The sequence below is a fragment of the Topomyia yanbarensis genome, chromosome 3 (assembly GCF_030247195.1).
Source record: "Topomyia yanbarensis strain Yona2022 chromosome 3, ASM3024719v1, whole genome shotgun sequence".
Taxonomy (NCBI): Eukaryota; Metazoa; Arthropoda; class Insecta; order Diptera; family Culicidae; genus Topomyia; species Topomyia yanbarensis.
Genome location: NC_080672.1, coordinates 302,525,660 through 302,669,838, shown reverse-complemented (window position 1 = coordinate 302,669,838; position 144,179 = coordinate 302,525,660). Strand labels below are relative to the sequence as shown.

Genomic DNA, 144,179 nt, shown 5'->3' with positions numbered 1-144,179 from the left:
TTCACCACCAATCGAGCTTGTTCCTTCAGTAATAATTGGGTAACATTTTTTAATAAAAATAATTGATAAGGTATTTTTTAAGCAATAAATAATAAATAAATTTAAATTATTATAAACTTCCTTCAAAGCTACTATAGGACCCTTGAAAAGAATTTTTCCGCTGGGTACTCGCCGTAGCTACTTCTTGTCAAATTTTGTGTTTTGTCGGTCTCGCATTGTTTTTTTTGTTCCCAGCGTTTCCGCGATTCGTAACTTTGTTTAGTTGTGCTGACCATTTTTGTACGCTGAAAACGGATGTGTCCACTACTGGGGCTCCATTTGTGGTAAGAGGCGCCCCGATCAGAAACACATAACAAAAAGATTTCAAAACTATATCTCGCGTTGTTACTTGTTATAATTTTCTGTTATTTTATTTATTATTATTATTATTATTTATTATTATTTACTAGCTGTAACCCGGTGCGCTTCGCTACACCCATCAGGACTAAACGAAATATTTTAAAAATACTAAAAATAACAAATATTTTTGTTACAAAGAAGAAACTTATTGTAATTCTCGCGGATAGACAATGTTCTTAGTTTGACCACCTGGAGCACAATTAAATTAATTGCTCTGTTTTCCTACACACAATCGTTTGAAATCACTTGGTATCATTCGAATTCGAGGTAACAGCACATCTGCTTCTTTATATTTTCTAGTTACAATGGTCGCTTAAATGAAATTTTTCAACCAAAGCACAGTTGTGATGGGTCGATGTTGCGCAGTAACTAATGTAATAGGCACACAAAGTTTCAATTGCAACACATGCGGTGCGCAGTGTTGCAAAACGACGTTTTCACGATCAAAATTTAATAACTACTGAACCATTGGTTTTGGAGAATGGATTTTTTCAAAGAAGTTTATGGATATAAATAGATGCATCTTTTGATATAATGAATTGAGTGATTAATCCCCTAAAAGTGAGATAGAAAATTTATTTCCCCGAATAATTTAGCTAGAAACTCGCTGTCTTCAGTAAAGTTCTAGAAAATATTATTGTGAAAATCTTTACTGAAGTTACTAAAGCTCTATATAATAACAGTAGCGAGATATGTAGGTTTGCTTGGGATAGACCCATTCAAAACAGTTTTTCGAATATAACTTTTTACGATTACTTTTTATTATAAAAAGTGTCTTCTACAAAATTGTTAAAAGCGATAAAATACACATTTTTTAAACAACGAAGAATCTGTAGCTCTCGAAACAACAAAGTTATTGTCAATTTTCGAATATTTTTTTATCAATTTACACCTTAAGCAACTTCCTTAATAGCAAAATGTCGTACCATGCTATAAAAAATTCATAGAAAGAACTTTATTCTTTCGTTTAAATATAAAAACCTTCGTCTGACGGAGACTGCTGGGTAGGTTACGTATAAAACCAATACTTCTGAAAGCATGGTGGATCGACTGAATTAAATAATTCAACACGTAAATCCTTAGATTTATATGCGTAACAGAATTACCATCGATTTTATTTTGGATGGAGTAGTGTATGAAATTGAAGTCAATATACGCAATCGATTGATTCCTCAACAGAGTGTATTATTTACAAAATCATGTGGAAATGTGGTGCAATTTATTGTTGCATCGATTAACATTTTCCCAATCCATATATCTCACTTTTTTTGGCGAATTGACCTACGAAGGTGACTATAAGAATCATTCAATAAAAGTATGCACATATAGTGAAAAGTTCTGTTTTCGAAACATATTTACAATGATACGAAGACATAACGGAGTGTTGATGGACGTGGGTAAAGTTAATTCATAAAAAATGGCACATTTAAAAAAATATTTTGCCGATACAGAGAATGTTAGTATATTCATTCACTTTCCATATAATCACTGACAATTGAACAATATTTCTTCGAATATCATAGCAGAATACTGAAGCCAGTGACAGAAAATCTCTGGAGGTATCTCGTTGAAAACTTGCTTTGTGGTGTACATCATAAATCAAAATATATTGGACCAATCGTTTTCAACGTTTGCACAGTTCTTCTACATATCCCCAGGTATTGATCGAAGCTTTTATTTTTTTCTTGATATATGAATTTTTCGTAGCATTTTGCAGCAAAAAATGCAATTTCCGTTTAAAAAATCATGAAACTTATTTTTGTGAACAAAGTTATGATCTTTAATGATGTTATGATATGAAGGAGAACTGTGCAAAATCAAACAATTTGGTTCAGTAGATTTTGAGTTATGCTGTACATCGGATTTATTCGAGGTGTCTCCTAAAGATTCACTGTAACTCACAATATTTTACGGTGAACATTTAGGAAAATATTGCTTAAATGTTGCATTATTGACAGAATAGACTAACACTCTCGGTATCGCCATTGTTTTTTTGAGTACGATATTTTTTCAACAATAATCCTACCCCCTTAAGCAAGAACTGATTTCATCAGTAGGTGTCGACTAACGGGTAAAATTTGACGAAGATCGCCGACCACGCCACCAACTATTCGATTGGTTCCTTTTATAGGTGATCGTGAATTCGTCCTATATAACAATGTTGCATTCTTCCAGAATTTTGCTTATACCCGAATTTTGATTGATATTGTAAGTAACGTTTTCCGCAAGCGCAAGATTTAGTAGTTATTTTAGGGCAGAGCTGTTCGTCCATCATCCAGCAATATTGATTTAACTTCACATGCAGCGATCGCAAGTGCAATTTTCAATTTAATTTTCAATTTAATTTTCGACAAATTCATGCAATTCATCAGTATTATATTGTCATTCGCGTAATAGATATCTATCAAATAAATTTTTGCCATTCCATTTATGTTCTGGTAAACATACATGCAACAAAATTTTAAATTTTTGAAGTAATTTATAGATATTGCATCAAAAACCCTCCCTCTCCTTCAGATTCCGAAACCAACAATCATGTCCACTGTCTTGGTGGAAGAAATACTTATGCCAAATCATATATAATATATATAGCTAAAAAGGGTTCTTCAGTACACCCCCCCCCCTCTTCCTTTCCTTGGCTTAGGTACTTCTCACCCTCCCCATCGAGCACAAAAACCACCCCATGACCATCTCCTTAGTGGAAGGAATACTTATGTCAAAATTGAATTTGTCGCTAATAATTGAACATTGAATGAATAGATAAGGATTACTACATTCTTCGCCCCCCCCCATTTCATGGTCCACTCCCATCAACCATTGTTTGAGTGGGAGAAATACATATATCAAATACTAATAAATATGGAGATATACATAATTCTTTGCCTAAAAACAACCCCCCCCCCTCAAGCTCAGTGTACCCCCCCTCCCCTCAAAAAAAAAAACCATACCATGAACATCCTCTTGGGGGAAAGAATACGTATGACAAATTTCATCAAGATCGGACTTGTAGTTTAGAAGTAGTTAGCGGACATACATACAAACATACATTGATTTTTATATATATAGATTCTTATTTTTCATCTGACCTATGTTAATCTACATGAAATGTAGTTGAATGGGAAAAGCCCATTTCAGGATATACTTCAGAAGCAATCCTCAAATGGGCGTAAAAACCCATTATCGTTTCATATATTCACACCTGATTACAATGGATTCACACTACAATAAAATATAATAACATAGTACACAGCATTACATAAATAAAAACCTGTTTTAATCCACCTAGCGGTGCAATTGTGCCTTTCTCATTTCTCTAAACTATGGCACGAAGGCTTTTTATGTTCAACATAATTGTGGAAATGTCCATTACATTCTTAGTACACTTTGCACTTATACACAATGGCATGCCAGCCACGAACTTGATGAGCTACGTGTCGACGGTGAAACACTTGAAACAAAAAATATCATACTCCATTAGCCTAATCAGCATTAGATCAATGTTATCTGCTTGCTAACTCATTTTGTCATGCGGGGGTGGGTATGTGAGGAGGGCGAAAGTCCCATGAACGAACGACTCCCCAGCTTAAATTGGTATGCTTTGTGATATAGTGGTGGTTTAAAGATGATGGGGTTGAAAGGGAGGGGTATGAGGACTGGATGGGGTGGTGGTCTGAGGGGTGATTTAAGGAGATTTTTAAAGGAGGGGAGTGAACAGTAGAGGGGGGGGGGGTGTAACCCCTCTCCGTAAACCATCAACTGCGCCCCTGTTAAAATCCAGAAACCTTATGCGAGTCGATAAAAAAATTTGGCCCTCCGGGATTAGGTTGACGTTTTTCAGAGTGATTGCATAACCTTTCTATATGAGAAAGGCAAAATACAAATATTACAAAAAAATGAATCTTATAATCTAAGTCAACCTTCTTAGTCTATTTTTGAAAACATCACAAGATACAGAAAAGTCAAAATGGCCATAAACACTATTAAAAACATTACACATCGCCCTAATGGGTTCGTTTTGACCGTACTCGATGCGTTGAAACTCGAATCTTAAAAAGTTATGCGATCTGAGACTTCTCGAGGGCACATTGACATTTATTTGTGAGAGAATATCTGGAGCATCTATTTGGCCAGTTAATATCTTCCCAACAAATACTGCTCTAAATGTATTCCGCCTTTTGGCTAGGGTTTCCATATCGAGCAGACGACAGCGATCGATGTACGGTGGTATCTCTGTTGGGTTACGCCACGGCAGAGTTCTAAGAGCAAAACGGAGGAATCTTGCCTGCACTGCTTCTATTCGGTTGATCCAAATGCTTGTGTAAGGACACCAAATGGGTGCTGAAGCTTCCAAAACATATCGCACAAGTGAAAAGTAGAGTGCCCGCAAACAATATGGATCAGTGAACTCTTTGGCGATTCTTATAATGAAACCGAGATTTCTATTTGCCTGTGCTGTAACATGAGAGTAATGATTTCTGAATGTCAGTTGTGAGTCCAGAAGTACACCGAGGTCTCTGACAACTGTCATTCTCTCTAGCGATTCCCCGGAAATGGTGTAGTTCCACAGTATTGGATTTTTTCTACGTGTAAAAGATATTATGGAGCATTTGGACACGCTGAGAGCCAGCAAATTGCGATTACACCAACTACAGAAAGCATCTAAGTGTTTCTGTAGGTCCTTGCAATCTTCTATTGACCGCTCAATAAGAAATAGTTTGAGATCATCGGCATATATAAGTCTACAGCCAGGAGGTATAACAAAACAAACGTCAGCGAAGAACAACGAGAAAAGCAACGGTCCTAGATTGCTCTCTTGAGGCACTCTTGACAGGTTGATGAAACAGTATGACTCGTTATTTCCTAATTTAACACACAGAGAACGATTTACGAGATATGATTTAAGCCACCCTATAAAATAATCCGAAGCGCCCAGCCGCTTCATCTTTGCCAGTAGAAGAGAGTGATCTACACGATCGAATGCAGCCTTGAGATCCGTGTATACAGTATCGACCAGAGATCCAAGTTCAATATTTTTAATACAGAGCGAAGTGAATTGGGCTAGATTAGTAGTTGTCGATCTACCAGGAAAAAAGCCATGTTGGTCCTTCGATATATATGCTCTGGTCTCACGAAACAGAACATTTCCTACTAATATTTCAAATAACTATGAGCCAGCGCAGAGTGAAGTTATGCCACGATAGTTCGCAACATTTTGCTTATCACCTTTTTTAAAAACCGGAAACATAACTGATTTTTTCCAACAGACGGGGAACGTTGATTGCGACAGCGATTGGTTAAAAATTAGTCTTAAAGGCGTACATAATGCGCTTGCGCATCTTTTGATTATAATGGAAGGAATACCATCTGGTCCTGCCGATGTTGAAGACTTTAGCTGTCTCATAGCAGTTAGAATATCTTCGTCAGTAAATTGAATAATGTCTAAATTAATTACATCATGAGGGACATCCTGAAGACTATGTTCCATCTGAGTGGAGTTGGCCGAGACTTTTTTAAACACACTTGAGAAATGCTGCGCAAATAGGTCACAGATGCCGCTTGGGGTACTTGATGTTTCATTTGCAAGGAACATACTGGAAGGAAGCCCATTTTCTTTACGTTTCCCGTTAACGAAAGACCAAAACTGCTTCGGATTTTGTTTCAGGTTAGATTGGGTTTGTGCGACGTGTCTTGAATAGAGAAAGCGATTATATGCCTTGTAACTGTTGCTGGCTTCAATAAACTCTCGTTTTGTGAGGGGGTTTCGTCAGCTAGTGTAACGCCGAAGTGCAGCTGCTCGCAGTCTTTTCAGTTTACGTAATGGACGATTGGACCATGCTGGTTTTGGTCGGGGACGTGATGCGGGAACATGTAGTTTGAAAAGTTGTTTTTAGACCAGTGAAAATTTTTCTACGGCAACATCTACATCGATCGCGGAATTTAGCAAAGTCTCCCAATCCATTGCCTGCAATGAGTTCTGGATCCTATTGAAATCAGTTTTTGAAAAATTGAACTCCCTGACATCTAGCATTTCGTCATAAACAACTAACTGGGGACAGATCTGCGTTACTAGAAGAGGAGGATGGTGTGCGTCACAAGCAACTAACGGCTCAAGGGCTTCTGAAACGGTGCAGTTAATAGAAGCTTCTTCATTTACGAAAAGGAGGTCCAGGGTTCGATTTCGTCTGTTATTTACTGTACATATTTGCAGCATGTTCAATACAGACATTCCATCCAGTAAGGCAATACTCGCTCTAGAGAAGGTTGATTCCGAAGGGTCTGGGAAGGCATAGCCGGAGGAGGTACTTTTCCATAGAAGTCCAGATTGATTATAATCACCAAACAGTAGATGAGCCGTGTTGGGTTGAATGGAAGTTGCGATGTCAAGTGCTGAGTCTATGTGGTACTGAATAATATCTATATCACATGCGGAGTCGGGGGAATATACACTACGCCAACACAAATGTTAGTATCGCGACCGCGAATATCTACCCATAGTTGTTCGAGATCGGTTCTAGCAGTTTTATGTTTAGACGAGAGCCGGCTGGACACTGCGATAAGCACACCGCCACCGCGTTTTTTCCCTGTACTGTCTGGATCGCGATCGTTACGGTAAGCCATGTACTTTGAGCCGAATAACTGGAGTGAATTGATTTGATCATTCAGCCACGTTTCGGTTAGAACAATAACATCATATTCGGCGTCAGATACAGCGTTGAACAACTCATCAATTTTGGTGCGTAGTCCTCTCACGTTCTGATAGTAGATACTAAGATGTTCCTGCAAGTAATGTCCTGACGGTTGAGCGGTAGAAAGATGAGCGGCGATGGCGTCCACCTGTAATGGGGGTGGGTTTTCAGCGGGAGCAGCATCTGTATGCCCTACTTCGGAAGAACATATACATTCATGGCATTTACCTGACAGGGAAAGTTGGCTACCATAACATAAAAGTTCCGTGGAGAGCAGAACGTTGTTGATGGAATCTGGCTGATTGCACCCATCGGAATGCTGCAATTGTGGATCTAGTTTAAGGTGCGCAGTATCTTGAGTAGCTTCGGGAGGACATATACCCTCCTTAGCTTTACCTGACCGGCAAAGGTCGCTGTCATAACATTCAAGTTCCGTAGAAACCAAAAGAACGTCGTTGATGGAATCGGGCTGATTCTTTACTCGGAATATCGTGACAATATGAATTGGATAATAAAATCTTGACTGATTCACGTTGTTTTGTGAACTACATCACGAACATGCTTTGCGGTTCTATAATATATTTTTGGTGCTCGAGGTCCTAATAGTTTTCGTATATCTGCTGCCTACACCTATTACTGCTCGCTAAAAAACCGAACATAACTATATGATAATTCATGCAAAAACCACATTTTGTGAAAACGCTCACGTGAAAAATTTAAGATGATGTGCAGAGTTACATAAAATTGAAAATGATTACGATTGTCTTCTAAATATCAAAAGCACTCAAGATAGATCGTGAATCATGTACTACAAATCATGAACCAGTTCACGAACACATTAACGATATGTTATGAAGTCACGTATACATGAATAATATTATTCAACTTTGTGAACTATTTCACGATCATGAAAGGTTATGACTAATTCGCTATAAATCATGCAACAGTTCACGTATAGATGAATAACATTTTATGACTGTGAACTATTTCGCGAGCACGGATGTGGGATCCCGAGTAATATGTTGAGAATCATGAACTAGTTCACGATGATCGAAATAATTATTGAATAATATTTCGGATTTCGTGAAATAGTTCACGAGAAAATGTTTTGATTTTGTTGACTAATTCACAACCATAAAAACCAGATAATGTTCAAGATGTAACAAATCATAAATCAGTCATCAAACTCAGAATAATATTCCAATAGCTATGAATGAAATCACACCTTTGGTTCATAAAGTTGTGAACTACTTCACGCACAGAAAATCGATTTGGGAATGGTATGGTGGAAACCGTGACTCAAGATCACAAAACAAAAACAAACATTCACACTAATAAACGCGTTATGTTGGCGTTAGTGAAAGGAAATATAACATAATTTTTTTTCATGGTTCTGTTTTAGTTAGTAACGTAAAAACGTGATTGTTCCAGAAATCATGGCACTTTTTTCACGATTTTGTGAACAATTTTTCTTCGTGTACCTCGGTAGGCAATATGGGTAATTGGGAAGTCAATTAACACCAACATTAATTCGTGAATTAAGTTAGGTGCATGTATGAGATGGGGCCGGTGGTCCATTCAACCACCGGCCCCATCTCATACATGCACAGTTACGCCAATTACTTCTCATCGCAATGGGTCTCGGTTTAACCTTAGCCGAGGTCATTGGGATTTTCTGGGGTGAAAATTTGCTGTGGCCACGTCTTCCTTCGGAACGGAAGCAAAGGCGTCCCAGTTCATGTGCTGATCACCCGATATCAGGGGTCCAGGCGTCAGCGGTAGACACTCAGTGCGGACAGAGGCCGACGGAGCGTTTTTTCAAAACGTCATATCTGCAATGAGTTACTCTCTTTGTTTACTTTCTCTTCTGTTAATAATTCGGTCACTTTAACATTTATCCCTCAACTCTTTGCATAATATGCTAGTTAAAACCACCGTCTTTCGATCTGTACTGTAAAATAAGTGAATAGTGTTATAGTGACGCCGTAAAAATCGAAAGAGAAAGTAAACAAAGAGAGTAACTCATTGCAGATATGACGTTTTGAAAAAACGCTCAAGAAATATGAATTCCACAAAAAAATGCATGGTAAATACATGGAGATATCTTTGTCTGTGAAGCGCTGGCAGTCAGAGATAGGATGGATATTACGCGTTCAAACATTATTTATTCTACTGTTTTATTTTGGGAGCTAAGATATCATCTAGTAATGTTTTGCAAAAAGGATGAAGTCGTACAGCAAAAAAACGCTATATCACATGCTTACAATTGCTGGTCAAAGTAGATGAAATATCACCTATTTCTGCCATGACTAGGAAAATTGCAAGCTCTGATAACATATCTACCGAATAAAATCAGGCTGTTGTAAATTGTATCTGATGAATACGGAGTACGGACCAACCTTAAAACACCGTTTCAAACCTGGTGGCGGCGAAGATGATAGAAACAGGTACCTATTGCTGTCACATTGCATTACACTCTTCAATGCACTTGTAAGTTAATAATCATCTATCATCTAGCACAGTGTAATATTCAATTAACATGGCAGTCGATAATTGAATAATCATTCGATTACAATCTATTGGTGCTTACTTTTTAATAGTTTCCTGAGTTCATCTATTATACCAACGATGCCGAGCGGTTGGTGGTCCAACATCATACCGTTCAGTGTCATCGTAACGTAGCTTCAACCTTTACCGTTGAATTGTTGACCAGAGCTTCAAGATGAGCCAATATTTTATTTACAATATGAAAAATGACATAACCGGTCAACTAAACGCTTTTGCAGTTGCAATCGGCGTTGTAACATATTTGCTAATTGTTTCACGATGACCTAAATCCAACCCGGCCTCACTCTGCAGAGCCGGAATTTGTTCGACCTGCCCTTTCGGATGGATTTCTTGGCATGCGGTATTTTTCATCATCATCAAGAATAGAAGTTTCAAGTTGATTGTTCCATCCAGCGCCCCAGTGACTTTTCCTACCATCATTGCATTATCATCGTAAAACAAATAGAAGTTCTCCGAAAGCCGTGACATTTCCGCGTCGTTAGCAGCCACCATACCGTAGCTTGTCAAACGCAAATGTGCAATTTTTCAACACGAAAACGAAATACCATAATTAATTTCGCACCCTTTTAGCCCACACCGTCATTGAGGCTGCATGAACCTGAAGCCGCCGACCAAAAACCTGTTTCGGACTCTTGATGCGCCCACCAACCGGCCGGGGGCCATTCGCGGCGACCCCATCGAACAGCAAAAGAGCAACTATTAGGGAAGGTCAAATCGCGGCAGTCGTTTGCGCGCGCGTTTACCTACTAGTTGATGATCTATGTCAAATACACTCTGTGCCGATGGCGAATAGGTGGTTATGTCTTGTGCGTCCAACAACCGGCGTTGCTTCTTCACTAACCTCAATTTTTCACACCATTTGTTTGCGTATTTAGTTCGCCGGTTCTCTCGGCGCAGCGTCTCCTGCTTGACAGCAACAATCGTACAGCAACAATCGTTCCTTATTGAGACCGGCGAAGGGTTTTAAATATTTATGAATTCTCCAACTGGATTTCGTGCGTCACTTGTTTAGAAAACGTATGTTGACACATAGGTTATTTCAATTTTTGGAATAGATATATATATTTTGCTTCGTTTTACTTGTTACTTGTAACATGTACTTTTCAATTATTTACTTTCATTTTTACTGTTTACAATTTTGCCTTTCCCATATCTTCATTTTCTCTGTTCACTTTCACTTTTCATTTATACCTTTGACCTATCCCTGTTTAAGTTTTTTTCTTTTTTCACATTTCATTTTTCACTTTTCTTTCTTTCTACTTTTCACTTTTCTCTTCTCTCTTCACACTTTTCAATTTCTAATTCTCAATTTTCACTTTTTACATCCGCTTTTCATTTTTCTCTGCTCGTTTTGCACCCATTTTTGATATCTCAATTTTGACCTCTCATGTTTCAATTTTTCTTATTCACCTTAAACTTCTAACATCTAACTTAACACTTTTCTCTTTTCATCTTCGAATTTTGCTTTTGAATTTTAACATTTCATTTTTTACTGTTCATTGTGAATTTTTTTAGTTTTCACTTCTTATTTATTATTATTATTACATTTTTACTTCTCTTCTTTGAATTTTTAGTTTTCACGTTTAATCTTTGCAATTCACATTCTTTTTTACTTTTAACTTTACACTTATAAATTTTTACTCTTCACTTTTCAGTTTGCTTTTGAAACTGCGCACTTGTCATTTTTCTCTTTTCACTGTTCCATTGTTTAGAAAAGCTTTTCGGATTTTTATTTTAACCTATCCTTTTTGCGTTTTTTCGTTCATCACTTTTTACTGTTCATTTTCATCCTCAAATTAAGAGTTTTTACCTCCTTTCACTCTTTACTATTCACCTGTCAAATTTTCCTTTTGACTTTTCAGTTTGCACTTATAACAATCCACTTTTCACTTTTTACTTTTATATTTCACTTTTCATTTTTGTATTTTTCGCAATTTTGTTTTTCTTGTTTTACTGTTTACTATACCTTTTAACTTAGGCCTTTCAACATATCCCATTTCATATCACTTTTCACTTTTCACTTCTTCCGTTTCACTTTTCATTTAAGAATTTGTCACAACACTTTTCACTAATTTGCTTTTATATTTATTTGTGCATAGGGGAATTGTGGGAAAAACCGACACTGTGGGTAAAACCGACACCCCACAACTTTTCCTAGAAATCAAATTTTTATTCATTTCATAATCATACAATATTATTAGTACGTTTATTTAGAGCATTTGAAGAAAAATTGGATTTACGTTAGTGCGCCGAATGTCATAAAAATTAACAAAACATTCGACAGCAGCGTTCATACTCGTCTGGATGTAAAATTTCGTTGGTAGATTTTAAGGTTTTAACCGAACGAAAGCTTTTCAAATCACCCCATTTTTCAGTACCTATTATTATCGGCCTGTCCTATGATCAACTAGGTGCATTGAAGACGAGTTTGAAAAATTCAATATTTTTAATTGCTTTTATAAAAAAATGTGCGCTGTTAGGGTAAAACCGACACCCTATGGTTAGGGTAAAACCGACACCCTGTTAAGATGGTTGTGTATAGTTGCGGTTCATTTCAAAATACTGGGGATCTTTGTGACACTTCAATTAGCCTATTAGAACACTATAGTATTAGCAGAAATACACAGAAATACTTTTATTGTGTTTATTTCTTGTAAGTCTCTTTAAAAATGAAAAATTGGAATTTTTGCTTATCTGATTCTAACGAAGCTTTTGCTATTTCTGCAAAAAGGCAGAAATACACAGAAATACTTTTATTGTGTTTATTTCTTGTAAGTCTCTTTAAAAATGAAAAATTGGAATTTTTGCTTATCTGATTCTAACGAAGCTTTTGCTATTTCTGCAAAAAGGTCATCAAACCGAATGTCCGTAGAACGCTTGAAAATCTCTTATAAAATAAAATGACACTGAAGGATGCAATAATGTGCGCAAGGATTATTTGGAAATACTCATATCAATAAATAATCCTATAGCATAAAATACTCTTATTTATAGTACTACGCTTTCGAACTTTCATCTCCTCACTACATGATGAAGCAATAAAAAGCACATATTTGCATCATACATACTCACACATTATTAATCACGCATATATCTCATTTTTAATAAAGATAAAGATTTAATAAAGTGGAGAGAAAATAAATTAAAGGGGGTGTCGATCTTACCCCTATGGGGTGTCGGTTTTACCCGCAGTGCTTACAAAAAGTCACTTTGTTTTCCAAGTTTTACAACCAATATTTTTTAATGCAATTAATTTTTTGAAGCGCTGAAAAAATTAAGTCTTGTTAAGAATTTTCTGAAGAAAAATTTTGCATAAAAATTATAATTTTATTGGTTTTGTGGCAACTTAGAAAAAGTGTTAAGCTTAAGGTGTCGGTTTTAACCATAATTCCCCTACCTATTAATTTTGACTTCACAATTTTCGCTTCTCATTTTTAGTTTTGCATTTGCACCTCAAACTTTCAATTTCTAACTTTTAAGTTATAATTTTACAATTTCCTCTTTGCTTTGAACATACACTTCCTCACTTTTTATTTTTTGTTTCCAATTTTTCGTTTTTTACTTTATTACCTTTTACCTTTTACTTTTTACCTTTTATCTTTTACCTTTTACCTTTTACCTTTTACCTTTTACCTTTTACCTTTTACCTTTTACCTTTTACCTTTTACCTTTTACCTTTTACCTTTTACCTTTTACCTTTTACCTTTTACCTTTTACCTTTTACCTTTTACCTTTTACCTTTTACCTTTTACCTTTTACCTTTTACCTTTTACCTTTTACCTTTTACCTTTTACCTTTTACCTTTTACCTTTTACCTTTTACCTTTTACCTTTTACCTTTTACCTTTTACCTTTTACCTTTTACCTTTTACCTTTTACCTTTTACCTTTTACCTTTTACCTTTTACCTTTTACCTTTTACCTTTTACCTTTTACCTTTTACCTTTTACCTTTTACCTTTTACCTTTTACCTTTTACCTTTTACCTTTTACCTTTTACCTTTTACCTTTTACCTTTTACCTTTTACCTTTTACCTTTTACCTTTTACCTTTTACCTTTTACCTTTTACCTTTTACCTTTTACCTTTTACCTTTTACCTTTTACCTTTTACCTTTTACCTTTTACCTTTTACCTTTTACCTTTTACCTTTTACCTTTTACCTTTTACCTTTTACCTTTTACCTTTTACCTTTTACCTTTTACCTTTTACCTTTTACCTTTTACCTTTTACCTTTTACCTTTTACCTTTTACCTTTTACCTTTTACCTTTTACCTTTTACCTTTTACCTTTTACCTTTTACCTTTTACCTTTTACCTTTTACCTTTTACCTTTTACCTTTTACCTTTTACCTTTTACCTTTTACCTTTTACCTTTTACCTTTTACCTTTTACCTTTTACCTTTTACCTTTTACCTTTTACCTTTTACCTTTTACCTTTTACCTTTTACCTTTTACCTTTTACCTTTTACCTTTTACCTTTTACCTTTTACCTTTTACCTTTTACCTTTTACCTTTTACCTTTTACCTTTTACCTTTTACCTTTTACCTTTTACCTTTTACCTTTTACCTTTTACCTTTTACCTTTTACCTTTTACCTTTTACCTTTTACCTTTTACCTTTTACCTTTTACCTTTTACCTTTTACCTTTTACCTTTTACCTTTTACCTTTTACCTTTTACCTTTTACCTTTTACCTTTTACCTTTTACCTTTTACCTTTTACCTTTTACCTTTTACCTTTTACCTTTTACCTTTTACCTTTTACCTTTTACCTTTTACCTTTTACCTTTTACCTTTTACCTTTTACCTTTTACCTTTTACCTTTTACCTTTTACCTTTTACCTTTTACCTTTTACCTTTTACCTTTTACCTTTTACCTTTTACCTTTTACCTTTTACCTTTTACCTTTTACCTTTTACCTTTTACCTTTTACCTTTTACCTTTTACCTTTTACCTTTTACCTTTTACCTTTTACCTTTTACCTTTTACCTTTTACCTTTTACCTTTTACCTTTTACCTTTTACCTTTTACCTTTTACCTTTTACCTTTTACCTTTTACCTTTTACCTTTTACCTTTTACCTTTTACCTTTTACCTTTTACCTTTTACCTTTTACCTTTTACCTTTTACCTTTTACCTTTTACCTTTTACCTTTTACCTTTTACCTTTTACCTTTTACCTTTTACCTTTTACCTTTTACCTTTTACCTTTTACCTTTTACCTTTTACCTTTTACCTTTTACCTTTTACCTTTTACCTTTTACCTTTTACCTTTTACCTTTTACCTTTTACCTTTTACCTTTTACCTTTTACCTTTTACCTTTTACCTTTTACCTTTTACCTTTTACCTTTTACCTTTTACCTTTTACCTTTTACCTTTTACCTTTTACCTTTTACCTTTTACCTTTTACCTTTTACCTTTTACCTTTTACCTTTTACCTTTTACCTTTTACCTTTTACCTTTTACCTTTTACCTTTTACCTTTTACCTTTTACCTTTTACCTTTTACCTTTTACCTTTTACCTTTTACCTTTTACCTTTTACCTTTTACCTTTTACCTTTTACCTTTTACCTTTTACCTTTTACCTTTTACCTTTTACCTTTTACCTTTTACCTTTTACCTTTTACCTTTTACCTTTTACCTTTTACCTTTTACCTTTTACCTTTTACCTTTTACCTTTTACCTTTTACCTTTTACCTTTTACCTTTTACCTTTTACCTTTTACCTTTTACCTTTTACCTTTTACCTTTTACCTTTTACCTTTTACCTTTTACCTTTTACCTTTTACCTTTTACCTTTTACCTTTTACCTTTTACCTTTTACCTTTTACCTTTTACCTTTTACCTTTTACCTTTTACCTTTTACCTTTTACCTTTTACCTTTTACCTTTTACCTTTTACCTTTTACCTTTTACCTTTTACCTTTTACCTTTTACCTTTTACCTTTTACCTTTTACCTTTTACCTTTTACCTTTTACCTTTTACCTTTTACCTTTTACCTTTTACCTTTTACCTTTTACCTTTTACCTTTTACCTTTTACCTTTTACCTTTTACCTTTTACCTTTTACCTTTTACCTTTTACCTTTTACCTTTTACCTTTTACCTTTTACCTTTTACCTTTTACCTTTTACCTTTTACCTTTTACCTTTTACCTTTTACCTTTTACCTTTTACCTTTTACCTTTTACCTTTTACCTTTTACCTTTTACCTTTTACCTTTTACCTTTTACCTTTTACCTTTTACCTTTTACCTTTTACCTTTTACCTTTTACCTTTTACCTTTTACCTTTTACCTTTTACCTTTTACCTTTTACCTTTTACCTTTTACCTTTTACCTTTTACCTTTTACCTTTTACCTTTTACCTTTTACCTTTTACCTTTTACCTTTTACCTTTTACCTTTTACCTTTTACCTTTTACCTTTTACCTTTTACCTTTTACCTTTTACCTTTTACCTTTTACCTTTTACCTTTTACCTTTTACCTTTTACCTTTTACCTTTTACCTTTTACCTTTTACCTTTTACCTTTTACCTTTTACCTTTTACCTTTTACCTTTTACCTTTTACCTTTTACCTTTTACCTTTTACCTTTTACCTTTTACCTTTTACCTTTTACCTTTTACCTTTTACCTTTTACCTTTTACCTTTTACCTTTTACCTTTTACCTTTTACCTTTTACCTTTTACCTTTTACCTTTTACCTTTTACCTTTTACCTTTTACCTTTTACCTTTTACCTTTTACCTTTTACCTTTTACCTTTTACCTTTTACCTTTTACCTTTTACCTTTTACCTTTTACCTTTTACCTTTTACCTTTTACCTTTTACCTTTTACCTTTTACCTTTTACCTTTTACCTTTTACCTTTTACCTTTTACCTTTTACCTTTTACCTTTTACCTTTTACCTTTTACCTTTTACCTTTTACCTTTTACCTTTTACCTTTTACCTTTTACCTTTTACCTTTTACCTTTTACCTTTTACCTTTTACCTTTTACCTTTTACCTTTTACCTTTTACCTTTTACCTTTTACCTTTTACCTTTTACCTTTTACCTTTTACCTTTTACCTTTTACCTTTTACCTTTTACCTTTTACCTTTTACCTTTTACCTTTTACCTTTTACCTTTTACCTTTTACCTTTTACCTTTTACCTTTTACCTTTTACCTTTTACCTTTTACCTTTTACCTTTTACCTTTTACCTTTTACCTTTTACCTTTTACCTTTTACCTTTTACCTTTTACCTTTTACCTTTTACCTTTTACCTTTTACCTTTTACCTTTTACCTTTTACCTTTTACCTTTTACCTTTTACCTTTTACCTTTTACCTTTTACCTTTTACCTTTTACCTTTTACCTTTTACCTTTTACCTTTTACCTTTTACCTTTTACCTTTTACCTTTTACCTTTTACCTTTTACCTTTTACCTTTTACCTTTTACCTTTTACCTTTTACCTTTTACCTTTTACCTTTTACCTTTTACCTTTTACCTTTTACCTTTTACCTTTTACCTTTTACCTTTTACCTTTTACCTTTTACCTTTTACCTTTTACCTTTTACCTTTTACCTTTTACCTTTTACCTTTTACCTTTTACCTTTTACCTTTTACCTTTTACCTTTTACCTTTTACCTTTTACCTTTTACCTTTTACCTTTTACCTTTTACCTTTTACCTTTTACCTTTTACCTTTTACCTTTTACCTTTTACCTTTTACCTTTTACCTTTTACCTTTTACCTTTTACCTTTTACCTTTTACCTTTTACCTTTTACCTTTTACCTTTTACCTTTTACCTTTTACCTTTTACCTTTTACCTTTTACCTTTTACCTTTTACCTTTTACCTTTTACCTTTTACCTTTTACCTTTTACCTTTTACCTTTTACCTTTTACCTTTTACCTTTTACCTTTTACCTTTTACCTTTTACCTTTTACCTTTTACCTTTTACCTTTTACCTTTTACCTTTTACCTTTTACCTTTTACCTTTTACCTTTTACCTTTTACCTTTTACCTTTTACCTTTTACCTTTTACCTTTTACCTTTTACCTTTTACCTTTTACCTTTTACCTTTTACCTTTTACCTTTTACCTTTTACCTTTTACCTTTTACCTTTTACCTTTTACCTTTTACCTTTTACCTTTTACCTTTTACCTTTTACCTTTTACCTTTTACCTTTTACCTTTTACCTTTTACCTTTTACCTTTTACCTTTTACCTTTTACCTTTTACCTTTTACCTTTTACCTTTTACCTTTTACCTTTTACCTTTTACCTTTTACCTTTTACCTTTTACCTTTTACCTTTTACCTTTTACCTTTTACCTTTTACCTTTTACCTTTTACCTTTTACCTTTTACCTTTTACCTTTTACCTTTTACCTTTTACCTTTTACCTTTTACCTTTTACCTTTTACCTTTTACCTTTTACCTTTTACCTTTTACCTTTTACCTTTTACCTTTTACCTTTTACCTTTTACCTTTTACCTTTTACCTTTTACCTTTTACCTTTTACCTTTTACCTTTTACCTTTTACCTTTTACCTTTTACCTTTTACCTTTTACCTTTTACCTTTTACCTTTTACCTTTTACCTTTTACCTTTTACCTTTTACCTTTTACCTTTTACCTTTTACCTTTTACCTTTTACCTTTTACCTTTTACCTTTTACCTTTTACCTTTTACCTTTTACCTTTTACCTTTTACCTTTTACCTTTTACCTTTTACCTTTTACCTTTTACCTTTTACCTTTTACCTTTTACCTTTTACCTTTTACCTTTTACCTTTTACCTTTTACCTTTTACCTTTTACCTTTTACCTTTTACCTTTTACCTTTTACCTTTTACCTTTTACCTTTTACCTTTTACCTTTTACCTTTTACCTTTTACCTTTTACCTTTTACCTTTTACCTTTTACCTTTTACCTTTTACCTTTTACCTTTTACCTTTTACCTTTTACCTTTTACCTTTTACCTTTTACCTTTTACCTTTTACCTTTTACCTTTTACCTTTTTTTTTGACTTTTGAATTTTGACTTTTGACTTTTGACGTTTGACTTTTGACTTTTGACTTTTGACCTTTGACTTTTGACTTTTGACTTTTGACTTTTGACTTTTGACTTTTGACTTTTGACTTTTGACTTTTGACTTTTGACTTTTGACTTTTGACTTTTGACTTTTGACTTTTGACTTTTGACTTTTGACTTTTGACTTTTGACTTTTGACTTTTGACTTTTGACTTTTGACTTTTGACTTTTGACTTTTGACTTTTGACTTTTGACTTTTGACTTAACTTTTGACTTTTGACTTTTGACTTTTGACTTTTGACTTTTAACTTTTGACTTTTGACTTTTGACTTTTGACTTTTGACTTTTGACTGTTGACTTTTGACTTTTGGCTTTTGCCTTTTGATTTTTAACTTTTGACTTTTGACTTTTGACTTTTGACTTTTGACTTTTGACTTTTGACTTTTGACTTTTGACTTTTGACTTTTGACTTTTGACTTTTGACTTTTGACTTTTGACTTTTGACTTTTGACTTTTGACTTTTGACTTTTGACTTTTGACTTTTGACTTTTGACTTTTGACTTTTGACTTTTGACTTTTGACTTTTGACTTTTGACTTTTGACTTTTGACTTTTGACTGTTGACTTTTGACTTTTGACTTTTGGCTTTTGCCTTTTGACTTTTGACTATTGACTTACTTCTTACTTCTTACTTCTTACTTCTTACTTCTTACTTCTTACTTCTTACTTCTTACTTCTTACTTCTTACTTCTTACTTCTTACTTCTTACTTCTTACTTCTTACTTCTTACTTCTTACTTCTTACTTCTTACTTCTTACTTCTTACTTCTTACTTCTTACTTCTTACTTCTTACTTCTTACTTCTTACTTCTTACTTCTTACTTCTTACTTCTTACTTCTTACTTCTTACTTCTTACTTCTTACTTCTTACTTCTTACTTCTTACTTCTTACTTCTTACTTCTTACTTCTTACTTCTTACTTCTTACTTCTTACTTCTTACTTCTTACTTCTTACTTCTTACTTCTTACTTCTTACTTCTTACTTCTTACTTCTTACTTCTTACTTCTTACTTCTTACTTCTTACTTCTTACTTCTTACTTCTTACTTCTTACTTCTTACTTCTTACTTCTTACTTCTTACTTCTTACTTCTTACTTCTTACTTCTTACTTCTTACTTCTTACTTCTTACTTCTTACTTCTTACTTCTTACTTCTTACTTCTTACTTCTTACTTCTTACTTCTTACTTCTTACTTCTTACTTCTTACTTCTTACTTCTTACTTCTTACTTCTTACTTCTTACTTCTTACTTCTTACTTCTTACTTCTTACTTCTTACTTCTTACTTCTTACTTCTTACTTCTTACTTCTTACTTCTTACTTCTTACTTCTTACTTCTTACTTCTTACTTCTTACTTCTTACTTCTTACTTCTTACTTCTTACTTCTTACTTCTTACTTCTTACTTCTTACTTCTTACTTCTTACTTCTTACTTCTTACTTCTTACTTCTTACTTCTTACTTCTTACTTCTTACTTCTTACTTCTTACTTCTTACTTCTTACTTCTTACTTCTTACTTCTTACTTCTTACTTCTTACTTCTTACTTCTTACTTCTTACTTCTTACTTCTTACTTCTTACTTCTTACTTCTTACTTCTTACTTCTTACTTCTTACTTCTTACTTCTTACTTCTTACTTCTTACTTCTTACTTCTTACTTCTTACTTCTTACTTCTTACTTCTTACTTCTTACTTCTTACTTCTTACTTCTTACTTCTTACTTCTTACTTCTTACTTCTTACTTCTTACTTCTTACTTCTTACTTCTTACTTCTTACTTCTTACTTCTTACTTCTTACTTCTTACTTCTTACTTCTTACTTCTTACTTCTTACTTCTTACTTCTTACTTCTTACTTCTTACTTCTTACTTCTTACTTCTTACTTCTTACTTCTTACTTCTTACTTCTTACTTCTTACTTCTTACTTCTTACTTCTTACTTCTTACTTCTTACTTCTTACTTCTTACTTCTTACTTCTTACTTCTTACTTCTTACTTCTTACTTCTTACTTCTTACTTCTTACTTCTTACTTCTTACTTCTTACTTCTTACTTCTTACTTCTTACTTCTTACTTCTTACTTCTTACTTCTTACTTCTTACTTCTTACTTCTTACTTCTTACTTCTTACTTCTTACTTCTTACTTCTTACTTCTTACTTCTTACTTCTTACTTCTTACTTCTTACTTCTTACTTCTTACTTCTTACTTCTTACTTCTTACTTCTTACTTCTTACTTCTTACTTCTTACTTCTTACTTCTTACTTCTTACTTCTTACTTCTTACTTCTTACTTCTTACTTCTTACTTCTTACTTCTTACTTCTTACTTCTTACTTCTTACTTCTTACTTCTTACTTCTTACTTCTTACTTCTTACTTCTTACTTCTTACTTCTTACTTCTTACTTCTTACTTCTTACTTCTTACTTCTTACTTCTTACTTCTTACTTCTTACTTCTTACTTCTTACTTCTTACTTCTTACTTCTTACTTCTTACTTCTTACTTCTTACTTCTTACTTCTTACTTCTTACTTCTTACTTCTTACTTCTTACTTCTTACTTCTTACTTCTTACTTCTTACTTCTTACTTCTTACTTCTTACTTCTTACTTCTTACTTCTTACTTCTTACTTCTTACTTCTTACTTCTTACTTCTTACTTCTTACTTCTTACTTCTTACTTCTTACTTCTTACTTCTTACTTCTTACTTCTTACTTCTTACTTCTTACTTCTTACTTCTTACTTCTTACTTCTTACTTCTTACTTCTTACTTCTTACTTCTTACTTCTTACTTCTTACTTCTTACTTCTTACTTCTTACTTCTTACTTCTTACTTCTTACTTCTTACTTCTTACTTCTTACTTCTTACTTCTTACTTCTTACTTCTTACTTCTTACTTCTTACTTCTTACTTCTTACTTCTTACTTCTTACTTCTTACTTCTTACTTCTTACTTCTTACTTCTTACTTCTTACTTCTTACTTCTTACTTCTTACTTCTTACTTCTTACTTCTTACTTCTTACTTCTTACTTCTTACTTCTTACTTCTTACTTCTTACTTCTTACTTCTTACTTCTTACTTCTTACTTCTTACTTCTTACTTCTTACTTCTTACTTCTTACTTCTTACTTCTTACTTCTTACTTCTTACTTCTTACTTCTTACTTCTTACTTCTTACTTCTTACTTCTTACTTCTTACTTCTTACTTCTTACTTCTTACTTCTTACTTCTTACTTCTTACTTCTTACTTCTTACTTCTTACTTCTTACTTCTTACTTCTTACTTCTTACTTCTTACTTCTTACTTCTTACTTCTTACTTCTTACTTCTTACTTCTTACTTCTTACTTCTTACTTCTTATTTCTTACATTTTACACATTCTCGACTGCCTGGTGGTATTCGAAAAGCTTTGGCACAGTTTCGGCACTAAATTATCCAACCTGTCGTTCGTTTGTAGCATAGCAATTTGCATAGGATATGGCACTGAACTATGCTACAGCGTTTATGGCTTAGTTTATCTGTTTCCAATGGTTACTTCACCATTCAAGAACTGAACGGCTGTTAACTATTCAAACAAACAATGTTGCAAAACATAACCTCAGCTAGCATGAATCGATGCACCGTGGGACGCAAGCAGCCGTGAAGAAGGTGCGTAAGTAGAGTCGTAATTTCCTATGCTGATCCTATCTCTAATAGATCCACTAAGTATCAATAGGCGGTAAAATGGGCCATAAAAAGGGTCTAGGTGCTTCCAGCGCGTTTCAGCGTTCGCATTTGATGCCTCTATATGGTCAGGTTGCTGGCTGATTGAACTCAAGGCTTCCGGCTGACACGATGTTTTGATGATTTATGATTATTTGCCTTTCGATGTCCTAATGGTCTGGTTTGAATAGTGCAATATTGTAGTCGATTCGGTTGACCAGAAAATACTACTACGTTACTATTGTTCTGTGACTGGTACAGCTTGAAGTTAGCATAACATAAGGAACTCATATAGAATAATCTGTCGTCGATATGAGTAGAAAAATATACATTGGTTATTATCATTGAAAAAACTTAAAGTAATTAATTTTAATCCTCCATGTAGGGGCCCCACTTTTAAGCCCAGCTCACGTCTAGAAGCAATTGAACTATTGCTTCTTCTTTATTGACCATGCAAATCATTTAGCATGGATCATCACTTCAATTGAACCTTTTCTACATCCCGAACCGTTCATCCATCATCAACAAAACAATGATTAGATAATCAATCTTCTTAGAATGCCACCGAACAACTCACAATATTCACCACAAAGCTTATGAACTTCATCACTCATTCGTCACGACGCCTTCCCGCTAATTTGCGCACATTTTGTATAGATCAATGTCATATACAAGCGGGTTCCCGAGCACCACCACCGTCCCCAGCTCAGGAGTCGTTGGCCATCGCTCCGTCCGGTAGTATCTACCGGTTGATTGAGCTTACACACATAGAAGGATGCTGCGCGCCATCTTGTGGGCGGGGGTCATAAAATGGAAATCTGAACGAATAGACATGCACCGGTTGTGTAAAACGTGGCAGTCTGTACGTAATGCCGGCAGTGGTTTGAAGTGTCAAATGCTTGAGGTTTTCATTTCTAAGCACAAACCCGAGCAGGGAAGATTCACTTTCAAGTTGCATGCGTTCATTGAACAGCGGATGCTCGTGTTATAATATAAACTCTTATGGGTTTGAATCATTCGCGCCGCCAAGATGATAATACCGCATGGAAATGATGAACATTATTCGACATTGGTTCAGGATGCGATCATATTTTTAAAGGAATATTGAAAGGGAATGAAAAATAAAACAAATCATATCTGCTGTCGTGATACAAATAATTCTCCCGAGAAACCGTACCTTCAGCAAATGTTTTTTTCGCGAATTTATTGGTCTAGCAAAAATAACAACCTACATTTGTAGCAAGCAAATGGGTCGATTGAATCACCTTTGCTCGACCCAAAAATCAAATCGACAACGACAAAGTGTGGGAAACACTTTACATTTCTCTTAAGATCGATAGTTGCCTCCAGCATTATCAACTGGCGCAACTGTTATGAATACTGCGGCTTCAAGTATGGTGTCATGAGTCACCGACACCTTGCAAAGGTTACCTATAGAGAAATAGTTACAAAATTCTAGTTTTCGCTAGAATAAACAGCAACAAAAATTTAACAAGAAAAGGAAACCCAATGAATGCCCAATTCGATAGCTGATTCAAACATTGAATTATTGCTCATGCAAACATCAGTGAAGTGCAATGAACTGAAATGCCAACATGGAAAGAACACGCGAAAACCGATGTAGCGTTCAGAGTTAATTTGTTGCTCAACACCGGGCCAAGTCAAGAGGTTGGTCATATCCCGTTGCAACGTCATCGCCAATTCAATCAAGTTCATCAAAAGTCAAATCTTAAACGATGCTAACACACTCACTCCTCATCGAGCTTTTTCGTTCCGTTGCAACGTTGTCGTTGGTTCGTCACTTGCGGCAGTTGACTTGCAGAGGGGATTGAAGTTTTTTTTTCCTTCTTATCTGTGGCAACATGCAAGCACCTTCTGCCGTCGTTCGCTGACGGAAATGTTTGGCCGGAGAACTGAGGCTGATGACGCTTAGGGGGACTGTCAATCCTTGTTCTGCCGGCGATGATACAATATTGATCTTAGCTTCTGGGGAACTGGCGTGCGTTGTAGGTTGATCGAGCGTGATTGACAAATGGTAAACTCAGGTTGATGAAGGTTTCCGCTTTTTTTCGGTGTGTGTGTGTGTTGTGTGATGATCCGACTTTTCTCAATCAGCCGCATGATTAATCTAGAAGAATAAAATCATTGAAAAGCAATTAGTCTTGCGTCAATCGTAACCCACACCGGATCTTGGTTACCGCCGCTGACAGATCGAGCGCGATACGGAAAGGACGCATCTATTGATTGATTTTTCCGCCTCTCCGTGAATGGCTTCGTTCTCCCTCAGTTGGTTTATCGGATTTAGAATTTAAGTGCTCGTATTGATTTCCAAGGTCTTGCGGCGACGCAATAACACCAAAAGGTTAAGGATTTGCACTTTATTAGCGGTTGTTGTGTTTTTATCTGAGCCAATACATGAAAGTTGGGTTACAATTAATAACTATGCAAATAGTTTGCTGTGAGTTGTTTTATGTAGTTTATAGAAGGCAGTGCGCACTATGACTAATGCTTTACTCGATCCAAGTAGCCCATACGTCGCCTCAGTAAACGGAGTAGCATTTGAGTGGGCGATCATCCCTGGATGTTGGTAGAATTATTATGATCAATGCTTGCCACTGTTGCTGTTATTATTATTATTCATGATGCCGAGGGATGTGGACGAGAAACATAATCATCTCAAATTGAAATCCCTGCCAAGTCACGCTTCGTGCTGCTAAGTACTGGGTTGTTCAATTGGGTGCGGAATAATGAGCGAACTGTGAATGAACGAGTTGTCTGATCGACGCCCGCCCAATGAGGAGCAATTGGGTAAGTATTTGAATGAATGGAGCCCACGACTGATGACTGATGAGTTTACGAGCTGCGTTTGATTTAAACTAATGGGAATCATAATGTCAGCGTGTTAGTACACTTGAGACTCTTCATAATTCTTCCGAAGTTATATTACATGGACTGAATGTCGATGTGAAAAAATACAAAATGAATACGATTACATACGGTGACAATTTAAACAACAGCAATAATTATACATATATCTTAGGACTAGTAATACAGTTTGACATTTTTTAACCAGAAATATTTGATAATTGAGCAATTAAAACTAGTGAAACACATTCTAATTTAATTTTTGTAAGAGGACGATACCAACATCAGGGCAGTAGCAATCCCATCAGGGACAAGGAGGAAAGGTGAACAAAAACAACAGGCAAAGAAGAACAAGAAGTTGCAACTTTATGGCAAACAGAATATCGACAACATCAATTACAGCATCTGATCTGACAGCCAAGACATAATAAAACGAGTCGACGATTGGTTCTCGTAGTAGAACTCTGGTGTGGATCGCCTCCTCGAAGGCAGAACAGAAAACTTCCAAGAACCAGAAATAAAAATAAAGTGACCAAATTCGAATATTTATCGATTTTAAAAGAAGGTAGTAGGTGACATATGGAGAAGAACTCGACTTGTCAGAATATCCCGAGTTGATGTCCACCTCGAGCCCAAGGGAATCCTTTAACTGACACCTGGCGCCACAATACCGTTTTCATACCCAAGCAACATTCGTTATCGAGCACTCAGTCGAGATAGAAGTCTTTTGTCATCGGTCCGTACACTCTATAGCGACAAATAGAGTTAATCCGCGTTCAAGGTTATTTGCACACTCTACGCCTAGTTGAGGTTTCAGTATTTTTTCCCTTCTTTTGTGTTTCTGTTTCTGAGTACCGTTAGCCGGTCAGTGAAGTGAAGCAGTGTTCTTCTAGTAAGCCGTCTGGATACCGTTACCTACACAAGCTAAGTATTAGTTTTCGTTTCCCCTTCTTGGTTGTCTTAATAACGTGCACTGGGCAATAGGCCCGTACAAAAATGACTTCCCCTGACGGCGGTTCATCTCAAGGTGAGATGGACGTCGAAATAAAATCGGCTCCCCGGCTCAAGGTATATCCGAGCTCGGCCACCGGGTCATTTGTGATCTTCTTTCGGACCAAAGAAAAAAAGTGTTTGAATCTGTTGCAGATTTCTCGAGTTCTGACGGATCGGTATTCGGCCGTGATAGAAATATCGAAAATTAGCCCTGATAAGCTTCGGGTGGTGGTTAACAGTTCAACTCAGGCAAACGATATTGTTGGCTACGAGCCCTTTACGAGGGAGTACAGGGTGTATATTCCAGCTAGCAGGGTTGAAGTCAGTGGGGTCGTTTCCGATTCGAGTCTGAATTGCAAGGACCTGCTAAAATATGGGACTGGCTGTTTCAAAGACCCAATGCTTAAGTCAGTGAAGATACTGGAATGCAAACGTTTGCATTCAGCATCAGTCGCAGCTGACGGCAAGAAAATATACGTCAACTCAGACTCTTATCGGGTGACCTTCGCCGGCTCTGCCCTACCCAACTACCTTCTCTTTGACAAGGTTCGTCTATCTGTTCGCCTTTTTGTGCCGCGGGTCATGAACTGTACTAATTGCAAATAATTGGGACACACAGCCTCCCATTGTAGCAATAAAGCCCGCTGTGGGAAATGCGGTGGGAATCATGCGGATGATTCCTGTGGTAGAGATGTCGAAAAGTGTCTCTACTGTGTGGGAAACCCACATGATCTCCCTTCATGTCCCGCGTACAAACAGCGCGAGGAAAATCTTAAGCGTTCCCTTCAGGGACGCTCTAAGCGATCTTTTGCAGAAATGCTTAAGATAGCTACGCCACCTGTTTCTACGAACAACTTTACCAACTTGTCTACTGACGAAGGCGACTGTGATGAACCCCAGGAGGGAACATCTTCTGCTGTGCCTAGAAGTAGTAGAAAAAGGAAGAACATTTCCTCTTCCAAGCTTCGTCGTAAAGGCCAGAAGGTGTCTCTTCATTGTCCCCCTAAAATAACTACTCAAGGAAGTACTGGTGCAAAACCGAAGCAAGTCGCTCCCGGTCTCAGTAACCTGAGCTCAGAAAAGGAGTTCCCAGCACTTCCAGGAACATCAAAAACCCAAGTGTTCCCATATCTCAGCCAGAGAAAGAAAACAGTGCTGGCTTAATAAATTTCTCTGACATTGTGGACCGTATTCTTACAGCGTTAAACATTTCTGACCCCTTAAAAGTATCTTGATATGCTTTCTCCACGCAGTAAAAACATTTTTGATGCAGTTCACTGCGAAATGGCCACTCCTTTCAGCGATTGTATCTTTCGATGGCTAATTCATCGAACGAGGTCAAGGATTTAATCACCCTTCTACAGTGGAATTGCAGAAGCATTATCCCGAAAATCGATTCGTTTAAAATCTTACTAAATAATTTGAAATGCGATGCATTTGCTCTATGCGAGAAATGGCTCACTTCAGAAATAACCCTACACTTCCACGATTTTAATATTATTCGCTTGGATCGGGAAGACTCTTACGGAGGAGTACTTTTGGGGATCAAAAAGTGCTGTTCTTTCAATCGGATCGACCTCCCCTCGACACCAGGCATTGAAGTTGTCGCTTGCCAAACCAGAATAAAAGGCAAAGACCTTTGCATTACTTCCACCTACATCCCCCCTAGAGCCTTAGTTAGCCACCGACGGCTTTGCGATATTGCGGAACTCCTCCCCGCACCGAGGCTAGTTTTAGGTGATTTCAACTCCCACGGCACGGCATGGGGTTGCCTTCATGACGATAATCGATCTACCCTACTCCATGAGCTTTGCGACAACTTCAATATGACTATTTTGAATACGGGTGAAATGACACGGATTCCTGCCCCTCCAGCGCGACCGAGCGCCTTAGATCTGTCCCTCTGCTCGACATCGCTGCGGTTAGATTGCATGTGGAAGGTAGTCTCTGATCCCCACGGCAGCGACCATCTGCCAATCGTAATTAATATTGCTAACGGTTCAGGGCCACCGAATACAATCAATGTTTCGTATGACCTCACACGAAATATTGATTGGAAGAGCTACGCGTCCGCGATATCCGACAAAATCGAGTGCACACAAGAGCTTCCTCCGGAGGAAGAGTACGGGTTCCTGGCTGGCTTGATTCTCGATACCGCGCGATTCAAGCTCAGACTAAACGCGTACAAGACGCGAATTCACGCGGGCGTCCTCCCAATCCATGGTGGGACAAAGAGTGCTCAGACGTGTACGCGGAGAAGGCCGCTGCATATAAGACCTTCCGGGACGACGGGGTTCCAGTTAGCTACCGACAGTTCGCGATGGCGGAAACGCGCATGAAGAGTTTGATAAAAGCCAAAAAACGTAGCTACTGGCGCCGGTTCGTCGACGGACTAACGAGAGAAACATCGATGAGCACTCTTTGGAGTACGACCCGGCGCTTACGAAACCGAAACAGTACTAATGAGAGCGTGGAATATTCAAACCGTTGGATATTCGATTTTGCCAAGAAGGTTTGTCCGGATTCCGCCCCGGCACAGAAGATCTACCGCGCCGCGTCCCCTCACAATAGCGCGAACGAAACACCGTTGTCGATGGTGGAGTTCTCACTTGCTCTCTTATCATGTAACAATAAAGCCCCAGGGCCAGACAGAATCAAATTTAACTTGTTAAAGAATCTGCCAGACTCTGCCAAGAGACGCTTGTTGAATTTATTTAATAATTTTCTTGAGGGTAATATTGTCCCTCATGACTGGAGGCAAGTGAAGGTCATCGCCATTCAAAAACCAGGAAAACCAGTCTCCGACCACAACTCGTATCGACCGATTGCGATGCTGTCCTGTATCCGAAAGTTGTTCGAGAAAATGATCTTGTTTCGCCTCGATAATTGGGTTGAAGCAAATGGCTTACTGTCAGATACACAATTTGGTTTCCGCAAAGGCAAAAGGACGAACGATTGTCTTGCGTTGCTCTCAACAGAAATTCAAATGGCTTATGCTAGCAAAGAGCAGATGGCATCAGTTTTCCTAGACATAAAGGGGGCTTTTGATTCAGTTTCTATCAAAATTCTTTCTGAGAAGCTGCACCAGCACGGTCTTTCACCGACTAAACAACTTTTTGCTAAACTTGCTGTCCGAAAAACATATGCATTCTTCGCATGATGATTTATCGACATCACGAATTAGCTACATGGGTCTTCCCCAGGGCTCATGTCTAAGCCCCCTTCTCTATATCTTTTACGTGAATGACATTGGCGAATGTCTTGTCAATTCCTGCACGCTAAGGCAGCTTGCAAATATACTAAATAAATATACTAAACAAACGGAGGTGCCAAACCCCTTCGCTAGAGGTGGTTTGGCGAGGTCTCCCCCCCGTGGGGAGAGTAGTGGAGCGATGAGTGCTGCATCTGAAAGCACCAGTGACCCCCCAGCAGCGGTAGGCAATAGCCCTACCAACGCACCGGACGGGCCATTATCGGCGATGCGCAAAGTGGTGGAGCAGCTCGATGCAATAATCGAGTACACTAGCGCAAAGCAAAATATAAGCAAGGAGTTAAAACAGAGTCTCCTGGAACTCCGAAAAACTGTTCGTGTCGCAAGACAGAAACAGCAGGCTTATGCTAAGAGGGTGGAATGTCGGGAGAAGTCCGACAGAGAAACCCAGACAGTGGCCACCAAGAAGGAGGGAAAAGAGAAGGTCGATACGGGCACTCAGACAGTGCCCTTCACCTTCTATGGAGCAGCCACGTCGCTTGAAGCGGCGGCCGAGTTCCCCTCGAAGGGAAAAGGCAAGGGCAAGGGCAATCGCAAGACGGCGTCGAACGCGAAGCGCCCTAGGAAGTCGCAAGGCGAGGGTGCAAAAAGCGACACCACACGGCGTGCAACCGTTAAGGTCAAACGCCGTTTGGGCGAGGTAAGCGAGGGCGAGAGTGACCTCGCTGAGCAGAGCGTTGGTACCAGCAACCCGGCGCGACCGGGGCAGGGGGGCCCAAACCCCTGGACGCTGGTCACCAGGAAGAAGCCGGCACCGACACCGGAGGTACCGCGGCCCGCGAAGAAGGCCAAGGACAGAGGTGAGGCCTTGTGGTTGAAAACCGACAAGGACAAATATGCCGATGTCCTAAAGTCGATGAAGGCGGCCGAAAGCCTTTCCAGTACCACTACTTTAAAATAGCCCTAATTAATTCCCCTTAATCTTGAACCACTCTCTCTAGTTATTTCTAGTTAATAAGCTTGTAAAATGTTCCGCTTAGTTAATAATTAATTTCTCCTACAATCTCCCTTCTAAAAATCATAAAGTGAATTACTATGAAAAGAACACACAAAATGATCCGTCCCCCAAATCTTACGAATATTATATTATACCCTCTTTTATATGTATAAGTTAGCTGTAAAGTTTTTTTAGTTTCATTATATAAAACAAAATAATATTGAAATGTGTAACCCCCTAGTTTTAAGAAATTCAAAATGTAAAACAATGAAAAAATGGCACCTTTAAGCTAACGCATACGTGCCTTATCAAATAAACAAATTGAAAAAAAAAAATACCCAAACAACGTGCTCGATATCGTGATGGCACCCGCCATAAACGCAAAGACCGCTCTCTACAAGCCCAACAAATGCGCATCCAACGTGTAGTGGTTGGTTATCAGCCGGGACATTTCACGATTAAGACTAGTTGAAACTAGAATAACGCGCTATTTCCAAGATTATGAACTCATCCAGAAACGAAATGAAAATGCAAAATCCGATTATGAGCAAGGTATGATTTGCCTATATTTTTAGACCGATTAGCTTAATGGGAGAACTTTATTTACAACTTTCAAAAAATCGATTTTTCTTTTTTTCCTTCAATTAATACCGATAATATCCGAAAATATAATGGTGAAGCTTAAAAGTCGCCAAGTGATTGTGCTGCGCCTCTCGTGCGGTGACGTTGGTGCCTCTCGTTGTTTCCAACCACTTTTCCAGTCGGTAATCACGATTTTCAATGTTAACAATTGCGAGTTTTCAGTGCACAACACAACCCTTTACCATCCATAACTCTCCGAGCTCTCGATCGAAGCAGTTCGTTTTCTGGTGCTGTGCATAAAGTGAACAAGAATAAATTGTCAGTGAAGGTCAACCATTGTTCGAGGCAGTCTTTGTTCGCCGGTGCCCAGGCTGGTGAAGTGAATACCAGAATAGCCGGAATCGCCGCTATATAAGCTAAGTATTTTTTTTTCTTTCATTTCCCTTTCCCCGATCGGTCTCTACTTCTGGCCTTTCCCCTGAATATAAGTTTCATCTCTCGTTTACACCACGTGTTATCCTCGTGCCTAAATGGCCGAGGGCGAAGTAACATTGGATGGGAATGATATTCCCATGGATATACCGGATAAACCCGAAATTACTCCCTCCCCTGATTCCCCCAGTCCTCCCCGTATTAAAACATACCCAGCCAGTTCGACTGGACCCTGGGTGGTGTATTTCCGGCCCAACACGAAATCGCCCAATATTCTAGAAATCTCACTACCCGTCCGTGGCTCAGATAACACGTGTTCGAGCTAATAAGATACGCGTTATAGTAAATGACCTCGACCAGGCAAACCAGATTGCTCGCAGCGAGCGTTTTACGAAGCAATTCAAAGTGTATGTGCCTTGTAGAGTTGTGGAGATCGATGGGGTCGTCGCCGAACCGGGTCTAAAGTGCGAAGACCTGTTGAAGTACGGGGTTGGCTGCTTTAAGGACCCTTCACTTCAAAAGGTGAAAATTCTGGAATGCAAGCAATTGTATTCCGCAAAAACTGAAGATGATAAGACAACTTATTCTCCGTCAGACTCGATTCGGGTGACTTTCTCCGGATCTGCTCTTCCCAACTATGTCCTCCTGGATAAGGTTCGCCTACCTGTTCGCCTATTTGTACCGCGGGTAATGAACTGCAGCAATTGCAAGCAACTGGGCCACACGGCCACTTATTGTGGCAATAAAAAACGGTGCGGCAAATGCGAGGGAGAGCATGAGGATGACGCTTGCGGTGGAGAAACTGAGAAGTGTATTTACTGCGGGGGCCCTCCGCATGCTCTTAAGTCATGCCCGGCGTACAAGCAGCGCGGGGATAAAATTAAGCGCTCCCTTAAGGATCGCTCGAGGCACTCTTATGCAGAAATGCTAAAGAATGCTTCGCCATCTGTCGCTTCCGAAAATTCCTTTGCTCTTTTGGCTGGCGTTGAGCAAGAATCTGACGACCCACAAGAGGGAACATCATTGGTTAACCCAGGGGAATCCAGGAAGAGGAGAAATCTAGCCTCCCCTACATTGCCTCGTAAGGGTGCCAAGGTGTCGTCCACTCAGAGTGCGCCAACCGCAATCAATAAATCCAACGGAAGTGATGCACAAAAGCCGAAGCAATTTGCTCCAGGACTTGGAAATATTAATTCTAACAAGGAGTACCCACCACTTCCAGGGACACTAAAAACCCCAAGTGTCCCCTTTTTTCAAACAGATACTCAGTCCAGTAGCGGACTAATGAAATTTTCTGACATAGTGGACTTAATTTTCACAGCTTTCAATGTTACTGATCCTCTTAAAAGCCTTCTGATACGTTTTCTCCCTATAGTGCAAACATTTTTGAAGCAGTTGACTACTAAATGGCCCCTCCTTGCAGCGATCGTATCCTTCGATGGCTAAGTCATCGAACGAGGTCACCGATTCGATCACTGTTCTACAGTGGAACAGCAGAAGTATCCTCCCGAAAATCGATTCCTTTAAATTTTTACTAAATAGTTTAAAATGTGATGCTTTCGCATTATGTGAAACTTGGTTAACTTCCGATATAAATCTCAACTTCCACGACTTTAATATAATTCGTCTGGATCGAGAAAACCCCTATGGAGGAGTACTTTTGGGGATCAAAAAGTGCTATTCTTTCAACCGAATTAACCTCCCATCGACACCAGGCATTGAAATTGTCGCTTGTCAAGTTTTAATCAAAGGTAAAGACCTTTGCATTGCTTCCATCTACATTCCTCCTAGAGCCTCGGTAGGGCACCGAACGCTTTGTAATATCACGGAATCCTTACCGGCACCGCGGCTAGTTCTGGGAGACTTTAACTCGCACGGTACGGTATGGGGCTGCCTTCATGATGATAATAGATCAACATTAATCCAAGATCTTTGCGATAATTTCAACATGACCATCTTAAACACGGGAGAAATGACGCGGATTCCTACACCACCAGCACGCGCAAGCGCGTTGGATTTATCTCTATGCTCGACTTCGCTACAGTTAGATTGCATGTGGAAGGTGATCCCTGATCCCCACGGTAGCGACCATTTGCCTATCGTGATTTCAATTGCTAACGGTTCAAGACCATCGGAAACAATCAATGTATCGTATGACCTCACACGGAACATTGATTGGAAGAGTTACGCGACCGCGTTATCCGTTAAAATCGAATCCACTCAAGAACTTCCTCCGGAGGAAGAGTACAGGTTTTTGGCTGGCTTGATTCTCGACAGTGCGAATCAAGCTCAGACTAAACCAGTACCCAGCGCGAATACCCATGGACGGTCTCCCACCCTGTGGTGGGATAAAGAGTGCTCAGAGCTGTACGCGGAAAAGTCCACTGCATATAAGGCCTTCCGGGAAGACGGGTTACCCGCTAGCTATCTACAGTACGCGTCGTTAGAAAGGCGAATGAAGAGTCTAATGAAAGCCAAAAAACGCAGTTATTGGCGCCGGTTCGTCGACGGGTTAACGAGAGAAACAGCGATGAGCACTCTTTGGGGTACGGCTCGACGTATGCGTAACCGTAATAGTACCAACGAGAACGTGGAATATTCAAACCGTTGGATATTTGCTTTCGCCAAGAAGATCTGTCCGGACTCTGTCCCGGTACAGAAAACGTACCGCGCCGCGTCTCCTCACGATACCGCGAACGAAACACCGTTTTCGATGGTGGAGTTTTCACTTGCTCTCTTATCATGCAACAATAACGCCCCAGGGTTAGACAGAATCAAATTCAACTTGCTGAAGAATCTACCTGACACTGCAAAAAGGCGCTTGTTGAATTTATTTAACAAGTTTCTTGAGGGTAACATTGTCCCTCATGACTGGAGGCAAGTGAAGGTCATCGCCATCCAAAAACCAGGAAAACCAGCCTCCGACCACAACTCATATCGGCCGATTGCAATGCTGTCCTGTATTCGGAAGTTGTTCGAGAAAATGATCTTGTTTCGCCTCGACAATTGGGTTGAAGCAAATGGCTTACTGTCAGATACACAATTTGGCTTCCGCAAAGGCAAAGGGACGAACGATTGCCTTGCGTTGCTTTCTACAGAAATCCAAATGGCCTATGCTAACAAAGAGCAGATGGCATCAGTCTTCTTGGATATTAAGGGGGCTTTTGACTCAGTTTCTATCAACATTCTGTCAGAGAAGCTGCACCAGCATGGTCTTTCGCCAATTTTAAATAACTTTTTGCTAAACCTGTTGTCTGAAAAGCACATGCACTTTTCGCATGGCGATTTAACAACATCGCGATTTAGCTACATGGGTCTTCCCCAGGGCTCATGTCTAAGTCCCCTGCTCTACAATTTCTACGTGAATGACATTGACGATTGTCTTGCCAATTCATGCACGCTAAGGCAACTTGCAGACGACGGCGTGGTCTCTGTTACAGGGCCCAAAGCTGCCGACTTGCAAGGACCATTACAAAATACCTTGGACAATTTGTCTGCTTGGGCTCTTCAGCTGGGTATTGAGTTCTCCACGGAGAAAACTGAGTTGGTTGTTTTTTTCTAGGAAGCGTGAGCCAGCGCAACTCCAGCTTCTATTAATGGGTGCAACGATCAACCAGGTTTTCACATTTAAATATCTCGGGGTCTGGTTCGACTCTAAAGGTACCTGGGGATGTCACATTAGGTATCTGAAACAGAAATGCCAACAAAGGATCAATTTTCTCCGAACAATAACTGGAACATGGTGGGGTGCTCACCCAGGAGACCTGATCAGGTTATACCAAACAACGATATTGTCGGTGATGGAGTACGGGTGCTTCTGTTTCCGCTCCGCTGCGAACATACACTTCATCAAACTGGAGAGAATCCAGTATCGTTGCTTGCGCGTTGCCTTGGGTTGCATGCACTCGACCCATACGATGAGTCTCGAAGTGCTGGCGGGCGTTCTTCCGCTAAAAAATCGATTTTGGGAACTCTCATATCGATTGCTCATCCGATGCGACATTCTGAACCCGTTGGTGATTGAAAACTTCGAGAGGCTCGTCGAGCTTAATTCTCAAACCCGATTTATGGCCTTGTACTTCGACTACATGGCACAGAGCATTAATCCTTCTTCATATACTCCCAGCCGTGTTCGTTTCCTAGATACTTCTGATTCTACTGTATTCTTCGACACATCCATGAAGGAAGAGATTCGTGGAATCCCGGACCATATACGCCCGCAAGTGATCCCCAATATATTTTATAATAAATTCCGAGAAGTCGACTGTGACAAAATGTTCTACACTGACGGATCAAATCTCGATGGGTCCACTGGCTTCGGTATCTTCAACAATACTATCACCGCTTCATTCAAGCTCAATGATCCCGCTTCAGTTTACGTCGCAGAGTTAGCTGCAATTCAGTACACCCTTGGGATCATCGACACTCTGCCCACAGATCACTACTTCATCATTTCGGACAGCCTCAGCTCCATCGAGGCTCTTCGTGCGATGAAGCCCAAAAAGCAATTCCCATATTTCCTGGGGAAGATACGGGAGTCCTTGTGTACGTTATCTGAAAAATCTTATCAAATTACCTTTGTTTGGGTCCCCTCTCATTGCTCTATCTCGGGCAATGAAAAAGCCGACTCATTAGCAAAGGTGGGCGCATTAAATGGTGACATATACGAAAGACCAATCTGCTTCAACGAATTTTTTAGTATTTGTCGTCAGAGGACACTCAACAGTTGGCAAACCTCGTGGAGCAATGGTGAACTTGGACGATGGCTACATTCCATTATCCCAAAGGTATCAACGAAGCCTTGGTTCAGGGGGATGGATGTGGGTCGGGATTTTATTCGTGTAATGTCCCGACTTATGTCCAACCACTACACCTTGGATGCGCATCTGCGGCGTATTGGGCTTGCGGAGAGTAGTCTGTGCGCTTGTGACGAGGGCTATCACGACATCGAGCACGTTGTCTGGGTATGCGCCGGGTACTTGGACGCCAGGTCTCAGTTAAAGGATTCCCTTCGGGCCCGAGGTAGACCACCCAATGTCCCAGTCCGAGATATACTGGCAAATCGTGATTTCCCCTATATGTCCCTTATTTATACTTTCATAAAAACGACAAATATCCCAATTTAGCCCCTCTCTTTTTATTTCTCGTTTTAGAAGCTTTCTCTTGCCTTGTGGGACCGATCAGCTCCAGACTGCAACTATGTAACCGCCGTCGCACTTACCACTACGGAAACTGAAGCGAGAGCGACTCAAGGTCCGATGACTTTTGAAGGATTCCCCGCGGGTCCGAAGAATACCATCCGCCAATCCGACCTACTAGACTGAGGCGGTAATCTTTCGCTGATCTCCCGTTTGAGCGAAAGTTGCAAGTTTTGCTCTTCTCTCCCGGTCACCATCTACGCTTTCTCTCCCCTGTCCTTGATACAACTGCTTCTACAGCCCCCCTCTGAATATCTTGACCAAGCATAAGTCTCCGCTAAAAAAGTTCAAATTTGTATACTGTATTCCTAGTTTTAAGATAGTTGTAATTTTACCTCTTTGTTAAAACTATTGTCCCCCATCTTGTAAATAGAATTGTATCCCTAGTCTTAAAACACATGCGAATTTTCTCATAAATATTTGTTCCCCCTTTTGTGTACCAAACTATATTGTTAGTTTTAAGATAAGTGTAAATATTTCCTAAAAATTATTACTATTGAATTCCTTGTTTTAAAATTTTTTCATAAAAAAAATCTTTCGCCCCCTCTCTTGTATATAGAATCTTATTTCTAGTCTTAAGATAGCTGTAAAATTTTTCTTTTTTAAAAAAATATTTCAACATTGTAACCTCCTAGTTTTAAAATATACAAAATGTAAAAACAAAAGAATTTGCCACCGCCAAGCTAACGCATTTGTGCCTATCAAATAAACGAAATGAATAAAAAAAAAAAAAAACCCTTTACCATAAAAAGAAAATGCTTCATGTGATTCAGATAATTGGTCTGGGCTGGGCTGTAATTTTATGGAGGGCCTTCTACAGCCGCCATTTTGAAAAAAAAAATATGTTCAAAATCAAAAAGTATAGTTCAGACATGTATCATAAAGAACTAGAGCTTGTAGGACTAAAGTTTATCGATTTATAAGGCGTTTTCTATGCCCCCCCCTAAATCTAGTTTTTTAATATAGCTTTTTTCGTTGTGACTTTTCGTGCAAACTATGTTCAAAACAAATGTGTAAGTATCAAAACTACATAATATTGTCGAAGACTGAATGTAAAAATATTCATTCGTTTCAAATTTATTGAAGATTTTTACATTTTTTACACCAACTTCAACTACGTATAAGAAAGAAAGATGCAAACCAAAATGCACGAACAGGCACTTTTTTCACTGTCTAAACTTTGCACAATGAAGGTAAGAAGGTTTGGTGCGTGGCACTCTAGAGCCCTATGAATAGGGTAAGCTTACTTTATCATGTTGTTTTTACTTTTTCCATACAAAAATCAGCAAAAAAATTTGCCGTAGAAAACGCCTTATAAATCGATAACCTTTAGTCTTACAAGCTCAAATTTTTCAACAAAATTCTTCACTATGAGCATTTCTAAAACTTTTTCGAAGATATCAACATTCTACCTCATCAGTATAAAAAAATTTTTTTTTTAGTTCGATCATAGTAAGCCATGCCTAATTTCAATTGTTATCAGATTGTGGGGAATATTCATACGAAAAATTCCTCCAAAGACACCCTGTGAATATATTCGACGGTTTGGCTTCTTATGAATTAAGTTCACGTTTTTGGCGATTCCGACCACTGTACACCTGTCTCTACGAACATCTATACCAACTTGTCTACTGACGAAGGCGACTGTGATGAACCCCAGAAGGGAACGTCTTTTGCTGTGCCTAGAAGCAATAGAAGAAGCAGGAGTATTTCCTCTCCCAAGCTTCGTCGTAAAGGCCAGAAAGTGTCTTCATGCCCCCTCCCCCCAAAAAATAATTACTCAAGGAAGTACTGGTGCAAAACCGAAGCAAGTCGCTCCCGGTCACAGTAACCTGAGCTCAGAAAAGGAGTTCCCAGCACTTCCAGGAACATCAAAAAACCCAAGTGTTCCCATATCTCAGCCAGAGAAAGAAACCAACGCTAGCTTAATAAATTTCTCTGACATTGTGGACCGTATTTTTACAGCACTAAATATTTCTAACCCTCTTAAAAGCATCTTAATGAGCATTCTCCCCGCAGTAAAAACATTTTTGATGCAGTTCACTGCGAAATGGCCCCTCCTTTCAGCGATCGTATCCTTCGATGACTAATTCATCGAACGAGGTCACGGATTTAATCACCGTTGTACAGTGGAATTACAGAAGCATTGTCCCGAAAATCGATTTCTTTAAAATCTTACTAAATAATTTGAAATGCAATGCATTTGCACTATGCGGGACATGGCTTATTTTAGAAACAGACCAACACTACCACGCTTTTAATATTATTCGCTTGGATCGAGAAGACTCTTACGGAGGAGTACTTTTGGGGATCAAAAAGAGCTATTCTCTCAATCGAATCGACCTCCCCTCGACACCAGGCATTGAAGTTGGCGCTTGCCAAACCAGAATTAAAGGCAAAGACCTACATCCCCCTACAGCCTCAGTTAGCCACCGACGGCTATGCGATATTGCGGAGCTCCTCCCCGACTCGAGGCTAGTTTTAGGTGACTTCAACTCCCACGGTACGGGATGGGGTTGCCTTCATGACGCAAATCGATCTACCTCAATTCATGAGCTTTGCGACAAATTCAATATGACCATTTTGAACATGGGTGAAATGACACGGGCTCCGGCTCCTTCAGCGCGTCCGAGCACCTTAGACCTGTTCCTCTGCTCGATATCGCTGCGGTTAGATTGCATGATCCCCACGGCAGCTTCCATCGACCAATCGTAATTAATATTGCTAACGGTTTAGGGACCACTCGTACTAATTTCGGAAACAAAATTTCGAACCGACCAATATGCAACTCTCTTTTCGGATAAAAAGGAAAACAATTTCATTTCAATAATAAGCTAACTAAATGACCCTGTATTTCATATAAAAAAGAACGAAATATTGTATTTGCTTCACTCAAACATTGAACTAGTAAAGACTAACACTAAAATCTAAAATATATACGAAGTATCACCGGCATGGTACCGATAGCCACGCTGCTGCTGCGAGTTGCCATTACTGATCGGCGGTAGATACGTCGCCGGTTGCCGAATATCACAGTTCGCTCCTTGGCCTCCATTGGTGCAACAGTGCGGTGGAATGCCACCTGCTGGACAGCTAGGCCTGGGGGTAGAAGGGTAAGGTTTTCTCGTTGTTGTCGTAATTCTACGAGTTGTTGTTCTCGGTTTCGTGGTCGTGACAATGCAGCTTGGTCCCTGGCCACCGTTGGTGCAACAGTGCGGTGGAATGCCACCGTAAGGACAAGCCGGTTTTCTCGTGGTTGGACGTGTCGTGGGACGGGCGGTAGTGAATACTGTTGTTCTGCGAGAAGTTGTCGTTACCGGCCGATGTGTGATTGTAGCAGGCTTCCGCGTTGTGGGAATTGTTTTCCGTGTCGTGGCTCGTTGAGTTGTTATTGTTGTTTTGCGTGAACTTGTTGTGGGTTTGCGAGTTGTAGTGGTTTGCGTGAATCGGCTCGAGGTTGTCGTTGGTCTATGCGTAGTGTACGTAGGTTTTGGAGTTGTTCGACGAGTTGTGGTTATTAGTCGTTTTGTAGTGGTATATGGCTTAGGGGTGGTGGTTGTATATTTTGGTGTTGTAATCGACGTTCTACGGGTGGTTGTTACGGGTCGCCTGGTGGTTGTGGTTGTTGCCCGCGTAGTTGTTGTAGGTTTTCGAGTCGTAATCGTGGTTCTGCGGGTGGTTGTTGTTGGCTTTCTAGTGGTTGTTGTTGTTGTTGTCCGACGGGTTGTAGTAGTCGGTTTAAAAGTACTAAAGTGATCACACTCTGGTCCAGAACTGCCATCAGCACAGCAGTGTGGTAATTGTCCTCCATTCGCACAAGATGGTTGTACTGTTGTAGAGATTTTATCAGTTTCATATACTACACAACCCGGCCCATAGCCCCCATTTGTACAGCAATACGGAGGCGAGCCTCCATTTGAACAGGATGTATGTTCTTCCGGAACGATTAAGTTATCAGTAATAACTGAACACTCTAGACCAAATCCTCCATTTGTACAACAATACGGAGGCTCTCCTCCATTTGGGCAGGAAGATGTCCCTACTGCTGTACCCGTACCACCTGAATGAACTGAGCATCCGGGACCAGATCCTCCGTTCGTACAGCAGTACGGTGGCAAGCCTCCATTTGGACACGCGGTGTTAGTACCAGTAAATTCACAGTCTGGTCCGTCTGCACCATTTGTGCAACAATAGGGAGGTTTGCCGCCGAATGGACACAGTGGCATAGATGAAGGAACTTCACAGTTCAATCCTATTCCACCGTTGGGGCAAAGCGATGGGTAGTACGTAATCTCAACCGGTTGTGCAATTTCTATCGCTTGTTCAATTATGAAGCAATTCGGACCTAATCCACCATTCGTGCAGCAGTACGGTAATACTCCTCCATTAGGGCAACCAGTTGGAGGTCCCGGAATAATACAATCAGCATTGAAGCCACCATTTGCACAACAATACGGCGGCACTCCTCCGTTGGAACAGAAAGGAGGTTTTGGATGTTCACAAGAAGGTGGAACTCCACCATTGGTACATGTTTGAGGCGACTGAGACGAAGGAACAAACGATGCTGGGGTTTGTGGAGATGACACAACGATCGTACAATCAGGCCCAGTTCCACCATTATCACATTCGAATGGTAATAGAATATTACAGTCCGGTCCGATTCCTCCGTTTTCGCAACAGAACGGTGGGATTTGCCCATTTGCACAACTTATCTGTGGAGAATGTTGCTCACCAAGAACTTCACAATCTGGTCCCACACCTCCATTATCACAACAAAACGGAGGAACTCCTCCATTGGAGCAACTGACCAGCAGGTTGGGAAATTCACAATTTGGTCCAGAGCCACCGTTCGAACAACTCGATTCTGATGTGGCGGTTGGAACAGCACTTGGCGTCGATGGTTTACAATGCGGCCATTTTCCTTCACCACCGGTACATGTGGCACCATCTACTGCGATTTCAGTGGTAGACTGAATAGTACACTGTGATCCTCCACTTTCACAGAATGGGATTGATGGTTTCGAAATTTCATATCCGTCCGGTCCGAGAATGTCAGCACCGTTCACTACTACCACCAGTAGCACTAACCATCTCAAGTTTGAAACCTGCAAGCGGTAACAGTTCATTGTTTCTATGAAAAGATTTCTTAGCTTTAGCTGCACTCAATTACCACTCTCATCACTTTCACTGATTGAATGGTCCACCAACAGACAACAGTGCTGAATCAATTAAAATCACACCTTTTTCGTCGAATCGGTATCCCACGACTGACGATGCATCCTGCCGAGGTCTATCGTATATATACACCAGGACCAAATTCGACTATCGCAAAATAAATCACCCAAAGAACCCTGATCTTTTATTTCGTGTGAATATCGCCAAGATTACCGCAACTAATCTACATTCCTAAAAGAACGGTCGAAAAAGTCCACTGAATGGCTTCAAAACTGTAGAAATGCAACGGAATCAGAGAAAAAATCTGTTTGGGAAACGTTTTGAGCCGCAACGATCGCGAAGCTGCAAATCAAAAGCAAGCTTGCAAACTTGAATGTCATAGGTTCCCACGGAAAAACAAAGCGCATAAAACTGGAACTGACACGTGCGAGTAAACTAATTCGGAATCAAATTCTCAAATTGATTATTGCTATCTGATTAGCGTTAACCATTAAATACATGTCTAGAAAAATCTAAACTTTCCGAACCGATAGAAAAGTTGAAAGCGAATTAGAAACATGCAGAAGAACCCCAGCCGAATCAATGAGGCAAATTTATGCCACTAGGAAAAGATCAAGGATGTTGACAAAACAGGTATATGCTGATCATAAAACTTCGTCCCAAAGTTGCTTGGTCTAGTTTCAAGAGTTGATAATGAAAGAAGAGTTGATTTTTGTTCAAGTTCGATGACACGGCGGTGTGCGCGAAACTTTTAGCTCGTTAGGAAATTTTGTGCATTAATTTGTATCGGCAAACCGGACAATTTTACGATAGAAGGCAGCTGGTTTTCTAAATCACACAACAGCACACCCATGAACAATAAAACTGGATGCAATATAATTTAAGACTATGTCCTCAGTGCTTTTCTTCAATTTCTTCGTCAGGAGTGGAAAAGTTTTTATCCACAAATCAAAAGGGTCGTCTTATATAATTGTGCAAAAAGTACCTAATGTTTGACATGTACGGTTTCATCTATAAAATCAAAACTTTTGAGTGTAAGGTGTCAAAAATGGTGTCCGAAATGGCGGCTTTCTCGAAACAAGACTTTTCGAATCTGCAGGCATACTCGTTTTTAAACCATTCAACTAATCAACTGCGCGATTTGCCCACCTAAAAGAAGACAACATTCTCCGGCTTTGTAACCTACAAAATCGCAATATTTTGATCATTAACGATTTTTCACAGCCGGCCAAAGTGGAAAAATCATGCGAAAAACTATACTTTATTTTCAACTGGCCGCACGGACAAAATTGTTCCCAAAGACGTGAACAATGAATTTAGGAGCAATCACGATTATACATTACGAAAACAGAACCATGAACAAAAATGATGTGTTTTATAATTATGTTCCATTTTCAGTCAGTAACGCTTAAATAACGCTTTTGAGGGATTCCATGAGAAACCGGCCGACCGCAAAATATGACCATCGTCGATTCGAAAGAAACTTTGCAGGTGTGTTCGGTTTATGAATCTCCATGATATTCTCTGGCAATTGGAATATTTTGATACAAGAGCAATTTTTCAAAAGGGCGTAAACGTTTCTACGTGCATGAATTTCAAAATTTTGTTGTTCGATTACTGTATTTTATGCAGCAAAACTATCGGAGAATGAGGGGAATGAATACTTCTGCCCGAAAAAAATATACACTGAAAAAAATGTTGTGTCATTTTTCAAAAAAACAAAAATTTATGTTAAAACTTAAAATTGCGAAAAAACCCATTTTTTAATTTTTTTTATATTTTGTCAACAAAAACCTAAAGAGAAAAGAAACATTTTGAATGTAATCGCATGATGGAGAGCTTATCGTAAAAAAGTTTTTCTAACAATAACTTTTGACATATTTTTATAATTCATACTATTTGCAGTCAAAAATAAAATTTTCTTTTTGAATATGATTCTGAACGCCATTTTAAATCGAAATGCTTATAACAAAAAATTTCTGAAATGTATTAATTCTCGAGATATTTTAACTTTTGTTTTAACAACACAATTATTTTGTTTTATTACGACCTTTTCATAAGTTATTCGCGTTTCTCAATCAACAATAATAGGTTTTTCAAAAGGCCCATATACTTTACTGCAACTTTCCCTTTGACATCAAGGCGATATTGTAAACCATTTGAAAGTTACATGAATGCAACCAAAATATTATTCAACCACAGAGACTGATGATTAAACTTTGAAGTTGAATCATATTATGGTTGTTCTCTTGTAACTATTAAATGCTTTACAATATCGCCCTGATGTCAAAGGAAAAGTTGCAGGAAAGTTTATGGGCCTTTTGAGAAACCTATTATTGTTGATGGAGAAACGACAATAACTTATGAAAAGGTCGTTATTAATGGATGGATTCGCTGACGGATTGCAAACCGATGCTATTTATATGGATCTATCTGCGGCCTTCGACAAAATCAACCATGATATCGCAATAGCGAAGCTGGACAAACTCGGCATTCATGGACAACTTCTGCGCTGGTTTCGTTCCTACCTCGATGGAAGGCAACTCCAAATCAGCATTAAGGACTGTCTATCTGCACCATTCTTCGCTACATCCGGCATACCACAAGGAAGCCATCTCGGTCCAGTAATATTCCTCCTCTACTTTAATGACGTCAATTTCACATTACAAGGACCCCGCCTTTCTTTCGCCGACGACATGAAAATTTTTCAACAAATACGGGATAAAACCGACGCCGAGCTTCTTCAGAGGGATCTGGACAGCTTTAGCACGTGGTGTGATCAAAACAGAATGGTTTTAAACCCGAGCAAATGCTCAATCGTTACGTTCACGCGGAAACGCCAACCGACTCAGTTTAACTACCATTTCTTCGGCTCGAGCATTCCAAGACACTCTCACATCAAAGATCTCGGAGTCATCATGGATTCGGCATTAACATTCAAACCACATACGTCATACATCGTGGATAAGGCATCACGACAGCTTGGGTTCATCTTCCGAATAGCGAAAAACTTCAGGGACGTATATTGTCTTAAATCGCTTTACTGCGCTTTAGTCCGCTCAACGTTAGAATATTGTTCAGCTGTTTGGAACCCGTACTACCAGAACGGGATTGACAGAATCGAGGCTGTCCAACGCAGGTTCATACGTTTCGCCCTTCGTCATCTCCCATGGCGAAACAGATTTCAGCTGCCGAGCTATGAAAACCGTTGCCAGCTTATACACCTCGATACACTCAGCATTCGGAGGGACTGCTCTCGAGCCCTGTTCGTCTCGGACTTACTCTCTGCCAGAGTGGATTGCCCTACAATCCTCGGACGTCTGGATCTTCAAGCCCGCGTTCGAGCTCTACGTAATAACTCCCTTCTGCGAGTTCCGTTCAGGAGAACCAACTATGGTTGCCAGAGCGCTGTAACCGGACTCCAACGAATTTTTAACAGTGTGGCGACGGCCTTCGACTTCGACCGGACGCGGAATGCTATAAAAGCGAAAATGTTGTCAATTTTAAAATGTAATTAGTTTAAGCAACCACCATTGGGGCCAAGGGGCTTGTTGGTGAAGGTAATAAACATAAACATAAACACAAAATAATTGTGTTGTTAAAACAAAAGTTAAAATATCTCGAGAACTAAAACATTTCAGAAAAATTTTGTTATGAGCATTTCAATTTAGAACGGCGTTTAGAATCATATTAAAAAAGAAAATTGTATTTTTGACTGCAAATAGCATGAATTATAAAAATATGTCAAAAGTGGTTGTTAGGAAAACTTTTTTGTTGAAAGCTTCTCCATGATCCAAATACACTAAAAAGTTGCATTTACGTCTTTAAAATGATAAACATTAGATTGTTGACATTTAACGATGGGGTAATGCGAATAACTTTTAAAAAGAGCATAATTACACTAATTAATTGTTTTTGTTGGTGCAAAATTCCAAATATCTCGAAAACTGTCGCATTTTGGAAGATTTTTGTTAAATGCATTTTGATTTTAAATGAAGCTTAGAATTATATTCTTATATGTCAATTAGTAGTAAATTTAAAAACATCTATAAAGTTATTGTTTGAAAAACATGCAATCACGTTCAAAATGTTTCTTTTCTCTTTAGGTTTTTGTTGACAAAATATAAAAAAAATTAAAAAATGGGTTTTTTCGCAATTTAAATTTTTACTATAAATTTTTATTTTTTTGAAAAATGACACATTTTTTTCAGTGTATATTTTTTCGGACAGAAGTATTCATTCCCTGTAACTCGTTCTCCGATAGTTTTGCAGTATAAAATACAGTAATCGAACAAAAAAAAATTGAAATTCATACACGTGGAAACCTTTACGCCCTTTTGAAAAGTTGCTCTTGAGGCAAAATAATTTTATTACCTGTGGAAAATGTTTAGTCTTCCATGCCGGTGAAACGTGTAAAGTTTCATCGGAATCGAAGATGGTCGGTCACGATTTTAAAGATTTTCGGACGGATCTTCGTGGAATTCCTCTTTTATTTGTTAAGATATTTATTTTTGTTTTGTGAACTTCAGTTACGGTTTCCGCCATATCATTACTAAAACGATTTTCTGTACGTGGACTAGTTCACAATTTTATGACCACTATTCATAAAACCAAAGGTAGAATCGTGATTTTATTCATAGCTATTGGAAAAAATATTTACGCGTGAACTATTTCACGAAACCCGGAATATTATTCATGAGTCCTTTCAATCATCGTGAAATAGTTCATGATTCCAAATATAATAGTCAAGATTCAATATCCGTGCTCGTGAAATAGTTCGCAAAATAACACAATGTAATTCATGTATACGTGAACTGATTCCTGATTTCTGGCGAAATTGTCATAACTCACCATTCATGATCATGAATTAGTTCACAAAACCATGAAATATTTTTTATATATTCGTGAACTAGTTCATGATTCCTAGTATAATAGTAATTGCGAGCTCGTGCAATAATTCACAAAAGCGAAAAATATTATTCATGTATACGTGAACTGATTTATGATTCCTAGCGACAGACTATTCCTGCTCTTGAAATAGTTCACAAAATCATGACATCTTATTTATAGAAACGTGAACTGATTTATGATTCCTAATATATTAGTCACACCTAACCATGTGTGGCCGTGGACCATCGTTCATGTATTCGAGAACTAATTCCTGATTCCTATGATGATTTTCACAAATGGTCAAATCGTGGTCGTGAAATAGTTCACAAAATCATAAAATATTATTCATGGATTTGTGAACTGGTTCGTGACTCGTAGCACACAATTCACGATCTATCTTGAGTGAACTATTTCACAAAATTTGGGTTTTGTCGTGAACTGACATATATTTATGTTTTTTTCTTTTTTTATTAACGACTTATAGTGAGTCAATCTTTTTCCTTTTTATATTGTCACGACATATAATAAGCGAGGGACTGGAAGGTGAAGTATTTTTCAAATATTAAGAGCCATAGTACTCAAGGAAGAGCAAGGATTTGAAGTAAGAAAGTTTAGAAAAGCGTGGAGTAGGGTCAATGAACAAGCTTAGAGTTTCCCGGCTATTTAACTCTTTGTCTTCTGTAACGCAGGAGTCAGGATCTTTTGGCATTAAATGCGAATCACTTGAATCTACGGCATGTCCGTACAAGCGTAAAGTCAATTTAATGACTTATGCTGTCGGAACCGACAAAAAGTTAAGTCACGGAAAACTTCCACCCTAAGCATTTTGCGACGATGAAACTCATTGAATGAGTTAGTTTTTGCCCTCACTAATTGCATGCCGGGGTGTTTTATTTCATCGATTCTTGTGTCTGACTCAACAAGTTGTGCATATAGTCACTGTGTGTTGATTGAACACGGTGTGCGTTGCAGAAGACAAAGAGTTAAGTAGCCGGGAAACTCTAAGCTAGTTCATTGACCCTACTCCACGCTTTTCTAAACTTTCTTACTTCATATCCTTGCTCTTCCTTGAGTACTATGGCTCTTAATATTTGAAAAATACTTCACCTTCCAGTCCCTTGCTAATTATATGTCGTTACAATATAAAAACATATATTTATGTACAGCCTATAGCGACTGGTGCGAGCAGCAGATATAAGAAAACTATTAGGAACTCGAACATCATTATTCATTCGTGAAGGTTCAATGTCCAGAAAACGAAAACTGTGCTGAGTATTTAAAATATCTATCTATATAAAAGTCAGTGTTTGTATGTATGTGATTTATGGACTCCCAAACGGCTTAAGCGATTGTCGATTTACATATAGTAGGCATTCATTATGGAGCGTGTTTGTGTGCTATTGTTGGGAATGATCTACCCGCCAGATGGCGCTTCGGAACAAGTTGTGTTTTTACAAGATTACACTACTCGTGATTAAAATATCAAAAATCGTCACTATGACCCTGAAATTATGAACACAAATCACTCTGAGTGTGTCTAAAATATCACAATAACGTGAACATGAATTGCGGAAATTGTGACTGAGATACCGAAATTAGAGATGGTCGGGTTTCAATTTTTTCGAACCCGGACCCGACCCGAACACGAAAGCTTGAAAATTGAAAAACCAGAACCCGACCCGAGCCCGAAATATTAAAATTTGAAAAACCCGAGCCCGAACATTTTAAAACCCGAACCCGAAAATAAAAATTTTGTAAAACCCGAGCCCGACCCGAACCCGATATTTTAAAAAATTTAAAAACCCGAACCCGACCCGAACCAGAAAATTTTTAATTCTAAAACCCGATCTGAACTAGACTTGATAATACGGAGAATCAACCAAAGATCCGGAAGATTTTTAAATTTAGGCATCCGAGCTGGATCCAAAGCTCATCCAAAATAGTTATAGAGTCACTCGAACCTGAAGTAGCACCATACGCGTTCAGTTATATCTACCTATGGCAAAACGAATTACTGGCGAGAGAAATCGGCATTTATATTTAGTATTATTAAACGTCCCATTTGTAATGTTCTGAGAAACTTATAAATCGTCGATATCTTACTCAGAAAGAGGGATAAATCGGCTAACGCATGGGGAAACAAGAGACATAATAATGACAGATTCAAACAACCTTGCTCGTCATACTTTAACCAAAATTTTGTTTTCGAAACCCGTTCTTGCAAGAGTAATTATACAGTCGGCGAAGTAGCCCTTGTTTATCCCAGATGAAAGAAGATCTCCACGGCCAATAGAAGGTTGCGTGTGCGTGATCTGTCGGACACCCACTTAAAAAAATCGGTTTTAAGTTTTACACATTCTAAATTAATGATAGATCCATGGCTTCGTTAAGCTAGCGCATTAAGCCGTGTAGCGAGTGCACAGTATTTTAAAACATCGTTTTCGTGCTCAAAATTAATAGCGTCTAACCTGGTACCTTAGGAGTTTCGGAGAAGCTCTTGCCTTTATGATTGCGCATCTACAGGAATATATTGTTTAGTGATTAATTCACTTATAAGTGATATACAAAATTTATTTCCTCAACTAATTGAGAAAGAAACTTTGTCTTCGGCAAAGTTGTGGAAAATATTACTACAATAGACATCACTGAAGACACCATATATCTAACTTTAATAGTTTTCGAGTTATGGAACATGTTATATGGAAGACCCCTTAAAATTAATTTTTTTGTGATGACCTTTTTAGTCATTCTCCAACGTTCTTCGAATCTTCCATTAAGTTGCGAAATTGATTCACATATTTTTACTGAACAAAGAAACTTTCTATCTGTTGTATTTAAAATGATATTCCAAATTTTGCGATATTTTTAGGCTAGCTTCCACCTTGAATAACCCGTTATGGAGCAAAGAGGAGCTTACAACATTCATAGTATGGTGTTTGATATTCACTTGGGATCATTGGTGATGAGCGATAATTCTGCTGAACCCTGGCTGTGAAAACATAGTGCTCTGTTCGCCGTTCAACAGGCGAATGTGCTTGCCCTTACTTATTTTTATTTACGTGACTTTAAATTTAATACATTCGTCACGTTAATGAGCTTGCCCGAGCAATACTGTTCCTTAAACAGTCGAGGGCGACGTGATTCATAGAAACGCAGCGTCTGTCGTCCCAAATTTGGAAAACACAGCCTCCTGTGTGGGAATGTATGGTATTTCAACTATGTTGTACATTATTCAAATTTTCATTGCTTTAATATCAAGAATTCATAGTTTAATATGGTGCAATCTATTAGAACTATTCCTGAGTGATATGTGTACACATTTCGAATTTTTAACGTAAAATGGCTAAAGTATAAGCGTTCAAAACCTAACCACTATTCGTTACATTTGTTTTAGTTGAATTGGCAAAGGGCATCCTTATTTCGAAAACAAAGACGTAGTCCTACCTCAAAAGTGTATTGCAATAGCGTTTGGCAGAAAGTCAGATTCCCAATCAATATACATACTTTAGGAAACAACTTGAGAAAAATATAAAATAATAGGATATTTAGGCGCAATCTTAACCTCCAATCTCACAGTTGAAGGATATAACAGTAAAATAATAAAAAAGCATTTTTGAACGCTTCAGCTATAATTTTGACAACCCTAACATTATTAAATCGCAGTAGGGGAGACTGAGGAGACTTGATCCCCTTTTTTATTTTTCAATCCTACTCCGTGGAATGATACAAAAACTATGTATTTTTTGTAGTTTTATATTGTTTCTAGGGTTGACTGATAATCATAAAAAATTACATGGAAATATTATACTGGACATGAGCTATGAGCATTTTTGAAAAACAACAAAAAACTGGAAAATTCTTTGATTAGTGGAGACTCGATCCCTAATTTGGGGACACTTGATTATTTTTTGAAAACGTGTTTAAAAGAGCATGTAGGGTAATAAGCCTATTTTTACCCTTTTTCTATTATCATCCTTCCCATCTGAAGCCTTTGGTTAGAGCAGCGTCTGCCATCTTTGCTCAGCGCATTGGCTCTAATGCTGTTGCGATATTTGGGGTACTTGATTAGAGTTTTTGCTGCGCTCAGACAGAAGATTTTCACCATTCTCAAGACAATTTTGTTATTATATTGGCTCTTAATAAGAAGCGAATGACCTTAAGGCTAAAACCTCCACAATCGAAATAAAAAAATGGCTCCTAATAACAAAGCAAAGAAGCTGAAATAATAAAATTAATAATGAAATAATGTGGTAATAGGACAAAAATAGGTACCTAACCCCATTCAATGTTATAAATGTATTGTGGTATTGATTAAATTGTTGTGATTACATATTACTATTTTTGTTACTACATATTACGCATCTCTCACAAGTTTTTTTTACGAATTCCCCAAATCTCTGTGCAATTATTTGAAAGCTGTCGTTATTATGGTTGAGGAACATCAAATGTGGGATGCATGGTTTCTACGTATACTGTAGTAAACAATTAGTTAGGTTTCTGTACGATGAAGCGTTCATTTTTGACAGTATTTTTTTGTTATTTTATGGCAACAATGACTTCAATTGTTATGGTGTGAATTTGATTATTTTCAGTGGTGTGTATGAAGCATGGCGAAGGGGATCAAATCTCCACGAATTTGAAGGGATCAAGTGAACCCATAGCATCTATTTCAGCAAGCTTTAGTACAAGTATAGTTGAACAAAAAAATGAGCTCAATCATAACGTATTCATATAATTGACATTTTCCTGTAATTCTGTTTGCAAAAGTATAGTATGTAGTGGGTGACTTTATCAATTGTATAAAAGTTTGAAAATTTAGAAAATAAATCTTCTTCAGTTCTTCTGAGATTTTTTTCTTTGAATCGGTAAAAATTCGGTAACAGATGTCGATTAATGTATTCTGATCCGCCTTTGCGTTACAATGATGGGATCAAGTCTCCTCGGGGATCAAGTCTCCTCAGTCTCCCCTATATTGTGGAGTCCATATACCGGCTGTGGGAACGCGTTACAATTGCATCGTAAGAGTAATTGGACCACATTTCCTCTTCCATCATATGGGACCATCCGTAACGCAAAAATTGCCCAAAATTGACTCCTCCCTTCCCCCGTGTAACAAATTATCACAAATTTCTCTACCCCTCCCCTATTACGCAACAAATTTTTCGAAAAAAAATTATTTCCTAAGTAAAAACGTGTTACGTTACGTTCTAGCTCACTCCTCCTTCCTCATATGTAACAACATGTCACAATTTGTTAACCAACCCCCCCCCCCTCCAAAAACCCTACGTAATTTATGAATGGTGCTTATAAGGCAAGCCCCTTAATATACAGACACTTAAAGAATGTCGCGAATTTGATATAATTAACTTTATTAACGACATTATTTCTCAAAGGATACAATCTGCATCGTTACCAAACTATTTTGCACCGAGCCTTACCGTTCAGGCCAGAGCCTTGTTATCTCTTACTCAGTACCGTCTTTACGCATGGGCTCACTGGGCCAGGGCCAGGGGCCCCGGGATTTTGGGGGCCCCACACTTAGGATTAATATAAAATCATTTTGAAGATAATATTTTTAAAAATAGTCGCACTCAATTGGTCATAACATTTTAGCGTGTGGGTAAGAATAGATCGGTAGCAGCTATTGAACCGATTCAAACGTCAATCCAACATTTGGATTCAGGGTTCAATTTATTTTTAACAACAACAATGTACCGTTTGGTAGACCACGTATGCAAAGTATGGAAGAGGCACCGGACCATAGCCAAATAACTAGAAAACCTTGTTTGGTAAGCGATCTGCGAATATGGCAAAATATTTATTTCTTCGTCACATTCAGGTCTGTCAACCGACGAATTCACGTGGAAGCGCCCAAAAGTAACTTCATGAGTTCTGGAAAGGAAGGTTTGACACTTTTTGGCCGGATTTGGCATGTTTCACTCTGCTCGATTAGTCTTAGATTGACACAGAACCAATAATGTTGTTTTTGCCACACTGCGCCCTATCAAAAAAAAAATTAATCTGTCGTGAAGACAAAGGTTCGTTAAATCTCAAGAGAGAAGTTTAAAAATGCCCTTGTGAAAGTGCCTACACGCATCAACCCTATCTTTACCCTATATTTGATTGAATGAGTCACTGCAAATGTGCATGCATTTGAGGATATTTAAAACACCTGGGACATTTTGTAGCTTTAAATTTTTTTTTTAAATATTCTTGTATGGTGCAAAAGCAGAGCATTCTTGTGCTGCTGAAATAAAATAATTTTAAAATTCAGTTTTTCCTTGCTAAAATCAAAACCTTAGTTTATGGACAAATGACGAAAGCTGTGGCGGAAGCGTGCAATCGGCATCTATTATATTCCGACTGTTTAACATTCCTGACATTGAAAAGAATTGTTCCGTTCATAGTTAGTCAGGTCGACTGATTTGAATTTGAGATGTTATTTTGTTCGGCATGGTATAATAAAGGAGGAGTTGTCTATTCATCCGACGTTTCGGCTCTTGTATTTTACCTGACAGATATTTATGATTCCCGGAAGAAGGTAAAATACATGAGCCGAAACGCCGGATTAATAAACAAGTCCTGTTTTATTATACCAGATGACTGCATGCCGTTTCGCTTTTATTTATAGATTCGAGTAATTTGTATGTTTCTTATTGCGAAACAATTTTTTTTTCGGCCAATCCAATTTTTTTGTGCTGATGGCAAACTACCGAACGTAAAGTTAGTTTTTAGTGTTTCGGATTTTCTTCATTTGTAACTAGTACCGTATTGGTACCACACACCAAAAAAATCTGAATTTTATCGTTGACGTAATTGTAAACATGACACAATTCAACAAACCGTAATTTACGAAATGACGGAACATTACCGTGTTCCGTTTAATTTTACATGAAACATCTACTTTACATGCGCAATGACATAAAATTACACTTCCCACCATTCAGAACAAACGCTGTATGTGGAGTAAAATTACATGATTTACGAAATTAAACGACATGTAAAATTAAAATCAAACGTGAAACTAAGTCATTTTTGATGCTCGTATATGTCAGGTTCAGGAGACGTAAATTTACACTATTTTTTCTAGGTGTGCAATTAGATGGTTTTGGCGCCAAACTAGTGCCAATTTTGGTGATAGTTGGGATTTATCATCTAACTGGCACCAAGATGGTGTTAGTTACTGATGAGGAGAATCCGAAACGTGAAAAACTTGCTAATTATTGTCGGAATTCGAATTTATTGTCCATGGGTCTCTTTCCGCATTGGGTTCCTATCACCGACACCTTAGAAGCGGATCCACCATCCGAACCCTAGATCTCACATGGGTCGGATTTACTTCTATCACGTAGGGAGATGCAATGAGAACCACCAGAGCTGTCTTCGAAACATCATTTTTTTCAGTAGGGATGCTGTAATTAAAATGCACCGCTTCGCTTTCTACGCCTCCTCAAACCGGTCAGAACAAACGACTTCACTAAACGTCTGTCAGAATATGTAACAAAAATGTACGTCACCACCAATTTGTGCAAAAATGCATGCGAATTTAGGCGATCAATCGATTGATTTCAAAGATTCCAGAATGTGACCATCTGTAAGCAAAGAGCAATCAATATTGATGGAAAGAAACATTGTGGCTTTTTCCGAAGTATGAACTCTGTTTAGTTCAGTGATTTTCAACCGGGGGTGAATTCACCCCCTGGGGTAAATTAGACTATTGTAGAGGGTGAATTACGCGGAAAATATTAAAACTTGTTATCCTAACATTACCGTCGGAATTTTGTCTTTATATATCGTTTCAGTATGTCAAGAATTGAGATGCTTACAGAGAGTGCTCTGGTACAGGTTTTTAATTGGAAAATTATGGTTTTTATCCAATTCAAAATCATGAAAACCATCATTGTATCATCATTTTTGAGAGGGTAATAAAGATAAACAGAAAAGGGTACATCATAAGGATCATTATTCGAAAAAGGGGACATAGAACGAAAAAGGTGAATGTTAATGAGAAAATTGAATCAGAAACGGTAGAACTTGTTCGTGTTTTATGAGATATGGTCCGATTATATAGTGTTGGCTCCCGTCAGAAATTTTCTTGTTCGACGTGCTGATTTACAATTTTTCCGGTAAACCAGTAACCAAGAAGATCATATCGGTTCCGCAGCACTCGGATCTACAAGTGGATTTCTCTTCGTTCTGCGTGGATTGCGACAAAAGACGCTATTCGGACACAGGATTGAATAGAGACGTATTGTCGTAGAAGGTGTTTTGGCAGTACATAGGGTAGAGAAAAGATCTTCGCATACTGGATGTCGGTGAGACCATTTCATGTACCTTTGCCAAGTATTTTGAATATCATTGCAATGTAGTCCGTAATAAGCAATAACATTTTTCAGCGATTTATTTGACAATTTTCATTATTTATATACATGCTAAGATTATTTCTGCGACCTAGATATTAATTAGAGTTCTGAATGAAAAAGGTTTAACTTATAGTGAGAGTGAACATACTAAAAGAACAAAATATGGAAAAAATGGTTAACAACAAATATTATTTGAAAATCACTCGTATCCCAGGTGACGGAAATTGTTTATTTTCGGCAATTGTACATCAAATTACAGGCAAATATTACTTAATATTTTACTTATACTGATAGAATTTTATACGAATGTCCAAGATAAAACTGTCAAATAAATAATAAAATAATAGTGATAGTGATAAATTTCCGTAGGTTTGGATTTTTCTGATAACCTTCACAAGGAAGCGGTAAGAATAATGCGCGTCACGATGGTACAGCATTTGAGGTTGTATCAAAACGATTATAGAGACTCAATAATTATGGAAGAATTAGAACAAGGGGAAAGATGGCCAGATGATCAGTCAAGACAAGCAACAATAATTGAACGCCGACTACTTGCCTTGGAGAAAAATGGGGTCTGGGGAGGTTCGGAGATAATAAGAGCAGTAAGGGACTATTTTGGAGTGACAATAAGAGTTTTCGCCGAGCAATTCCCGCCAATGATTTTTGAAAGTCAAGCAAATATGTATGATGTGATAAATCTATTTTATAATGGAATGGACCATTACGATAGTGTTACCAGTGTATTGGAAATTGCACAAACGAACCGAGAGATGCAGCATAATATCGTAGATAAGCATATGGGAAGTTATGTAACAAACATAGTGCCCGAGAAGTTCGATAAACCTGAGAATACCGAAAATACTTCAACATTGGCAATAGAGTTGGAGCACACGCCTTGTGTCGAAGACAATTGCCCCGCAGACAGGAATATATTCATACATTCGGATTATAATAGGAAGGAGGATGAAGATTCCAATCATCGAGATTTGCAGTTATTTTCTAGTAGCGGTGTACTCGTTTGTAAATATAGGAAGCCACCAGGAGGAGAAAATTCGTTACTATACGCTGTTCAGTCAAAAGTAGGAGAGAACATAGAAAATATCAAAGAGCAAATGATTATGTACCAAATAAGTAATGAAAAAATAATAAGGGATGATTATTTGGAAGAGATTCGAGCAGGAAATTCATATTTGAATGAGTTAGACTTCTGTAACATCACAGCATTGGTAAACACGTTCAACCTCATCGTTTTGATATACGATAAGAATGGTGTAGTTCGAGCACGGCTGGAACCATACTGCGACAATATGGAGAACACAAAGGAAATAGAGGTGTGCTCCTTGGAGGAAAACCACTATTTAGGAAATAGACAGTTTAATATTATCATCCGTTTTTATTCTATAAACCCTACACGATATTTGTCGTTGGCAGACCCATTGAAGGTTAAAACTCAAACATGCATACCTATAATATGTAGCTGGAACATTCGAGGATGCTGTCAACAGTCAAAAAGAGACTCAATCGATAGTGAATTACTAAAACGGAATATACACATCGCTTGCCTACAAGAAATTAGTGTGGATGCTTCGCAAGTATCTAGTGCAAATTACGAGTGGTACATTTCAAAAAATAGAAAGAACAAATCAAGAGGACTTGCGTTTCTGGTAAGGAAAGGCGTTAAGGTATTGGTGGAAAAAATACACTACGAGTTTGAAAACATTCAGGGAATCGAGGTAACGATACCTGTGCATAACGGCATGGTTAAATTGCACATCATAAATTTTCATGCAACAAGCACTGGATATGTTAAATTCTTAGGAGATCTTGGATCGTATATTGGAACGGTGTTGGACACCAAAAGTTTAATATGTTTAGGAGACACAAATGCACATATAGGTATTAGAAAAGATTAGAAGATACATAAGATTTATAACACTTAAATTTATAATATAGGCGACGACAATCTGACTGAAGAGGATAAATTATTAATTGGAAAGTTTGTAGGCCACACAGAAACGAACCCGAATGGAGGACAGCTGAAGTTCTTTATCCGACGCCATAACTTAGTGCTACGTACTACTATGGCAAACAGATCTCTAATGACTACTTGGGCGGATGGGGTCAGAGGATCACAAATTGATGATATGATGACAAAATTAAACTCCACTATATTTATTAAGAATATTAATGCACAATGGGTACAAAATGTGAGCACAGACCATAAAATCATATATGGCAGAATAAGCATCGTAGAAGGTGTAGCTAACAGTAAAGGTAACCATTCACAGGATCCAGCAAATATTGATTTGGAGAAATGGGATATAGCGCTTCTGAAGGATGAAGAATTTAGACGTAAATATGCAGAGTCACTAGATACAATTCAAATCGACGTGAATGCTGGAAGTACAACAGATGTATGGGGATCGTTCATCGAGAAGATTAAGATAATAGCTAGTAAAACGATATCAACAAATAGTAAGATACCAAACACACCCCGAAGACTGAGAGCTCTGGCAAAAATCAAGAAGTGGTCATTCAGATCAAAAAGAGATCCATTCAACATGTCGGCGATGAACAATCTTAAGGATTCAAAAATAAACTATAACCGTCTCAATAAAGAACACGAGGAGAAAGAACAAGTGGACTTTTTTGAAAATCTGCAACATTTGAAATTGGGAGAAAGAATTAATAAGACGCATGCATACATGAAAAAATATCGAAAAATCAACCGCACGAAACAAAAACCTTATATACCAATGCAAAACTGGATGGCAGCAGATACTAATGAAATATTGCTTCCCCAAAGGATGTCCGGAACTTCTTACGCGACCGAGGAATATCCTGATGTTTGCATTATTGAATCAAGTATTAAAGAATCAAGTAACGGAAAAGCCCCGGGATTGGACAACGTAAACATGGAGTTGTTGAAATATGCCTCAGAAAGTACGATGGAAGAACTTAAACAGATCTTCAAGAGAATATGGAAGGAAAACGTAATTCCACTCCAGTGGAAAGAAACGCTACTAGTTCCAATCCCAAAAGTATCGCAACCAAAAACCGTCGGAGATTATCGTAGAATTTGTCTAAGTAGTGTAGGCTATAAAATATATGCTTCGTGGAACCTGAAGGAATTAACAACAAATACGACTCCAATAGGATCTCATCAAGCTGCATTCCTGCAGGGAAAGTCTACAATGGATCACGCATTCGTTACAAAACGAGTTTTGGAGGAAAGATGGAATGCCGGTGACGATACAATCATCATGGCTCTTGATATCAGCAAAGCATTTGATATGGTATCTCTTCAAAAGATCCCCGAAATACTTAGAAAAAAATGCGCGCCTCCTCATTTGATTGCAAGGGTGGTGGAGTGTATAAGAGTAGAATCCTTCCAGACCTTATGGGATGGGCAAAGATCTCGAAAAGAAAGTCGCCGTATGGGAATCAAACAGGGATGCCCGCTGTCTCCATATCTGTTTGATCTAATTATGGAAGATGCGTTGCAAGCAGCACAAGAAGAAATTGGCGATTTCTTTGTCGTCGATCAGCAACAGTCTCTAAAATTCCCAATCATTCTAGTGTATGCGGACGATATACTCATCATTGCACAAACTAGAGAACAATTAGACAAGATAATCCCGACATTAACAAAGCATCTGGCACAAATCAATCTTTATCTCAATAAAGAAAAAACCAAAATTTTGATTCGAACACCTTTAGGAACACCACCGACTCAAATTTGTGTAGGAAACATTACATACAATGTGTCTAATGAAATCATATACTTGGGAATTACCATTACCTCGACTTTGTGTAGATCAAAGACTATGCGAGCGCGCTGTAAAAAAGCGGTGAAGGCATCAAAGGTTGCGATAAAATTCGCTAGAAGAAACAAACCGTCAATTGAAGTAGGGAAGATACTTTATGGCTCAGTAGTTGCCCCCACTATGGTGTACGGCTCGCAGGTATCAATTTTGACCAAGAAGAACCGAGTCTCAATGAGAAACTACGAAAGGCAGATAGTGGAAGAATTGGCATCCTGCTGCGTGAATAGTGATAGCAGAGTAACACTTAATCAAATTATTAACAAAAAAACTATAACTAAGCGAATACGTGCCCTTCAAATGAGATACTGGAGTCACATAATGAGAACGGATGACTCTCATATCTTGAAATTAGCTGCTAAATATAAAAGACCATACAAAAAACGAGGTAGACCGGCATACACGTGGTTAGATCTCATCAGCCAGAACATGGATCGGTATGATGATCTGAACCGCATGGAATGGGAACAGTTAGCCTTAGAAAAAGACAGAGTGACTCGAAAAATAGAAGAAATCTACACAGCTTGGGAGTCTACCGATTCGGACAACACCGCAAACTAATGAAATACATAGAACATTGTCATTTTTATAGTAGATGTTGATTGTTTGGTAGAAGAAATTGTTGAATGAAGAATACACGCAAAATGCCACCCAAACCAGGATGAGAATAGTAAGTATTGGTAACATATTTATATAATCTCCAGATCACATTTTTTCGCCTTTTTGAAATCTCCGTCATCTATGAAAACTGTTTCGGTTCCGAGCTTTTTCCTTAAGTAGGTGATAGGACTATTATGAAATAAAAACGCTTGTAAGGACGTGGCCAGGTGTGTGGAGTTGAGTTGTGTGTGGCGAAGTCTGATATGACAATGGATATGCTCAATTCTGCAACTCCATCCTACGATTTGTGCAGGTGTTCATGCTATGCTATGCTATGCTATGCTATGCTATAGAACGAAAAAGGTTGAAAACCACTGGTTTAGTTTCATCGTATCAGGAACATCAAGAAGCTATTAAATCAAGAACAGCACTAAACGAAATAACGTAAATAAACATATGCAAACTAAATCAAGTATCCCAGAACTTATTAACAGCAACGCGCTTCGATTGTGGTTACACATTTTGGAGTGTGTACGATGACATTTTTGCCACTCTAGACAACGTTGTGTGTTTAACCCACACACCAAAAAATTATGAAATTTAAACGACATGTAAATAAAGACGAATGTAAACATACAAAGATTGAATCAAAAATTTGATTGAAAATTACGTTAAAATCAATTAGAGCATCAAACAGCATACAATTTTACACTTTCATTGGTGTAATATTAAATGTCATTCATTTTACAGCAGTATTTGAATAAAAATACATTGAAGTGCATTGGTTTTCCGTTTAAAGAAACTGTAATTTTCAATCCACGTGTAAAATTATAATAAAATTCGTTGAAGAAAGCAGGACAAGTCGTGTGTATGTGGAACTTAATTTTACATTTATATTCATGCTCCAAATATGTGCATGAAAATAAACTTAAAATTACAAAATATTTTTTTCTGTGCACTCTACTCCAACATTCCTCCTTCTTGATGGATACAGTCATGATCCTCAAACAACGTCTTGCAACTATGAAGGACAGATTGCACCATCTGAGCACACTATAGCGTAGTTGGTCAGTCCATTACACTGTACGCAGTTCACCTGAGTTTAAACTCCCACCACCGCATATAGTGTGTTGGGCCGTTCAGTCGGATAGGTCAGGAAAACAAATAACTTTTTGAGATTTTCTCAGATCATCTAACGATTTTCGAGAATATTTGGACACTAGCATCGACACCTGGTTGTGGAAATCTGAAATCGCCTTTGTTCTCCATATATTTTGAATCCCACTTATCATTTTTGATCATACTCATACTCGAGCTTTTCAGTTACTTGTTCAGTTAAAGGGGCCCCTCAGTTCAATAGTGCCCAGGGGCCCCGCGTAATCTTAAGACGGCCCTGCTCTTACTGTATGCAGAAGCCGTCTCCACTCTACTCGATCCATTGCTGCTTGTCACCAGCCTCGCAGTCTTCGAAAGGTCCACAGGACGTCCTCTATCTGGTCGATCCACCGTGCTCGCTGTGCGCCCCGTCTTCTTGTTCCTGTAGGGTCGCCCTCAAGAACCATCTTCATCGGGTTGTTCGTCCGACTTTCTTACGACGTGACCAGCCCCCCGCAAATGTCCTATTTTTGCGGTATGCGCGATTTATGGTTCTTCCAGCACGAGTAAAGCCATGTCAAGTGATCCTCGAATTTTTCGCAAAATCACCGATTTTCATGAGATATATTTTATTGTATAGGGATTATGGTGAATAGCTTTTGGTATAAATATTTCGTTAAAATTCCTTTTTTTCTTTAAGTTATTAACCCTTAAACTATATTGCATGATACAATTGTAAATTTCATATCTTAAAAACTACTGAAGATAATTGAATGAATTTTTGTACACTTATAGAATGATATTTATACTATCTCATAAAAATATTTCTACTGTATAATTGTCTGAATAACGGTACTTTGCATCTATTTAAAAATTTCAATTGTGTTTTTTCTTGTGTTCTTCACGCTAAAAAATTTCAAAAATCACATCAAATTACGCGTCAATCTTTCACCTTCAATAATCTATATTGATAATTTATCATTTTTGTTTCTATCGAGAGTTATGGAGGATTTTGTGACAGTGCGCTCTTTGAACGCACGGCTCACTTTGATGCAACCCACGACAACTTACATATTGGCAACGCCGCACGTCTCAACGGCAGAATGCGCATCGCGTTGGATGTGTTCATCGCATGACTAAATGAAACCACATTTCTAGATTGGTGCAGAAGAACAAACTTTTCTATACGGATTATCAAAGGTGAATGTTTTCCGAAAATTCCGAGATACTGTTATATTTTTTCACAACAAATACAATAGTTGTTTAATGATTACTTTTTTATTACAATTTAATGTTATTAGAAATTAAACTGCATTGTAAATAACCGAAACTTAACTTATGTAATATGCTTATGTCATTGCCATCTTCAAAGACACTTTTGTTATGGCATTTTCGTTTTTGACAGTGCACAACACCGGTGTGGTCGGTGCTACACTCATTCAAACTTGAGTGTAATCAGTCTATCTCTTTTTTGCACTATACCGGTGTAGCAGCAGGTAAAAACTAAAACGCTATTAGTACATCTATGTTTTATCCAAATGCAATATTAGTCTACAACATTATACAGGAACATGGAACATCTTAGGACAACATCATTTTACTTCTCGTTTTTATGCTCACTGAGTGATCTTCCTAAAAATATGTACAACGATGTGTCTTGTGAAAAAAGCTTACTTTAAATCTGTTTTCCAATCGCATTGATATAGGCGTGTTTTCTTTATCCCTATTGCTTCTGATAATTCTGTTAATTGGTGGTTGTCCATGTTCTAGTAAGATATTATTTCCTTCATTAAATTTCAGTGAATCATCATTGATCTTTATTTCAAAACCATCGCTACTTTTTAACAAAATACAACATTCGTTTGGTCGACTCATATTGATAATATAAAAACAATTCAATGTTTTTTTCGAGCAAATATACCGTACTACCACCTAGATAGAACCAACTGACGATAAAAAGTGGTGAAATATGTCAATTTGCAAAAAAAGTCGTGTCCATGCAGATTCAAACATTCCCACTGCTCAAGTTGACACAGCGGCTGTCAATATCCGGCGCGCCGGTTCGAGACATTGAATTACAGAAAATTAAATAACTCCTGAAACATAGGGAAAATGTACTTTTGCATATAAAATATTTAAAATAATCCATAAAGAATTGTAAAACGATCCATAAAAAAGTTGTCAATGTTCCATAAAACAAAACTGAAAATCCATAAAACTGTGTGAATGATCCATAAAAAAGGGTGATTTGATCCATAGATTATGTAAAATTGAACCATAAAATGGTCTCAAAAGAGCACTAAAATAGTAATAAAAGAGCAATTAAAATGAACCAATGCCCCATAAAAATATTGGAAATGTTCCATAAAATGATACATTTTGCGCCATAAATTAACTGACATTGATCCATAGAATATTAACAATGTACATTAAAACACGTCGATATGTTCCATAATATCGACAAAAATGTTCCACGGTATTACAAAATGGAGCAATAAAATGTCAGAAAAAGTTCCATAAATTTGATGAAAATGTTTGCTAAATAATTTTTCTTGGTCCATAGAAGATGTAAAAATGAACATTAGAAATGATTCATATATCGAACGTTAAATTATGGTTCATGAATATTTACAAAGCGATCCATAAGAAAATAAAATGTTAAACGATCCATTAATATGTGCTTATGCATTAGAAAAAATAAAGTTAATGAATTCATGCGAAATTTTATGGTAAACTTAAAAAATAAGTTGTGCATAATAATTCTCATAACAGTGACAGTGTTTTAACAAGTGAGCTTATACTGGGAGCTAGTGTGATGCGGCTTGGCTGCATATCCGAGGCCAATGATCCGAAGCGGCGCAAAGCCGCTGAGGATCCGTTGGACGAGGCATTGATTAACCCGTAGCTTGAATTGCAGGCAAACCTGTGGTCCTCTCGTTTGCCCGGTTTACTTAAACATAGGGGCTATAGCTAGTTAAAAGCCGACTGAGCGGTAGCGAAGTCGGATAGTGCACAAGAAAGCGATGTGGCGTAGCCACATTAGTCAGTGTTCGTGTATAAAGTGTCCGTTTTCGCTTCAGATAGTTATTCAGATAGTATTTGCGACTCATGCCAGCCTGTATAGGTGGTCTAATAACACTCAGCGCTCTAATATCATAAATACCCTGACGTTTAAAGAGTTGCCATAATAATTTCAGGTTAGCGAAGGTCAGTTAGCTGACTAGTTGGGTACGGAAGCTGAAGTTTAACTATAATGTATGCATTGTTTGTTGTAGTTTGACATTACAACCAAATGTAATAAACTTTATTATTAGTTCGAATAGCAAAAATTTCGCATGAATTCATTAAATTTAATTTTTCTGGTGCATTAGCACATATTAATGGATCGTTTTACATTTTCTTTTCTTATGGATCGCTTTGTAAATATTCATGAACCATAATTTAACGTTCGATATATGAATCTTTTCTAATGTTCATTTTTACATCTTCTATGGACCAAGAAAAATTATTTAGCAAACATTTTCATCAAATTTATGGAACTTTTTCTGACATTTTATTGCTCCATTTTGTAATACCGTGGAACATTTTTGTCGATATTATGGAACATATCGACGTGTTTTAATGTACATTGTTAATATTCTATGGATCAATGTCAGTTAATTTATGGCGCAAAATGTATCATTTTATGGAACATTTCCAATATTTTTATGGGGCATTGGTTCATTTTAATTGCTCTTTTATTACTATTTTAGTGCTCTTTTGAGACCATTTTATGGTTCAATTTTACATAATCTATGGATCAAATCACCCTTTTTTATGGATCATTTACACAGTTTTATGGATTTTCAGTTTTGTTTTATGGAACATTGACAACTTTTTTATGGATCGTTTTTCAATTTTTTATGGATCATTTTTGTTGTTTTAGCGGCGCAAACTTAGGGCTGCCTGAAACATATAATAACGCTAAAAGCCATGAAAATTACTCGGAAGACATTCACCTTTAATAATCCGTAAAGAAAAGCTTGTCTTTTTACTCTTATATCAGAGATAGCAATTTTGAACAAGAGATACGCTCTTCCAAAGCGATGCGCATTCTGACGTTGAGACGTGCGGCGTTGCCAATATGTAAGTTCTCGCGGGTTGCATCAAAGTGAGCCGTGCGTTCAAAGAGCGCACTGTCACAAAATCCTCCATAACTCTCGATAGGAACAAAAATGATAAATTATCAATACAGATTATTGAAGGTGAAAGATTGACGCGTAATTTGATGTGATTTTTGAAATTTTTTAGCGTGAAGAACACAAGAAAAAACGCAATTGAAATTTTTAAATAGATGCAAAGTACCGTTATTCAGACAATTATACAGTAGAAATATTTTTATGAGATAGTATAAATATCATTCTATAAGTGTACAAAAATTCATTCAATTATCTTCAGTAGTTTTTAAGATATGAAATTTACAATTTTATCATGCAATAAAGTTTAAGGGTTAATAACTTAAAGAAAAAAAGGAGTTTTAACGAAATATTTATACCAAAAGCTATTCACCATAATACCTATACAGTAAAATATACCTCATGAAAATCGGTGATTTTGCGAAAAATTCGAGGATCACTTGACATGGCTTTAATCAGCAGCAGATGCACTCATGGTTTATTTGCCTGCGCCACGTTCCGTCTTCCATCTGCACGCCACTATAGATGGTACGCAACACCTTTCGTTCGAAAACTCCAAGGGCGCGTTGGTCCTCCACGAGCATAGACCAGGTCTCGTGGCCGTAGAAGACCACCGGTCTCATCAGCGTCTTGTGGATAATCAACTTCGTGCGTCAACGAATTTTGTTCGACTGGAGCGTCCTCCGGAGTCCAAAGTAGGCACGATTTCCCGCCAAGATCCGTCTCTGAATTTCTCTGCTGGTATCGTTGTCGGCGGTTACCCAAGTGTAGCCCTAATACACGAATTCGTCTCGACCATCTCGATTTCGTCACCGTCAATCCGAACGCAGGATGGGGGGTTCACATTGTCGTCTCTAGAACCTCTTCCTCTCATGTATTTTGTCTTCGAAACGTTAATGGCAAGTTCAATCCTGCTGACTTCAGCTTTCAGTCTGAGGTACGTTTCCGACATCGCCTCAAAGTTCCGTGCCATTATATCAATGTCGTCGGCGAAGCAAAGAAGCTGGACGGACTTCCTGAAGATCGTGCCACTCATGTCTATCCCCGCTCTCCTTACTACACCTTCTAATGCAACGTTGAACAGCAGGCACGATAGACCATCACCTTGCCGTAACCCTCTTCGAGATTCAAAGGGACTCGAGAGTGTCCCTCATACTCGAACAACGCACATCACCCAATCCATCGCGCAAAGGTTACGTTCCGCAAGCCGTATGTGCAGGGACTTAGACGGCAACCTTCTTACGAACGAGTGTGAGGTGATTGAGAGGTGGAAGCAGTACTATGACGAGAACCTCAACGGTGAAGCTGCAGGGGACGAAGGCGGTATGGCAACGGATGTGGAGCACACGCAGAAGACGATAGGCTACCGGCCCCTGATCTCCAAGAAGTCAAGGAGGAGATCGGTCGGCTGAAAACAACAAAGCTGTCGGTGTAGATCAACTACCCAGCGAGCTATTACAATACGGTGGTGGAACACTGGCTAGAGCGCTGCACTGGATAATCGCCAAAATTTGGGAGGAGGAGATTCTTCCGAAGGAATAGATGGAGCGTGTCGTTTGCCCAATCTACAAAAATCTACGCGCGATCACACTACTTAGCGCCGCCTACAAGGTCCTCTCACAAATTCTTTGCCGCCGAATGTCACCATTTGCAAGGGAGTTCGTTGGGCACTACCAAGCGCATGGGTTCCCGCGCCTCCACCACGGACCAAATATGCGCGATTCGGCAGGTTCTGCAAAAATGCCGCGAATACAACGTGCCCACACATCATTTGTTCATTGATTTCAAACCGGCGTATAACACAATCGATCGAGATTAGCTATGGCAGATAATGTACGAGTACGGTTTTCCGGATAAGCTAACACGATTAGTCAAAGTCGCTTTGTTAGCGTAACCGGAACCGTACTCGTGCATTATCTGCCATAGCTAATCTCAATCGATTGTGTTATACACCGATTTGAAATCGATTAACAAATGATGTGTGGGCACGTTTTATTCGCGGCACTTTTGCAGAACCTGCCGAATCGCGAATGTTTGCTCCGTGGCCGTGATGGCGCGGGAACCCATGCATCCCGCTTGGTATTGCCCAACGAACTCCCTTGCAAATGGGACAATCGGCGGCAAAGAATTTGTGAGAGGATCTTGTAGGCGGCGCAAAGTAGTATGATCGCGCGGTAGTTGCAGCAATCCAACTTGTCACCGTTTTTGTAGATTGGGCAAACGACACCCTCCATCTATTCCTTCGGAAGAATATCCTCCTCCCAAATTTTGGCGATTATCCAGTGCAGTGCTGTAGCCAGTGTTTCACCACCGTATTTTAATAGCTCGCTGGATAGTTGATCCACATCGGTAGCTTTGTTGTTTTTCAGTCGACCGATCGCCTCCTTGACTTCTTGGAGATCAGGGGGGCTGACAGCCTAGCGTCTTCCGCGTGTGCTCCATGATCCGTTGCCATACCGCCTTCGTCCTCTGCTGCTTCACCGTTGAGGTGATCGACATAGTACTGCTTCCACCTCTGAATCACCTCGCTTCCGTGTGTCGTTTAAGCGGTACAGTTGTTTCATCGCTTCGCGATCTAGTTCCTCCTGTTCGCGCTTCTTTCTCCGGAGGACCGAGGTTTGCTTATTCCGTGCTTGTTTGTATCGCTCCACATTCTGTCTCGTTCCGTGCTGCATTCTTCTCCTCTATTAACTGCTTACATTCGTCATCGAACCATTCGTTTCCTCGATTCGTAATCGCTGGTCCTAGTGCCGCTATAGCAGTACTTCCTATGACGGAACGGATCTCCCACCAGCCATCTTCAATAGTAGCTGCGCCCAGCTGTTCTTCCGTGGGTAGTGCTGCTCTTAGCCGCTGTGCGTAGTCTTGGGTAACCCCGGCGTCCCGAAGTTGCGCGATGTTGGGCCTTGGCGTCCGACTACGACAAGTGTTGTACACCGTCGAGAGTTTTGAGCGCATGCATACGGCAACTGGGTAATGGTCCGAATCTATATTCGCACTGTGGTAGGTACGAACAATGGTGATATCAGAGAAGAATCGCCAGTCGATTAGAAAGTGATCGATTTGGTTTTCGGTGCATTGATCAGGTGATCTTCAGGTGGTTTTGTGGATATCTTTGCGGGAGAAGAAGGTACTTCGAACTACCAGGCCGCGGGAGGCTGCGAAGTTCACGCATCGTTGGCCGTTGTCATTCGATACGATGTGCAAGCTGTTTGGGCCGATTACCGGTCTAAATATTACCTCCCGTCCTACCTGTGCGTTCATATCACCGATGACGATTTTCACGTCTTGTTGCGAACAGCCGTCGTACCCCTCCTCCAGCTTCGCATAGAACGCTTCCTTCTCGTCGTCGGGTCTCCCATCGTGTGGGCAGTATACATTGATGATGCTGTAGTTGAAGAAACGGCCTTTGATCCTCAACTTACACATCCTTGCGTTGATCGGAGTCCATCCAATCACGCGTTGAAGCATTCTACCCAGCACTACAAAGTCGGTACGCAGTTCGTTGGTGGTGCCACAGCTCTGGTAGAAAGTAGCCGCCCGATGCACTGCGGCGTAACTAACTTGAAATTCTGGCCAAAATAGAAAAACAAATGTTTTGGTTTATTTGTCCATATTTTCAGCTTAAATTGTTCTTAGAAACATACTCTAACGTTTTGCTTAAAAAGAAAAGCGTTTTGGTTTGATAATTTTTGCATGCAATTATTTGAAATATCAGTGATTTTGTACACATTTCATTGGCTTGAAAGCCATTATCCCTTAATTTTTCAGATTGCTCAAAAACTAATTACACAAAGTCAATGTATAAATCAAAATTGTGATTTTCATAGGAAACTCCAGCAACTACAATCAATTGGGGTCAATTTTAGTTTTTCTATGTCATTTTTGGGTAGGTTTTATAAACTCACTTTTTTTTAATTTTCCACATATTCGTTAGTAAAAAAAGTACCTTGTCGGGTAATGTCGGGTAAATCTGTTAAAAAAAGAAGATTATTTGGAGTGTCCTCTCAATGTTTCACGAAGAAAACATTCTAAATTAATTCCATTCGGTTTTTTACAGCTGTTTGAAAATGTCGTGTTTTTTGCTCTAATTTAAGAGAATACAATTAAAAAAATCAGTATTGGGACTATTTAAAAGATCTTATGAAAAGAATAATTTGAGACGGCGTCGGTGGTTGAGTGGTAAGTGTGACCACCACTCATTCCAGTTGTCCTGGGTTCAATTCCAGCCAATGTCATTGATATTTTCCTGAGGTGAAAAAATCTGTGGTGACATCTACCTTCGGAAGAGAAGTAAAGCCGTTGGTCCCCGGTCCATGAATTGATGGATCGATATCTAGTCTAGAAGTGAAGTCACCTCTCTGGCGTCGGTAAAGAAGAAGTAGTATCCAACTTCTATACTTACTAACAAATATCCTCCTCCCGTGATACTTGTGGAGTGCGCAGTAGTATATACGGACTTCTAGCAAAAGCAAGTATCGGACTAACCATTCATTCACTTTTCTCCCGCGATCTACGTTAGGGCCTGGCCGGCGCCGGTATTGATCAAAAAACAATTTAGGATTATCAGGATTTGCACAATGGAAGATGTTTCGCTACTCCCAAGCATAATTATCTACTTATTCCCTGTGCAACTTCAGCTAGTCCAGATCGATAACGGAGTAGTGGCCAAGGATGGTCGCACAAGCTCAAGCTCAAGCTTATAATATGACAAGAATGATTTGATTGACTCCCCCATATTCTTTTTTGTTAGATTGCGCCCATTAACCAAATTGAGCTATTATGACCACGATAGCCATATAAAAGAGTGTGAAATAAACTTCCACTAACTTTGCTATATGAAACGTAACGTATACAAGTTGCCTTGGAAACGTAAGCGAAGCATCAAACAAATTAGGCAATCTTCTCATTCCAGTTCCTTGTCTTAGGATTACAAGTGTTAACGTGAATAATCCTGATTGAATGCGATAATCACTTGGATAGATTTCTATTACCGAATTTACAAAAACTTGAATATTTATTTTACTAGCAGCAAAGCAAAATAAACATATGAACTTGAAACAAAATGTTTTAATTTATGAAAACAGTTGAAACAGACTAAATATCAATACGAGTTTTCTTTAAACTGATAGATTACTCGAAAAACATTGAAAAATAATAATGCTCGTGGAACTCATTTACTTTCGGCTTTGCATAACACTGCAAGGAGCTTTAATATTTTCATACTTTGGTCATAAATTGCCTAAAACCATGAAAAAATCATTTTTCATAACTTGTTATCGTATAAAAAAGCTTAAAAACATGTGAAATAATTTTGGCCACGGATTTGATATAGTTACGCCACTGTGCGATGCCCACTTTAGGAACTTGTAGTTTTTGACATTGAAAATGTCTTACTGAACTATCTGGGGCAGGGTGTCATTCTAAAATCAAAAATCAAACGATGTCGCGTTTTTGCGTCACTACTTTGAACGATAACTTTGTTATTTATGAACGGATTTTCATCTGGTTATCACCAAACAATTCGGAATAAACTTTAATTATGTTTTATTGCTATAGTGTTTTTGTATTTCAATAGCACACTGTTGGAAAACAAGCAAAAATGAATAGATCTCTGAAAACGTGAAAACTCCAATACATCAGTCAATCTATCCCCGACAGAGGCGTCAATAGGGAGCACCTTAGTGACTCAAACGAACACGAAAAGTTATAAATAAATGTGCCACGTGCCTGTTTGAATCAGTTATTGCTCTTTTGCCAAACAAGAGACCCCGTGCCTATAGCGTCTCGTACGACAGATTTGAGCACCCAGGACCCAACGCTTCTATGAATGACGTCATCCTTGACTATTTAAAGAATATCATTCCTCGAGCGAGTTCATTCTCCCGTCGAACGACGGGCCGTAAAGAACAGCAGTAGCAATCAGGCATGTTGACAATGTGCTCCGACGAGTGCTTCATTTCATCACTGCTATCGCTAGGGGTGGGAACGACGACAGGTCTAGGCATCCAGCGACCAAGCTTGGCAAGCGCTCGTGATGTCTCCTTTCCATGGCTCTGATTGGCTGTATTGATTTTGCCGATGACATCATCCTCGGATATATAACTTTCAGCATTGCTCGGGCGAGCTCATTCTCTGGTCGAACGTCAGAGCGGAGACGATAGCAGTAATGGACAGATAAATTTAAATTATGCAGTGCGCCGTGTACTGCTTTGCACACCACAACTGAAGAGTTACGGCTCTCAGTGCTAGTTGAGAGCATGCCGTAGCGATGAATTTAGAACCGCGTTGCTTTTTGCGACACCAGGATTTATAAACTGACAAAAAACAAATCGACGGTTCTCAAATTTGGAAAGCCGATTGTTTGGAGCTTCGTGGAACACCTTGCAGTTCGGTGTATTTACACAGGCACACTCTATTTATTCAGGTACTCGTTCTGCATAAAATATTAAAATTTGTTCGTATCGAAAATGTTGAGCCCTAATTAGCTCGACCTTCCTCCCCCTCGTAGCATTTTGTCACAATATTCCCCTTCGTCACACATCGTCACAAATTTACTACACCCCTCTACCCCCAAAGTGCTACGTCATTTATTCATGACCCCTGGCACCGTACTGGCTTTTGTTTATAACGGTATGCATTGATCGAAATGGTAAAGCGAAAATCGAAGCGTGACTAAAATATTCGCTAATTTTATGTTTTTTAAATAAAACGAAAGAAATATATTGTAATTTAACTCGAAGTTGAACCATATCGACTCAACAAAAGTAGGTTTCAAAGCAATTGTTTAAATACGCAATAAATAAAATTTTAGGTAAGTGCATATCATATGCATCGTTTCGCACTGTCTAAGTAGTTCTTTTTAACTTTCATATATGTGCGGAAAAACTGTACATACTTTTAATGTGATGACAAAACGATGTAAATTGTTTGAAGTATTCGTAAAATATAACGCTGTTCTTTCCATTTCATATAGATTAATCCACGTATGATTGTATATATCCAAACACATAAAATATGTGCACGTTTCGTTGGCATCAAATAACTCAATTGATGTTTGACAACCCGGTTGTCAACGACTACTCGACAAAAGGAATACTTTGTCCGACCATATCCGTAAAGAGAATAAACGTGCGACATTTCGATTATTGTATCGATTTTGTGGGCTGGAAATGTGGAAATGTGAATCCATTGCCTTCTGCTGGTAGAAGTTGGGCTTTCCACCCAAGTTTACCGCATGGTCGTTGATAGAACATAACTCATCATCATGTTTTACCGCCGACGCCGCGAATTATATTACACACTACATTTTCAATGTTACCGTGGTCGTGTCCTGCACGCAACCCTTTATTTTTTTTAATAACACAAATTATGCAAAAATGGCCCAATCAATCGCATGATGCCCCATTATAACAAAAAGTCCGAAAATTGATCTTACTATGTCCAGAAATAAATTAAAATTATGTTTAAACCGTAGAAATAATGAATAAATGAATACATAAAAGAGGGTGATTGTGGTATGAGTAAGTTTAACACTTTTCAGAGTGATTGCATAACCATTCTACAGTCCCTGGCCGCATTAGTATATTTAAATTAAGAAATGGAATCACTTTATTTTAGTCCAGGCTCATAGAAATCAGTGAAAGATAATGATACACTGATTAATGAATTGACAAAAGGATCATCAGTTACTTACAGACTGTAGGAATAAGTTCTTCTTTATTGTATTACGTTTCACAGTATCATTCATCAAAATTTCATTGTGAACATTTTAGCTGGCCAGCTTAAAATGTTTTTCATCAAATTTAATAACAAAAATTAACATTTTTAATATTTGCTATCAATTTAATGCCGCATCCAATAACCAAATCGTAAGTAGCGCTGATCCGCATCTGCGCATAATTAATCTTAATTAATTCCTGCGAGCGAACGGAAAACCACCCGGTATCAAGTTTAATCCTCGATGCACGAGCGTAGTCTCAATCTCGTGCCTACTCGACCGTAAACACACCGATCGATCTATCGTTTGTCTTCGAACAGCATCCGCCAACAAACCACCGGGCGCTGCTTCTACTGCTATAAAGGAAGGATTCGACGATCCAACACCCCGGGCAGCGCAGCGGCCGCAGGGTTGATAAGAGAGCCGTTCGTAGCTCTCTCCCTCGCTTCAACCATTATTCTTAGCTGCCGCTCTCTTCCAAAGCTTTTCTACCGCCTACTGTGAGAACAGGCGGTTTCCGCACGCACGCACCGGTTCGGTTTCCCACCTGCCGTGCTGGGGGTTGCTGATTGATGTGAGAACGATCACACTCGGGTCTCTCTCTCTCGCGAAAGCTTTTTTTCCGTTGTGCGCACCCTTGCTGAATCTGCAGGCGGCTACCATTCGAAACGGGATCCTCTCGGGGTGGTAATGGCTAAGTCAGAATCGTATAAATATACAGTCCCGTTGGGGGTTCGCAGCAAGTCTGTCGCCGGCAACGGTCGATCGCGTTCAAGTGTTCGGTTCTGATAATTCGCGGCCCCGAGTGGCTGGAATATACGTGTCCTCGGAAAGTGATCCTCCCAACGCCGGAGGGAGTTGCGTTTTTTCGAATGTACTGATATTAAGTTTTTTTCGGTGTTAAAGATTTAAGTGAACTCTGTCGGGTGATCGAAAATAATCAAGGACTCTAGCGTGCTCAGTGGGAAAACAAGTGATTAATTGTTCGGCGAGATCTTAGGCAAGAGCCGAGATGTTGAAGATGGTGAGATAATCTTTTCTTTGTTTGTTTATTTTTCGAAATACATGGACTTGAAAGGACTGGTTTGCACGGTGCAAGTGGAAAGTGTCATAACAACACAACATTATGGTGGCATTTTGGCAGCGACATGCAATTGCCCAATCTTGATTTTGGACAGTTAATGATCTGAACCTTTTCGGAGAGAAGTTGTGGGTTTCCCAATAAAGAAAAAAAAGCAAGAAAGGCACGAAAAGGAACTGATGAGAACAGATAAACCATGCATCATGGAGGTATGAGCCCGGTTGTTTTGCTGGATAATCGTGTGAACATCGTTTGACAGCGATCAAAGCTGAGAATCGATAGTGATTTGTGTGATGTTGAAATTCCATGGACTGGGCTCCGGGTGAACATTAAGTGCTTTTGGTATTGCACGACTGTTCACATATGGCAATTCAATTCGAATGCAATACAATTCAACAGTTAAATTTTGAGAAGATCTGTTAACCTATCAAATAATCACTGAAATGCGGCTCCAGGGAAAAGCACAGTCAACTAGAATATGTATCCAATGCATTCGTGATAGTTTTTGAAAAACCTTTTGGAATTGTAATTGTTTTCGTTTTTAATCAATTGTAGTACTTACTGAATCAATATAATTGATGAATAATACAAATATAAGTGGTCTTTTGTGGTTTCCTTGAGGAACGCATTAACTGATTTCTAGTGAGATTGAACATTACTCTAACGAAGGCAGATCATTTTGAAATATCTCTACGGCCCTTTTGTGCAAATGTAACGTGTACGCCATTTTCCAGGGAATAAATTTTAGTGGTTCAAGTGCATGCAAAAAAGGACTTATCCTGTAAACTATAGTAAATAGCTCTACACAACAAAAAATGATGAAATTCAAACGACATATAAATCGGCATGATTGTAAACAAAAATCGCTTGAATGGAGAATTTGATTTAAAATCAAATTAAAATCAATACGCATAAATAAAGCATCAAAAATCATATGATTTTATATTTTTATTCACGTGAGATTACATGTAATATATTTTTCAACCATTTCAGAATAATATAAATGCATTGATTTTTCGGTAAACGAAACTGTAATTTCCAATCAACGTGTTGAATTATATGAAAATTCGTTAAAAGAAGCATGGAGGAATGATTTAATTTCACATCTATTTTTTTACTCCAAATATATGTACGAAATTATATGTAAAATAGGAAAATATTTTTTACTGTGTAACTTAAACTTTTCTGAAAAAACTGGTAAATTTTAAATTCTGACGTACGTAAAATAAACCAGTGTGTTGAGCGTCAGAGGCTATATCGTCACTGTTGTGCTATCTTATAACAAACGCCATTTTGGGGTAAACTGAGTTAGACATGCCACAGTATAGGCGAAAAAATCTATACAAAGTGGCGTTTTCAAAAGTTTGACAATCTGCTTAGTTACTGAGATATAGCGAGAAACGCGCTGAGAAATTTTCAATTTTTCGCTTCAAATGACTGTGTCTGGGGATTGGCTGAAATTATCGTGATGCATAAGTTTTATGTGTAAAACTATCTGAGAAACACAATGGCATAATCTTTTTAAAAAGAAAAATACACGAAGTGTGAGAAAAATGCGTTTTAGTTTTAAACTGGAAATTTAGCATATTTGGCAACACTGTAACCAAAAATAACTATTTTTCTAGATTCCCTGACTAATTTCCATCAAAATGCTCAAAACTCACCGATTGTTTATAGACCAAATGAAGACAAAGATATGAATAAAAGTTTACAATTGATAGTTTTTTTTCTATGGAAAATTTTCCATGCACGATTATGACACGTCATACAAATTTTGTCATCAATACACACCTATGACACGTGTGAGTGCGACTTTTGTTTACGTTTTTAGTAAATACTCGCAACAAAGTCAACCGATCTTCGTAATATTTGAGAGTTTATTACAGAATAGATAGAAGCATCAATTGTCTTCATTGAATTGTTTCTACCATTTATAAGTTTCACGATATTCAATGTCAAACTTTAAAAATCGTTTTTCTCGAAATGTGCTTTTCATAAGATAGCACAACAGCGACGATATATGTTGATCTGGCCAGAAACCGGTGCCATATTTATCGGGAAATTTTGTCTGGTTCGCTCGAGGATCTTTTGAACAATTTTCAGTATTTGCCAAATTTAGCATGACATCGGACATTATTGTTATTATATTATTATAACATGAACATTCGGACACACAGGGATACCTTTGGTAGATTACGGATTCCGGTTCTTTGACGAAACTTTTTTAGTGAATATTCTTGCGGCTTACAATATAACATCAACCCCGTTATGTATGAACAATGCCATCACATTTAACGTCCAACGGACACGCGGGAATACTTTACGCACTATTTCTGATATACCGATATTTAATAGATAGTTTTTAAATTAATTTAGTTTAGGTTCACATATACGAATTGTTTATTCTAGATTCGGAGATAGAATATGACGAACTTTGCTAATGCCACCAGGTATTTAATTATGTTTTGCAGAGTTAATTTTCCATAATTACTTCACTAAAATTTGTGTATAAGAAGATGCGCTACATTCTGTTGTAAAAATTTTCGGAAATGCAAATCATCCAAAATTGACTATTTCGGAATTATGTGATCTAAACCGTAAAGAACATTCGATTCATTCTATGTTCAATACAATATGCGGACTATGCACATTTAAATTGTTTTGTTTTGTAGAACAGTGTTGATTTTTAATGAATAGCTAAAAATGTCAAAGGTTGTTCAACAAAATCTTGGATAACTCATATCCGATTATCCGTAGCTATACACTTTGTTCGACAAAATCACTCCCCTATAAGTATTTCTTATACTGTTTAAACATTGTCGATGCCCAGTTGTGAAGAAAAACTAATGAAAAACACCCAATATTGTGCAAACTAACACTAGTTTACAAATTTTGGGGTGTCGCATGAAGTTAAGAAAAAAGGTGTTTTCTAAGTCAATTTTGGGTCGCTGAACACGAAAATCACATCCGTTCTCTTTTTCAAAGAACCGCTTCCGAGATTTTTTGAAAAACATGTTTTTGAGCACTTTTTGCGGTTATTGGTCAATATGTCAGGAACAAATCATCCGATTAGTCCAATCGACTCACTATTCGAAAGGTATTGATGTGCCTATTTCAAAAATGTATAACATGTTTGGATTAAATATCAACAATTTAGAGTAAAGAGCAACCAATGTCAAAAAAAGCATTTTTTTGAAAAATAACTAATTTTTAGTAGATTTTTCATAAAAAAATAAAGGGTTGTGTACAAGACACAACCACGATGACATTAAAAATGCGACCATTTTGTGACCCAGCCATATTATTCCTTGATACATCCCGTAATGCCATCGACTTATTTAGGGCTACACACAAAAGGTAACAAATCGTATCCTCCACGGAATCTACTACACAATTGTTCGGATTATTTCCCAACAAATCGTGCAAAAATCTGTTTGTTCCGTACAGCATCGCGCAAATAATTGACGTTGGAAAACAAATCGGCAACTTCAGTTGCCAAAGAAACGATCGAAGCATTTTTCCGTCAACGTCACTTTTCTGATTCAATTTTTGTAGGTATTTTCTTGCTTCCGTCCAATTGGTCAGTTTATTTGTTTTATCGCACAATTTTCGGATATTATTATAGAAAATAACTAACCCGATAAGAGGGAAGTTATTTTCCAAAGCACGAAATGGAAATTTCATTTGTAATTCTTCTGTGAACAATTTTGTGGTCCTAATAAGGACCGTTTGTTGTGAATATTATATCGCCGTTTCCTTGCAAAAACAATGCGACTTCTGTACACGTCTAGCTATGGTGGCAATTTTGAGAGCGCCTTTGTTTGCTCCTGCTAACGGGGAGTATTCCTTCAGGTACTAACGAAGCGGGTCGCCGGCGACAAGCGAACTGATTTCAACGATGATCAAATGCAAACTGAAAACATTTTCCTATAGACAATTCGTTTTACCTTCCTCAGATGTGATTCATCGTCAAAAAGGCGGCGCTAACAAGTAAACCACCAACCAAAGCACGGCTAAATAATGCTTTTACAAAATCATTTCTATCGAAATTTACAGTAATCGTATCCTCTACGGAATCTGCTACACAATTGTTATGATTATTTCCCAAATCACGCAAGAATCTGTTTCGTACAGTACAGCGGCAATTATTGGCCGTTTGTTTATGAGAATCGTCCGTACACTACTCGTCGACCATCAAGTATCGAATGATAAGGAAAAAAGAAAATTCAGCACATAGATTTATAACTTTTCCTTGTTTGATTGACCTCTTAAATGCCCTGTATTGACGGCTCTGCTCGAACAAGCCGCCTCGTGTATGCACATTTCCCCCTTTTTCGTGAAATTTTTCAATTTCAATTCAACCTATTTTCAATAGAATACTTATATAGCAATATTTAAGTCAGGTGTTTCTGAATCGATTGGTGTATAAATGATTGAAATTCATCAACTAATTGCGAAGTTATAACCGTACAAACCTTACATAGTTTCGTTACTTAGGAGATTTTCAAAATTAAGAATGATAGTGGAGTAAGACATTTATAATGTCAAAAATTCATCAAAAAAAATTTTTAAAGTCTTTTCACGTGAATTTTAAATCCGAAATTAAATCACGAAAATCCGAAAAAAACTGTTGATGTTATTAAGCACCGACTGAAAATTGTTTTGTTTTTCACGTATCTCTTTTGGTCTTAAATAAGATTACACTAGTTTACAAGAAAAATGAAGTTGCGAGAAAAAGTGTTTTCTAGATTAATTTTGGGTCGCTGAACACGAAAATCATACTCAATTTCTCTTTCAAAGAAGCTCGAGTTTTTTTTTTTTTTAAAAAGCCTTTTTTGCTCTAATTTTTTATTACAGAGAAATTAATTTTTCAAATTTTCAGAATCTAATGTGACAGATTTTACAAATTTTAAGGTACATAACAGCGATAAGCTATGAAAAAAGATGTTTCTACGTCAATTTTGGGTCGCTCAATACGATAACAAAGTCAAAGAAACATTTTCGAGATTACTTTGAAAAATATATTTTTGATCACTGCTTTTAGTTATTTGTCAATATCTCGTCCAAAAAGGATCCTATCGAAACAAACAACTTACAGTTCGAAAGGTATTAATGTGCCCCTTCCGAAAATTTATAATATACGTATATCAAATGTACATTTATTATGATTACAAGCGACCAAAGCAAAAAAAATCTAACATTCGACTTTTTTTTTAAAATGCATATTTCTAGTTAATTTTTTATAACAAATCAAGGAAAGGAAAAAAAATTCTTAGAATCTAATGTGATAGATAATCTATTTACGTAAATTTTAAGCCAATGGTCACAAAAATCGGATGAAGAATACAGATGGCATGAAACACTGAGTGAAAATTGTAACTTTGTATTTTCGCACAATCATACTTGCGGCTGCAGTAATCTTTCTCGAACTTGAATCCAGCAGTAGTAACATACCGTGACCCAGTTACATAAACCCTGACATCGCATTTCATTAACTGCTGGACCCTAATGGAATTTACTTTTTACAAAAAACACAAATTTCTGGTGGTGTTGCAACAAGGGGTTCTTACTTCTTTATTTCGGATTCGAAGCTAAATTCGTAAATGAGCTTTGGACTCCTAAGTCGGTATGCGTATCGTGCTTGGTGAAATGTTCCATCAGGACATTGCAGCAATTGAAAAGCGATATGGGCGCTTCTGGGACAAAGGCATGATTGGTGACTATTGCTGGATGCAAACTCGAGAAGACTCTATCCAAAACAAAGTAATGTATTAAAGGGGGAAAGTTTTTTTCAACCAGAATTGTGATTGTTTGAACAGCACAAAGGTATATTAAAAGATAATAAAAAGAATGTTTATTTTTACTTCCATTAAGTGGTAGGTATTTATTGAACTGTGCAGATACACATATCGTCAACGCCTTGCTATTACAAAGCCTTGGCAGTACAATCCCTTAGAGGTATTTTCGCCTTCTGCTTTGAAAGACTTCGCAGCCAATTCTTAATTTACAGAACATTACGTAACTAGTGCTACGATCCCCGTAAGACTTCTTTCCTATAAGGGCTCGAATATTTGACGAATGGCTTATGCTAAAATTACAAAATTTTAATTTCGCTCAATGCGCCATAGCATCAACATTTTCCATCCGATATTGGTAGTATTAGGCTTAAAATTAACGTGAACATATTATTCGTCATCCTAAATATTAAAAGGTTCGAAAAAACATTTAGTTTGGTTTAAAAAATCAATTAAAAATGAATAACTTTTTAAAATCGTCAAAAAATTTACTTTTTTTAAGTTGGGTCGCTGGCAACACTAAAATTTTTACATATGATCGACACATATTATATGTTTTTGGAAAGGGCATCTCAACACCTTTCAACCTGAATATTTATCAAATTAATTGGATGATTTTCACACGAAATATTGACTAAAAACTAAAAAAAGTACTCAAAAATAAGTTTTTTGCGAAAATCACAAAATCGCTTCTTTGAACAAAAAATGAATATTGTTTTCGTGTTCAACAATCTAAAATCAGTTTGAAAATACTTTTTCTCGCAGCTTCATTTTTCTTGTAAACTAGTGTAATAGACCCAACTTTTCCGTTTTGATCTCCAAAACAAAAAGAAAATGCTGAAAAAAATCAAAAAAGCTCAGAAACATTTCAACCGACCTAAATTTGAAGTTTTACCCAACATTAGCCCATTTTTTCAAAAAAAAAAAAATCAAATTCACCACTAGTATAGAGCGCTTTAGCAAACTCACTCCGAAGACGGAAGTGGTCCTAATACCCTAGCCTTTCATTTAAGTAGTGAGTCCGAGGACTTTTTTGATATAATGTCATTTCGGGGCATCCTAGTAAACATCTGATAAGACGTAACGGATTTACAGTTAGAAAGGTAATAATGATCTGCCCTTCCCAAAAATGTGTAATATGTGTAGCTCAGATACAAATTTGTCAAGGTTTTAAGTGACCAAAGTTTGACTAGCATAATTTTCGTTAATTTTTGAAATAATTTTTTTTAATTCCAACTTTGATCGTACGTAAGACTGGAAATATACATGTGATCCACACATATTATAGGTATCTTTCTGGATAGGGTACACCAATACTAGATTATTGTCTTGAAAGAATGATTTTCTCACGAGATATTGACGAATAACTAAAAGATTAAAAATCTCTAAAACGCTTACTTTAAAAATAATGCATATTCTTTTTGTACTCAACGACCTAAAATGAGCCCAAAAAATACTTTTTATCGCAACTTAATTGTTTTGTAAGCTAATGAATGGACAAACAAATACAGTAATCTGGTTTAAAGTTATAGGGAAGAAATGATTTCCACCTGAATACCATCTCTCCTAAATATTGAAAATAAATTCCCAAAAAATCACACCTTCAACCAATTAATGAGATTATTAGTAAACTAGTTAATTTATGCGTAGAATATTGCATTTTTGGATGGATCAACCCAAATATCCACTATATTTAGCAAATTTTGTTATCTAATCTTTTCGAAGATTAGCATAAATATGGTTTATTTCAAACAAATCTTTAAGGGGTTACATACCTTTTTGTGCGAAAAATGTTCAGAAAGTTTGAATTCACGTAAAGTTATAAAGCAATGGTTTCATTACATCAAACTTATAATACTTTGGTAGCACATTTTTTAGTGAAATAAACAAGCATAATTTTATAAAAATTTATTAATAACACTGGTCGACAGCCATTTTGGTGCAGGGTTGCGATAGTAGTTTTTAGGGTAAATCGGGTGCGCTGAGTTCAAAAATGACCATAGTTTTTCCCGCCGTGCTCCTGTTTTTGAGATTTCTCCATAAATTTGTTATTTTTTACTAGTCAGCGTTAATTTTTTTTCGAAATTTTTCGAATTTGCAAACTGTATCAAATCTATTATGAAAAGGTACTACAAACACCTAACCAATATTTGATAATCTGGAAAGGCATATTGAATTTTACCGATTTATCCTAAAAACTACTATCACAACCCTGCACCAAATTTTTTTTCTGATTTTAAAGAACAGTATAATTGGCAGAGTTATGACTTTTTCTCCGAAACCCTTTTCCATTTAAGAGGTTTGCGTGGATCACGATTGAAGACCAATAGATCAACTAAAATCGCAAAACTCAAAAAATTCTATTAGTATATGAGTTAGTTGAATAAATAGTAATTTCTTCCAGCAACTGGGAACATTTTTCCTTAAAAAAATCGCTGTTTTAAGCTCTAAAAATTGTATTAAAAAATTCTCATCCGTAAAAAAAATTTATGCATAAAAATGGAATCGTTAAGGTACGATAAAAATTGAACACGAATTGTTTTTTTTTTCTCAGTGGAAGATAAAAAGATGTTTTCTTAGTCAATTTTGGGTCGCTGGACACCCAAATCATTACCATTTTTTTTTCTCAAATAATCGTTTTTGAGATTTTTTGAAAAACGTGTTTTTGAGCACTTTTTGCAGTTATTGGTCAATATCTCAGCAACAAATTTTTCGATTTACACAAACAATTCAACATTCAAAATGATGTGCCCATCTCAAAAATATATAATATGTATGTATTATTTATCAGAAATTTAGGGTTACGAGCAACCAAAAATCAAAAAAAAAAAGTATTTTTTTGAAATATTACTCATTTTTCATAAAAAAAAAATTCAGCAAAAAAAATCTTTTAAAGTCTTATGTGACAGAGAAGCTTCTCACCAGAATTTTAAGCCCAAGATCATGTAAATCCGATAAAAACTGGTTATGTTATTGGGCACTAAGTGAAAATTGATCTGTTTATCACATATCTCTTTTGGTCTTAAATAAGATTACACTAGTTTACAAGAGAAATGAAGTTGCGAGAAAAAGTGTTTTCCAGATTAATTTTTGGTCGCTGAACACGAAAGTCATACTCAATTTCTCTTTCAAAGAAGTTAGAGTTTTTTCAAAGACATTTTTTTGTTTTTGCTCTAATTTTTTATTACAGAAAAAATAATTTTTCATATTTTCAGAATCTAATGTGACAAATTTTACAAATTTTAGAGTAATCGCGTTAAGCTAGGAAGAAAGGGTTTTTCTACGTCAATTTTGGTTCGCTGAATACGAAAACAAAGTCAATTTTTTTTTCAAAGAAGCATATTCAAGATTTTTTTTTGAAAAGGTGTTTTTGGGCACTTTTTTGTAGTTTTTTGTCAATTACTCGTTCAAAAGGATCCGGAAACAAAGGAAACAAACAACTCACAGTTCAAAAGGTAATGATGTGCCCTTTCCGAAAATGTATAATCAAATGTACATTTATTATGATTACAAGCGACCAACGTAAAAAAGTCTAATGTTAGATTTTTTTAAAATGCACATTTTTAGTTAATCTATCTATCTATCTATCTATCTATCTATCTATCTATCTATCTATCTATCTATCTATCTATCTATCTATCTATCTATATCTATATATATATATATATATATATATATATATATATATATATATATATATATATATATATATATATATATATATATATATATATATATATATATATATATATATATATATATATATATATATATATATATATATATATATATATATATATATATATATATATATATATAAAAGGCAAAGTTTGTATGTATATGATCTAAAGAACTCCCAAACGGCTTAACCGATTTCCGTAAAAATTTGCACACAGTAGGTATTTGGTATGGGGCGTGTTTGTGTGCTATTAGTTGGAGATTATCTGCCCGCCAGATGGCGCTTTGGAACAAATTGTGTTTTCCTCCTATTTCGCAGAGTGTCGCAGCAACGCGCGATGGGTATTAGCTAGTCTATATATAAAAGTCAATGTTTGTATGTATATGATTTATGGACTCCCAAACAACTTTTCCGATTGCCGTAAAAATTTATACATAGCAGGCGTTTGTTGTGGAGTGTGTTTGTGAGCTATTGGTTGGGGATTATCTGCCCCCCAGATGCCGCTTCGGAACAAATTGTGTTTTCCTCTTATATTGTTGAAAGTCGCAGCAACGCGCGATGGGCATTAGCTAGTTTTTTATAAAATATAAAAGGACAGAAAAAAATTCTTTTACAATCTAATGCGATAAATATTTTTTTACATAAATTTTAAGCCGATGCTCACAAAAAATCTAATGAAAAATGTAGATGGTATGAATCACCGAGTGAAAATTGTAGCTTTGTATTTTTCGCACAATCATACTTTCGGCTGAAATAATCTTCTACTCTTGACAGTTATTATTTGTGTTGGGTACAGTCTTCTCCCGCTTGCCTCCAGCAGTAGTCACCTACCGCCCCAGAAACCCTGATATCGCATTTCATCAACTGCTGGACCCAAATGGTATTTAACTTTTACAAACAAATACACACAGATTTCTCGTGGTGTTGCAATAAGGGGCTCTCCAGTGAGTACATATATCATTACACGCTGCCCCCCCCCCCCCCGCATAGCGTTTTTTAACTGCGGCATTTGAATTGTTTCGGATTTTTTCATTGAACAACTGAGTGCTCTTTTTAAAATGTGCAAATATGTGTTGGAAAAGTTTCGTTTTGTCTGTGGTGATTACATATTTAGGAGCCGTTTCAGAAACCGGTTGATCGAAAATGTTCTTACTGTTTATAAATATTATTTCGGATTCGAAGTCAAATTCTTAAAAGAACTTTGGGCTCCTAATTTGGTATGCGTATCGTGTTTGGAGAAAGATTTCATCAGGACATTGCAGCAATTGAAAAACGATATGAGAGCGTTTGGGACGAAGACATGATGGGTAACTATTGAGGAATTCCATGAAAATCCGTCCGAAAATCATTAAAATCGTGACCGACCATCTTAGATTCCGATGAAACTTTGCACGTTTCACCGTCATGGAAGACTAAATATTTTCCACAGGTAATAAGATTATTTTAACTCAAGAGCAACTTTTCAAAAAAGCGTAAACGTTTCTACATGTATGAATTTCAAAAAAAATGTTGTTCGATTACTATATTTTATACAGCAAAACTATCTAAGAACAAGTTACAGGAAATGAATACTTCTATCTGTCAAAAATACACACTGAAAAAAATGTTGTGTTATTTTTCAAAAAAAAAACAAAAATTTATGATAAAAATTTAAATTGCGAAAAAACCCATTTTTTAAATTTTTTATATTTTGTTACCAAAAACCTAAAGAGAAAAGAAACATTTTGAATGTGATTGCATGATGGAGAAAAAATCGGTAAAAAAGTTTTTCTAACAATAACTTCGTACATGTTTTTAAATTTCATACTAATTGACATATAAAATTGTAATTTTATTACAGAATATAATTCTAAGCACCATATAAAATCAAAATGCATTTAGTAAAAATCTTCCAAAATGCGATAGATTTCGAGATATTTGAAATTTTGCTCCTTCAAAAACAATTAATTCGTGTAATTATGCTCTTTTTAAAAGTTATTCGCGTTACCCCATCATAAAATGTCAAAAATTTAATGTTTCTCGTTTTAAAGACACAAAAGCAACTTTTTTTGTGTATTTGGATCATGGAGAAGCTTTCAATAAAAAAGTTTTCCTAACAACAACTTTTGACATATTTTTATAATTCTTACTATTTGCAGTCAAAAATACAATTTTCTTTTTGAATATGATTCTAAACGCCATTTTAAATCGAAATGCTCTTAACAAAAAATTTCTAAAATGTAGTAGTTCTCGAGATATTTTAACTTTTGAAAGTTACATGAAAACAACCAAAATATGATTCAATTATATAATTTAATCGTCAGACCCTATGGTTGAAATATATTTTGATTGTTTTCATGTAACCTTCAAATGGTTTACAATATCGCCTTCATGTCAAAAAGAAAGTTGCAGGAAAATTTACGGACCTTTTGAAAAACCTATTATTGTTGATGGAGAAATGCGGCTAACTTATGAAAAGGTCGTAATAAAACAAAATAATTGTGTTGTTAAAACAAAAGTTAAAATATCTCGATAACTGCTACATTTTAGAAAATTTTTGTTAAGAGCATTTTAATTTAGAATGGCGTTTAGAATCATATTCGAAAAGAAAATTGTATTTTTGACTGCAAATAGTAAGAATTATAAAAATATGTCAAAAGTTGTTGTTAGGAAAACTTTTTATTGAAAGCTTCTCCATGATCCAAATACACTAAAACAGTTGCTTTTACATCTTTAAAACGATTAACATTAAATTTTTCACATTTTATGATGGGATAACGCGAATAACTTTTAAAAAGAGCATAATTACACGAATTAATTGTTTTGAAGGAGCAAAATTTCAAATATCTCGAAAACTATAGCATTTTGGAAGATTTTTGTTAAATGCATTTTGATTTTAAATGGTGCTTAGAATTATATTCTGTAATGAAATTACAATTTTGTATGTCAATTAGTATGAAATTTAAAAACATGTACGAAGTTATTGTTAGAAAAACTTTTTTACCGATTTTTTCTCCATCATGCAATCACATTCAAAATGTTTCTTTTCTCTTTAATATAAAAATATAATATAAAAATTTAAAAAAATGGGTTTTTTCGCAATTTAAATTTTTATCATAAATTTTTGTTTTTTTGAAAAATAACACAACATTTTTTTCAGTGTATATTTTTGACAGATAGAAGTATTCATTCCCTGTAACTTGTTCTTAGAGAGTTTTGCTGTATAAAATACAGTAATCGAACAAAAAATTTTTGAAATTCATACACGTAGAAACGTTTACGCTTTTTTGAAAAATTGCTCTTGCATCAAAATATTCCAATTGCCAGAGAATATCATGGAGATTCATACAGTGAACACACTTGCAAAGTTTCGTTCGAATCGATGGTCATATTTTGCGGTCGGCCGGTTTCTCATGGAATCCCTCTGCTGGATGCAAATTCGAGAAGACTCTATCTAATACAAACGAATGCATTCAAGGGGAAAATTTTTTTTTTGACTGGAATTGTGATTGTGTGAACAGCCCTAGGTATATTAATAGATAATAATAAAAGATTTCGTTTTTAATTCCATAAAGTGGTTGATATTTATTGAACTGTGCAGATATACATTTCGTCAACGTCTTGCTATTGCAAAACTTTGGCAGTACAATCGCTTAGAGGGATTTTGGCCTTCTACTTCAATAGACTTCGCAGTCGATTCTTATTTTAAAGAATATTACGTGGCTAGTGCCACAATCGCACACCTTCCCGATAGGGGTTCGAATATTGGACGACTGGCTTATGAGACCAGTGCTACACGCTCTGAACATCCGCACCAGGGCAGGGTAAAATAAAAAAAAATTTCGCTCAATGTGCCGTAGCATTAACATTTTCCATCCGATTTACAAACAAAATATTGACTTAAAACCAGTCTTCCCTGAAACCATACCAAGTTTGTACCGGGAACAAAAATATTGGGTAGGCGTACAGCACTGAACTCTTTCACTAGCTCAGTTCGGGTATACAGTGAACACTGCATCCCACTGAACGCGACACGAATTCGGTTTTGTATTTCGTTTTGTGCTTTTGCTTCGTACTGGTACCATACTTCATACTGTGTCGGGTACAGTTCGGCTGCGGCTTTTACCGGTGTAGTGTGGATGGAATTTATTTTCTTCACAGGACGAGCGCATAACGAATTTGATTTTGTTTTTCTTTTCAATCTAGGGCGCTGTGTGGAGCGACCCAGCCAGTCGTTATACTTAGGGTAAGGTGGGGCAAATCCGACCGTTGGGTAAACCCGACCCCCCTCTGTTACCGAAAATCAGAAGCACTACGCGAACTAATATCAATGGTGTCGTGTAGAACATCGAAAATAATCATAATGGTGGCATGACTGCATTTTATTAATCTACATTGAGATGCTCAAACGACAAAAAGTGTGTTTTTACAACTTTTGATTTGACTTTTGTGCATTATTGCTTACAGGATATTTCTGATTGTTAAAGAGATTGCATAAAAAATGTAAGTGGATTTAAATTCTTTGATTAAAGTCCTACAAAGTACGTAGATGAATTTGGTTCAACCTTTTTCATAACTTTTTTTTAATTGCATCGTAATGAAAAATGACGCGGTGGGGCAAATCCGACCTCTAAATAGTGGGGTAAATCCGACCGCTTTTTTGCTAAGAAAATGTTTATTTATCAAATTGAAATAGATTTTTATTGTTATTTTATATTATTTTTATGAAAAATGGTTCATAATTACAATCGAACGACACAAAAACGTGATGATTGTAGTATTCGTCAAGCAATTTCACCGATGCCAATGGGAATATCATTACGTGCTACCGCTCGCGATTTTAGCATTCCAAGATTGACATTGAACTCCATTTTCTTCATGTTACAATTCAATAATACAACATTCATTGATTTATCATGGAAAAACGCTTTTAATCCACCTAACAGTGTGATGAGACATTTCTTATAACTCTTATCACTCTCTTCGGATATTATATCGTTTGAGAACATTTAGAACTTGATGCTTCGCGATGTTTTTGATAACACATACTACATGGGATAGTGGCAGGACTCAGAGAATCACTCAAATCAGCATAGGACAACATCAGTGCTAGAAATCTCAAACCAAATCAATGGGAAGGCGAAAAAATGACCCATAAAATAGACATACAAACGAATTATTGCTAATGCTCTGTTAATAAAATATCTAAATTCCTCAATCAATGCATTGTGGTGGGTAAACTGATTTTCCTAAAGGGGTTATGTATATTGTACTGAGCCAAAAAAATCGATTTTTTTTAATCGATTTAAAGTTTATACTTTACTCAAATTTCCAACGCGACTGAGAACTAAGAAATCAACGCTTTTTCTTGAAAAAACCCACCATTCAAAGAAAATCAACAGAGCATATTTTTAGACTTGGTTTTATTTCCTATTTAAGAACTATTGTGTTTTTTACATCCTAGATTGCATGATTCAGTGATCGAAACCCAAAACTTTATGAAGTATTTGAAATTATTATGTGTGTTTGCTATTGAAATTGACAAAATGATTGTATATAATAGTATATAGTCCCTTTGGCGATTGTTTACTTTTTCGGTCCCACCTATCAGCATTGAAGTATCGCCCTTACGTTTTTTTACAATACCAATTTTACAATTGGTGGGGGTTTGGTGAAAATCGATCTTAATGTCTAAACGGCATAATTCCGAAACCGTAATTTTTGAAGTTTTAAAATTATGCAGAATTAATTTTTCAGAAAATAGTAACAGAGCAAAAAAGTACCAAAGTCCAAAAAAATCAATTTTTGTCAAACGTAATTTTTTCGAGTTTACATCAAATCTCAATGTTTCATGCATTATAATGTCATTTCTCTTCAAAAATACAAATTTGATTTTGAAAATTTTTCATTTCAGTTTATATTGGAATTTGCTGTGTGATTGCACTCTTCAACTCGTAACTCCGGAACCGGAAGTCCAATCAATAAAAAAAAATCAATTACAGCCGTTGGGAAGATTGTACCTTTCATTTGAGACTAACTTTGTGCAAATCGATCCAGCCATCTCTGATTAACAGAGGTCATATTTTTTCCACATACACACATACTCACACATACATACAGACATGCATACACACACAGACATTTTCCGATCTCGACGAACTGAGTCGATTAGCATATGACACTCGGCCCTCCCGGTCGGGATTAGATCGATGAATTTTAGAGTGAATGAGAAAGGCAAAAACATTTTTAGCAAATGTTGAAATTTATGCATTTTTTGGTGAGCAGTTCTATGTTTCATAGACATTAAATCAATTTTAACTTCGCTTCCTATTAAATAAAGACTCTTATTACAGTACATCTCTACAAAAACGAGATCAATTTGAAAATAAATCTGAGGATTATGATTGATTACAGAACTCTGGAATTTTCTATTGGAATGTTTTCAGGCAGGAATTTGATATTGATGCTATTAGACAACTGTGAAATCAAGACCAAGAGATCAGTTACATATCAGGACCCCATTCCGACAATTTATTAAAAGTCCTCATGATGTTTACAACAACAGGTTATCAATCTACGGATCAGATAATTGTTATTGTAATATTGAATTAAATCAGTCTGCATCAATAAATTTTCAACTTCAATCCAATTTTTTTTTTTTTGGGTGTGGGGGGGGGGGTTGTATGGTGTTAAACCTTCTCTTGGCTACGCCGTTGCTTGGAGTTATTTATTTCGCTTTTTTCCGATATGTTTCAGATCGATCCGATGGTTATAAGTTGGAAAAATTGCAGTCAGAAGGTTCGCACAAATGAACATTTTTGTATTGATAAGTTATCAAGTTCCTTCCAGACCACTTGGAAGTGTTCGGTGATTATTTCTAGCGGTTGTAGATAGTAAAATGAAATACAAAATTCGTTTTATCGAAATAATGTTTAGCTTATTTCAATGGATTATTACTATATTGAACAATAAATAGGCGACAAAGAGTAATCAACAAACAACGAGCCATAACTTTTAAAGTATTCAAAATAGATATTTGAAGTCTTCAGTAAAGTTATTCGCAAAAGTAAGAGCTACAAATTTGCTGAAGACATCATTTCGATATAATCACTTCCAAAAAAATTTGTGAAAATATCTCACTCATAGGGGGATTAATCAGCAAAAGCACAATACCAAAAGAAAGGGCATATTGCTTCCATTAAATTCTCCGAAGATACTATTGACCTAAAATAAGCCGTTTTGGCGTTAATAATAGATTACATGTTTTGGTCATATTTCTGGCTATGGGAAATGATAAAAATCTTTCGTCCGCATTTAATGTTAAATATCTCTTTTGATAATAGTTCGATTTCAACAATCTATAGCTTGTTCGAAAGGTATTCGTTAAAGCTGTCTAAAAACATATGAATTGTTAATCTATATTGTCAATTTCGGCAGATAATTAAAAAAAACTGCCAAGAACGCCATTTTTGCGCATTCAAACATTAATATCTTGGAAAGTAAACATCAGAATCAAAAACAAATTAATAGCGTTCATACTGTTTTTTAGTTCTTTTATTTAAAATTGGTTTGGATAAGATCGGTTCAGCCATTGCTGAGAAACACGAATGAGAATTTGTCCGTTACATACACACACACACACAGACACACACACACACACAGACATTGTCCCAAATCGTCGAGCTGAGTCGATTGGTATATAAGACTCGGCCCTCCGGGCCTCGGAAAAAATCTTGAAAGTTTGAGCGAATTCTATACATTTCTTTTATAAGAAATGTAAAAACATAAAATTTGGGTAATATCTGCACTAAATCAACCAAAAACATAGGGGGTCGGGTTTACCCCACCATTTTTGAAAACAGCAAAAATGAACATTTTCGTTAAAAGCTTGTATCTCAAAATATTGTTTAGATCCTAATAAAATGCTATATACAGAAAGTTGCCCAGGAGTCTAACCTTTAATTTGGTATATAAAACGACTTGATCCAATGTAAAATGAGCATTTTACAGCCAGAACCATTTACTAGGTCGGATTTACCCCACCTTACCCTACAAAAGTTTTTCTTGACTGGTGATGATGACATCATCATTGCGAGTTTTCAGCCTTATCCCGGTTCAATCAAATAAAATTCACGTTTAATGTTGCTGTCGTTATTGATAATGCAAATTGTCTTCATTTATTAGAAAAAAAAAAAACAATCTGTAGTATTACAGATTAAGGCTGATTAGCTACATTTGTGCACCATCAGTAGCTATTTTGACGCTTATTGGCTCCTTCATGTAAGAGAAATTTGCATTTAACCACAACATGTAATCCACTCTACTTTTATGTCGTAACTGTTACTGTTAGTGACGTGAATGAGGTTAGCTATTTTCGGCAGCTATTCCATTACTAAAAGTCAAATTTTATTTTTTCGTATTTTGTATTAAACGTTTAACTTAGCAATTAAAAAAGAAACGGTAGGTGCTAATCTATGGATTTTCCACAAACTTTTACTATTGCAGCTGGAAGAAGATCTTGGTTGAAATGTATCATCATCAGATCATCCAGCCGACTCGAGGACATTCTTAAGCGATGTTGCTCCAGTAGCAGTTTTACTGCCGAAAAGCATCCTTCAACTGATACTTGCGTCGCTGGACAAGACAAAGCGACAGACGCAAGTTCGTATAACTCGTCATCTTCGAATTTTTTTGCCTCCCAATATTTGATAATATCAGTAGATACCGGAAGTCGCGTTTTAGTATTCGCCAAATGAATCAATTTTAACTTAAGATCCATCTGATTCCTTCCGATGGATGTCGTAGCATTTCTACATGATTCAGCCAACACTGCTTCAAAATCATCATTTTGATGCTCAAGCGAAGCATCTTGTACCGGTAACAGTGGCTCATTTGTCTTTTTAATCGTTTTAAGCAAACTGGAAACTTTAAGCAAGTGGTCCTGTAAATGAAGAATTCTGTAACGAGCTGAAAATATATTTCTTTCAAATTACTTACTATACCAAGAAGCTTATCTTCTTTAGAAAAAAAAAGGGTGAATCGAGGAAACACCATCGCTGATCAAAGATCATAGCGGCCCGAAAAGCGTTGTTTTCAAACAAATATTGCACCCGATTTTCGAATGCTTTCAGAAGATCTTAAATTGGCACATTTTTATAATCTTCAATACATCTCCCATCACTAAATTGTTGTACTGAAAAGACTTGATGGCACTGAAGATTGACTCAAACGCAGCAATGAAATCACCCATGTATTTCCAATTTTCGTCAGTTAGCTTCAGATCATTGCATTTATTGCCAATATCATTGTAAAACGATTGGTATGTGTACACGCTTTGTATCATTTCCCAAGTCGAACTCCACCTTGTTTCCACATCAATTTTCGCCAAAGGTATTTTGGCCAGTTCAAAGAACGTGCGATATTCAATCCTTTTAGAGATTTTGACAACTTTTCTTATCATTTTTAGAGAATCGTCTTTTTCAACACGCAATGCATCTTTCACAATCAGGTTGAACGTATGTGCTCCGCATTTTATAGCCTCAACACATCCTTCATCGCCGTTGTGAAACAAATTCTCCAATGAATTGAGCATGTCATCCACACTATCGTCCTTCTCAATTTCGTGTTGATCCCATTCCTCAAAAGTATATTCATCGTCATTTTGATCCGAATCATTTACCGCCTCGAAAGATTCCATCAAATTCATAGTCAGCTCTTTATTTTGTTGCATTCGAAGGCTTTCTGTGCATTTCAACATGTTTCTCCCATTATCTGTCGTCGCAGAGTATACGTTCATTATATCCACATCGTATTTCTGAAGAACTTGATCGATTCGTGCTTTTAAGTTTTCGCCTGTTTGACGTATTGTTATATCCTCCATAGATAGTGTTCTAATAATAAGTTTTCCGTTGTTCAAATATTGTGCATTTATACCCAATTTTTTTCTATTGTGTCGCGCGGCTCCATCGAACTTCAAGCAAAACATTTTCTGTTTCAGCTCGTTGGCAATGAGGCCTCGAATACATTTGGCTACCTCCGTAGCAGACGACGCCATACCGTCAGCATTAATAGAGATTCCGAGTGGTTTGGCAAGTACACCAGCTGTTTCTTGAAAGGCCGGACTGTCGAAAAAATTGAAGGAAATCGAATTGATTGCAACCATTTCGATGAGTCCACAAAAGAAATCGTTTGGATCAACATTTACTGTAAATGTTTTACACTTTTTAGTCTTGGTTCCCTCTTCAAGACTGGACTCGGATTTTCTTTTATAGCCTTGAATACCGATCTGCGACGCTAACGTTGGATGTAGATTTGATAAATGTCTTTTTAAACTGCTCTCAGGACCCTTTAACTTGCTCTTACAGCCATCTACTGTACATTCATATACATTTTCTTCCCTGTTGTATGTGAAAAAACGCTCCTTCACTACCAACTTATTCATTTTACCTAATAATTCATTCAAAACAAATGCATATCTTAGACAAGCTTTAAAATAAATTAACATATAAGTTCGTTTTCAATACAATCAGACCCTAGCTCGCGCCAAAAATATACAGTAGGCTTGCTCGTGGTTTTATAATAAAAATAATCCTAATGACCGATCACAGTGCTTTTTACGTTCATTTTGTGGTTTCAAAAGACTGCAAATTTTGGGGGCGATTATTTTTTTTCCAATTTTCGCTCGCTTAAGTTTGAATAGAAATGTGTATGGAAAGTCTTTTTTTTGCTTTTTTGCTCATACACATCGCGGTTTACTAAAATTGTGAAAACCAACAATATAAAAACAAATAAAAGTGTAGTTTAGAATGTGGCTAAGTTTTTCAGAAAGCAGTAACTTGCTCGTCAATGTTCTGATGATGTATGGATAAAAGGATCAAAGTGGTTGCAGAAATTTATTGATTTTGTGAACATATCATAATATATCAGAACATCTTTATTGCGAAGATCTGGTTTTCAATAAAAAAAAAACTATTCAAAATGATTCACCGAATTTCAGAAACGTAGTTGGAAAATTTAACGACAGGTTCATATTTAAGCCACTATATGTTTGAGTTTGGTCATAGTTTTGTGTCTGTAGAATTAGTGGTAATTGATTGAGCAAGTGCAAAAAAAGTGATGATTGATACCCGTAAGTTTTAATTTTGCTATCGTGAATCGATTTTAAGATTTCCGAATTATATATGGTCGGTGCTAAGTAAGACCGGACTAAGTCGTAAATTATCGAAAAGTGAGATAATGATGGCCCTGGATAAAAATTCTCTTGAGTTACATTCGACTTTTGCCAGATTATTTACCATAAGCAAGAATTATGGCAAAAATTCATTCCGTATTATAAAGAATGCTGCGGTTCGAACTTTAACATGTTTTTCTCGAAATCAATAAAATGTCACTTAGTTTGGTCTGCTTTAACACCGATCATATTTGTGATTTAGCAAATCATTCTGAATAATTATTACTACAAGACCAATTCACTTGATAAATAATGATAAATGTTGATGCTCGTGGTACATTTGACATTAATTTAACCATTCGATCATTAAATCGATTCGTAATGCCATGTTTATTAAAAAGTCTAGCAAGTTACTGTTTCCGGAAAATTAGTAATTCACTTTCCGGGAAAACTATCCATGAGATTGCTTTTGTTTTTATTTTCAGTAAATTAGCGAGGGAGATACAAAAAAGTAGTTTGTATCTCCCTCGCTAATTTTCATATAGGCTTTCAACGTTATGCGAAAAGCCGGGGAGCAACCAAACCGAAAAAAAACTATATGACGAGCAGTAGAGCAGTAGAGATTACTAACCCTAACCTTATGCTGATCGTGTTCGTATTTTGAAAAAAATCAAAATATTTCGTTTTGATTTATGTAGATCATGCAATTTTAACAACATAGTAGGATGTGTATTTACGCCATGTTTCTACATATTATTACCTTATCCATTATAAGCTGTTGGTTAGGGCAGCGTCTGCCATCTTTGTTTAACGGATAGGCTCAAATAGTAGTGCGATAATTGGGCTATTCGATTCGAGTTTTCGCTGAGCTTTAACAGAATCGTAACATGGCATTTTTTAAGAACGGAGAAAAGGTGCTGATGCTAATTTATTCGCATTCCATCGATCGTAGGCCGCGTCAATTATGAAATAGTGCGGCACTCCCTATCTTATACCCTATCTTCACTCGTCTCAAAAAAAAGGTAACATGCCACCTGAGGAGGTTGGAGGTCTGTTGGGGTTGCCAATTATGCGATAACGAATTCGAACTTATTTCTAGTGCCAATGCGTTTAACAACAGAGCTGAGACTTACCGGTGGTGTAAACACGTATGTTAATATATTTTTCGAAGAAAAAACAACTTCTTTTCACATAGAACAGACCGGTAATAAAAATTTAGATATATACACGGACTGAAATGCACTTAAGAACCGTCGTACGGAGCTTCTCTGCACACCTTTTTTCAAGCTGCCAATTTTAACGAGTTATAAGTTATATAATAATGGATGGACGGTACCAGTACGAAGCAAAGACACAAAACGAAATACAACACCGAGGCCGTGCTGCGTTCAGTTGGGTGTCGTTTTTACTGTATACCTGAACAGAGTGAGTGCAGGAGTCCGGTGCTGAACTAGCAGAACGAGATGCAAAACAGAAAACGAAAATTTTGTACCCGATACAAGTTAGAGGTTGAGTTCCCTATGAGTGTATCGCATTCGTGTTCCGGGTACGAGTTTAGGCACAAATTGCTGAATGCGGTACGAACCCGAAGTCTGGGTGTAAAACGAAGCACAAAATCTGCTCGTACCCTTGTACCGCGTGTAGCAGGGAAGACTGCTTAAAACCAAAAAAGTGCTCAAAAACAAGTTTTTTGCGAAAATCTCAAAATCGCTTCATTGAACAAAAAATGAATATTGTTTTCGTGTTCAGTGACCCAAAACCTTCTGTGTCTATCACCCTATAATATCCTACATAATAGAGAGTGTGGAATGTCGCGATCAATTTGGTGTTTGCCGCTTTTGATAAATGTGACCACGATATACATAACAATCGTTCAAATGCAGATATTTGGAATCAATTGTTTTTTTTTACATTTTAACGACATTCAATTAGCTAGAGATTACTGGGTAGGGAAGTATGAAACTTAGAGCCATAGTACTCAAGTGAGAGCAAGGATGGGAAGTAAAAAGATCGGAAAACTAGAAGTGGCAGGGTCATTAGAACAGGCTTAATATCGTACGGGCTTAATCTTTGTCTTCTGTTAATGAGGGTCGAGCTTAGGCAGAATAACTACGAATCACCCGAGTTCACTAACATGTGTCCTGATAAAGGTAGACGTGTCTATCTTTACCGTGAATGTCGTTAAAATGTAAAAAAAGAAAATGTGACTAACATAGTCGAAATAAAAAAGGAAAAAAAATTGTTGTAGTTGATTTGATCCTTCCTCATTGATCAAGAGATAGAGAACCACATTTACTTCAAAGTCAATAAGTACACCAAGGGTGGCACCTGGAACCGTTGCTGTTTTTTTCAATGATATAGTGCTAAAAACTTCACGACTGTCTTTCGTGGATGATCTCAAGATATTTCGTCTGATTCGCTCAATTGATGATTGGAGATTTCTCCAACATTAGCCTCCAATGTCATAAGAAGTGCTCATGATCATGCAGTGATCTTATTCTTACGCAATAACGACCCGATTGGTTTTTACTATCTGCATAAATCGCGTGCAATATTTTTTTCACTATACCGAAAACCTAGGAAAAAATCTGTCAAGCAGATCCGAGCAGGAAGTACCGTCAAATTGACTTTACATCAACGGAAAGACGGAGCCCCTTAACACTGTCTTGGATTTTTACTCGACTGATACGGTCAACCCAATGTTGAGCAACTTACAAATTTTGCTTAACAATTGTAAAAAAAATAAATATTTTCATATTGTTATCTATATATCTCACAATATTTCATACAAAGCAGCATAACATGGCATAGCATGAGAACATAGCCATTTTTTGATCTAGGAACAACTTTGCGGATTGTTTGATTACAACTTTTTACGTGAACCAATGATTCAGCAGTAGTAAATGAGAAACCTTAAGAACGGTTTAGATAGGATCGAAATGATATCTGAAAAAATGTATGCCAAATAGAAATATTTGGGAAGTTGAAGAAAAAGGAAACATTCGACCAACCCTAAGCAAATTAACATCTAGTGTGCTAAGTGACTTACCCACCCACAACCACATAATAACTGACCAAATGCCATCAACACCGCAATTAGGTTCCGTAAGATTGTTTATCTACATACAGTTGCCATACGATTACAATCAATATTTAGAGCATAGTTGCACTCAGGCCAAGCAGCCTCCAGCTCACGATCTCCGGACAGCTTCAAACATTGTTGCTACTTAACATTTACATACTCACCACGGTGAGACCTCAGCCTCTGCGGGATTCCCCGTTTCGATGAAGTTATCCTCATCTACACTGTCATCCGCCGCACCAGCTATCATTCATCCTCTGCTACGGAGACTTCTTCTCGGAGATGCGGTCGGCCATTTAAAACCCAAACAATATTCGCACGAGCACGTTTCCATTCTTTTTTTTCTGCGTGGTCATTATCTTTTAGCCACAGATTACGTAATCCTTTTTTTTATCCGACGCACGCATGGAACTTTTAACTGAATAATCTTAACAAAGCGATGTCTTTTGATGCGATGCTGGCGCTGTGATTGGCAAAAAATAAGAACTTGAATCATTCGACAACTATTTACGGTTGTGTTCCATAGCGAAAGATTGCATCAATTGAATTCATAGGACTAGTACAAATAATTTGTTAAAATGAATGAAACAGGCACAACATACAACATATCAGTGACTTAATATGAGTCACAGATTGTTGATGTTTATACCATAATAAATATTGGATCTACATATTTGTTTTTCTAAATCCGGATGTTTTTGTTGAATAGAAAACTTTCAAGGCTCGACTACTTGAATAATTATGGAATCATCTGAATGACATTATAGTCGAATATCAACCAATGATTTCTACCCATTGAATCTCGTATTTTAGGTATCGCGCTGTGCCTTATGTATTTGCCGATACTCAATATTGCATTCTCATCGAGGTAACCTCATCTAACGAAGTATCCCGTCTGCTCCACCACCCCGTCGTAGAATTTTCACTTTCATTTAAGCTTTCGAGTACATACATTTACGTTCATTTTACTCTTCGATCTTACAAGTGCGGCTTCCACCTCGCAACCCCACACAGCCTACGTAGGTAGCACCATCACGAGAATTGGTATAGACACAACCGAGCCGACGCCGCCGCAGGCTACACGAACTCAGGAAGGCGATCTTAAAACGTGAATGAATCGATCGTCTTCACCTTTCAAAGCAAGCAAGCGAGCGGGGGGTAACGAGCGTATCGTATCGATGTGTTCGAAGAATTGTGATTGCAACTGACTGTATCTACGAGAAATGGTCGGTATGACCGACTTTGCATCTTTCGGTTTACAGTTAGAACATAGGTACACCACCCTAACGAAAAATGCTCTCCACAAAAAAGGCATCGATTGTCTTCCAGATGAAGAAGTGCAAATCTGTTGTATTTAGCGGGTGTAGGCGTAATTTTTTGCTGTTATGGTTTTCAATGATGAATTGTTTTTCAATTATCACGTGCAGTGACGATGGGGTAATTGAGTGATACCTAGATGAGGACGAGGAAAAAGTTCAATCTGCTCGCCGTTATTCCTAACGGTTGCAACTTTGCGCGTTGGAAGAGGGCATTCGCGTTTGCCATCGTCGTCGTCGTCATCATCGTATCGGTACTCAATAATTATGTAACTGGTGATGATGGACCTGTAAAAAGCTAACAGAGAGGAATAGAGTGCGTTATTGTTATGTTAAAAGCCCGGTCAATTGGCCAACTGCCATTTGGCCAACAGGGATTAGTTCAGATGTTGTTTGACAGAAAGGGTAGTTTGGACAAAAGGGCCATTTGGTCCAAGGCCATTTCACCGAATGGCATTTAGTTGAATACCATTCAGTTCAACGTTAATTGATATACGTAATACAAAAAAATGGTATATATTTGTAATCTTGAATACCTTGATGTACTTTATTTGTTTATTTTATTTTGTTTAAAACATCAACAGCCATATTAAAGCCCCAATGATGTTAGCCTAAATACTAATCTTATTTCTAATACTCAAGTCGCACATAAAAACAATAATCATACAATAATTACAAACAAAGAATAAAAAGGTCAAGTGTTGTTAACGAAATGATTAAACAATCTGGAGAAACGTACACGCAGAGTATGTCGAGAAACGTTGAAATCAAATGCTGAAGCTACCTGGTTGAAAATTCGTTGCAGACCAGTGATGGCTCCATACATACTATAACTTGTGCGTCGGAATGGCAACCGGAACATATTGTGGTTACGTAGTGCTCGAGGTGCGACGTTTATGTTGATTTGTTCCAAAATAGCTGGGGCATCTATACGGTCTTGCAGAGTGTCAGCGATGAACAAAGCTCTTGCGGTATTCCTTCGAACATGTAGGGGCTCTAGTTGAATCAGCTGACATCGGTTTTCATAGCTAGGTAGTCGGACAGGATCTCTCCACGGCAATCTACGGAGCGCGAAACGTAAAAAGCGTCGCTGCACACTTTCAATTCTTTCAACGCCATTATTATAGTTCGGGCTCCACACTTCAGGGCAATATTCTAGAATTGATCGGGATGAAGAGCAGTACAGCGATTTGAGACAATAAACATCCGTAAAGTTTTTGGCTATCCTGAATATGCATCCCAGTGCTCGAGACGCTTTACCTACTGCATAGGATACGTGTTGTTTAAACGTAAGTTGAGAATCCAGAATCACTCCCAGATCCTTCAACTGACTGACACGTTCGATTTCAGTCTCTAGTAGACGGTAGTTAAAATAAATCGAATCCTTCTTCCGTGAAAAAGATATTACCGAGCAATTCTTCGGGTTTACATACATGCGGTTTGTATTGCACCAATCAGCAAGGACTTGAAGCTGCTGTTGGAGAACTCTGCAATCTTCAATTGAACGAATTAGGCGAAAAATTTTGAGGTCATCTGCGAACGATAATCGTGGAGTCTTCAAAATTAGATGTACATCATTGAAGTATATCAGGTGAGGTATTCCAGATATAGAAGAGAATGCAGGGGCCTGGCATTCTCCTATGACAACCGCTATCTCTCGGTCAATGAGGTAGGATCGAAACCATTGCAAAATACTACCATTAATTCCAAATCTCTCCATTTTTGCTATTGAGATATCGTGGTTTATCTTGTCAAAAGCGGCAGATAAGTCGGTGTAAACAACGTCGGTTTGAGCGCGATGTTCCATAGTCTCTGTTATGAAGGATGTTAAACATAATAGGTTAGACGCAGTTGACCGTCCAGACGTGAAGCCGTGTTAATCGTAGGTACTGCTTACAGTGAGCCTAAAGAGGTACCATAATCACAAGCTCGAACAACTTCGAGACAGCACTCAATGAAGTTATTCCACGGTAGTTATTGACGTCTCGCTTATTTCCCTTTCTATGTACTGGGAACATGTTCGCTGATTTCCAGCAAGATGGAAAAATACCAATAGATGCTCGAAAGATGTGAAGAAGCGGATTAACCAAAACTTCAAAATGCCTTATCAGAAAAGCGGAGGGGAACCCGTCGGGTCCCGGATTGAAGGATGACTTAAGTCGAGAGGAAGCTCTGGTAATCATCGTTGCGTTGACATCGATAGCACTCAGAGTTTGACCCACAAGTGGAGCTCTGCTAGCAGCGAGTTCGATTAGCTCAATAGTTAATTCCTCATCTGTGAACACGTTCGCGATTTTTTCTGAAAAAAGTGCACATATATCTCGTGATGTGGAAGCTGTGTTACCATTGAAAGTCATAGACGAGGGCAGTCCAGATTCCTTGCGCTGCTCGTTGACATATTTCCAGAAACGTTTAGAATGCGACTTGAGATTACGCTGAATATTTTGCTGATATCGATAGAAGCAGTTTTGACTGGCTCGTTTGTACGCATGGTTGAGACTGACGTAATAGTCTCTGAGTGATATTGTACGATACTTGGTAAACCTCCGCAGGGCAGCTCTCTCAATAGTCTTCAACCGTCGCAATGTACTCGTTTGCCATGGAGGGCCGGTTTGTCGATGGTGAACTTTCTTCGGAACGTACCTGTCAATAACGTACGCCAGAACGTTGAAAAAAGTTTGGACTGCGGATTCGACATCTTCGAGGTCCAAAATATTTTCCCAATCGATGGTGGAAAAAGGTCTGCGATACTACGATGGTCGGCTTTACGGAAATCGTAGGTGACAGAACGTGGTGAAATATCGAAATCATGCACCACAGTGATATCAATCGTAGCGATCAATGGAGGATGATGCATCACTGGTTTTACTAGAGGAGAGGGCGCCATCACTAATGATGTGGCGGAAACCTGATCGCTAGCAAAACAAAGATCGAGATGGCGGCTATTTTCATTGGCAATAGAATTGATTTGTAGTAACGTGGCTGAGCTATAGCTGTCAAGTAGCCTCACTGCAGCTGGGTGGAGTACGGAATGGTCCGAATCCGGATAAAGGAATCCGTTGCGGGAAGACTTGAAATGCTAGGAAGATTAAAATCTCCTAGTACCATGATCTCATCAACTGCGTTCGCGTCTTCGAGGATAGTAAAAAGTGAGCTGCAGTGTGCTTCAATATATTCGATAAGGTCCCTCATGACTGGAGGCAAGTGAAGGTCATCGCCATTCAAAAACCAGGAAAACCAGCCTCCGACCACAACTCGTATCGGCCGATTGCAATGCTGTCCTGTATTCGGAAGTTGTTCAAAAAAATGATCTTGTTTCGCCTCGACAATTGGGTTGAAGCAAATGGCTTACTGTCAGATACACAATTTGGCTTCCGCAAAGGCAAAGGGACGAACGATTGCCTTGCGTTGCTTTCTACAGAAATCCAAATGGCCTATGCTAACAAAGAGCAGATGGCATCAGTTTTCTTGGATATTAAGGGGGCTTTTGACTCAGTTTCTATCAACATTCTGTCAGAGAAGCTGCACCAGCATGGTCTTTCACCAATTTTAAATAACTTTTTGCTAAACCTGTTGTCTGAAAAGCACATGCACTTTTCGCATGGCGATTTAACAACATCGCGATTTAGCTACATGGGTCTTCCCCAGGGCTCATGTCTAAGTCCCCTGCTCTACAATTTTTACGTGAATGACATTGACGATTGTCTTGCCAATTCATGCACGCTAAGGCAACTTGCAGACGACGGGGTGGTCTCTGTTACAGGGCCCAAAGCTGCCGACTTGCAAGGACCATTACAAAATACCTTGGACAATTTGTCTGCTTGGGCTCTTCAGCTGGGTATTGAGTTCTCCACGGAGAAAACTGAGTTGGTTGTTTTTTCTAGGAAGCGTGAGCCGGCGCAACTCCAGCTTCTATTAATGGGTGTAACGATCAACCAGGTTTTCACATTTAAATATCTCGGGGTCTGGTTCGACTCTAAAGGTACCTGGGGATGTCACATTAGGTATCTGAAACAGAAATGCCAACAAAGGATCAATTTTCTCCGAACAATAACTGGAACATGGTGGGGTGCTCACCCAGGAGACCTGATCAGGTTGTACAAAACAACGATATTGTCGGTGATGGAGTACGGGTGTTTCTGTTTCCGCTCCGCTGCGAACATACACTTCATCAAACTGGAGAGAATCCAGTATCGTTGCTTGCGCATTGCCTTGGGTTGCATGCATTCGACCCATACGATGAGTCTCGAAGTGCTGGCGGGCGTTCTTCCGCTAAAAAATCGATTTTGGGAACTCTCATATCGATTGCTCATCCGATGCGACATTCTGAACCCGTTGGTGATTGAAAACTTCGAGAGGCTCGTCGAGCTTAATTCTCAAACCCGATTTATGTCCTTGTACTTCGACTACATGGCACAGAGCATTAATCCTTCTACGTATACTCCCAACCGTGTTCGTTTCCTAGATACTTCTGATTCTACTGTATTCTTCGACACATCCATGAAGGAAGAGATTCGTGGAATCCCGGACCATATACGCCCTCAAGTGATCCCCAATATATTTTATAATAAATTCCGAGAAGTCGACTGTGACAAAATGTTCTACACTGACGGATCAAATCTCGATGGGTCCACTGGCTTCGGTATCTTCAACAATACTATCACCGCTTCATTCAAGCTCAATGATCCCGCTTCAGTTTACGTCGCAGAGTTAGCTGCAATTCAGTACACCCTTGGGATCATCGACACTCTGCCCACAGATCACTACTTCATCATTTCGGACAGCCTCAGCTCTATCGAGGCTCTTCGTGCGGTGAAGCCTAAAAAGCAATTCCCGTATTTTCTGGGGAAGATACAGGAGTCCTTGTGTACGTTATCTGAAAAATCTTATCAGATTACCTTTGTTTGGGTCCCCTCTCATTGTTCTATCCCGGGCAATGAAAAGGCCGACTCATTAGCAAAGGTGGGCGCATTAAATGGTGACATATACGAAAGACCAATCTGCTTCAACGAATTTTTTAGTATTTGTCGTCAGAGGACACTCAACAGTTGGCAAACCTCGTGGAGCAATGGTGAACTTGGACGATGGCTACATTCCATTATCCCAAAGGTATCAACGAAGCCTTGGTTCAGGGGGACGGATGTGGGTCGGGATTTTATTCGTGTAATGTCCCGACTTATGTCCAACCACTACACCTTAGATGCACATTTGCGGCGTATTGGGCTTGCGGAGAGTAGTCTGTGCGCTTGTGACGAGGGCTATCATGACATCGAGCACGTTGTCTGGGTATGCGCCGGGTATTTGGACGCCAGGTCTCAGTTAAAGGATTCCCTTCGGGCCCGAGGTAGACCACCCAATGTCCCAGTCCGAGATATGCTGGCAAATCGTGATTTCCCCTATATGTCCCTTATTTATACTTTCATAAAAACGATAAATGTCCCAATTTAGCCCCTCTCTTTTTATTTCTCGTTTTTAGAAGTTTCCTTTTGCCGTGTGGAACCGATAAGCTTCAGACTGCCACTATGTAACCGCCGTCGCCCTTATCACTACGGAATCTGAAGCGAGAGCGACTCGAGGTCCGAAGGATTCCCTTTGAAGGATTCCCCGCGGGTCCGAAGAATACCACCCGCCAATCCGACCTACTAGACTGAGGCGCAAATTTGTTTCGCTGATCTCCCGTTTGCCCGAAAGTTGCAAGTTTTGCTCTTCTCTACCGGTCACAATCTACGCCTTCTCTCCCCTGTCCTTGATACAACTACTTCTACACCGATTTTGGAAATGACCAAGCATAAGTATCCGATAAAAAATCAAATTTGTATTCCGTATTCCTAGTTTTAAGATAGTTGTAATTTCTATTCTTTGTTAAAACTATTGTCCCCCATCTTGTAAATAGAATTGTATCCCTAGTTTTAAAACATCTGTGAAATTTTTCATAAATATTTGTTCCCCCTTTTGTGTACCAAACTATATTGTTAGTTTTAAGATAACTGTAAATATTTCCTAAAAAACTATTACTATTGAATTCCTTGTTTTAAAATTTTTCATAAAAAAAAAATCTTTTGCCCCCTCTCTTATATATAGAATTTTTTTTTCTAGTCTTAAGATAGCTGTAAATTTTTTCTCTTTTATAAAAAAAATATTTCAACATTGTAACCTCCTAGTTTTAAGATATTCAAAATGTAAAAACAAAAGAATTCGGCACCGCCAAGCTAACGCATTTGTGCCTATCAAATAAACGAAATGAATAAAAAAAAATATATATATATTCGATATCACGAGCGCGGTCGGGTGGAACATACAACGCACACAAGTATAACTTACGGTCGCCAAGCTCGATAATCGTCCAAACCTGCTCTAGGCAAGCCCAAGAAATATTCTCGACAGTTTTTGCCTTCAAACTGGTATTAACCGCTACTAATACGCCGCCTCCGGTGGATTTTCGGCTATTGCTAGGGCTCCGGTCGCAACGAAACACTTCGTATCCAGTACCGAACACCAGAATGGAAAGCGTGTCATCGTTCAACCACGTTTCGACGAAGACAATGATGTCAAAATTCTTATCGGATATTGCAAGGCGGTATTGCTCGACGATTGAGTTGATACCACCAACATTTTGGTAGTATAACAGCAGCTTATCCCGTCGTTGACCAAGGCTGGAAATCGAAGAGCTTTGAGGCAAGGAAGAGCTCACAGATGCATTGTACTTGCCTGAGGTAGGTTTACGGAAGACCCCTCGTCCCAACTCCACCACAGGACCGGGACGGCTGCTGGTCGCTGGCAGGAATGGCTCGACTGTGATGGGAGGACTAAGGGCTTCCTCACGACTGGCGGCAAGTGTGCGTCCCGGTGACCGAAGAGACGATATGACGTGGGATGTATGCAACATAGCTGGACTAGGTACCTCACGTAAACAGCAGCGGTTCGCTGGCAGGAGGAGCGGCATCTGGTGCTTATACGACGCAATTAACGGAGAACTGGAATCGGGGAACATTTCAGCGCTTGAATTATTCTGAATGGACGGGTACTTGCCGCAGTAGGAAGTTTTGAAGACCCTTTCTCCACTCCCGCACACAGGACCGGGACGACTGGTGAACGTTGGCTGCAGTAGCTGGACTGTGGCGGGGGGATCGAGGGCTTCCATAACACAAGCTGCGGTGCATCCCGGTATCCCATTAACGAAATCTATCCTGCTTTGGCTGGTCGAAATTGAATTCACGAACGAATACTCCGGTAGGCCAAGTGGACGCTTTGAGTGCAGTATCCTTCAGCTCACTCGGAAGCTCAACTCGGGACGAGACGAAATTGAGTTTTGTGAGATCCGTGTCTTTTTTACCAACAAAATTGCTTTGGGTGTGTCGCTTATACCGAGGCATTCTTGGGTCATAGCAACAATCTCCTCCACTGTATGGCTCGGGTCGAGGCGACTCAGATAGACCCAGAACTGATCGCGTTCATCAGAAACTGTTCTGATTTCTCGCTGAATGGCTCTAGTACCACAGACACCGGCTACAGTGGCGCGAATTCTTGCATCATTCTCACGACTTCGTTTTGGAGTGGGCAGGTCCCCCGGAAGTCGCTTCACAAACAACCCCCTTTGATTTAAAGAGCCAGAATTAGCCGGAAAGTGAGTCTCAATGCGGCTCGAGAGATTTGAGACGACCGCGTTTAGATTGTCTACTGCCTCACACAACTTGTTTGTGTCCACGATAGGAGCAGCGGAATCGGGTTGCTGCACCCATGTGTTGAAACAGCAAACACAATCGTCACACAGCCAGTACAGATTCTTATTGAAGCTAGACATTAAGTCTAGTGCAGATCGCTGCATACCAGGAATACAAGTGCGGTGGAAAACCGATCCCATTAACGAGAGAATCGCATGACTTGCAACTCATACTCATGGTTGCTTTCAACCCGCCCTATGGCCAGTTTTTTCGATCTTGTCTCGCTATGCGCCAAATTGGAATGTGGGGAACACTTTCCGCTGTTCACGTGCAGGTGGTGAAATGAGCGCGTACAATTTTTGTGGGGAATTACACACTAGTCACGGGAATGTAAACAATGTCGCAAATTGAGCAAAATTATTGCACAAAATAATCAATTCCTTGCGACAATTTGCGACGGGGAGTAATTATCTTCGATTTCAACGGAAGTAAGATAAGTATTTCACATAACTAAAAACACTTTTAGGCACAGAAGACTGACAAGTGCAGTACGTCAGTGCACCAAACAATATATATGATATCTGAAGGGTGATATCTGAACGGGTTAAACAGAAGCAACTACGTGAAGAAAATCTCCCACAAAGCATCGTTGCTTCCATTGTTTGATATTTTTTGTTATATATTTAAATCATCATACTGGTACTTACGTCGAAAACCAAAAATGAATTGCTTGTGTCAAGGAATTTCAAACAGGCCGAGGAAGTGAGTCTTAATAATTACTTTGATTTTTCGACATAATTCATTTCAATTTATTCGTCAATCGATCGTAGATTACATTATACAAACATTTATTACTTATATACTATACTGTATACTGTTCTTATATACTATGATTTCGCAAAGAGTTGAAAAACTGTTTCAAACTTGTTCGGAGCATGGTAAAGTCAATACTTTTACAATGCTCGTTATACACAGCCATCATCTAGTTAAGTACTCCGAATTTAGCGTAATCTGTATGGTGGTGACCTATCGCGAACAGATTTCTATTGCGTAATTGACGAGTAGGAACATATAAATTTAATTTTGACAATATGTAAGATGAATCAGTACGCTGCATGACGGTATCGTTTATGAACAAGATCATATCATAGTCCCGACGTTCTTTCAATGTTTGAATATCTATCAACATACAACGTGCTTCATAAGATGGAAGAGGGAATGCTGTCCATCTTAGTTTGCGTAGTGTATATAATAGAAACTGCTTTTGAATTGACTCAATTCTCACTTCGTGTTTTTTTATGTATGGTGACCAAAAAATACTGCAATATTCTAAAATAGATCGAACATATGCTATGTAAAGAGTTTTAATTGTGTAAGAATCTTGAAAGTGATATCCGAAGCGTTTTATAAAATTAAGCATATTCCTAGCTCTAGGAACAATTGTGTTGCAATGTTCCACAAATTTTAATTTTTTGTCTAAGATAACTCCTTGATCTCTTATTTTATCACATTTCTGAACAATTTGATTACCTAATGTAATTGACATGGAAGTCGTGGTTTGTTTTCTGCTAAAAGTTATAAGATTACATTTTTTAACATTTAATTCCAGATTTACAACACTATGTATAAAAGATTTGTGTTTCATTGTGAAAAACGTTATAGTCATTATTATTCCTAATTTCTAAAAATAGCTTCATATCATTCGCATATATGAGAATTTTAATGTTTTTTTTTTTAAATAAGAGAGATATCGTTGACATATAAAATGAAAAAAAGAGGTCCTAAGTGTGAACCTTGACAAAACCCGATGTAACTTTAATTATATCAGATTTCATCTAGCAGAATTTTACTATTTGCTGACGATCTGTTAAATACGACTTAATCCAATTGAGTAGTCGCGTCTGGATTCCTATTTTTTCAGATTTGAAAATTAATATGGGAATGTCAAGTTTATCGAAAGCTTTGCTGAAGTCAGTGTAAACAGTGTTCCTTTATCTATGGCATTTAACGAGTAATCAATAAATTCTAGAAGGTTTGTACTTGTTGAATGGCCTTTAAAAAACCCATGCTGTGCATTTGTTATTTATGTGTGATTTGGTTAAAAATGTTTTTATATATGATGGATTCGAAAAGTTTAGGAAAGCAAGAAAGAATGGGAATCCCACGATAATTGCGAATATCGGATTTTTTAACCGATTTATAAATAGGTTTTAAAAAAAGATTTTTTCAAGTCTTTTGGGAAATTTCCAGATTCAAGTGACTTATTGAACAGACAGAATAAAGGTGACGTGAGCTCAGTTGCTAAATTCTTTACGAAAGCAGGTGGAATTCCATCAGGTCCTGAGCCTTTAGTGACATCTAAATCATTGAGACCAGACAAGATATCTTGAACATTAATGTGACTGACACCAACATCTCTTGAATAATCAGGAAAATAAGAAAAATATTCATGATCAGGATCATTATCCGAATAGTTAAAATAGGTTTCTTGAAAAAATGTTGCGAAGAGATTACAGATATCTTTAGAAGTTTCACCCTCTTTTCCATTCAAAGACATTTTTGATGGAAAGTCGCATGAATTCAACTTAGTCTTGATGTAATTAAAAAAGTTTTTTGGGCATGACTTGATCTCATTTTCAGTTTTTGCATTGTACACAGTTAGTGCCGAAGAAGTACCCAAGTTAGTTGGTCACGAATGTTGAATATTTTTCCGAATTATCCTGATTATTGTATTTACTGTTAATTTTGTGAGCCTATTGCTTCAGATTTTTAAACTAATAATTTCCTTGTTGAACCAAACTGGATTTTTACTTACTGTTCAGGCTAGAGCCTTGTTGCCTCTTGCTGTATGCCGAAGCCGTCTCCACTCCACTTGGTCCATTGCTGCTTGTCGCCAGTCTCGCAATCTTCGAAGGGTCCGCAGGTTGTCCTCTATCTGGTGGATCCACCGTGCTCGCTGTGCGCCGCGTCTTCTTGTTCCTGTAGGGTCGCCCTTAAGAATCATCTTCACCGGGTCGTCATCTGACATTCTTACGACGTGTCCAGCCCACCGCAGACGTCCTATTTTTACGGTATGCGCAATGGATGGTTCTTCCAGCAGCTGATGCAACTCACGGTTCATTCGCCTGCGCCACATTCCGTCTTCCATCTGCACGCCACCATAGATGGAACGCAACACCTTTCGTTCGAAAACTCCAAGGGCGCGTTGGTCCTCCACGAGCATAGTCCAGGTCTCGTGGCCGTAAAGGACCACCGGTCTAATCAGCGTCTTGTAGATAATAAACTTCGTGCGACGGCGAATTTTGTTCTACCGGAGCGTCCTCCGGAGTCCAAAGTAGGCACGATTTCCCGCCAAGATCCGTTTATGGATTGCTGGTATTGCGGCGGTTACCAGTGAGCCCAAATACACGAATTCGTCGACCATCTTAATTTCGTCACCGTCAATCCGAACTCGGGATGGGAGGTCCACATTGTCGTCTCGAGAACCTCTTCCTCTCATGTATTTTGTCTTCGAAACGTTGATGGCAAGTCCAATCCTGCTGACTTCAACTTTCAGTCTGAAGTACGTTTCCGACATCGCCTCAAAGTTCCGTGCCGTTATGTCAATGTCGTCGACGAAGCCAAGAAGCTGGACGGACTTCCTAAACATCGTGCCACTCGTGTCTAGCTCCGCTCTCGTTATTTCACCTTCTAACGCAACATTGAACAGCAGGTACGATAGACCATCACTTTGCCGTAACCCTCTTCGAGATTCAAAGGGACTCGAGAGTGTCCCTGATACTCGAACAACGCACATCACCCGATCCATCGTCGCGTTGACTAATCGTGTTAGCTTATCCGGAAAACCGTACTTGTGCATTATCTTGTGGGCACGTTGTATTCGCGGCACTTTTGCAGAACCTGCTGAATCGCGAATATTTGGTCCGTGGTGATGCGGGAGCCCATCCCGCTTGGTAGTGCCCCACGAACTTCCTTGCAAATGGTGTCAATCGACGGCAAAGAATTTGGGAGAGGACCTTGTAGGCGGCGCGGTAGTTGCAGCAATCCAACTTGTCACCCTTTTTGTATATTGGGCAAAGGCCGCTCCATCCACTCCTCCGGAAAAGTATCCTTCTCCCAAATTTTGGCGATTACCCAGTGCAGCGCTCTAGCCAGTGTTTCACCACCGTATTTTAATAGCTTGCTGGGTAGTTGATCTACACCGGCAGCTTTTTTGGTTTTGAACCGACCAATCTCCTCCTTGACTTCTTGCGAAACGTAGCCTTTGTGCGAAATGTAGAACTTCCGTGTATCGTTTACGCTTCTCGTAGAACTTCCGTGTATCGTTTACGCGGAACAGTTGTTCCATCGTTTCGCGACCTCGTTCCTCCTGTTGGCGCTTCTTTCTCCGGAGGACCGAGGTTTGCCTGTGCCGTGCTTGTTTTTTATCGCTCCACATTCTGTCTCGTTCCGTGCTGCAGCATCCTCGCCCGTGCTGCATTCTTCTCCTTTATTAACTGCTTACATTCGTCATCATTCACCCTCGATTCGGAATCGCTGTACCTAGTGCCGCTATAACAGTACTTGCTATGGTGGAACGGATCTCCCACCAGCCATCTTCAAGAGTAGCTGCACCCAGCTGTTCTTCCGTGGGTAGTGCTGCTTCCAACCGCTATGCGTAGTCTTGGGCAACCCCGACGTCCCGAAGTTACGCGATTTTGGGCCTTTGCTTCCGACTACAACGAGTGTTGTACACCGTCGAGAGTTTTGATTACGCATGCATACTGCAACTAGGTAATAGTCCGAATCTACATTCGCACTGCAGTAGGTACGAACAATGGTGATATCAGATCAGAGAAGAATCGCCCGTCCATTAGAACGTGATCGATTTGGTTTCCGGTGCGTTGGCCAGGTGTTCTCCAGGTGGCATTGTGGATATCTTTGCGGGGGAAGAAGGTACTTCGGATCACCATGCCACAGGAGGCTGCGAAGTTCACGCATCGTTGGCCGTTGTCATTCGATGCGGTGTACAAACTGTTTGGCCCGATAACCGGTCTAAACATTACCCCCCGTCCTACCTGAGCGTTCATATCACCGATGACGATTTTCACGTCCCGTTGCGAACAGCCGTTGTACACCTCCTCCAGCCTCGCATAGAACGCTTCCTTCTCGTCGTCGGGTCTCCCATCGTGTGGGCAGTGTTCGTTTATGATGCTGTAGTTGAAGAAAAGGCCTTTGATCCTCAGCTGGATTTTTGGTTGCATGATTTCGTCGTTTTTTTCGCGAGTGGAATTTCCCCCTGTATTCCCGAGCAAAGTTAAACATCAAAATTACAGCAAGTAGACATCATATTTTGATATCAGTCATCAAATTGAAATGTTATTATGATATCGGTTTAAACTTTTTCAGAGATGACAGCATATTTTGATCTCACTTTGCTTTGCGTTTTAAAGAAAAAAAAATTGTTTCTATTTCTTTGGCAAACATCAAATTGATTACTTATTTTTTTATTGAAATATTTCAACATCTCAACGAGTTTTCAATTTGCTTTCACTGATAGCATAAATAGTTTTCTATTTGATGTCATAGGACAATGTTTGTGCTTTCGATTTTGATCCTTTAACCGTTAAAACGACCAAAACGATAGCAACCTGAGTAATCATTACCTACTACATCACAACATCAAGTTTAATTCTCAATTTGATATCAGGCTCTGCTCGGGTTATTTGCCACAAACTGCACATTCAATGTTCACTTGATTCAATGCACATTCAATGTTCACTTGGTTCTTTAAAAGGGACTGCCAATTTGCACTGCTTTATTTATATTTTATATTTTCATAATTAGCTTTTCTATAATAGAGTACGTCCTCGAAGTCACAGTCAATGAAATTATTATTCTTGTGCACAAAAACAAAGAATTCTGTTGCTGTATGAAAGGTTTCATTTTTCCTTAAAGGAGAATGAGATTCATCTACACAGAAATCTTTGTTAACGTTTGTTAATTGCAGATCTAAATAACGATTGCGTTGATTTTTATATGATTTATTTGATTGAGTCCTAGCAATGCAATTTTCTCAAACATATATTGTAATGTTTCGTTTTCATCAACGACAGGAAGTAGAATACTCTCATTTTCAGAGTCAGGAAAAAAATCTAAGTTGTACTGATTTAAATCACCATATACATGAACTTTAAATTCTGAAGGAAAATTAGAGATTATTTCTTCAGCTGCATGAAAGAAAATCTAATATGTTGATTTTCAAGCTAGATCCGGTAGAAAATACACTGAGACAAAAATGTGGATTTCGTCAGCGAAATGTGTTTTAACCCATACATGTTCAAATTATTTGAATTTTGGTGAAACAATAGATTGGAATTAAATATAAATGAAACTGCGATGAGAACTCCTCCGCCTGACATTCTTTGGGTTAGTCGTAAATCACGATCATCTCCAAAAACAACATAGCATATTTTTATGAATTTCGTTCATCTTTACGGCGCTCTTCATTCTATTAAAATTTTGACAGTAAACTAAAATTTCAGTGGCTTTCGAAGAAGTTGGTTGTGATTCGTTATGCGTAACATTATTATCTAAAACTATTGTACTGTTATCAGCTACGTCATGTTTGTCCTGGCCTGCCTCTGAGAAGTGCATTAAAATTGACGAAAACACGATCGTTCACAGGAGCAAGATGAACAATGATGTTGATTGTTATGGTGATTGTTGCTGAATCTATTGTTGTTTATGTTTTCGTTGTGTTTGTTGTTGTTTCTATTGTAGTTGTTGTTGTTGTTGTTGTTATTATTATTATTATTGTTGTTGTTGTTGTTAATGCTGTTATTGTTGTTTCAGTTTTCGTTGTGTCTGTTGTATCTGTTTCCATTGATGTTGCTGGTGGTGTTATTGGACTTGTAGCTGTAGTTTTGTTGTTATTGTAGTTATTATTTTGGTTGTAGTTGTGATTATTGTTATTGTTGTACTTATTATGGTTCGTGTTTTTATTGCTCTTGCTGTCTTTGTTGTTGTTGTTATTGCGGTTGATCATGCTGTATCTTGTACTTTGTTTTCTTTTCGATTTTTTACTCTTTCCAGCTTTATCTTTCTCTTTTTGTTGTTGAATACGACACTGTTTACGTTCGATAATCCATCGATTAAATTGGTAATTATAATAATTATCGGGGTAATTGTCTATATACAAAAAAATAACTCGCGTAAGCAACTATACATACAAGATATTCAATTAAGCATAAAGTAGTTGCTAAGTAGTAAGAAACAACAAGAGCCACTTTATTTTCAAAATTTGGGAGATTTTTAATTCGCGTAATGCCAAAGCTGCAAGTATCTGCCTTCACTTAATGCAAAAAGCGCCTAATGTATGAACGATATAGCAGAAGAGATGTAGTAGATCTTACTCTCTGCTCCGACGGGATTACGTATCAGTTAGCACTGAAATTTTTGTTATCTAATCGCAACTAAATCTTATTTGAACATTCAAACATTACATTAGCAATACAAACATACCGTTATCCTAAATCTACATACTAGTGAACGTGTATTTTTTATGAAAAACAAGGGGGCATGAATTGACTCGCTTTCTATGTTCCACGTGCTTCAAAATCTTACCCAGTGTCATAGATGTCAAAACTTGGAGCACGGCACAAAAAATTATCTTTCAGATTCCAAATGTATGATTTGTGGTGAAGACCCGGTTTTATCAGCACCCGATTTTATCAGCTTTATATGAAAATTGGTAGTAGGTAGTTTTATGGGCTCTAGCAGACGAACCAAGTTGAATTCGAGTAAATCCTTTCTTGGGCACATATTTCATATCTTAGAGACCCAAAAAATGCAAAAGTAAAAATATTTTTTTTAAAGGGCGAACACGAAATTATTGCGACACATTCAACAGGGCATAACTTTTTTACCGTTGGGTAAAAGTCAACCAAATTTTGCACACTTTCTCATTGATGTGTATTGTTTACATGCTGTCAAACTCGAAGTCCTGTTTTTTTATTCAACGAAAATGGAGGTGAACCAACGCGAGTCGAGAGAACAAATTCTTTCCAAACACCTGGAATTTCCTGACCTGTCACACCGGCAGTTGGGAAAAATGTTGAACATTCACCATTCAACCGTCTCCAGAGTGTTGAAGCGGTTCCAGGAGCGGTTGACGTTGGACCACGGCAAAGGAGCTGGATAAAAACCGAGACCGGAGAACAAAAAGACGGAGGGAAAGGTGAAGCGGATGATTAAAGCAAATGCCAACGTCTCAAGCCGTGATTTGGCTAAAAAGATCGGCATGTCGCAGAGCTACGTCCAGAATGCAAAGAAGAGAGCTGGACTAAATACATACAAGGTACAGAACTTCCCAAACCGCGATGAGCGGCAACAATCGACGGCTAAAACTCGGGCACGGAAGCTCTACGAGAAGATGCTGACAAAATATGGCTGCTGTGTGATGGACGACGAAACGTATATAAAAGCCAATTTTAAGCAAATTCCAGGGTTGGAGTTTTTCACCGGCAAGAGCAAGTTCTATGTGGACAACAAATTTAAGAAGAAGAAAATGTCGAAGTTCGCCTCCAAATATCTCATTTGGCAGGCCATCTGCTCTTGCGGACTGAGGAGTGAACCTTTCGTGACAAAGGGCACAGTAAATGGCGAGATCGACAAATCTGAGTGCCTCGAGAATCGCCTTTTGCCGTTCATGCAGCAGCGCGACGAAGCTCCGCTGTTTTGGCCAGATTTGGCATCATGCCACTATTCTAAAAGTGTCCTGGAGTGGTATGAGACCAATTCTGTCCATTTTGTTCCAAAGGACATGAATCCGCCAAACTGTCCGGAGCTGCCCGGTGGAGCAGTACTGGGCAATGATGAAGCGGGAACTTCGGAAGAGCAAGAAGACAGTCAAAGACGAGAAGGACATGTTAAGAAAATAGAAAAAAAAACTGAGAAACTGGTACCGGATGACACTGTAAAGACTTTGATGGAGGGCATCAAGCGAAAATGCGTTCAATTTTACACTCAAGGATCCATCGATTAACTTTTATTTTAATTTTTGAAGTAAATATATGTATAAAACTACCCTAAAATTTTGGTTTGATTTTAAACATTATAAGAAAATTGGCATGATATTTTCGGTGTCGCAATAATTTCGTGTTCGCCCTTTAATAAGCGATGTTTTTCGAAATTTCGAAACTCTGGTGCGTTTCGTTCGTTTGTTATGGCAGTTTAAGTGGAAAAAGTGGTGTCCCACATTTATATGTTCACTTTACTACTTTTTGGACAACTTTTATTGTTTTTACAAAAACTGCTCCAGATTTTCAACGTTTGTTTTAAAGCTTAATCAACGATTTTTCTCGAAGTTTGGAAATCCTGGTACATCTTGTTCGTTTGTTGTGGTAATTGAAGTGAAAATGCGTCAAAATATTTATCCACTCACTCTATTTTCTCAGAATATTTGTTTTCATTCAAACGTACAGCATCAATTTTTTTAAGTTTATTTCAAAGCCTAATTTTCAATGTTTATCAAAATTTGGAAGCTTTGGTGCGTTTTTCTCGTTTGTTATGGAAGTTTTAGTAAAAACAATTGTTCCTGCATTTATACGTTCACTAAGAAAAAATATAGCTGTTCTCAAATAATGCTTTACTCAAGTAACTATCGGGTAATAATCAACACTACATGTATCAGTCAATCGAATTCCCATCATTTTTAATACAAGTTTCATTCGCTTCGGCATTTAATTATTACGATTTTCTATATTTCTTGTACTGAGCTTGTTTTAGAATGACTTGCTTTCTTGAACTTTGCAACTGACGAATACTGCTCTACTTCCATAATAGGCACATCACCCTATATAAGAAAGCCAAAAATCATTAATATTTCCAAGCCAAACTAATTTCTTATCGGTATTGCAGAGTAGATTTGTTTCGTAATGAAATATTTGATAGGTCGATTGATTTTAAATATCAACTGTTGTGTACTGCAGGGTAAGGTAGGAGGGAATGGGTTGGTCAACCCGCATTCTCACCACAAAAACACCATTAGAAATACTGGAAAGTAGTTTCTTCACGTATCCTCCGTAATGGATTCCACGTCTCCGAAATACGACATGAATCTTTTAATGCAAGTACTTGCTTCCAAATCATGTCATTTAACATCCACGTTTCCGTTATCCATATACACAGGGATCTTGATTTTGGCGGTATCACAATCCAGCACGTGTTTCAAGTTGTTTTGCGAAATGAATCTTTTTGCCTGGGCGAATTTGTTGAACGTTACCAGCACCGCGTGCCTGACGTACTCCAATTGTATGAAGCTGACATCCGAAAACCGAAGCTGCATTTTCACCTTCAGCAAATGTTCCACATCACCCATACTCGGTCTTATGCGGAAAGACCGGAAGTCAATGGCCACCGTGTTGTCCCGAAGAATCACATTTTGTTGATGAGACTCAGTCATTTCTATAGACCACACCACAAGAATAATAGTAACGGTTCCCTTTGTTCTTCAGACAATGTACACAAGAAAAAAGCAACTGTTTGCGCTGGTTTTAGTAGCAGCAGAGAGCACACTGGTATTGTGTCTGATGCCTTTGGTGATTGAGAATAGACTCCAATAGTGTTATAACTAGTGTATTAGAAAAAAATTGAAGATTTAAAATAATTAATTTGCTCCTTTTATAAACTGGCTGTCCAGAAATGGACAAAAGCAAACAGAGCTAAATCGAACATGATTTTTAATTATTCGAGTTGTTTGAAACACACAAATAACATCAATTTGAAGGAACAATTTGAACAATGGACTAGTTCACTATGGACGTGTGTGATAAAGATTTATTTTTCGGAGAGTACAGTCGCAATGAGACGAGAAGGTATTTATGGAACATTGTTGTCATGTTTGTTACTATTTCAAGCAAGGTACCTTCATTGCACATATCTACATTATAGAGAGAACGATACCATTACATTGTACGATTGATAGATTACAGTGAAGACCCGATTTGATCAGCCCCAGATTTTATCAGCTTTTTGACCTGATTTTGTCAGCCTCATATGAAAATTGATAGTTGGAAGTTTGACGGACTCTAGCAGACGAACCAAGTTGAATTCGAGTAAATTTTTTCTTGAGCATATTTTTCTTATCTTAGAGATCCTAAATATGAAAAAATCCAAATTTTAATTTTATTTTAAATTTTGCTCTGTCTGACCCTATTGAGCGGAATTTAAACTAAATAATCGGAAAGGGTTATGAAGCTATATCTAGGGACTAAAGAAGAATATTTTAAGAGCTTCGGTTTGTAAAAAAGAAAGAAAAAATATATGTCCCGTTTTGTCAAAATCCCCATTTTAACAGCCTAAAATTCACCGAAGGGCTGTTAAAAACGGATATTCACTGTATTAGAATTGTCTAAAATTGATGTAAGTTATAATGAAAATTTTGCTAGTTAACTTGAGTGCTTATGCTACAGAATTTGCGAAGTTGAATGCTGATGAAGTACTAGCAAGGCACCAATACTTATTAATTTGTGAATAAGTAGTCGAAAGGCGTCTTTTAATATTTGGCTAGATTATAAAAGAAGCGCTTTTTGTAAAGATTATACCTAAATCGAAAATACAAGAAATCAACCGAGTTGAGGCTAGCCTAAACACACAATTAATAAAATCGTCGATTAAAACCAACAAACGATACCGAGTAGATGGCTGAAAGTCATAGTAAGAATGACGATAGATTCTATCATCTAATGTAAAATTTGTAGGAAAAAAGTTACAGTTCACTAAAATACGTTGAAATCTAATCTGGAAGAACCGAATTGACGATAATGAAATCGGATAGTTTATTTATGTTCTTATTCGTATTCATTACCAACTATTGGCAAAACTTATATCATAAAATGTGTGGCAAAATCAATTCGTCACTATAAGATGAACTGATCTGATTTTTTCGATATCAAATTTGAGCTGAGCGACTCCAAATTTACTTATAATATATGGCTATGGGACGAAATTCTCTAAAAATGTATACGACGGTTGAAGAGTATAGATCAAAGGGTAGGGAGGGGGGGGTGTGATGTAGAAAGAGATGGTGTGAGGGTAAGTTGAGAGGGGGCTGATGGAGTATGCAACACCCAACCGCATATTATACCCTCCATTTGAGATTTGGTTTATGGAAATCGGTTCAGTCATCACCGAGTAATCGATGTAACTAATTCTGGAACACGTCCAGAACCCGAAAATTCCGGAACTGTCGATAGTGGACATTATATTCAAAGAATCTTGGATGGGCCATCAGTGATCTAGACTTGCAAAACGAAATGATTTGATCTAGACTTGCAATTAGAGATGGATTTTTAACCTTTGAAGTATTACGATTGTACCGGTTTATATGGGAAATTCTTATGTGGTCACAATAACCAACCTGTAACTCCGGAACCAAATGTCAGATATGAATGAAATTCAATGACAGTTCATGGAAGTATTGTATCTTTCATTTGAAACCATGTTTATAAAAATCAGTGAAGAATTTCCTGAGAAAAAGGTGTGACATTAACTTACGAACTTAGAAAGTACCCGGAGGCATCAAGAACCGTCATAGGTCGTCGCTGTTGTGCTATCTTATGACAAGCGCCATTTAGCACATTTCGAGAAAAACGATTTTTAAAGTTTGAGATTGAATATCTTGAAACTTATAAATGGTATAAACAATTCAAAGAAGACAATTGATGCTTCTATCTATTCTGTATTAATCTCTCACATTTCACGAAGATCAGTTGACTATGTTGCGAGTTTTTACTATAAATGTAAATAAAAGTCGCACTCACACGTATCATAGATGTGTATTGATGACAAAATTTGTATGACATGTCATAATCGTGCATGGAAAATTTTCCATAGAAAAAATTCATCACTTATGAACTATTATTCATATCTTTGGATTCATTTGGTCTATAAACAATCGGTGAGATGCATTTTGAAGGAAATGAGTCAGGGAATCTAGAAAAAATAGTTATTTTTGGTTACAGTGTTGCCAAATATGCTATATTTCCAGTTACTTAAACTGCATTTTTCTCAAAATTCGTGCATTTTTGTGTGGAAAATGATTATTCCATTGTGTTTCTCAGATAGTTTTACATATAAAAACTTATTATACATCAAGATATCCCCAATCCCCAGACACAGTCAATTTGAAGCAAAAAATTAAAAATTTCTCAGCACGTTTCTCGCTATATCTCAATAACCAAGCAGAATGTCAAAGTTCTGTAAACGCCACTTTGTAGAATTTTTTAAACAGGTTATGTGGCATGTCTAACTCAGTTTACCCCAAAATGGCGTTTGTCATAAGATAGCACAACAGCGACGAGGTGGCCAATGTCCTCAAAGCTGCTTAGAATAATCATTAGTGACCTAGACCCGCAAATCCGAGTTATATTTGTTGTTTGTTTATTAAGGTTTTAACCCCAAGGGTCATTCGCCTTTTGGAGTTCGTATACAATTCAAAGATAAATACAATTCATAAAATAATAGTTAAAAATAAATCAAATATTATTGCTGCCTTTCTGGGCGCACTGCTTTCCGCTTCTCGTATTTATCTTCTTTCTTGGTGGTGAGCAATGGTCAGGTTTACCTACTGTCGCTTGCTGCTCAGTCCGTCTGCCCTCTCCCTCGCTCGTGTTTACGTCCATGTCTTCATCGTTGGAGCTTTGTTCGTCGCTGTTAGATTCTTGGTGCTCTTTGTGTTTTCGTTTGACTCTGGTATAGCTGTCTTCCTTCTTGTTTATTTCTTCCTTGCGTACGTTAACTATTGGCTTTGGGATACCGTGGAATATTGTTTGTCCGGCATGCATTTTTTCACCGGCTGTCTGAGGTGTATCAGTAGATGTCCAAGGCTGTTTGGTGGTGTGGGTTGTAGTAGATGAATTTTAGTTGTTTTGGCACATGGCTTTCCGTAGTGTGCCGTATTGTTACAAAACTGGCACGTGGGCATCTGTCCAGGGTATGTGCAAAGGGTTCTTTGTATGTAGTTAACACCTTGCGATGATCTGGCCTCGAAAGTTAAATAAGACGGCATAGGTTGGTTCAGTCGCATTCGCACAACCCGAACACCGTTGGGAATGCCAGGGAAAAAGTTTCTCCATGTGTCGTTAGAGACTGATTCCACTTCTCCATACTTCGACATGAATCTTTTAATAAATTTCGTGCCAGTACGAGGTGCCAGATCATGAAGTTTTATTTCAGTTAGATCGAGATCCATATACACGGGGATCTTGGTTTCGACGTTTTCATATTCGACGTCATGTTGCATGTTGTTCTTTGCTACGAAGCTTTCTGCCTCGACTAAGGAGTTGAACGTTATTAGTACTACATTCCTGGTGTGGTGAAGCTGGACGTGTGAAACCTCTGTAAGATCAAGTTTTATTTTCACCTTGACCAACTGTTCCACCTCGCGCACTGAAGGTCTAAGACGGGTTTGCGAAAAATCAATCGCGTTTGTGTTCTCCCGTAATGGGCGAAATTTATTTTGTTGTTCACTCATTTCGCTCGAAGTTAGGTGCAACGGAACTTTCCTGTGTCTATATGTTACACGTACACGTTAGAACGGCGCGGTGCGGATAATATTTTTTGTTTGTGTGCTGTTCGCAAGCGGCGCGCTATTTGGCTTCTGATCTGTACGAGATGAGGAAGCAGACTGAATCCGAGTTATGTTGCATGTTGTTGTTTTTAATATGTATTACACCATTTCGACATCATGGTGTTACCATTTTATATGGGAATTTGCTGGGCGACCGCACTCTTCAACCCGTAACTCCGGAACCGGAAGTCCGATCGACAAAAATTCAATAGCAGCTTGTGGGAGCGTTATACCCTTCATTTCAAATCAGTTTGAATCAGTTTGAGTTTTGAAAACACACACACATACACACATACAGACATTTGTCAATTTCGATTAACTGAGTCGAATGGTATATGAGACTCGGCCCGCCAGGCCTCGGTTAAAAAGTCGGTTTTCAGAGTGATTGCATATCCTGTCTATATGAGAAAGGCAAAAAGGTTTTGGTAAGTTTTTGTTTTATTTTTAACTGCGTAGTCGGCTACCGAGAGTATCCTATTTTAAAAACAAAAGCCATGTTTTCTGAACAAAAGCAATTTGAACAAAAGCCGACCGTATGAGTATTGCCTAGAAAAGTTAATCTTATCTGTGTTGTTGATGCTTCGTAATCTACGCTATGGATTCACGGAATAGAACGTTTTCAACAAGAATCTCAAATAACTTCGATCCAACAGAAGGAGTACTTATACCTCGATAGTTTCATGTTTTTTTATTTCGATTATAGAGGTTTTAACCTTAAGGCCATTCGCCTCTTCGGGTTAGAAAAATCTCTTATGAAAATGAGGTGCGCTGCGTACAAGCTAAAATCATGACTATGCGAAGTATCGCTCCTAAGACCATGTGAAATTAAAAACCCATTTTTTATCGTTTTGTTAGTGAAAGATTTGAAAATCCAAAAATGCTCGATCATTTCTATTTATATTATATTTATATTGCAAATTCATTGAAACGCGAGGATTGCAACCCGCTGGATCTCCCAGACACATGAAAGATTATTTCAACACGCAGGAAATAGTTATTGCGATAACGATAGGTTACACAGTAGTTTGAGAGGCGCACACAATGGCCTATGAAAGCACATCGTTTTAGAACAACAGAAGATATGCCATCTTGCTCTGTCGATATTGTTGACTTCAACATACTTATAGCAACTATAACGTGTTCGTCGGAAAAGAAATGATTTTCCTAAACCGCAGATACCGGTCAAAATAACATCGTGGACTAATCAGGAAGTGGTTGGAAAATTATATACGTCCCAATTCTGTTTCGACCCACCAAAGCAGTTAACGCGCTCAAGGTTTATGCGTTTATTTATTTGTTTGTTTTCCGTGCAACTGGAAATGTAAATTTTGGTGAACTCCTCGTTTGTCTCCAACTCAACTAATGCGCCGATGGTAAGATGATGTGCCTATTCTGAATCTACTAAGGTAATAGTAGCACAATTTCGATACTTACTCGGGTTTCAATCGATGGATTGTGAATTAATTTGCATTGATATCTAAGTTCTACTTCTCAAAAAATTGTTTAAAAAATGTAAAATATGAGTATTTTGGCAATGCAAAAATTTGGATGTATTGCTTCAATTTCGTTGCCACCATTTGAGCAATGTATTGAACAGAGATAACATATTAGAGTCGATTAAAAAACATTTTCAAATCACGATAGGAATAGGATGAAAACGAGCTCAACACCCTACCTAATTTAAGATGAAGTTGCTACTATGCAAACTTTGTTCGCGTCCTTGGTACAGCTATATTATTTGCATCTTCTTCCAAAAAATTATAATCAGCAAACTCTGATTTATAGCCACCGGTTACGACGACTGCATAATTTATGCAAACAGGTAATATAAATTGATTTATTCAATTAGCGTACGTGAAGAAATACATCAAATCGATGATTGTTTTGCCATTGTAAACATTTCACAACACTACGGGCCGGTCGGTATCCACCCGGTAGCCGCAATAATTCTGTTTGCACTTGAAAATCTCGGACCCTCGGCAGCTCGGCTCAGCAAACGCAGTCAACGGACACGCCTTGAGAAAATGTCGGCGGTATGCCGCAGCAGCAGCAGGCCGACCAAACCTCCTTCATCGAAACAGGATGGATCTCGGCGTCCGTCTGAGATGATGTACTTCAACCGACTCGATTATGTCATATCTTGTTCTGTCAGCGCAGCGTCATAAAGCATACTTTACCGCGCGGCAAACGCTGGCGATGCCCAGGTTGATGTCAACGTCTTAACTATAGAATCAAGTGGATGGGAATAAAATGAATAGGTATATGAAAATGTATGCATGCAATTATTAGACGACGACAGCAGGGTCATCTCGGCGGGTGTAAGTTGTAACACTTTATTAGGAGAATCTAGATTGGATTCCATTCATTTCTATGAGTGGAATGACACAAGAAAAGGTAAGCAATTTGACACTTGAATATAGGTGTCGCGTATCCTTCTTTCCAGCATGTGTCTCAGCAGTTTCTAAATTCACCCCTGCAGCAAGTGAATAACTATAATAACTATACATTAGTCATTAACGGAATCAATGACTAAGCCACATATGTGCGTCTTTCATATAGCAAATCTTAAAAATGCAGCTTTTATCAACCGAAATCAATCAAACGATCTAAGCGATCGGAAGAATTCAAATCAGCAATAAAATTGAAGGCGAATAAAGTAGACTTGCGAATGCAATTAAATCCACTTCGCAGTGAGAAAGAGAATTAGTTGTTGCACAGATTTACTGACCGCGTAACTCGTATCTTCCCGACATTCAGGTTCTGTTCTACGTGATACTGTTTCCTGCGTTTTCTACCAGGATACAATTCGGATCTACGGTCAATTCGGATACCCAGTAGTTTCTCAGGTATGGTGCTAGCACGTAAAGCACTTGACCCTTTTCATTGTTGTCACATAGGGTTACTTTTCCCTCATTCACCTTAGAACCTATATCCATCTTAACCATTAAGTGAAGGGATGTGAGCCGTTTCAGCGAATGAGTTGCGAATATCAGTGGAAGTGTCTTCATCTGTGTTGTGTATGTGCCAGGTACATAATCACCAACCACTTCGCGGGACACCATCTACGACAAATCCGATTCTCCAGATTGTCGGACCATCCGGTCATAGACAACAAGCATCGGACGGGATAATATCGCACCACCACATCCTTTTAGTAACCCTCCATTACCAAGGTAGATCGGTACACACTCGCGGTTTTATCGACGACGGGTCGTCAGTTACGCTCATGGAGAAGAGAATAGCAGATGAACCAAAAGCAGAAGGTGTCAAACGGTCGTTGTGTTTCTTTTGGAATGGAAATGTCATCCAAGTGGAAACTGATTCTCAACATATCACACTCGAGATAACTGGCGACGAAGACAGGTCGCGATACAAGGTTGACGACGGCATGACTCTTTCTCAACAAACGCTGTGATACGACGAACTGGCTTGTCATTACGACCACCTACCAGGTATACTCACTGCAATTGAAGTTTTATAGCACGCTACAAGTGCAATCTAAGTTTTATCCGTGGCTATAAAACTACCATAAAACCTCAATTGTTACTAGAGTGGAGTAAAGCACACACACCTGACGGCACCGGTAGAAGTTCGAGAAGGGGCGAGCAAAGCGTAGTTGGTAAATCTATTGCCTTATATGTGGCTCACATGGGTTCAATTCCCAACCCGGCACATAGGTATAGAGATTTCTCTAACCCGAAAAAAGAGATGAATGACCCTAAGGTTAAAACCTCTACAATCAAAAACGAAGAAAAAGTTCGAGAAGGTCACCAAGGAGAACCCGTTACCGCGAAGCCCCGTTTAGGTTTGGCTGTCTACGGTACTACGATAACTAAGGCGAGGGTCTTCACGATTTAACTTGCAGATCGGCGAGTGTTCAGCGACCAATGATCTACACGAGCTAGTCAAATAGTACTACACTGTGAAAAGTGTTGGCGTGTCAGTCGACCGAGGCCCGAACTTGAAAGAGGATAAACGGACGAAACGTATTCTGATACAAACAACAAAGGTTTCTTTTGTAGCCTCATGACTACATCGAATTTCCTGATAACTACGGCATGGCGATTCGTCGATTGGAGTGCTTCGAGAGGCGCTTGAATCCAAACTCGAGTATTGCAGAAAACGCGTGGCGTCAGTTGATAGAATACCAAAAAAGGGCAACATACATGGAGCGGTGGAAGAAGAACTGCGAACAGCTGATTTGCGGAAGGGGTGGTATCTGCCACTGGGAGTTGTGTAGTACCCGAAAAATCCAGTAGTTTCCAATGGCAACCGATGCAATCCAATGTCCATCTCGACAGCTTTCACGCGCTTTAGACGAAGCGATTAAAGTTGTCAAGGAAGTCGCATTTGTACACTAAAGAGGCTTCATTACAACAAGCAGTCAAATTCAACGGAAGCCCTCCGACGGGACGGGGAACAGGATACCCCGTCAGAGAAGCTCTCCAACTGGGATAATGACAGTTGAGACGAACGAGTGCTGGGAATATCCTGGCTTGCTAAAGGCGCTGTATTTGTGAATTTCAGCAGCGTAAATGATTAACGAGCACCATGCGCAATTTTTTCCATTATATATTCGTCTCAATAAGGACGGTTTGCAGATAAATATGTTTTGTGATACAAGTCGAGAATCATTTGAAACAATTCGAACCTTGCCGGCGATTCGCTTCTGCTGCGTACACATAGACGAACATTCCCCTTTCGTAGCCTATGTCAAATGAGCAATTTTTGAAATAAGGCGATCTCTTTTATTAACTTTTCAGTGCACTCTTACATTTTCCCACCTACCTACGTAACACAGAACACTAGATTAGGACTGTCGCCGGCATCAGTGGTAGGAACATCATTATTTTGATTCTGGTGTATACATGTCAAATGGACCAAATAGGAAAAAAGCAAAAAAATAACCCTTTATTGTCGTTTCATGGCGACTAATCATTTCGGTTTATTTTAGCTAGCACAACAATGACCATTCTTGGCTAATGTAGGGTAATTTCGGGAGAGATGCCGCATCAGGAGAGATGCCGCACTCTCTATATCTCATATATGGGGTCACTTTTATACGGTAATATGATATTCTGAGTTTGTCTTTCGAAGAATTATAAATGTAGAGATGTAAAATAACCCTTTTTAACTACTCACGAAAATTTTATTAGTGATTTTGTGCGTTCAGTTGTATCACGGAGTGCCGAAAATGTTTCAGCACCACATTAAAATTTCGTTTTTTAAACGCTTCGATTTTTTTTTTGTAAATCATGTATCAGTTGAATAGCTGAGACCTTTTAGAAAGCATTCTGATCACGGTCATCCATAATTTTAGAGAAAAATATCGTCGTGCGGCATCTCTTCCCTACAATTGGGAGAGATGCCGCATCAAAATTGCGGGTGAGATGCCGCACTCTATGGAAGAGGATGCATAGCTAAAATGTATTTTTTTCACCTCGGAATATCATTATCTGATCATTTGCGTCAGCTATAGTTTCTTAATAAGGTATATCTACAAACTAACGGACTTAACACAGTGACATATAGGATTATGAGTCTATTTATCTATATATTTTTCGGGCGATATGTATCTAAGTATTAGTTACTTCAGTTTGTTCTTTAAAGTTTCAGGCACTAATTTTCGTGAACGCATTGATTTGTAGTGATGTCAATATTGAGATGAAAGCGAAAATTTGAACGAATTGATGCTTTTTCAAAATGAATCTTTCAAGAACAAATCTAAATTGTATAAATTCATTGGGAGAAGCAGCCAAACAGTGCTTTTAAGGAACTGCTACCAACACATAGATAAGTATATCGCTCGTACAAACATATAGATAAATAGTGCCCTCAATTAAGTTACTGCAACTTAACCGTTACATAAGGTTGCGAAAGAAAAATATTTTTAAAACATTAAATAAAAAAATGTTTCTGGAAATGGAAGTACCCCCTTAAGAAAAGTGAAGGTGCTAGCAAGTGCTGTTCATGGAAATTTGATGGATTTTTTTTCATTACAAAAACCATTTCACAGTATTTTAGAAACTTGTCGCAATTGATAAAAGTGATACCATCAATTATTGAATGGTTTACTTTGATGCAGGATCGATTTCTAGAAATGTGCGGCATCTCTCCCTAAATTACCCTATTTTCATTTTTTTTTACTTTCGATAATTCATTTTTGAAGACTTTTTGGGCGTTTGGTGTTGTTTTGTTATAAAAATGCATCTTTATTCCGATGCATTATTTTTAAATGATTCATGATTTTTTGGAATCATTAGCATACAAACAAGCGGCGCTTATACTATTTGGTGAGCATCTTCATTTAGTCTTAAGATATTAGGTAGTAATATTTGTATTGCAATGTAAAAAACACACACAATGATACTGTTTTTCTCCCTCTCCGATAAAAAATTAACTGTCATCACTTCTGAACTTCGTGGAAACCTTTGCACCGTACATGTCGCAGCACCTATCAGTTAGATGCTATACTGTCAGAAATAAACAGTCGAAGCCAATCCTGCCTTTGTTAAATGCGAAGTGAAAAATGATAATCACAAAACTAAATATATTTAAAGATTAACAACAAACTTTCGAGAATTGTCATATGCGAAAGATATTTCAAGGGCAATGGGAGAGGAAAAAGTTCACATTAGAAGCGCACTCAATTCAAATCATGCTTTTTTTTATTTTACATTCGGCACAATTTGTAATCCTTAACTTGTTTGTATTTATCTTAAACTATTACGCTGTTTTGAAATGATCATCTTGATTATCCCTTCCGAATGTAAATAAAGAAAACAAGTTCGTAAAAGACGTCACGAAATTATTTTCTCGCATAGAAATTTACAGTATCACAATTAGTGAACGGCATTCTATGGTGGCGACATCATTCGACACACGGTGGTTTCAAGCAACTTAGGCTAAACTTCAAGTTGCGGGAGGGTTGCTTTATCCAGGGGGATTCAGCATCTTTACTTTTCATAAGGGACGATCCATAAATGACGTAGCATTTTTTGAGTGATTTTTTACACCCCCCCCCCCGCCTCTCCCATCGTAGCATTTCGTCACAACACTAGATACCACTGGTAATTACGTAGCTTGACGGTAATTCCCCCCCCCCCCCCTCCTTGTCGCCGCAAAATTAAAAAAAAAAATAAAAAGCGATGTTAGTTATTCCCCTTTAAAAAAGCTACGTAGCATGACATGACCCCCTACCCCCCTGTCGTCACACATCACCACAAAATACAAAACTCCCCCATATAATGCTACGTCATTTATGGATGATCCCTAACAACAACAGTCGAAAACTTTATACTGATAAAATTGGCTAGGGTGATGTGCCTATTATGGCAGTAGAGCCTATTGTGACCCTATTTCGTACCCCTTGGTTTCGAACCAAGCATATGAGATAATGACAATATCGATTTGGCTAAAACAGGTGTGCAAAAAAAGCTCAAGTTATATTCTTTATTTGTTGTGCACATACGTATTAAGAACTATCCACTAAATCCAACTTTTAATTAAAACAAAATCACCTTATTGAAATATCTGCTGATCCGCCTCACTCGCGTAGTGAACCGAAACAGGACGCAACGGCGCTTAGCAAAATAAACACTTTCGAGCCAGCATTTACCGCCTCATATCTCGTTATTCCGGCACAAATATATTAAATATTGCACTGATACATACCTTTATTTTAGCTGGAGAACCTTTTTACGATTATTTCGCTTTAAAAGCACTCGTCAAACACTAGAATAGGCCTAGTGTTATAATAGGATAAAACTAAATACGGGGGTTCCTATTATTGGCATGTTTTGCTGATACACTACCACAATCAAAACCAACTTTTTGCATCCATCATACAGAAAAGAATCACCAGTGCGGCCAAACCAAAACATGAACTTGAAAACATAATGTTATGCAATTTCAGGTATAAGTAATCAATTATTTCAAGTTATTCAACTAATTGTTGATCGCAGATATTTTATTTTCATCTGCACATACAATTTGGATCGGGAGGAAGTAATGTGTGATGTGAACTTTATATTCCAGTTGTTAACTTTCGCATGGTTATTTCCTGCATGCGCAGTTCTGGGCGCTCTTCTACTAACAGCTGATGAGTTTCTTTCGTGTGCGTAATGTTTACGTTTGTTTTGATCGGCTGAAAAAAGCAGAATTATTCGTTTTACAAATCACGTTTTTCGATGAGGTGGAAATCGGCACACCCATGAGGCGATAATTGGAACGTTCAGGTGGGAATAGATGCACAGAATAGAACATTTATTTTCATTTATGCTGAAAATTGAGACAATTCTGCCAAATAAGCATTATACAGATGTTTAAGAAACAGTACACTGATACTTTATTCTGAAAAAGGTTATAGGTAATATGGCTTCTTTTTAAGTTATTCAAAAAATAGTGCGACCCTCTCCATAATGGTGCCAAAATAGGCTCATCACCCTATGTGGAATCTATTGATTTCACACATGATTTTTTTGCAATTTACAGTAACACATAAAAGTTATCTGTTACACATAGATAGCATGTGAAAGCTATTGAAATTCATGTGGCGTACATCAAATTTACAATAGAATACCCCACAGAAATTTGTTTCATAAAAGATTTCACATCATTTTTCGAATTGCCTCTCGTTTCTTCTACTGTAAATTTTATGCATTGGACATAAAAATCACAGCGAAATAAGAAGTGGAGATGAAACATATGCCCAGGGATGCCATTATGTCAGGTTTATCTGGCACAGCCAGAGTTTTTTGCAGCTTTCAGACATAAAAACAAACCTCTCATTCTGCCAGATTTTTAAATTATAGAAGTGCTTGCACACACAATTTTGAAATTTGAGGCATATTTTCCCAAAAATAATCAAAAATCGTTTGATAAATTTCGATGACTTTGAAGTCACCGTTAAGTGACAGATTTTGCCAGACATTTTAGCATTGAATGGGGCTATATGGGGCTGGGACTAGGTGTAAAACTAAACTCTAAAATTCGATTCGCGTCACAAAAATGTGGCATAATTTTAAAGAACTGTAGTGCTGTTAATTGATGAATTTGCGTCATTTATATACAAATCGATTCAGAGAAATCCAACTTGAAAATTTATTGCAAGTTTAAATTGATATTTCAACTGTATACTATTGAAAAATCCGTATTATTGTAAATCTATTGAGAAAATGTAAGAAAACACAAAATTTTCACCTACGTTTTGCTGAAATTAGCAATTAGCTGATGGATTTCTATGATTCGAACACCAATCGATTCAGAAAATTACGGTTACAAAATTATTGCCGAATTTATCTACGTATTTTTTTTATTTCGATTATAGAGGTTTTAACCTTAAGATCATTCGCCTCTTCGGGTTAGAAAAATCTCATATGACAAATTTCTAACCCTATGTGCAGGGTCAGGACTAGAACCCAGGTGCGCTGCGTACAAGGCAATCGATTTACCAACTACGCTACGCCCACCCCATCTATGTATTTTATTAGCACACTATTGAAAAATCCGTAAATCCGCAAAAAATAGGGAAAACATATACAATTTTCACAAATTTGCGCAACACTTTCCCTAACACAGACCTAATCTCGACACTCATAAACGTTTTACACATTTCATCGCTTGATATAAATCATCGCATGATATAAATGGAATGTTTCTGGCCGAATTCATTCATACTCTACTGATAGAATGAGGTAGGTTATCGCTACTGCTGGCTGGTAGGATAGGGGAAGATGGGGTAAAACGCACCCTCGGGGCAAAATCCACCGTTTGCTTACATCGAAAAAACTGAAAATTTCTAGAAAAGGGTAACACCAGTCGGAAGTACGCCATAGTAAACATACACTGTCAAAGTTTGATAACCGTACATCAAAAGCAGTTCGAAAAATAAACAAAAAACAATAGCGTGATCTTCTCATTTAATTATAGTGGCTCGTGCAACAAAGATTTTCAGCTCTTATAAATGCTGTTTTACTATTATATCAGAGCATTCCAATTCTATTTATACCGTTGTTCATTATTTTGTCGCACTACATATGAAAAATCTACTAAGTAATTCACGTTTTGCTAAATTTATATCTCTGCTCCATCGGAGGTAAAATGCCCTCATTTAATTTGCTGGTTTTTTAATCGAAAACAAAAAAATCGTTCTCAAAACCTACTAATCTGAAAAACTACCTAAGGCTATTTAATGGCACACTTTTGTGTAATCCCGCCAGAAAACAAAACTACTTGCTTGTTCGCCGAGCATTCTGCCCCGTTGTTTTGGTGCATTTTACCGCCGAACAGATGCATTTTGCCCGGCTTATTTTTCAAAGAGTGATTTTGAATGATTTTGGAAAATTGAATATTTTTCATGTTTTTGAATATTTTGCAAAGTGCTTTGATCGTGATCACAGAGAAAAATGTTGGCTAAACGATATCATTAATTAAATTCTCTCAATGTTCTATAGATGAGTTATGATCATATTTCCTCAGGAAATGTGTTTTACCCCATCTTCCCCTATCTGTTATATCTTACATTTCATACGAGCCACGGAAGGGGAGTGTTTGTGTGTACTGGAAGGATTTTGATGGCAGTTCCAAGCGACGACGGCGAAACAAAAGCGAGATGAAGAATTGCTGTTTTATGCAGTGCTAAATGTCGTGCAGACACGGCTCAAATCGTTTCGTAGGATTCTCGTCCTGTATCAAAAGACAGATATTAGCAAACCGTCCTTATTAAGACGAATACATAATGGAAAAAGAATTGATGAAGAAAATTTCCTTTACTAACTTGTGAATTTGTGAAAAAAATCCTTTTATGTAACTTGTGCTTGTTAATTGTGTACCTTTACCAGTAAATCATACTATGTTTAAGCAAATATTCTTTGAATTAATAATGTACAAACTAGAACAACCAAAAGTTCGTATAAGGGAGCTACATAAGCTTCTCGTTTTAAGTAATTTTTCAGTGCGTTTTATGTTCTAATAGCGGCTTAAGCAGCTTTCAAGTTCCATTAAAGCTTAAGCAGCTCGGTAGTTCGCTAAGAACTTTATGTGAACTTTAAAGTGTACTTTTAAAGCATTATTCGAACTTCTGGTTGCTTGGGTAACCACACCAAAAAGAAAAAAAATGCCGACTTGGCAATTTTGCATTTCAGGGTTTTTGTTGCAAACAGGCCTTATTTTTTGAGCGTACCATTTAAATTTTTGTGGTATCTGGTTGACGTTACATTTGAAGGAAAACAAAATGTTTATATAAAGAATGAATACAAACAAACGATTTCACGGCCTGAAGGGAGAACACTGGTATAAAAATTCGAGCTCTCGGTGCGCGTATTTCAGAATCAGATATCAATATTGCAGTAGACGACACCATGTGTAGGCTTCATGCTCTTCTTAGTTTTCTCTACTAAGCCTTGCTAATGACAACAAGCGACCATCGTTGCTAGATTACTTTTGCTTGCTTTTCATAATTGCTGAAAATAATTTTATTTTAAAGATCTCACCTAAACAATGAATTCACAAATCTAGCTGCATTCAAAAATTGAATTTTATTTTTATATATGTTTCTCTTAACAATATAAGTAGCTTATATAAAATACTTTTGATACGTGTGAATGACCGTCAGGTTAAAACCCCAAATAAACAATTACAATTACAAATACTTTTGTTCAATTTTCATTAAATGTTGATGTTCATGAAAAGTATTCATAATAAATTCGGCAACACGGTTATTTAACCTTTTTGTAAATGTTATAAACGCATTTGATTGACCATGGAACACCCAACCCGGAGCCGGTTCAATATTTTGGTTAAGACTGGATTAAATTGGTTCGCAATTGTCTTCTTCTTCACCTTGTTTTCTTTTTCAGAATATTACTCACACTTGAGTTATACGATTCTAAAAAAATTTACATTTTTCATCTACCAATACCAATAACTACTTGAATATCGGAAGAATCAACAATAATGATTCACTATATCAGTGAAAAGTGAAAAAAAATAAAATTATGCAATTTACATTTCAAATAAAAATTGACTATGTCTCTTCACTTTGCACCCACATAAACCTTCAGAAATACACGCTAAAATTTTAATACACGAATGAATTGTGATCATAAAGGAAATTTTAGCAGCAAGCAGGACAGTTGCGCAAAGTCTGATTCATAAGCTGTAGATAATGTAGCTGTATTAGCAAAACTATTTTAAAATAATATTAAATTGAATACTCTTCACCTCTATGTCCGTTTTCGATACACTTCCCCTACATCGCCTTTCTCTGACCGCACACCGCTGGTCATAAAGACAATGGCAATCAAACTAACAATCGGTCAAGGTTAGGTCCCGCGTTTCATCATTTGCATACATTTAGCCGATCGAAACAGAATATTTTACTTTTTTGGAAGTTTGCCCACATCGGCATCAAAACAGGTTTTCCCTTTCCCACAGCATGATAACCTTTGGCGTGTGATGTAATTTCTTTTCTGAGCATTGATATTGAGAGAATGTATCTTCTTGGGGCCCTGTCTGAACCACATCAAAAACCAAGAAACAAAACAAACACCAATAAAGTCATCTCACGAAATAAGAACAATTATCCCTGCCACTAGCGATTCAACCTGCCAAGCTAGCAGGGGACGGAACGGAGATGTTGCGAGAGGCATGTACGCGATTAGCATGTTTTGTTTTGCTTCCACCATTCGACTTAATTCGCCTCTTGTTCACACGCGGCTATTCGTTGCGCGGTGTTTTACAAAGCGTTGATGACCACACAATTCATTGACCAACGAATCACAGATCAAGGGAAACGCAGGGGGGGGGGGGGGGGTGATAGCTGCAATGCATCGACGATGACCCCATCACACAATTGTATCGTGAAACAAGTGCGCATAAATCAGTGCGTTGAAACAGCACACAAAATTAACTTACACATATTCTGACACTAGCACATCTATCACTAACTAGTTGATTTATACCAAGTTTTTAATTTGTTTACTTATTTTCAGCGACTGCTGGTGCTATTCTTAGCGCTAGCTTCGTCCGGATATGCGGAAATAAGCACCCGTCTGGGTCCAAATGGATACGACTACCCGAAGCCGGACATCCCTTTCCCAGCACCCACTACTCCTAGGCCTTGTCCGTTTGGAGGAGTTCCTCCGTACTGCTGCACCAATGGCGGACAGGGACCAAACTGTATTGTCCCCACGCCTTCTACACCAAGACCTTGCCCAGCAGGAGGTGATTTGATTATACAATCGATAGCCTTATGTAATCACTAACCATTTTGATTTGCAGGTGTCCCACCATACTGCTGTACCAATGGAGGACAAGGTCCTAACTGCGTGATCCCTGGTCCTCCACCCACACGTCCACCACCACCTCCGCAACCATGTCCGTACGGAGGGGTTCCGCCATACTGTTGTACTAACGGTGGGCAAGGTCCAAACTGCGCGCTACCAACTCCTGCACCTACAACACCACGACCATGCCCGTTCGGCGGAGTTCCGCCATATTGCTGTACCAACGGAGGGCAAGGTCCTAACTGCGTGGTCCCCAGTCCACCACCTACACGTCCACCTCCACCACCGCCGACATGTCCATATGGTGGAGTTCCGCCGCACTGTTGTACTAACGGCGGTCAAGGTCCCAATTGTGTGGTACCAACTCCTGCACCCACTACACCACGACCCTGCCCGTTCGGTGGAGTTCCACCATATTGCTGCACAAATGGAGGACAAGGTCCTAACTGCGTGGTCCCAACTCCTCCACCCACACGTCCACCTCCACCACCACCGACATGTCCATATGGTGGAGTCCCGCCACATTGTTGTACTAATGGTGGACAAGGTCCGAACTGCGCGCTACCAACTCCTGCACCCACTACACCACGGCCATGCCCGTTCGGCGGAGTTCCACCATATTGCTGCACAAATGGAGGACAAGGTCCTAACTGCGTCGTCCCTGGTCCACCACCAACACGTCCACCTCCACCAACACGACCACCTCCACCGCCACCAGCGTGTCCATATGGAGGTGTCCCGCCATACTGTTGCACCAACGGTGGACAAGGACCCAATTGTGCACTACCAACTCCAGCACCTACCACACCAAGACCATGTCCATTCGGCGGAGTCCCACCATATTGTTGCACAAACGGAGGTCAAGGACCAAACTGTGTCGTTCCGTCACCGCCAACTCCAGCACCCACAACCCCACGACCGTGTCCATTTGGAGGAGTTCCACCGTACTGTTGCACGAATGGAGGACGAGGACCCGATTGTGCAATTCCCATTCCGGCTCCAACAACACCTAGGCCCTGTCCTGCTGGAGGTTAGAATGCATGCGATTGTATTTTCTTATATGTTTAACAACTAAATTCATTTTAGGTGTCCCACCATACTGTTGCACCAACGGAGGAACCGGTCCCAACTGTTACGTTCCAGCCCCACCAATACCGCCCCCAACTCGGCCACCACCACCTCCACCAGGGAAAGACAACGAATATTTACCACCTTGCAATAACGGAGGCCAAGGTCCAAATTGTATCATTCCTACTCGACCAACACAACGACCTCCACCACCGACACCCGCTCCCTGTCCATTCGGCGGAGTTCCTCCATATTGCTGTACCAATGGAGGTCAAGGACCAAACTGTGTGGTACCTACGCGACCTACACCAGCACCGACGACAACCGCACCCTGTCCATTCGGTGGAGTTCCTCCTTACTGCTGTACTAACGGAGGACAAGGTCCAAATTGCGTTGTTCCTACTCGACCAACATCGCGACCTCCACCGCCAACACCAGCTCCCTGTCCCTTCGGAGGAGTTCCCCCATATTGCTGTACCAACGGTGGTCAAGGACCGAATTGTGTTGTACCTACTCGACCTACCCCAGCACCGACCACAACCGCACCCTGTCCATTCGGTGGAGTTCCTCCCTATTGCTGCACAAACGGTGGTCAAGGACCGAATTGTGTCGTTCCAACTCGACCAACACAACGACCTCCAACGACAACCGCGCCCTGTCCGTTCGGTGGGGTTCCTCCATATTGCTGCACCAACGGTGGCCAGGGACCGAATTGTGTTGTACCAACGCGACCTACACCAGCACCAACGACAATCGCGCCCTGCAAATTCGGTGGAGTTCCACCATATTGCTGCACCAACGGTGGTCAAGGACCAAATTGTATTGTTCCCACGAGACCAACGCCTTCCAAACCAACGCAAAGTAATGAGTATCTGCCTCCAACACAGCCTCCACGACCAACCACACCTACTTGTCCTTATGGAGGGGTACCCCCGCACTGTTGTACTAATGGAGGACAGGGACCAAATTGCGTCGTACCCACGCAGCCACCAAGACCAACCACTCCAGCTGGTTGCCCATATGGTGGAGTTCCACCCTACTGTTGCACGAATGGTGGCCAAGGACCGAATTGTATCGTTCCAACACAGCCACCACGACCAACAACACCAACCTGTCCATTTGGTGGAGTACCTCCAGATTGTTGCACCAACGGTGGACAAGGACCAAACTGTGTCGTTCCCAGTCGCCCAACCTACCCACCACCAACTCAGCCCCCCAGCTGTCCTTATGGTGGCATTCCTCCTTACTGTTGTACTAATGGAGGACAAGGCCCCAATTGTGTTGTTCCTACCCGACCTACTTCCCCTCCAGTGACCAGACCTCCACCAACCCAACCACCTAGCTGTCCGAGTGGTGGAGTTCCCCCATATTGCTGCACCAATGGAGGACAGGGTCCTAACTGTGTCGTTCCTAGCCGCCCTACTTATCCACCTCCAACGCAACCTCCACGGTGTCCTGCTGGGGGAGTTCCCCCTTACTGCTGTACGAACGGTGGACAGGGACCGAACTGCGAACTGCCGCCATCACACACGTTAGACCAAGATGGATACAAATACAAAGTGCCCAGTAAACCGTTCAACTACTAGGCTTCCAGCGCATCGTATCGTTCTCGTGTATGTAACATAGTTGAATTAAGCAAACGAGTCAACAGTTAACGCTTCTGTGAATAACATTGTAAGATAAAAGGGCAACCTTTGTATAAAAGTGCATATTTATGTTTATAAAGCAACCGTGAAATACTCGAACTATTATGTTGACGGTCTTTTATTGTTTTATAGCAACATCCATTCGCAAAATTTACCCAAGCCTTATATCCAAAATCTGCAATTTTTTTAACAAACTTCCATACTACTCATGAAAGTATTTCCAATTAATTTTGTCTGAAAAACAGAAACTGTCTCTATTTCACAAGTACCACCTCCGAATACAATCTTTCTTCGGCTGGTTTCTCATTCTTCCAGCTCCAAGGTCTCACACTCATATAAACAACAGAGGCATTAAATAGTAATTAAACCTCATTTTTTTCAATGCAAGCAAAGTTTATATTCTATTTTCGGTAAAAATGTGTACATCTTGAAATAACCTCAGCCGATCAGCCGCAATTGCGAAGACCAGAACGTCGGTCTGACGTCGTCGACTGAGGCCGCCATTTAAAAAAATTAAACAACTATATTTTATCAATGGCTTTCGGCGAATCCATTCAATAACGCACAACAAACGACGTATTTTGATTGCATTGAATATATCGACAATTTTTTTTGAGAGTTGCCCTACGTTCTAGGACTAGGTTCTCGGAAGGGCTCTCCGTCAGAATCACATACTACAATTTGCAGACGAGACAGGCAATGCCGCCCAATAAAACAATGCTGTAGGCCAATTGTAGCGGGCCGTGATTTTGAATGTGATATTCATTGTACGGTTCAGGTATGTGCGGGCGTTGGGACTCGCGATCGCGTGTATCATCGCGAAGGGCTTGAGCATTTGTACTTAACGTGTTCGATCCCGTGTGCATTTGTATGTCGCGTGTGCTAACGTGCATGTAACTTCGCGTGTATAAATTCTATTTTATAACCGTGTGCCTTTCGCATATTCGCGTGCATTCTTGGATAATCGCGCGCGGACCGTGAATGTTATACTTTATTTGGACCTAAGTTATTAGGACAGAGGGTAATGGTTTCCGGACCGCGCGAAAACGGATCAATCCACGTCGACCCGCCAGTCAGCCACGTCACCGCGCACAGACCAGTAATTGATTGTTGGTATGCGCAGGTGCAGAGTATGAAAAACATGGAACATAAAAAAGCCCTCTCGGTCTTCTCGATGCACCACTATCGAGGCGTAATGCAATAACCATCTTAAAGCAATTGTCTGTCAGAGGTTCTGTAGCAAACCCCTCAATCTTGGGGAGGGTTGAATATATCGACAATTTATACACCCAAAACTAGGCCATAATACATTTACGGTAGAGTAGAATGGGATCAAACAGGTATGGGGGCACAATAGGTATAGGGCATTATCTGTGCTATGTTATTGCAGAGGTGACTCATCTTGTGTGAATTAGATACACGGTAGAGAACATCGTTGACGACTGTCATTTCGGCTGTTACCGTGGATCACCTGTATTAGTTACGGCGTTATTTATGTTTTCGCGTGTTGTTCTGGCACGTTAGGTCAGCCGTTTGGGGGCACTATAGGTCACTACTGATCGCCTCACAGCTAATCAACCACGTGAACCGGAATGAACAACTTTAATTTCACACTCTGGCGACGACGAGGACACCGAAGAAGTCATTTGCAAGTACAAATCCAGACGCAGCTGCCGAAACAACATGTTTTTTTCAATATTTCCTTTCGTGGTTTCATGATTTTTCACATCATTTGCCACTTCTCATTTTCTTACCTGAATGACGTCAAATAATCTGCAGTATTCATACTCTTCAAATAAAAGATTTACCCGTGATTTTCTAGGCGTGTGCATTGTTTAATTTAACCTCGAATATAATGAATTATTGCACCCCCAGATTTTAAAAGCATCGAAAAAACTACCTTCGCTTTATTGGATTTAGCTTGAAAATTATTTAGCCAGGCATAAAACCATTATTGCCAAAACGTTGCCAGATGTATAACCTTTCCAACGAGTGCTTGTTCGTCAAAATCGTGCAAAAATACCATGGCAGGAGCTCGCAAAAAAAATTGACCTTTTTGACCCCATTCTACTCTACTCCTCTGTAGCCGTAAAATTATGTTGTGAACGATGCGGAAATAAAAGTTATTAGCAATGAAATCTTGATTCGCAAAATAGCCATGTTGGGCATTTTTGAGGGTTAAATGATAAATCCGTAGCTTTCGGGAGCTGTCAATATATTTTTCGGCTTTCTGATTACAAAAACAATCTACAATAGCTTTTCTAGTCAAAATCAAAATTTTAGCAGCAAAAGGTTAAGAATTGCTTCACAGTTATCGAAATTTATGCTTAATGACGAAAACCCTATTCTCCGACAAATTTGACAAACTTGATTATAGTTTGTGTGACTAGTATGAAAAAAGAATCGCGTAATGATTTTAGATGTGATAAACTTTTGGCTGACCCTCTCGAGAGTGTTCGTTTACAAATTTAAATAATTCAAGCATTTGGCCAAGCTGAACAAGAGCAATGTTATCAGTAAATGCAAACATTCAATAGTTTTACACCAGAAAATATGAGAAATACAAGCTGATCAAAGGTGGAAAACTAATGCGGTAGGTAAGATGTATCACCATTTCGTATCACGAGGTAAAGTTAATTGACTTACTATAGCGTATACAGTATATATACTATACACACACGCGACTAGATGTTGTGTGCAGACGTTAACAGCACTAAGAAATGGTTGGGTTTTATTTGTTCGAAACCCGCACCCGACAATTCGAAACCCGAGAGTTTAAAATTTAAAAATTAAATATAAACCCTAACCCGACACGAACACAGTAATCTTAAATTAAAAGAACCCGAACCTGATCAGAAACTTGTCGGGCTCGGGTCGTGTCTGGGTTGTCCACAAACCCAAACCCGACCGATTTTATTCTGGACTAATCTTCATTTTACAGTAGTCCTTTGACACCCAGATCCGTCGCAGTCGGCAATAAAATTAGTCTTACGAAGAGGTATGAGATAGGAGACTAGTGAGAACTATGCTATCTCACCGTTTGACGATCGAACTTCATAGCTTTAAATACTTCAGCTTGATAAACATAAAGATACCTATGAACTTTAAAAGTAATCGATAGTTCATAATTTTTCATCTTGATTTGGTAATGTAGCAAAGGTAGCAGAAGAAAGTAAACCCACAGAAAACAGACGTTTAGGCTCGAAACGCAATATGTGTAAATACCCGCTACTGAAATCCCGAATAAATCAAACAGCTAAAACTTGTTTGGCAAACATTTGTAGGTGGCGCAGTGATCGATGCAATGCAATTAGAGTATAGCTGTAAAGCATTTGTACCACACAGTTGCGTAGATAACAATAGTGAAACACTGATTTTTTAACGTTCATCATTTTGAAAGGTTTTACACAGGTTTTAGGGAAATTTTGTTCTAGCCTAAATGTCAGTTATCTGTGGTAAATCTTAACATTTCGCCACAACACCAGTAAACGTATATTCAAAAGGGTTTACAAGCGGAGACAATCTTTATCAGAGTTGCAATACAAATTTCAATTTCAAGTCATCACCGCAAATTTTAAATAATAGTATCAATTTTGAATTCGTTTCAAACTCCAAATCATTCCAAACCAAATTTGACCACCAATACTAGGGTTACCAACCGTCCTTATTTTAAAGGACATGTCCTTATTTTCGAGGTTTTTGGAAAGCGTCCTTATTTTACTTCAAATGTCCTTAATTTTAGTCTCAAACCTTGGCATAGACAGGGTGGTTCAACATGAGGTTTTTTTAACAGGGCATTTTCTAGTAGTTAACGGGTACTAACTGCAAACTGTCATGCTATTGTAGTTTAGTATTGCTTGCCATTTCATAATGGAAAGACACCGGCTCACCATCTTCAAATTATTCAACGATATTTCCAAAATCAGCGATCCGTGAGAAATGTGTTTAGTGCACTCCGACCATAATATGGTCGACATAATCGGCCAACTGACTCCACTATTAGCTACATACAATCAAAAAGTAAGAGTTGCAGTTCTCGTTATTGGATGTTAGCACGCAGTAAAGAAAACATATCGGCGGTGACATCCCCAAGCATTGGAAACCAACATTACTCGAGTAATTAGCCAGATACCATTTGAAATACTCGAATCTGTCATCAAAAATTGGACAAGTCGAATGGACTACCACGAGCGCAAACACAGACATCATTTAAAAGAAATTGTTTTCAAACAATATATGGCAAAAAATGTTCCTTCGATTGACAAATAAACATTTCGCGATTTATTCCATTTTTCAATTTTTTTTTCTAGATTAAAACAAACGTCATGACGAATCACCCTGTATTAAATAATTCAGATCAACTTTATTCAAAGAGAATCGATTTCAATTGTCAATTCTTTCCAGTGATTTTTTTGTTAATGCATACTCTCTGCGATTCATTGCAACCAAAAGTTGTTTCACTCAGAAGTAACCAAAATTTGTTGATTATCTTCGTTCGGTATTGGCACTACACCATTCTAATTTGTCTCGATCGAGATTCAACGTCCCAGTTCAACCGCTGGAAAATTAGCCAGGATTTCGACTGTTTTTCAGGATTCTCTCTCAAGTGACATAACTGGCTTAACATTTGGCAGGGATGTCCTTAATTTGCTCTCAGTCCATTTGGTAACCCTAACCAATACTGATGTTCATTAGATAAGGTTATTACGTATCACGTATTTTCCAATGTTCATTTCAAAATTGAAATTTCAAACGCCCGCCACACTTCAAACCAAGTTTTTTTCTGGATCCGCGCCTGCTAACTGACGAGACAAGTGAAATGAGAGGATGATTTGAAGTATAGCTGAGTTTGTAACTACTGTTCCGCCGGACTAACGAGGTGGCACTGTTTTCCAACGAATCGAGCGCCTAGATGAAGATAACATGCATTACTTAACATTTCCATTAAACATGTATATCCCAAATATATGCAGCCGACCGACAACAGTAACGTCACATCGATTGAAACGGTCCAACAGATTACAATAATGAAGCAGCAAGTCGAAAAAGCCCATAAAAAGAAACTTCCGCACCGTAGAGGAAAATCAATTTTCAATTATCAATTGATAATTGAAAATTATCAGCACATTCGTGTGGATCCCAAAGCAATTCTAATAGATCCGCAGTATTTTGGTTCCGATACAAGATGCAGTTAGTAAGAAACTGGATGAAACAAGACTTCATCGAGACGAAAACTGCAAACTGGTGTCGCCTATAAACGAAGCGACACAAAGGGAACACCATCCCATGCAAATTACACGGTGCTGCAGTGATTTTGAACTTTTCAAATGACCTAATATAGGTTGTAGATCTTATCAAATTCAGCACAAAATACAGTGAAGACCCAATTTTATAAGCCCCCGATTTTATCAGCTTTTTGGCCCGATTTTATCAGCTTCATATGAAAATTGATAGTTGGTAGTTTGATGGGCTCTAGCAGACGAACCAAGTTGAATTCGAGTAAATCCTTTCTTGAGCATATTTTTCTTATCTTAGAGATCCGAAATATTCAAAAAAATATATTTTTTTAAATTTTGCACTGTCAGACCCCCTTAAGGGAAGTTTAAGCTAAATAATCGGGAAAGGTTATGAGGCTATATCTAGGGACTAAAGAAAAATATTTTAAGAGCTTCGGTTTTTTAAAAACAGAAAGAAAAATATGTGTCCCGATTCTATCAATGTCCCGATTTTATCAGTCTAAAATTCACTAAGGGGCTGATAAAAACGGGTCATCACTGTAATATATGAAAGATTCTGTATATCCTCAAATTCTTAATTTATAGCAAACAAAAGTTATTTTTCGGGACCATCGGCACTGAAAACTTTGCTACTCAGTCATTTTTCGAAAGATTATCTTTTTTGAATATTTTGGAAAGAAGAAAGAAAGACCTTTCTAAAGGTATGGTTTGTTATATTTTACATTTCATATATTTTTTTTTTGTTAAAAATACTATGCAATTTTAGGACAACAATATGAAAACAATCATTATTTTGCGATTTTTTCATGAAAATAACTAAACATTCTAATAAAGAAGCACCTTAGTATTATTAACAATATAGAGAGAATATTTAGTTCTGCTTCTAACGACCTTTTTACATTTCTTAGAAAAGAAATGTATAGAATTCGCTCAAACTTTCGAGATTTTTTCCGAGGCCCGGAGGGCCGAGTCTTATATACCAATCGACTCAGCTCGACGATTTGGGACAATGTCTGTGTGTGTGTAACGGACAAACTCTCATTTGTGTTTCTCAGCAAAGGCTGAACCCATTCTTTCCAAACCAATTTTAAATGAAAGACCTATCAGCCAGACAGAATACTATTGATTTGTTTTTGATTCTGATGTTTAGTTTCCAAGATATGAATGTTTGAAAGTGGAAAAATTGTGTTGCTTGCAGTTTTTTTAAATTATCTGCCGAAATTGACGACATAGGTAAACGCTTTATATATCTTTGGACTGCCTATGCGAATACCTTTCGAGCGAGCTATAGATTGTTGAAATCGGACTATTATCAAAAGAGATATTTATCATTAAATATGGACGAAAGATTTTCATCATTTCCCATAACCACAAATAAGACCAAAAACATGCGATCTATTTTTAACGCCAAAACGGCTAATTCTAGATTAATAGTATCTTCGGAGAATTTGATGGATGCAATATGGCCTTTCTTTTGGTTTTATTTTTTTTTGCTGATTAATCCACCTACGAGTGAGATATTTTCATAAATTTTCTTGGAAGTGATTGTATTGAAATGATGTCTTCAGCTAATTTGTAGCTCTTACTATTGCGAATAACTTTACTGAAGACATCAAATATCTTTAAGAGTTATAGCTTGATGTTTGTGGATTACCCTTTGTCGCCTATTTATTGTTCAATATAATAGTAAAGCATTTAAATTAGCCAAATATTATTTCGATAAAACGAATTTCGTATTTCCTTTTCCTATCTACAATCGCTAGAAATAACCGCCGAACAATTCCAAGTTGTCTACATGGAACTTGATCACTTATCGATGCAAACATTTTCATTTGCACGAACCTGATGACTGCAAAGTTTCTAAGTTACAAACATCGGATCGATCTGAAACATATCTTGGAAAATGAAAAGCTATATAAATAACTCCAAGCAACGGCGTAGCCAAGAGAAGGCTTCAGGATTCAACCCCACCCTCTGTCCCCACCCAAAAAAATAATTGGATTGATGAGAATAATTCATTGATGCTGACTGACTTCATTCAATACTACA

The 144,179-nt window shown here is 38.1% G+C and overlaps 2 protein-coding genes across 2 annotated transcripts; one reads left to right on the top strand and one right to left on the bottom strand.

The window, feature by feature from the left end:
* Positions 1–39,531: 39,531 nt before the first annotated feature.
* LOC131690707 (mucin-2-like) lies at positions 39,532–41,930 on the bottom strand. The gene has a single exon (XM_058976647.1). It carries the CDS (start codon positions 41,801–41,803, stop codon positions 39,605–39,607), a length of 2,199 nt encoding a protein of 732 aa, XP_058832630.1. The 5' UTR covers positions 41,804–41,930; the 3' UTR covers positions 39,532–39,604.
* Positions 41,931–73,254: 31,324 nt separating this feature from the next.
* Positions 73,255–136,992, top strand: LOC131690705 (basic proline-rich protein-like). The gene is made up of 4 exons (XM_058976646.1): positions 73,255–73,543; positions 133,886–134,117; positions 134,175–135,209; positions 135,266–136,992. Exons 1-4 carry the CDS (start codon positions 73,532–73,534, stop codon positions 136,831–136,833), a joined length of 2,847 nt encoding a protein of 948 aa, XP_058832629.1. The 5' UTR covers positions 73,255–73,531; the 3' UTR covers positions 136,834–136,992.
* Positions 136,993–144,179: the final 7,187 nt, after the last annotated feature.

Bases quoted from the DNA above. Each gene is read 5' to 3' on its own strand.
- LOC131690707 (XM_058976647.1), bottom strand. From the start codon at position 41,803: ATGAACTGTTACCGCTTGCAGGTTTCAAACTTGAGATGGTTAGTGCTA.
- LOC131690705 (XM_058976646.1), top strand. The intron at 134,118-134,174 runs GTGATTTGATTA...TTTGATTTGCAG, and splicing joins AAGACCTTGCCCAGCAGGAG to GTGTCCCACCATACTGCTGT. The intron at 135,210-135,265 runs GTTAGAATGCAT...AATTCATTTTAG, and splicing joins TAGGCCCTGTCCTGCTGGAG to GTGTCCCACCATACTGTTGC.